General features: G+C 30.2%; 3 protein-coding genes across 5 annotated transcripts in view; 1 reads left to right on the top strand and 2 right to left on the bottom strand.

The window, feature by feature from the left end:
- The first annotated feature begins 3,658 nt into the window (after positions 1 to 3,658).
- On the top strand, positions 3,659 to 27,479 carry LOC100164026 (nose resistant to fluoxetine protein 6). Its single transcript, XM_001946592.5, has 13 exons — positions 3,659 to 4,265; positions 14,353 to 14,534; positions 15,641 to 15,822; positions 15,973 to 16,211; positions 17,123 to 17,296; positions 17,395 to 17,488; positions 17,558 to 17,707; positions 21,447 to 21,612; positions 21,684 to 21,763; positions 22,036 to 22,131; positions 23,089 to 23,218; positions 25,355 to 25,672; positions 27,162 to 27,479. Exons 1-13 carry the CDS (start codon positions 3,734 to 3,736, stop codon positions 27,324 to 27,326), a joined length of 2,508 nt encoding a protein of 835 aa, XP_001946627.2. The 5' UTR covers positions 3,659 to 3,733; the 3' UTR covers positions 27,327 to 27,479.
- Positions 27,480 to 30,245: 2,766 nt separating this feature from the next.
- On the bottom strand, positions 30,246 to 89,353 carry LOC100166066. 3 transcript variants are annotated; one of them, XM_001946529.5, is made up of 7 exons: positions 88,783 to 89,353; positions 47,123 to 47,254; positions 35,041 to 35,240; positions 33,004 to 33,277; positions 32,522 to 32,797; positions 32,299 to 32,463; positions 30,246 to 32,215 (listed from the first exon to the last, which is right to left on the bottom strand). In XM_001946529.5, exons 1-7 carry the CDS (start codon positions 88,810 to 88,812, stop codon positions 31,208 to 31,210), a joined length of 2,085 nt encoding a protein of 694 aa, XP_001946564.2. In that variant the 5' UTR covers positions 88,813 to 89,353; the 3' UTR covers positions 30,246 to 31,207. The 3 variants fall into 3 exon arrangements, with proteins under 3 accessions (XP_001946564.2, XP_029347420.1, XP_029347421.1); XM_029491560.1 differs by lacking the exon at positions 88,783 to 89,353 and adding an exon at positions 56,885 to 57,661; XM_029491561.1 differs by lacking the exons at positions 47,123 to 47,254; positions 88,783 to 89,353 and adding an exon at positions 35,521 to 35,632.
- Positions 89,354 to 98,926: 9,573 nt separating this feature from the next.
- The window catches only part of LOC100165452 (probable chitinase 10), a 32,563-nt gene continuing 7,900 nt past the window's right edge, over positions 98,927 to 123,589 (bottom strand). The window contains exons 2-16 of the mRNA XM_001950345.3: positions 115,094 to 115,184; positions 106,345 to 106,577; positions 104,544 to 104,781; positions 103,443 to 103,622; positions 103,235 to 103,358; positions 102,851 to 103,160; positions 102,251 to 102,486; positions 102,000 to 102,190; positions 101,716 to 101,933; positions 101,336 to 101,631; positions 101,127 to 101,274; positions 100,875 to 101,060; positions 100,694 to 100,816; positions 100,404 to 100,605; positions 98,927 to 99,835 (exon numbers count right to left, since the gene is read on the bottom strand). Coding sequence (XP_001950380.1) covers positions 99,618 to 99,835; positions 100,404 to 100,605; positions 100,694 to 100,816; positions 100,875 to 101,060; positions 101,127 to 101,274; positions 101,336 to 101,631; positions 101,716 to 101,933; positions 102,000 to 102,190; positions 102,251 to 102,486; positions 102,851 to 103,160; positions 103,235 to 103,358; positions 103,443 to 103,622; positions 104,544 to 104,781; positions 106,345 to 106,577; positions 115,094 to 115,184 — 2,994 coding nt within the window. The 3' untranslated portion in view covers positions 98,927 to 99,617. The remainder of the gene's footprint in view (positions 99,836 to 100,403; positions 100,606 to 100,693; positions 100,817 to 100,874; positions 101,061 to 101,126; positions 101,275 to 101,335; positions 101,632 to 101,715; positions 101,934 to 101,999; positions 102,191 to 102,250; positions 102,487 to 102,850; positions 103,161 to 103,234; positions 103,359 to 103,442; positions 103,623 to 104,543; positions 104,782 to 106,344; positions 106,578 to 115,093; positions 115,185 to 123,589) is intronic.

The following is a 123,589-nucleotide window of genomic DNA, read 5'->3' as shown; positions in this document are numbered from 1 at the left end:
AAAGAAGATAATTATTTATAGGTAATTTATGATGTCTAGAGAGGCATGACCCCCTATTGCCCTCCCCCTTAAACGACGCATCTTGCTTAGGAACACCAAATGTGTTATAAATAGGGACTAGGGACTTCATGCCCTATAAAACCGTAAAATATGCAAGCATTTATGCACTTAAAAATGATCATATATGCTCTTAAAATATGCTCTTATAATTTTTTAATTTTCCCAAAAAAACATTAAAATATTACAAACTTATATAGTTTTATTTATATATTATTATTTATTAATTATTATTTTGATTGCTTCTTATTTAAACTTGCCTGTAACAGAAAAAAAAAACAAACATTTCAAATATAAATGCATATTGTTTTTATAATTTAATATGCAACTACGCAGACAAACACACATGCGATACGACCGGACACATCAACTGACCGTATTCGGCGTATTCCTTATCGACCGATTTCACAACACACAAATAATTGGGAAAATACACAGTATAGCGATTATTTAATCATTTTAATCTATTTTTATCCAATTTCTAGAAAATTCATATATTAAATAATCTATAGTAAGTACCTACCACTACCTATGTATAAAATATTTTTCTCCGTATGACCGTATTGCATTTTGTTTAAATAAAATATGTGAAATATGCACTTAAAATAAAAATACAACAAAATATGCTCTTATAGGGAAAAACAGCTGAATATGCAAAATATGCAAAATAAAACTAATTGCTTTAAACTCCTAGTACTATGAAACAAATTTCTATATTACTTAGCTATGTTTTGAATGATTATTGAAAAACATGCACTCCTATAAGTCCCTAGCCCTAGTTATAAAGCATGGGAAAATGTCGCAAAATAAAAATAATGTCTAACTCGAAAAATACATAAGTCGAATTTATTTTTATGTCCCTTGACATTCGAGTTATCGAGACTCGACTGTATATGATTAAATTTGGCATGTGAGTATGTGACAAATAACATAAATAGAAAATCAGATTACATCTGACCACAAAGATTTCTGTAAAAGAACAGCCCCCCCTCCCCACCCCTCACAATGTGGTTAATAATGTTAGTTCACCTGAAATTTTAATGGATTTCCGCTTATGTGCCACGGACAATCTGCTAACTGGATGACGTATAGAAGCATTTTTTTTCTCAAAAACGCAATGAATAAAATATGCGATCCCGAACAAACCAATAACGCCGTCTTCGTTTCACAACGCAAAGTTTAATATGTACCTATTTTGCCTGTATTATACGCCGGGTAACACCTTGGGTTTGTGCGAAGTATTTAAAACAGTTTATTATTAATTCTTATATTTTATAATATTATGTGCCTTATATTTATTAGTATTTACACTTATTGTATCGTAGCTTATTGAATACCCTAAATATAGGTACTAAATATTTTACTATATTTTTGATTTTAATATTATATAGTAATATACTTCAATATAATTGCTTGTTATTAAGACTCATAGTCTAAAAACTTACTATTTTCCGGACGTTTCTACGACAAGTTATTGTTGTATATTTAGGTATGCCATAACCATAAGAGTCGATATGATATATTTTTAAATAATTTTAAATAGGTACGCCCCTGCTACCTACCTATAGTCTTATTAATTAATAGATCTATAGTTATACTTACGGATTAATTGGTTTTAAAAAATTTTTCGTCAGATATTATTGACCATGGCCTCTTACGTTTATTTTTAAGTTCATTATTTAATTATTTGCTTTTTAGTTTTTAGTATTAACTGCTATCTCTAATCAATAATCTCTGATCATATTTCTACTACCTTTGAATTTAAATTATATTTAGTCGTTTTGGTTTGTAATTCGAAATTGACTTCAGTCTCTAGTTCTTAGCTGAATTATTTTGCTTTTGCTTCTTAAAATGCGTTTGCCTGCGGGCCATAGGAGCAATTTCAACTTTTGACTGGGAGGGGGGGGCTAAATATATTAAAGGCAAGCAGACCATTGAAATATAGCATTTTAAAATTGTATGTCCTATGTTTTTTTGGGGGGACTACGGCTAAGTTTGGCTGCGGCTAAGCCCCCCCCCCCCCCTAAGCCCCCCTCAATTTGCGCCTAGGCTGTGGGCGCTCACTTTCCCCTTCCTTTTTTCATTAATTTAACTGTAGTAGATTCTGTTATATACACTTGTTTAACTTTGGTACTTCATATTTAGTACTATTAACCGGTTCTAAATTATATAACATCGTAATCATTTTTTTAGATTCTAAGCGGAGCGATGAATGTATTGGTTCTACAATGATGTGTGTTTTTTTTTTGTATGTCTGTCATCACGTATTGGAACATTCAAACTGCTTTGATTTTCTTCAACAGTATCTTGCTCGATGGAAAAGTGAATAAGTAAAAAAATTTAAAATTCCCAATAGTTTTCAAAAGCGCCGGGAAAAACAAAATACAAGTTTAGGAAAAACGGGAATTTTTACGCAAAATTGGGTTTAGATAAAATCGATTTTGATTTTTGGTGCAACTCTAAAGTAAATTACCGTAGATACATACAATTTTGCACTGGTTGTTTATATTAGCATTTTCTATACATTATACATTTTTCAAAATATTTTGATTTGTTTTAAACTGTTACGGACTTCTTCAGTTTCCAATTTTTTAGTTTTTTTTTTCATAAATATCAACAAAATTGAATTCGTTGGGTTAAAAAGCTTGATAATTTAATACAAGGCCCTTAATAGAGTGTTACAATGACATTTGAAAAATATTAAAAATCCATAGTCACATTTTTGTTCAAAATAATAATAATTTTTATTTATTTACCAGTATAATACTAATAATTAGTGTTTACAAAAATTGGATTACATTTTTTTAAACCATTTAAAGATATGTACAACCCATCCAATTAATATTGGTAGTCGATATAGGTAATCATTACGATTTAAAAAAAAACAATTGTCTGAAATCTATATTCTTTTCAATATGATATAGTTTTTGTACCACTATTTTTTTTAAATCTTAGCGGTTGTTGAGCACCAATGCTAAACTGGATGGGTCAAATGAGGATAAGAGATTTTTAATAATTATTCTAGAAAAATTAATATAAAATTACTACGTAGGTACCTCCAAGACTGAAAACATTAGTTAAAATAAGTTACTTCAAGTTCAAGTTCATAAGAAGTCGCATTATGTGTTGGCTTAGAATATAATATATCAAACAATTTTTAGTTGAACTATTTATAATTTAATCATCTCATATTACTGCTTACTCATGATCAATGATCTATACAATTGTAAATTACCTATATAAATAGATTGTGACGTACACATGCAATTACACTAAAACTAATACGAATCTCTTTCAATCAATCTGTAGCAATATATTAGCTGTAGGTACTATATAACTATCTACCTATATATTATTTTCTAAAAGGGTTTAAACAATGTAGTAAATTTTTTGTTTTGACCATCGAACAACCGGTCGTCCAGTACCTATTTTCACTTTCGCGCTCGCGGATTATAGGTGAAAGGTGTTCGTCATCCATGTCGGGCCTATCTGCACCACCACAACCATCACGGCCACTACCATCACCATTATACGCACGTGAAGATCACGCGCGTTCATTACGACGACGACGGTGTTTTAGGGTGGGAGCAGAGGAACACGTGACGACCACGACGACGGCGCTGACTGAGTTAGTTTGCAGAAGCGTTCGGGTGTCCGGTACGCAACCATCGAAAAGATGGCCAAAACAGCATCAGCGATGTCGACGGTAGTGGCGGTAGTGGCGATGGCGGTTACGTGTTGTTTCGTGTTAGCGGCCGGTCAAGATTCGGACGAGGCAGCGATGATGTTTTCCGAAGACACGTCTTTGGCGGCGGACGAGCTGACCGCCCGGCCGCCTTCGTCCCAGGAAGTGTCGGCATACACATCGTCGGCTGGCCGCACTTTAACCGGCAAGCCGGCAGCCACCAACATACAAAAAGTGTCCAGGACCGCTAAGGCGGTGGACGCGATGTCGGCCATGGTGATGATGATGGCCGCGGCGACGGGTTCGGGCACTGGAACGGCGGCAGCGGTGGCGGTGAACAACGACACTGCGACTGACAGCGGACCCTACACTTCCGACCTGGAGTGGCTGTCGAACGTGTACAACCCTCACCGGTGGAACCCCGTCGAACTTCCGGCCGCGTCCATGCTGTCCGTCCAGTGCCGGGACGTCATGAAGACTTATCTGGAAGCACTGCGCCGGGGATCGTTTTGGGCGGCTAAAAGTAAGTGTCGCATCAGGCATCACATAATACCTACATTATACCTATGCGAGTTATGACAAAGGCAATACGCGATACCACGCTCACGCCTGGAAGGTCAGACCATGGCTGTTATATACTTATTACCATACCTTATCCGAGGATGTTCCGATGTCTGAAACTACATTATAAGTTATAGTAATATACTAACTAGTTTAGGTGATTTTTAAGATCAACAATTATTTAATATTTTGATATTTTATATATAATTTTATGACGTATATATTAATAAGATGGGACGTGGAAATTTAAAAATAAAATGAGAATATTCGGTTAGAAATTTAGAATAAGGCCTAGTATATAATTGTAAGATGTATCGCATGCGTGTATACCTGCACGGTATGACGATCACAAACCCTTTGACCTCACTCAAGGTGATCGAAATGCGTCGTAAATGTATAGAATATATTAACTATTGTAATATTTATCGTTGCTTAAACTTGCTGGAAACACAAACTCCAAGTTTTCAACATTAATAAAGATTCGAACAGATTTCTGTAACGCCTACGTAGTGTATACTATATTGAGCATTTGTTTGTGTTATTATTACAACTATCCAAGTCTCATCAACGTGACAGCATATTAACACTGTAATCATGTTAATAAGTGTTAAATAGGTAGCTACCTATATGGCTTGGCCGTGCAACAAACGGTTATTTTAGTTTCTTAATGTCGAATAGTCATTTGCCATATTATTATTGTTAATATTAATAATTATTTACACGGTTTTATAAGTGCAACAAATTATCTTTTAAATGTTTCGGCAATACAACTGCCAATTTATGAATTGCACTGTAGAAATGCATGATTCATTACGAGAAAGTTCGGACACTTATTGTCTGTAACCGTATTAATTTATTTGTACAATATTGTACATTAACATAATATCTCAAGGTTCATCGGTTGGTTAAGGAAATGTTGACTGTGTTGTGCAATGTTCTGAGTCAATCTGGCCTATCTCTATTGCCTACATAGAAATACCATGTTATCTAAGAAATCTACAGTATAGGCCTTTTACTTGTTAGTCGATTTTCACGTTCTGATCCACAAATTGTTGTCACCCCATCACTTATTAATTATTTTAATTGATCTTCATTGATAAAATACGTTTCAGTTAGGTGTTTGAATTAATATATACAATTTTGATTTACCTATTAATACCTCTACATTTAAAGTTAAACAAACTATAAAAAAAAATAATACAGTTTTCGTAGTAAATCGTATTGAAATACCTCAAAATTCTCCAAGTTGGAACAAATTGTATACTGTATAGCGAATGTGAATAATTATATTTTAAGATAAATGTATACAGCCAGACTATATAAGTTCTTTATATAATTTACATAATAATAGGTACTTGATATATCCAAAGTTCATATTTGTACACGATCTTTGAAGGTAATGCTCACGTTGACACATTGATAAAAAAATCTGTTTACGTTTTAATGGATCAATTATTTGTCATATAATCTAAACTAAATCATACGATATGAACACACACTTAACTATTCTCTATATACTCTATAGGTATAATATTAATACATGTAAACATTTTAAGTAATACATTTCAGTGTCCAGATGTAAATACATTGAAATGCATCATCAATTGATGGTACCCCACAACCATATATATTATAATTTATAAGTCTTAAAGTCTGTATGTTCAGACCTCAGAAGAAAGTAAAACTATGTGAAGACAATAATATATAAATTTATGACGCCCTGGATAAATGCGAAAAAAACCAGTCGGACCACCTTGAACGAGAAACTCTGTGTTCAATGGTACTTTCCATTGAATCTTGTGATGCCAATAATTGCGTGTCGGTATATAAAAACAAACAAAAATACAAATTTTCTAAACTTCCGATTTATGTGTGTCAACGTTTTTAACGTTAATTTAGTTTTATATTATAATAACCTTTTGTACACGTCATTTAGATATACAATTCGTATTAATTTTGTTAGATTTAAATTCCTGGTATGTCTGACTAAAAGGATCTAAACAAAATAATATTATTTTTTGCCAATTTATAATTGAAAATTTCTCGAAGAAAGCTCTGATGAATGTCTTAAGTGATCAATTATTGCGTTTCATTGCGTTGTACAAATTAGAGCAGTAAATGAATGCGTAGTTGGAAATAATATTATTGGTTATATATATAATGGTTACAAAAATGAAAGAAAATTTATTTCATGTTTAACGAATCAACCGTACAGTGTTTATTGATACGAAGACAGAAAAAACGAACAAATATATTTCCTTGTTATTTATTTATATATTTTAACATTTTTATAAACTTGTGAAGTCAAACTTTTGCTTTATTTTCATCAAATAATTTGGCAGAGTTTGAATGCGGCTCATAAAAACTTTCTAAACTGATTTCGGAAATGATTTAAGACACGACAAGAGAATTCACGTTTTCAAACAACACTAAATGGCCGTAACATATTTTTTTATATACACGAACGAGTGTGGTTTTCTGGTGACAACTATGCCTTAAGATATGTTATTTAAACTGTGGTCATCATTTGTTTGTTTGTCTAAGATATATGTTTATATGTTTGTTTTGAATTAAGAGAAACCACAAGGTTTATTCCCTCTCCAATTTCAATAGAATGTGCTGTAAAATAAAAATAATACGCATTGCTTACTAAGAAAATATTTTAGCGATAAATAACGTATAAGTTACGTGGTATAAGTTTATACTTATATGTGAATATAGTTAATAATTTGTCATATTATGTATTTCAGTAGGTAGGTAATTATTATTAATAAAATTCGATTGATTGACTTATTTAATTAATGACTATTTTTGAAAAAGCAATTTTATTAATACTTCATTAATTACATTATTCAATTAAGTTACATTATTATCAATTTAAATCATATATTCATATTAGACTATTATTTAGCTGATGATGAGGAATTAGGGAAACATTTTAATGTAAATAATACATAGACTGACGAAAAATTATGATTTATACTTCAAAACTAATAGACATTTAAAAATATTTTTTATGTATGCAATACAGACACGTACCTTTCATAAGAAACAGTTTGAACAAAATCTTACTACCTAAATAATCGTAAGTATTGTTTTATGATCCCAAAATCCTATACCAGGCCTAGTTTTTATGAATCTGAGTAGTTTAAGAATTTTGATCGAAACTACATGTATATAGTGTCATATATTATAGTGGTTCCATTTGAAACGAAACGAATTGAAATACAAATAGATAATAATATACCAGTGACAGCTTACACACGTCCGAAAAACAGTTTAGTAGAAATCTATTGAATTGTAATTATAAAATCGTTGACTGCCCTACCAATTTCACTGATCTTGCAACAAACGCCTTGAGTATATTTATACTCTCAATAGCTTTATTAACTCAGGCTGAGTATCATAATGATACTCAAGACGCAATTGGCAAGTGTAAGTAAAATATTAAGGGCAACAATTGAAAGTTTGACGTGTATCACATATTACATACATTGATACATAATGCAGTCAATTTGTTAAATCTCTCGAACACTGAACAGTGAAACGATCGTAATTGGGTAATGTATAATCCGTCACCAATATAAGAAGAGTTTGTATTAATAAGTTTATAAACATTAATCTCAGAACTTAGTAAAAGTCATCAGGAATGTTTTCATGGCTCGACTAGGTAGGTCGTGTACCTATAAAATTTAAATTATTTTGATTTCTTTGTCGCTGAATATTATGTAGGTACTCTTAGCCTGTACACACAGACGAAGTCCGAGCATATTATTGTTAAAAACTATTTTTAATTTTAATGCAACCGGCAAAGACTTGTGAGATGCGACGTATATCGTAGTCACATCCTAACGACTCCCATAGCTAGGAATATATAATATTACTGTATTGTACTTAGAATCAATTTAGCCAATAATAATAATATATAAATAATAGCCATACTATGTAATAACAATCGCTACAATGATAATATATGTACATTTCTAATCCGCGTATAGTCTAGTGGCTGCAGTTTAAACGTTATATTATTGCAACGCGAATGGAAAGTATAAATCATAATCGGCGTCCATCACTTTCACGGGGGCTTGATGCAATCGTCAATTATCCGATACACGTCCGATAACGCTGTCCGATATGTTTAATTTAATATCAAATTATGATTAACACTAATGTTAAAAAAGGAATCCGTAAAATTTTTTACTAACCGTCTAATCATTATACTAAATGCTTCTTCCACGCGATTTCGGGACGAACACAATATTCGAAGTCCTGGCGATTAATCGTATAAGTACTCCAAAGTAGTAAAATGAATATCAACAATACGATATTATATTATTATTATTATGTGTCTAGTGAATGAAACGGTCACCAGTCGTCGACCGTATGTGTTATAAAATATGTACTTTATATTATATACCTATATTATAATATAGGTACGACCCAGCGTGTTCATCGTCCGGATAGCGATGCAGTGACCGCGCATGCGCATATTATAATATTATAATAATTATTATTGTCGGATCGAAAGGTTTATCAATGTTTATAATAATATCATATTATTATATGATCATTAACCGCCTACCCACCCGGTTGTTTGCCAATTCGTGCTCGGCCATGTCTAATTTTTATTCGCGTACAATTTCAAAACATTCTGAACGCCTAGTTCAGGTCTAGTTTGAGAAACCGACGAGGATACGACCACTGTCCGATGAAAACATACCTTGTAATATTATTTTAGATTAACATTTTACTATAAAAAACCAAATCCAACGACTCCTCTCGAAAACCGGTTCGCAGAGTGATTCATATTCCATAAACATTTTTAATTTAATTCGGCTTCATGAAACTACTATACCAATGAAATATTATTTTATATATTATGTATAAATGCATAGTAGTTTTCTGCGTCTTTGTTGCGATATGATAATGTTATAATCTTATTCAGAAAGTTAAAATGTAAGTCAATTATTTCCAAGTTAAGTATAATCTATTCCATTGTATCACTTGTTCAATAGAATTAAATATAAATCAAACATATATAATATTTGGTTTTAGCCCTGCTGTGCGTTGGTAATTTTTTTCAGTTTTTTCAAGTTACAGTACTTTCTTCCACAGTTTAACCATTTTCATATATAAGATGACTGACCACTGACGTCATTGTTTTACCATGAATTATCAGTACCTAGAAACGTATTAATTATTTAAAATCTTCTCGGGTTTATAAAAGTATCTCCGAATACGTTTTTAAAAATTGCATTTAGTAAATAGAAAAAGAAAACCTCATATTGATTAACCAGGTTTTAAAATACGAGTTATTGTGAATTTTGGTTAAAAATGAGTTTTATTTAAATCTTAAATATGCAAATGAACGTGAACTTTTTGTTAGTAACAATGGTTAGCTAGCTATGCCCTATATAGGTTACAAGTTATAACTTATAATGTTCTGTATAATACGTATATAATTAATAATTATAGTACCTCATTAAACATCAAATTATATAGGTATCAATGCATTATAATTAAAAATTGCTGCTTAAGTTGTCTTCACAGTGGAGAAAATAATAAATATACTATTGAAACTTATGGAGCTTAACGGACGTTCCAAGAAAGTTACCATTCGAAGTTGACAGGACGCGTGCAGACCGTAACACTAAAGTATTATAATGTTTCGATGAGTACCTATGCATGGACGCGAGCTAGTGAATAGATTTTGACGATTTCGTTTGAAAAACTATCGGGAACTAGGAAGTAATAATAGTGATTCGGGTTATCGGTTGATTTGTATCAGTATTACACAATGTATATTTATACGGAAATCCGATAGATATCTGGCAGAGACTATACCTACTTATAAGATAAGCGTGCACAATATGAGACAAATTGGGAAATATAACCACGTCCGTACCGGCCGGTGTATGTATGCGTGTAATACCAACTATATTAACAGTTTATAATTCCAAAACGCGGAATCATTAGGTAGGTACTTACGTTGTATATCGTACGTTTCGTTTTATTATTGTCATTACTATATAATACGCGAATCAAATGCGCGGTGGAAATTTTGTTGGTGATATACAAAGAGCGAGAAAAAAAATATGGAAAAATTTACACCGTTGATAATTTCTCGATTTGACACACCGATATCACCGTGCACTTGCGATATTATTATCGCGTGGAAAACCATTTGCGAATTATCGAAAATTATAAGAACGCAGGAAACGGTAAAGTCACGCGCTTTCATATGGGCGGTCCGTGAACGTCTGCGCCCGCGTGAGCACTATGATACGTTTTCCTTAACAACAACATTTTTAGCGGGCGTATAATTTATTATGATTTTACGAACGCGAGTTAAAAATTAGTCGAACAAATCGCTTTCCGCGTTCTCGGTGTGGTTGTCATTTGTTGTTAGGTATTATATTACTTACTTTTAGTTTTTTCGTACGAGTGTAGGTCGAGCGTTATTTGCGCTATCCATCTTTTATATTTTTAAATACCCGTAAAAATCGTTCGTTATATTATTATTATCGTGTCAATAATGTCAACCGATATCAAATATATTATTATTATAGCAATAAATAAAATAACGCTTAGACACGACCGAGTGACGTGCTATATAAAATTGCTGGTTATTGATTGCATATGTTTTTTCGTCCGTACGAATAAAGAGGTAATGACGTTGTCAATAATATACCTATTTGGGCACCTACGCGTTGAATACGACATTATAACGTTACTACTGTTGTGCACCGACTAAAGGCCATCTGATAGTATACACATTTTATCGAAAACAATAAATTAATATTGTATGCTTAAAACGTTTAAAATAACTCAGAGGAGATTTGATACCTCGAGCCTTGGGGATGTTTACGACACTGTATAATATAAAATTATTCTTAACATGTACCTATGTAATTAATATAATAATAATAAATACACATAATTTTTTCAAGATATTTTGGTTTAAGTTAAAATGTTAAAACGATAATCACTATTTAAATTAAATATTTTATGAGATAATATAATATTTAACAACTAATAAGGTGAGATAGGGATTTGGACCTCAAAAATATTGCTGGTACACTGCACCTTGCACAGAACGCGTGCACGCCAATGAGTATTATTATTTAACTGCAGATGATTATTTAATATTATACCTATCTGACTACCTGTGTACCTATGTGTACAGTTTTCTGTTTCGAATTTCATAACATTTATTTACATTTTAATTATTTTGTGAACTTATGCAAGTATAAAATAATATAACTTTTCTTATAAATATTTACATTTTAGTAGATTATCAAGTAAATTTTATTAACTTGACCTGTATTATCATACCAGTACCTAATGATAAAGTTATGTATGATGCGTTTCTACTATAATTTATGGATTATTGTTATAGCCTATATGTATAGTATATTAGTATGCCTCATACTTATTACTCAATAAATGATTTCTACAAATTACAATGCACTGCAATTAATAGGTATAACTTATAAGTAATATATTTATGACACGATGCCGAGTGATTATCACGTATTATTCCAAATATAAACACCGTCATTGGATTAATCGATAGACGATATCTACTTAAATTTCATTAACTTCGTGTACCTACGACACAGGCTACACAAATCATATAATTAGCAAGTTACTTGTTAGTTGTTACCTAATAATAGTTATGTGAAAATTTAAAAAATATAAATTATATGTACATGAAGGTTGAATGTATGTAACAGGATTTTTCAATAAATACTTAAGCTCTAATTTAAAAATACTAAAACGCACGAATAGTTCTGAACTATGGAAGATCTGAATAAATTATAAAAGAATTCTAGACTTGACGTTTTTCAAATATTTTAAACTGGTACCTATTATATAATATAAATATAATATAATAGTCTACAGAAAATATTGTTTGTCTCCCTAGCTACATATTATATTATTTTGTTACTACTATTAGTTACTATTTGCAAATTAATTGTGGATTCTACAAACAATCCACATGTATTGTTTGTGTTTACTAATCATTAAGTTTATAATGACTTGCTGGTTTAGAAAATTGTTTTCGGAACCGTCACTTCTTTTGACACACGTAACGCGCCACGGACATTCAAAATATTTCTAAAGCCTGGGATAAAACAATTTAATTATATTCGAATAATAAATATTATACCTAACATATTAATTTTAATCCAATCGCTCTAACGAACAAAGATGCAAATGTAAACACATTTTTTTAAACTGATACAAATTATTTTTAAGTTAATAAAAATACAGACGTAGGAATTATGACGTAATGTGTACTATATGTGTGCCTGTAATAGGACATTTTACAATTCAAGTTTCCTTCATTATATTTATCTTAAGTTATAGAAGGCCTTATAAAATATTCTTCATTAAAAATTTAGTAAAAAGGTGTTGGAAAGTATCTTATGAATCTTAGAAGTTTACTAATTAAATAATAACTGTCGTATTATACTCCGCAATTGTAAATTTAGCATGTGAGAAAAAAGAAAGTGTTTTATTTTTTTTCTTCGTATAAGATGTTTGTTATTTGTTCAAGTCCAGAAAAAATTAGCCACTCCACGTCCATATTATAACGACTCTCGTAATCGTAACCGATCGAAGTTTCACCAAAGAGCAATGTAAATATATTTTTAAAATATTTAATTGAATTCTGTTCTTAATCACAATTGTACCATTATTATATCACTGAATATGAAATCGACAAATGCGTTATATATATAAGAAATACATTTATATTATTAATAAATAGACGATCAGTTCTTCAGTCGGATAACCTTGAAAACAAATCGAAATTATCGCGGGCAAGCGTACATACACGCCATTCCATTCATACATGACTAACCAAGGTCTCGATTTCTTGACCAGTTTAACCACTTTCACGATAGCTCTAATATGAGAAGGAAAAAAAATTAAATGTGAAAAGAAAGTATTTGGGCCACCCAAATCCTGTATTATGTATACCTCTGTTGGCTGACAACAAAAATTCCGCAAATACTAGAAAAGATGAATTTGATGGAAAAATTAACATGCTTTCAAGCAAATAAAAAAACCATAATTCTTTTAATTCTTCCAGTGACAAGACATTAAGTCTATTGTTTTTGGATTATTTTAAAATGTAGTCCTTTCATTCTTTGTATAACAGTTTAGTTATATCAATAGTCCATACCTATATCATATTTTAGTGTTGTACAATTACAAACTTTTTTTTCTTTAATTTTTTGCACTTATAACGTATGTCAATATATAATTATACTAGCTGAACCCGTGCACTTCGTTGCCCATTAAGTGTACCAACTATATGTGACTCAAACCCAATTCGTTACTTAATATTCGGTGTATGGTTTCAAAATTAATCTTAACTTTTCCGTTGCCCGGAATAAAAATTCTGATTTGCAGCAGTACATTATCAGGTAGGCAATCTACCTGTGGTAGATCGCGCACCCCGTGCTGTATGTACGTTAGTGTATGATTTAACTCTAAAGTATCAAAGTTATACCAAGTTTGTCGTATTCTACCTATGGTGGATTCATATAATCAATTAATACAAAATCCTAACCTAACCTAACCGTACTAAAATCAGATGAATAAACGCAAACGCATACAAAAAAATTCATTCAAATCGGTCTAACCATTTAGGAGGAGTTCAGTCACAACACACGAACAGTAGAATTATTGCGCTTTGCAACACATTCTGCGATTCATTTTTATATTATATGAAATCAACAAACGTGCCCGATTAATCAATAGCAACCAATATAATATAATGCACTGTTGCGCCACTGTTGTATTTTTGACATACAGATTTGATATTTCCTACCTTTCCGGTGGATTTTCCTAAAATTTTATTTCGTAAAAACCTTCTCCTGGCAGTCACGAACATCTTAAAAAAAATTTAAGCCGAATCGGACCAGCCGTTCTCGATTGATGAATTGTTATACATTTTTGTCTCCATTTAAATATATACCTATAGATAATGTATATTCTCAAATAAAGTGAAATAATAACAAAATATTATTTTTCAGTGGCCGACGCCAGTGGACGTTACTCGTCACAGCTGTTTTTCGGTAATGATTTTTGGTTGGGATCTCATACTCTCTGCAAAGAATTACAGAACAAAGCGACCAATCAATACGTGCCACCTTTCGAAGCTAAATTCTATGTTGCGAAATTGGCGATCAAATTACATGATCAGTTGACCCCCAGAGTAAGTACTGGCAGCTATATCGTTTAATAATTAACAATATATAATAATACGACAAATTATATAAATTATATATGAGACAAACTAGAGAGTGCAAGTTGTATCATGCATGATACATTGTATTACAAACTCTGTTCAATTATGAGTTGATTATATTACTTATATCGTCATATGGTACCTAAACTAAATAGGTGTTATATAATAGGACCTAATATCTGCCTAACGAGTAAAACCACAGATTAACGGTTGGTTTGATCTAAGTGGCGGGTATAATTAAGTTACCTATATAATATAATATATTTTTATACTGCACACGTGTGTGGTACATTATTATGCATTATAATACGCGTTAGGTCAAACGATGAGTTAGTTAGATGTGCTGTCACGAACGTAAATGAAAAATTATAGTACGTTATAAATATATATATATATATATGTATATATATCGGTAAATAAAAACAAGAGTCATGTGATGACGATAGATAAAATATTACAGCATGAATTATTTAAATAAAATATACAAAAATGTCAAAACTCAAAGGTCATAAGGCTGTAGGCTGTCAAGATTTTCAAAATGGTAGATCGTCATTTATCAGAGAAAGCACAACAATTACGAGAGTCAACTGCCTTGATAATATTTATTCCTTTGTTGTCATATAAATAATAATATATAATACGTCAAATGGCAATTGTACACAATTTAAAACATTTAATTTTTTTCCAAAATTTTAACTAGGTGCATAATATAATCCTTATATTATAATTTTCACATTTTATTATTTTCAAACATCAACTTTGTTTGCTATTCATAATTATGGCGTAGTATAAACATTCGGGTGTTTAATTATTTTATTTTTTATCGAGTCTAACTAAGGTTAGGCTATTGGCTGGGATGTTTATTATTGATTTGCTTATAGACAAAATGTTTTAAATACATAATATATGCTCGATCGCTGCTACATAATATTAACGTACCTATCTATAATAAATATTTAGATTTAAAAAACCATAGCACGCTACTTTAATATCAAACAAATATTGTAATGTCTTGATAAATATTTAATGCATTTAAATGACATGGTCGTATCAAACAATTATTGCTGTTATAGACTAGACTGATTTCACTTGGTCTGTGTATGCCAAAAGATTGCAGTTCTACAGAAGTGCAAAATATGGTTAGTGTTCCCAAGGAAGATAGTGAATCTAATTATCGCAGTTATAGCGTACTCAATGTCAGACCTGTGCCTGGTACATACACTCTATGGTCGGATAGTAAATTTCAAATATTATTGTAAGTAAATATTTAGTTAGTTTAGTGAATTTGAAAAATATATTTTGATATTCACTTGAAAAAAAACGCTTAATATAATATTAATTTCAATAATATTGATTGAAATATTTTATATTATTTGTAATAGTATGTTTTTATTATGGGTTTCAGGATTGTTGTTGGGCTAGTAACTATATTGACAATTGTGGGATCAGGATATGAAATGATATTAGAAGGTCGAAAAGGTAGAGAATTCAAAAAAAGACAAATAGTTCAAGGTAACAATAATGAAAGCGATTCAAAAGTAGAATTTACATTGGATAAAATGCAAGCAATTGAAAAGATGCAAAATATGAAGGGTTGTGGAAATGATAACGGAAACTTAGACGAACCAGACATGTTATTTAAAGGTAATATATCATAAAAAAAATATTACATTTTCAATGAATTAAAAATTAATATTTATAATGGAAATAGTTAAATGATTTTTTTCTCTTACCTATTTGGAAATTCTATCTAATTTTAACATATATTTGCTATACTGCGCGTGGGCCAGAGAAAAAAAACAAATAGTGCGCTGAAATTCTCTTAAGACTTTTCAAATGTTTTTAATAACTAATTATTCAATTATAAATATTTTTGTTGTTTCAATAAATTGTCCTTCAAAATGATATTTATTATTCTTCAAACAGTTTTTCTACACTTTGTCATTCTTTATAATAAGGTAATTTATATGTTAATTTATTGTTGTATCTATTACATTTTGTTATTCTTTATTTCATTTGTTTGGTTATTTTTTGATAATTAATATTCAATAACAGGCTACCAACATTAGTATATGAATATACAATGGATCAAATTGTGAACTATGGGAAAAATATATTGAATAGGATACGATTATTACAATAATGTTAAAAACGTCTTTATGAATCCAATAAGTTAAATTTGACTGTATTTTTTCTGTAGGTACTTATATCGTACTTTTACTTGTATCTTAAACCAAAAAAATCCATACATAAACATTTTTTTTTTTTTTTGAAAATCTATTAAACTTAATAATTAATATAATAACTTATAGTTTATACCATATTAAGTAAAAAATAATTTTCTTTGATTGACATTTTAAATATTTTTGTTGGGGCCTTATATCTACTATATTTGGGTACCTAATTTCATTCTACATGTACTAAGCATAAATGTTTGCTGGGGTAGATTTATAATCGTATTGACTATGTATATTACGCTTGGATAAAATACATTTTTCCATAACTATATTTTAACAAATATTTACATTCATACCACATGTTCTTATTTTGCATAGTCAGTCGCAATGAACAAATTCTTTTGGCTTTTTCGGCTGTAAGCAACGGTCGAAAAATTTTACACTGTGGACCCGCTCCATCTGAATCGCTAACTTGTGTGCACGGACTTCGATTTTTAAGTTTGGCTTGGGTTATCATGGTACACACGTACTTGCAAGTATTTTCAATCGCAGGTGAGTTCAACAGTTTTATATATGCATGATAAATGGATTTAGATTATGATAACGAAAGCTAATGACTAATAATATATTTTTCTTTAATATGTGTGTAGAAAACAAGATGTTACGGACATTAACCGAAAGGAACTTTATGTTCCAAACAGTGAGCAACGCAACGTTTTCCGTAGATACTTTCTTTTTTATCAGGTAAAATTATTAGTAATTATAAACATTATATTATGATAATTTCTAATTTAACGTTGTCCACATTTCCAGTGGTCTATTGGTTACGTATTTGTATTATAAAACGACTAACAAAAAAGACGGACCAGAAGTAGCTGTATCTCGAACACCGAAATGTAGTTCTTCCATCCTGAGAAACGATACAATTAAATTTTTCAAATTGCTGGGATATAGATTTATCAGGTAAAAATATATTATATAAAATGTATTATGAATACATTTTTTAAACAAAATTATAAGTAGGTACGTAGGTAAGTTATATTATTAAAATATGATAATTTAATCTTGAATAATTGAAACTAAATAAGTATATAAAAATATTCTTATATTTTATACTTTATAAGTGAAACTTTCAGTATTCAAACATGAAAAAAAATGTCTATTAAAAATAATAAAAACATTTTTTAATTTGTACCACAAAATTTCTCTTTAAGGTCAATCCGAGGACCGAAGAGTACATTATAAATTTGAATGTTAATATAATTATATTATTGAATTCGACACCACCAGTTTAATATGTTTCGGTACTGTTGGTTGTAACAAATTGTATAAGTCAACTTATAACCTATGCCTTATTGTTATTTCCTAATCTATTATGATCTTGATATTCAATAATCATAAATTAAAAGTTCATTATTTCTTTAGTAGTAAATGATACCTAATTTTACAGTTATATATTTTGATTGATTTATTTAATCTTGTAGGTACCTACATCTTTTGTATTAAAAAAATGTAGTACAATTGCAATACATTTTTCATAAATGTAATAAAAAAATATATTTTACATCCAACTTAAACTACGACAGTTAAATAATATAATCGGGAATGGCAGAAACCTACGGGTGCCCAATTAGAAATTCTGACAAATAGGCGTCCGAACTAAGCCTCGGGCCTACTACCGTACATATATAGCGCCATTTGCAAAAAAAGGTAAATAATATAATCGACTAAAATGAATATTATTATCGACTAAAATTAAAAATTATGCGTTATATGTACCGATTATCCAACCGGACTAGGTCATTTAACAACTATTTTCTATCATTGCATACACAAATTTCGTAAAATGAAATAAAACATTGCTATTACAAAATATGTATTCACCGCTATAGGTATAAAAAAACTATTAATTAGACGTTCAACACAAATCGTATAATAATTATAGTCACAATATTACATAGGTTAATAGCGTTACGTTTAGATTGTACACGACCATTCTTTATGATTATAATGATATTATGCTCGTATCGCTATTTAAACATTTTAACTCATGACCCTATAGTCCGGTGGATATTGCATTCGTAGTAGATAATATACCGAAATATATGTAATCACCAATTATTGGTGCACAATTATAAAGTAGGTACATAATATCGTAATACTCGTATAATGTTGTTAGATTTTATTTTAATGGTCCACAAAATACAAAATGCGCATTACAAAATAATGACAGGAAATGATATCGCGTAACAGGTACGTCTGATAACTATAATTTCGGTTGTGTTATATATTTCGTTAGAACCACACATGACCGTTAATATTAGATTTAAACGTCGCGATCAATCCGTACAATATACGACGAGAATGCATACTGCCGTACTTGCAGCAGCAAACTTGGATGGTAACGCTTGTCTAATCAGAAAAGTATTCTGCAAGGACCTACTTTTACTTGTATTTAGTTTGTATACATCGATGCACGACGAGTTCAAGTACGTTCAAGTTATTTTTTTGATATTTTTTCTCTTTCGTATATATTATAATATGATATTGCGTAAAAATATGGACAAGCTTATGATATGTGCAAGAATACCTATACGAAAGCACAATATAAACGATTCACACTGCACGTGTCTAATGTATATATATATTATATACGACACGCGGTATAGGATACAGTCCGCTAAAACTGGAAAATTATTTATTCTCCTCTGATCGCTACATTAATATTTAGGTTGTGTCGTACATACTATTTATACAAACTTAATCAAAATGTTTTGAGTTTTCTAGTTTGGTGTAGGCTGCGTAGGCTTACTCGCAGTCCTTCCCTTGTATAATCCATTACCCAATATTATAAATGAATGCATTTTGTGACCAAGTTATTTTTTATACATTAATAATGTCTGCAATGTAATAGCAGTAGATAACAAAACTAATATTTTATTACGATATGCGTTTCTTAGTAATGATAAATTATATACACAGAATATGTATAATATTATAATCAAATATTTATCGTAAAGACGATCGAGAGTAATGACTTTTTATTTAATGTTTTTATAAAAATAAATTAAACTTGCTTTGCTAATATTGTAATATTATTATATTTCTTCCATTCTTCGACGGTTGTTAAAAAGAAAGAAAAAAGTGTTTGATAATTAAAATTAATATTGTAGTGAAAGTAGATAATATTTTAATCACATTTTGTATACGCATAATATTTCCGTTCGCATAAACTGTTATAAAACACAATTAAACGTAAATAATATTTTCTATTGTTATGAAATCTATACGTTGCAACTAGAAAAATGATACCATCAAAGTATCTTTATTGAACAAACTCACAACTGTAATCATGGTGTGTTACTGTGTTCATTAATATTGTGTATTTGGTGTTTAGCGTATATCATAATTCATAACAATATATAATATAATACAAACATGTATAATTAAATTAGGTACGAACTGTAACACGTTTTGGCATTAATTATAGTATAATGGTCAATGGATATTATTTGGTATTCTGCGTTCCGACTAGGGAGGGTACCAATTGTTATACGCATAGGTAATATTAAGAAATGAGTTACAAAAAAAAAATATTGTTGTTTTTGGTTACTACTTTTTATTTTTCAAATTTGAATGGTCAAGTTGCTGTATGATAAATCAAAATCAATAATGGTCAAAAACCGTCATATGAAATTTTTGAAAATATTTTAATAATAAACTCACCAATTTGATAGGTAAAATTAAACCGTTCCTATTCTAATCTATAATATAATTAGCAAGCTAATACCTAGAATAAGTAGAAACACACTAATTTTAATAAAATTAGTCTATTTAAAATAAATAATATGCGTTACCATATTGTTTCATATTTGCCTGATGTCTCATGACTTTGAGGCATTTGGAAATGTTAAAGACAAATGCTCCTTTAGTCCTTTATAAGTAAATATTTTATCTGTGCCTACCTACGTGAACAATTATCATTAAATTACATAATATATGTTTGAAGTACCGCACTGCTCAGTCAAAAGTTTTCGTGTAATTTTTCTTTTGGTTATTTTCTTTAATTATAATTGTTCACACGCTTATTTTATGTGGTGGCCTGGTGTTCGTAAATTCGGATTTTGTAGTACACGTGTGAAAGTTTAAGACCACTTTCGTTTTATATTTCGAAAACATTTCAAACAAAAGAGGAGTAAACCACTATAAACGCCTTATTATATGGTCGTGGAGAAATAAATGATGACACACAAATACCAAAGTGGTCTTTATATTAATCGTTTCCCCATTTTCTTTTCTCGTTAAAAAAAAAAAATTATCAGTTAATACCTTTTTACTAATAATTATCGAATTTAACTATTTCACTAATTTTCAAAATTATCCCATTATTTAACATTATTCTTAATACTTTAACCCATTTAACGTTTAATTTTTTATTAGACTCTGTAAAGGTGCTTAATGCCTTAATCACTCATTAGTTTCATTTGAACATTGAACTGCGGTAATAATATAACATTACGGGTTAAGATCTTTTCATATTCAATTTGATCATCTTCCGAAATTTATCATTAGTATAATATATTCGCATAGTTGACCGCTCAAAATATGTTATTTTAACTATGTCCGATAGACATGAAATAAATTAAATTCTGATCATGTGTGTATGTAAAAATTGTAATGTACCTACATACTAATTTTATAGATTAACGCCAGCGTACATGATCGTCCTTTTAATGGCGGAGGTGTCTAGCCGATGGCTTCGAAACAATTCCGTATTTGAACCGGAGAACAACAACCATATTAGTTGCGCTGATTATTGGTGGAGAAATATGCTATACATAAACAGCTTGTATCCCAGAAATGAAATGGTGATTATCAATTTATTATTTATCTATTCATTGAGCATAAGCAATTTCAAACATTTTATGTTTTTTTACAGTGCATGTTGTGGAGTTGGTATATGTCCAACGATACGCAATTCTATGTCTTAGCTGTCATATTACTTCTCGTTTCTGCCAGGTAAATAATTAATCATTGACCTTAAAAATGCTTTAACTATATTATGCATGGTATATTGTATATTATATGGCCATAAAGGTACCATTAAATTAAAAATGAATTGTCAAATATTGAGCCCTAGAGATGATTTCAATAATTACATAAAACATGAATGATACGACTAAATGTATACAAGAGACATTTCGTTTCTATTGATAGATGAATAGAAACGGAATAAAATGTTAACATGTATAAGTCAATTATTATTTTATCAATGACCGATTTTATTCTAGACATTTCAAAGGAGCCGTTATTGGATTGGTGGCGTTTTTAATCGGATCATGGGTCGTCACAATATTCGTTGCAGTGCATTACAATTTTAGAGCAAGGTAAGGCATTACAAAATAAAAATTTCAATAAACAATTTTTCGCTGGGTCAAAGAGCTTGAAAATACAATCTAAAATACAAAATACAAGGTTCTTCAAAATGCATCATTAAAAAAATAATAAAGAAAAGCCTACATATGGGCTATAGGTACAATATTTTTTAGAATAAATTGAAGTTCAAATGTCGACAAAATTCATCAAAATCACAAACATTAGCAAATCATTTTGTTTTAAGTTAAAAATGTATAAAATGTTCAATTTTTATAGCTAAGAACTGAAATTTGAAAACAAAGTTTTTCATAAGTCATAAATAATCCATACTGTAAACAAAAAATATAAAAATACATATTCATAATTCAAATTCAGATGAAATTATATATTTAAAACTAAGATATGCGATTTTAGTTATGTTTCTGTAATTAAAAAACATAGTTTATGAGTACTTGAAACTTTTAAAAATTATTATTATACCTACTTTATACACACAATGTCATTTTAAATGCAATGTTTTCGAAAAAAATTATTTCAACTTACTGTAATTGTAAAATAGATTACTTTAATAGGTAATAATAATACCATAATAATAATATATACTTCGTAATAAGGCTGACCGCTGACAGACCATTTTTCGCTCAGAAACATTTTTCGTGTACAATGATATTATAGGTAGGTATCATTGAATTCAGATTTATCACATCCATTGCAGCGACCTACTCAACACCTACCGTACTGCAGGGCGGTTCCCACTTGCCAATCTTTTTTTAAAATTTGATTTAGCTAATGTGGTTCAACATAGCTATGTTTTTCATTATAGTTTGACAGTTACAACTTAATATAACTAATAATAAAAAAGACTCTTAATTAGTCGCGATAGATTTTTTGATATTATATTAAACGGTTTTTTTTAATAACATTTTATAATTACAGTTTATAATATTAATAATAGTATGTATTTATAGGATAGAGGAACCATTTGGACTATTTGATCAGCTTTATGATAAACCGTGGTCAAGACTTGGACCTTATTTATTCGGCATGTTCGCTGGATGGTTTTTGTTTGTTACCAAATGCAAAGTGAAAATGTCCTTCGTAAGTATAATTCTATTATTATAAAAACTTAAATACACATCTAACTTAAGATAAATTAAAATTAGATTTCTATTTTACTTTAATATATTTTTATTTCTTTCTTTAAAAAGTGGGGAAATGGTCATAAGTAGTTGATGAGCTGTTCCATAGTTATATTTGTATTTAAAATTATAACTAGTAGTAGTGAAACGAATAAACTGTTTATTTAAAAAAATACCCAAGGCTTAATTAATTATAATTTAATTAAAATGTATAATTTTGGATATTCGCTCATTATAATGAGTTCTTAAATAATTAATTATAAATATAATCCTATTAACACATCAATTGCCAGTTACTGTTTTACTTTATTTTAATTTTAAAGGATGCACTTTTTTGTAAAATATTTAATTATAAAAATTAATGCTTAACATAGTTCTAAATACTTATACTATTTTTCGAGACTTTATGAGCTGATAATATATTAACCATATTATGTTATTACGTTCAGAAGCTAAAATAACTAAACCATATTAATTAGCAGTAGATACATTACATTATTTTACGAAACCGTAATGTAGGTAAATTCAATTTGATATTAATTCAGTTATCATTAAAATAAGTGCCTGTTTCAGTTAACCAAAAAAATGTTTAACCAAACGGCGTGGAGTTCTAGTGGATTAATTAATATTTATATTTGTGCGATTAATTGCTTGAGTATGTATAGGTACTTTGAAAATTGTAACGTTTCTTTGTTCATTACAAAAACATAAAACAAGTACGGGTAGTGACATAGTATACTGCATACACTACATAGTTAATAGTTATTATACAAAAGTTATAAAACAAAATATATCGCTACCTATTAAAAACATAAATTATTTCATTAGCGGTAAACTCAAACTGCCACTTCGTGAATAATATTGAAAAAACATATTATGAAAAAATACGATTTTCATAACGGAATACAAAATATTTACGGATATACCAAAAATGTCTAGAATTATTTAAAAATGTATTAAGCTCAAACTTCAACTTCAAGTCGGCACGGGTTACCTTTATTTGATTGACCTAAAATTGTTTGCAGTTCATTTTTATATGTATACACACCGATTTAGGGGGTGAGACCAATAATATTTTGAAATTGAAAATTAAGGAACACCCTAGTGAATATACTCGAACAGATGAAAAGTAAACCGATACGTCCCATTCATCCATATTTATATACTTATGGTTTTATACATTTTTTTGAAATTTTTATGGTTAATAAATCGTTGTTTATACGTTGATAGGCAAATAAAAGAAACTCAACAACAGTTATTGTGATTTCACGTTATAATGATACACATTGCAGCTGTCGGTTGACATTAATACGTCATTTATTTAACAAATCTAATAATAGGTAGCTATCTTTTTTCGATCACTTGACATTAACAAATATTATATTACGATGATTTGCTCTGCGATATTGACCATATTATACATTTATACACTATACACATAGTACTTTTATTTTACGAAGATCATAATAAATGTTTTTGATCGCGTATACCGACAGAAGTTTTGGTTTTTTTTTATTGAGGACAGACCTCTATATGGAAAAAACTTAACCTATTTTACCTTTATGTAAAAAAATTATTGCTTTGAAGAATTTATGATGCCCTAAAAATATCATTACTCATTAGTGTATCAAAAAACAATTTTTTGTTCAAAGTATTATGGTCGTCGTTGTACGTTTCATGTATACCAAGGTATCCAACTGATTATTAATTTCATCGCATATCACATTGGACCTGTAATCTATATAGTACGTAACCATCTATGCCTCCAACCAAATGTCTAAATCTTATAGGAAATAAATAAACCAATTCAACGTAATAATTATTATTGACACATAAAAGAAATAAACGATGGTTTGAATGAATAAAGGCGTTCAGTGATATCACTGGAGTAGCGGGGGGGGGGGGGGGGGTGTTTTTGGCATTTTGATATGCTGTCTATTACACTACAACACTGACTATAATAAATATAAATTTAAAATAGTGACACTAACACTTTTAGTCACTCGTCAACTTTTAAAATGTATTAGTATCGTTTGTACACATATCGTAGATATATAAATATTATGTATTACTATATCGTGTCGACATTCTACAGCTAACTGTCGTGCTGGGCTGGTCCCTGTCACTGTTCAGCCTGGCGTACCTGGTGTACGGGCTTCACGTGGTGCACTTGGACTTGGCCGGTTCCGCCCTGTATGCATCCGTCGGCCATTCAGCCTGGGGCGCCGCGCTCGCCTGGATCGTGATCGCCTGTTGTACCGGTCACGGGGGATGTGTCAACTCGGCGCTGTCGTGCCGCCTGCTCCAACCCCTCAGCCGTCTCACGTACTGCGCCTACTTGGTCCACCCCATCATCATGACCATGACCAACTTCCAAATGGACGGCCCTCTGCACCTCCACAATCTGATCACGGTAAGTGCAGTCAACACATACATCTAAATAATTATATAACACTGCGTTCTATTAAAATAATAGTTTCGTATGAGACAATAGTTTCCAAGTTTTTAAGAACTATTCTCACTAATTCAGGCAACGCTTCAAATTAATTATTATTATTGTTGCACAAAAGCATAATAATACGTCGGATCACTTTTTTCTTTTTTAAATGACATACCAATTATTATTACGACAACGATGATTACAATCTTGCACGTATAAGTACTTTCACTAGCATCAAAAGACAAGATGTTATTTAATTTTTGTGACTAACACCAAACGTGTACCTAACTGTAGTAGGTACACCATATTATTATTACATATAACAACATAAGTATAGTACTGCGTAATACGGGCGATCAAAGAAAGTACAATAAGTTTCACGGTGTGCTGGTGAATAAGAGATTTTACATCGTTGAAGTGTCATTTTGCCCACGAACACTAACGAACGGCTATTTATGAATTCTGAATAAAAACGGAAATATAATACCTATAGATATCACACAGGTAAGTCTTGGATGCAATTTATTATTCAGAATAGTTGTGATTGAGGTTGTGTGTGTGTGTTCACGCGTAAAGCGTATAGGTGCAGGTAAATTTAATTGTCATGACGTATAAATGATTTAGTACGTAGGAAATCATAAAGGAAATAAGTATAGTAATATTGTTTATTGTTTTTACAAAACATTATTAGTGACAATTGATTTGTGATTGATAATAATTACAAATGTTATTATCAGACATATCTAACATATAACATCAATTAAAAAACAAATATTTTATTACTAAAAAGGTATATATGTGTCAGTAGAGAAAGTAACAATGATTTATTATTGCACGTTCGTTTATACAACTAATCGCTAAAAGCCGTGAACCTGAAATGAACGTTGAACAATATTGTAACGTAACATATTTTGTCACGCCTGAGCTGAAAATGTAATATTCAATGTCAGTTAAAGTGTTAAAAATTGAAATTTTTTAGTCTGGTGGAAATCCCGAAGTTACCGTCCCAATTAGATTAATATTTAATATACATTAAGGCATTGATACGTTTTGACTAATAAATCAAATACTAGCTAGCTAGTAGGTAGGTTACACATACAACTGCTCCATAAAAAATTTTATTTTTATTGAAAATGTTGATAAATTTAAAAACCGAGAACAGTTTATTGTAAATAAGTAATAACTACTGAGGCTTGACAAAAAATAATGTGTTGGAACTGGGAAAGCAATTTCAGTTTTAGGTGAAATACAGCTCTCGACTGTGGCTTGTGCTGAAAACGTTGTCTGTGACTGAAAAATAACTCACTTACCGCCCTTGCAATATAATACATATACCATCAATTAATTCGAATAAAGTTTATATTTTTGTCGTAACTGTTTGGGGATGAGACATAAAAATAAACTTTTAACTTACTAATGAATGAGTGTTTATTAATTATATTTATACGAATGTGTTTTTCAGATGATATTGTACTTTGGTAACGCAGTAGCGTCTTTCTTGTTATCCTTCTTCATTTCTCTTACATTTGAAGCACCCGTGGTGAACCTGCTCAAAATTATGTTATCACCACCACAGGTGAAGAAAACCTCGATGGAAAAAAACAGTTCCGAACTACAAGACTCGTAACACTCAAAACTGTTATTATTATATTATATATTTAATAATAGAAATAGATATAATACATCGATAAAGATGTTTAAGTATAGTTTATATTAAATTATTTTCTAATATTAATAATGGTATTATCATGTAAATTATAAAATATGTTTTCCAATAAAATTGTTAAATGTTTTTTTCCACCCTCCAAAACTCTTCATTAGTTCCTTGTCTTATAATATTTATATTAATACATTATTATACAATTTTACTGGATATACCTAAGGCTGGACACTGAATACGTTGATGTTCAAAAAAAATCCTAGTATTGTTATATAATAAATTCGTCATTTTTGTATGTTGTCGTTAGAGTAGTTGAGTCATTATAGAGTCGGGATAAATGAAGATATAATGGATACCACAAAGAGTATTTGTACTATTCTAGCAGGCAAAGATATGATTTGGTCTCTTACTGAATGTAGGATACTGGATAATAAATCAATAAATATATTTTCAAATTATATGTGATATTTTTTTGAATAAATTTCACAAGCTCTAAAGGATGTATATTTTTCCAGCACAATTTATTTTAATAATAAACTAGAACCAAATATCATTAATTTTGTATGTTAACACATTTTTGTGATGTAAGTAGTTCTGATGGTAAAAAATATATAAAAATTAAATAATATTTAAATTCATCAGATAATAGTGGATTTGTAATATTTTAATGGAAATTTCATATTACTACAAATAATTTTGAATTGAAAACAAATATAATTTTTAAAATATCAAACCAATGAATAAAAACCCCAAGACCGGTGTTGCTAGGGCACTATAAATACAGGTTTGCTACACCGCCATTTTGCGACTAATAATGTTATGTGAATATATATTTCTCCCCTTTATTGTATCATTTTATCATTGATAAATGAGTCACAAAATGGTGGCATAGCATACCCATTATATGTAAAACCTTAGTGTTTCCAATCCACCAACATTATTATTTCTTGACGTATAAAATATTATAGGCTATAACTCTTCTTAAACAATAAAACCTATTGATAGACAAAAGCAATTTGGAAATGATTAAATTCCTTATAAATCTTATAATACTACTGTATTGTTTTCATAGTTTGCTGACACAACTATAGGTTTTGTACATTTTAATATTTAATTTAATTTAATTTAGACACGTGTAGATATTAGATACATTACATTTATTAAATATTATATTTTAATATCGTGTTATTTCGAATTGAATAATGAAATTAACGAATATTCGTCTTTGTGATACATTGTATCAATATTGCATATACAACGCGCCGTGTTATAAAAATATACATAAAAATATTATAATATTAATATGGTTATAATTTTTTTTTTATTGATTAAACATAAAATATTTTGAGTTTTCAACCCGAGTACACATTTTTTATTTTCATATCATTTTTTTTTTATAGAGTTGTCAGCAAATATGCAGAATTTACAGTTAAAAAGTGTTAGGTACATTTATTTCAAATTCATTAAATTTGTACATTTAATTTTAGAATAATTGTTTTTTGATTAATTTTATCCACCTAAACCTTTTCCTTAAATTTTTCAATTGTTCATGCCGATATTAACTGCAGGTTAATTAATTTTTATTTTTAGGGCAAAATTTGCATCATTAGTGATAATATTTATTGATAAGAACAATATATGTATAGCTATAATAATTGTTGAGCTATAGTAAGTAAATATTGGAAGCCAATAAAAAAAAAAATAACAAAATAAACATGATTTTAAATAAATCAATAAGTAAAAATAAACTATATAAATACAGTTAATATGGATGTATAAAAATAAAAATATATTAAATATAGGTATTTAAAAAACTATGGAAGAAGTAACGATTTATTTATCACAATATCACATATTGTCTTAAGTACATTGCTTTTAAAATGTGTATAAAGACTAAATAAAGAGGGTATGAGTAATCTTAATTCTTAAAAACTACCGACCAAAATAGTACTACTTGTAGGTACTTAATTATAGTTATTACGCTTTTAAAACCAATTAAAATGAGGTCACTCAATTTAAACAACAATAAAATAAAATCTACCAAGTAAAATAACCTCTTTATCCATAGCTGTTTACTTAAATTTAATTTTATATAGAATATTTTCCGGGTAAATTTACCAAATTCACATATTAGATAGTCATTAGAATAGGTTGAAGTATTAATATGTAAATTAAATAAATTTGATGATATTATATATTATGTTGGTTATAATAACACATAAAGAAATGCCATTATAACATTACGAATGGGTGCAACTAGACATTAAACGTCTTATATAGTTACATTTTCTATTTCTACGATAATTTTAATTTAAAGTGTCAAACTACATGAGATATTGAGACTCTTTTAACTCATTTGCCAAGAATCACTTTATAGTCACGTAGCTGATTTTACAACAATGTAGGTTTTTTTCGTTTCAAGTCTGCATATATGATATACTTATAGTGGAAAGAATTATTCAATCATCAACTTTGAAGGTGGTAAATGTAATATGCATAACATGATGATACATATATGAATCAAATGTTTTGTGTATATTACATGGCATTTTCCTTCTTTTTTTCAGGCTTTGATAGGTTTAGTATTATAATATGAACATAGGATACCTACCTATATTTTTATATCGGAATGCATACGAATTTTAACATTAAAACCTTAGATTTTTTGTACGTGTAATGCTCCAAGACAATTATAGCACTTTAATAATACAATTATTTTGATTTTCAATTTCCGATCAGGTCAATAAAAAAAATAATCAATACTTATATTCTACATACAACTATAACTAAAATAAATGATAAAAAATGATTACATTTGGTAGATAAGTGGAGCTGCAAGTACAAGTTTTATTTTTGTCAGAAACGATTCAAGAACACTATAAAATATTTTTAATTAATATATATATATTTTTAATTATTACAATATGAGATTGAAGTATTTGGATTATAAATACATGGATTATTTATTTCACATATTATAAAAATTAATATTTATGTGTGCGTAAAACTAAAATATAACAATACATATAATTTAAACAATTATATTATGTTGTATTAAGGATGATTGAGCAATTAAAACAAATAGATTGTATAATATAAACATTATATTACTGCTTTAATTCAAAATATTGCACTTACTTTTCAATAGGTAGGCTCTTAACGTCTAAAATTAACGAGATTGTTATTATCGAACTAAATGTAAAAATCTTAAAGGTTAAACTAAATATAGATTTTAAACAATAAAATATGTTCGTAAAATCGTATGAAAATTCTATGAAAATATTTATAACCTAATATTTTATAATAATCTAAAACATGTATTTTACATTTTACCTTATACAACTAATTAGCTTATAAACATTCGAATATTATGCTTATAGATTATACATAATATCTAATCTAAATTTTACCTTTGGAGAAAATTGTAAAAGAGAAATACTTGGCGTTCCGTCTAAGGTTATGCATAATAAAAATAATTCTAAGCCAAAATACATAAATGCTTACAGAGATGCTATTCAGTCAAGCGGTAATCAATATTGTACTTATTAACCAATATACCAATGTACCATATATTTTAAAACTATATTTAACTGTTTGATAAACAAATCAAATTATACTCGGCAAACCCCATATTATATTTTTTAGGCGTAATGGTCTCAATGAAACGACACTATGTTTAAAATTGTCGGTGTATTTTTCTTTTAATAAACTATACGAGTAATCTATATAATAATATAATGGAATATTGGAATATATTATAAATTTGAAACGCCAATGCCTTAAAATAACCCTAATATCATAATAATAATAAATTATCATATAAAGTAGATGTATTCTACATGTTCAGTCTAATAGAGTCCCGATGGGAAATCTGAGAGCTTCCCCGTGGAAACAGACATGTTAATGTGCTGTAGCGCTTTCAAGCCGTTTGAACTACCACCCGTACTCAGCTTGCACTTTGGACTTGAGTCTTTTCCGGCGGCGGCGGTGGTGTCCTTATAACCGGAATACAATCCTGCGTTGTTGTGGCCCCGGGTCATGAAAACCTTGGGTTCCTTAGTGACCCTGCAGCCCATTGGTAAGTATACGGACCTTTCAGACTTGCAGTGGTCGAATTTAATGACGGGTATCCGTGAATCATTGACGTTCCTGGTGCTCACTGACCTCGTTACTGGTCTATTGTTGGCATACATCGAGTTTTCCGCCTCGGACGCGTTACCGAAAACGTTGTAAATCGATTTTCGTCTGCCTCCGTCTTTGATTTTCTCTTCGTCCTCCACGCGGTGGCTGTTCAGCGCCAGGTCCGAAAATCGTTTTATCTGTTTCTGGACCGAATGAAATGTTTCGCTCCGTTTTATTTTGGACTTAACCTCATCATCATCATCTTCGTAAGCGCACTCGGAATCGATGCTCTCTTCGTCGTCCTCGAAAAACGGGTTGACTTCAAAATTTTTATTCATGAATAGGCTCCTGGACCGCCTTGGTGGTTCTGGTACGATTCTAGTAGGAATGATGACCACGTCATCTGTGTCAGAATACTCGTAATACCGTTTGGAGTTGTCACTGCTTACTGAAGACATCTTCCGCCCATCACCTGACTCGGTGGACGCATCGTTTATAACCTTGTCGAAGTCTTCGAGCACTTCCTCGATGGTCGTGTCACCTTGTGATACACTGTACATCTTATAGGGAACCTTAACTTTCTTTGCCGACACTTCTTCTTCGCAGTCATCTTGTTCGGAAGAACTGATACCTTCGTCTTCAGCAGAATTGCCTCCACCTTCAATTTTATTTTTTTGTGAGCTGTCCACGTGGTCTTTGCGTGAAGAAATTACACGTTTCTCTTCTTGGAGAATCTAAACATCAACAATAAAATAATTTGTCAATTAATAAATGTATCAATCGAATAACATCAAACAAGGTTGTATGTTTTACTCACGTGAATTTTTTTTTCTAGCATTGTTACTTTCTCTCTAAGAGACTTAGCTTCTCTTATTACCTCGTCGTGCTGTCTTTTAAGTGACTCAACATTTATGAAATTTTTCTGCCACCTGTATATCTCATCAGAGACGGAGCTCAATAGTGGAGATTTGTTGGAAATATTCTGAAACCACGACAGTGTTATATGAGGCAGTTTATTTTTTTAAATATATGCATCTTACTTTTAATATAGCTGCAGGTTTGAAGCCAGCTTGTTTGAGTTCGGCTTGCACATAAAACTTTGTCTGAAGATCCGGACACGTTTCAGTGAAGGCGTTAATAAACTTTAAACCAGCCAACAGCAGTTCCATACCGGAACTGCCGCTACCGGACATCATTCCCACTAAAAATCTAAACCTGACGGGCTCAGCAAATCTAAGTCGCATCGTACTCATCGCATCCGAAACCGTATTGTGTCCATCTACCGTACCGGATTCACAGCATGCCTTGGTTAGTAACTATAAACACACAAATGAAATCAAATTATCATTAAATATAATGGAATATTTTTCTATCAGCCAAAAAATGTTTGATTGGTACGTTTTACTTTGAGAATAATATCATTAAATGTTTACCGATATTAGATAAAATGATATTATCGATATAATGTAATATTCAAGCTGATTATTTTATACTTATATATTTTAAGTAACCGTATACAAACCTCCAGAGTCAATAGACGAGATTGATTGACAGTGCTCATGATGCACGCGGCAAGCGTGTACAGTCCGGCAGGAGATATCGCCAATTTTCTAGCTGCATCCTGGCAGCGCATGCAATACTTCAAACATTGCAGGCACGCGTTTTCGTCTAATGCGATACGGCGCTGGTTTGCTGGCGTGCACTTGGTTTGTGTGCCGTTTTGTTGGATTGTTTTCAGGAGTTCCAGCAACAGCGTGACTCCGTCTATTGGGTCACCGACGAATTCTTGTACGAAGCTACAGGTGGACAGAAGGAAAAAAACCAAACACACAATAATTATATACAGGCATCATCTACCGAATAGCTTTTTTTTATTTTTAAATTGATAGTCTAATACTGTTGACCCAATATGGATGGCGCGGCGGTTATTGGTACCTATCTATATCTACTACAGTGAGGACACTGGCTGCAGTTCTAACTTCTATCCCGCAAGGTCAGAGCACGTAATCCTGTATATATCGCAAGCATTCAATTATACTGGACTAGGTATTCCGAATATTATCAATTTATTTTTTCATACATACACGTACCTATACTACCTAATACCTATTACATATATAATATATATATTATGTGTTATACTAACCGGCTGATAAACAATTTATTATTACCTTTTACGTTACATTTTCATCTCGTTACCGCTTGAAATAAATGACCGGTACCGGTTTTAGTGGTTAATTAATACCGGCAGTGTTATAACCGTTATTCCTCGGATAAGCCGGTTGGGTTATTTATTTTTATTTTTTTTTACGCGCACTCATACACTAGGGCATTGGGACTCTGTATTACGTTATAATTTTTTCTGTCAGTGTCAAACAAGAATGGCGAATAACGTACGCACCACTATAATTAAATTTAACGTATTGATTTTAACAACCGATAACATCTCTTTATTCTAATGACCTACAAACAAAATCATATTTTCGTGTTTACAACAGTTTAATTTGCATCCTGCAACTCGGGCGTAATAAATCGTAGCCGATTCATAAAATATGTACCTACCTCTTTTAATTTTATCACATTTGGAAACTATATTATTCATAACATCTGTATTCGGCATCGATAGGCATTTTTAAGCTCTCAAAACTTGTATTTTGACTTACTATTTACTATTTAGTACTTACAGAATAATTATGATTTTAAAGTGATGTGCCAATTTATATTTTAGTTAAATTGCAATGTATTTGTTTTATTAAACGTTTAAAAAATATTATATCTTCTATTTTTACTCAATACAACTCACAATTCATTAAAATAAAATTAAACAATAAACGTAGGTAAATTAAAACTATATGAAATATAATAAATTTATCAATCAATTTTGAAATAATTACTAACTCTATAGTATCTGTTAACGATTGGAACATTATTTTTTACTGTCTAGTACAAGAGTACAGGATGTAGCAATTATAAATTAATTTTGCCATTTGTATTTATGAGGAATACACTCATTCCTTTTTTGGTAGGTAATTTTCTAGCAAATGCAATAGATAACTTATAAGTTATAACCTGGACGCAGAGAGCTTTGAATAATATAAATATTTAGGAACAAGAAATTGAATTTGCGAATTTAACAAGGTTGTTTGGTTCATAATTATTACAAATGTGTTAAAACATACGTGCTTTGTTTGGTAATTAGTCTGTATTATTATTGCCATTACTGTCATTATTATTTTTTTAATGGACTTTGTGACGAAATGATGTGTGCAATGTTTATTATATTGAATAAAATCGTGTATATCATATAAAATGTGGCTTATAATGCCAGTATATAAATAAAAAATAAAATACCTGACAAACTAAAATTAGTCTAGAATTACTGGCAAAACGTAAAATTTTATTTTGGAGAATAACCGTTGGATTGTGATGAATATTTGTTTTTATTTACAATTTTCTAGTTATTAAGACTCTACAATTTTACATATTATAATATTATAGTATAAAATAGTATACATATTATATTACTTTCTTTCTCCCCAAAATGAAATTAATAAATTACCTGAAATATGCAAGTTTTAGATCAGAATTCAGTTTTTCCAGTAGCTCAGTAGCTGACGTGAATTCTTTTAGTGTCATTTCGGTTTCTTTAGATTCAGACGAGTCACCATTGTTAACGTCAGACGCAGGCCCTCGCTTTCCAAATTTTCGCAAGGATCCGGCATAGTCTTCTACGTTGTACACCGGAGGTCTTGGTTGATCCTGCGTCAATAACACAGAATAATTAATAATCTTTTTAATATAACACGTTTGCAACAAAAAACAATAATAATTAATACGGATGATAAAGTAGGCATAAAGCGGTCACACAAAACAATTAACTGTTAAAATCATTCATAAAACAGTACAAAATGTTTCAGTTGTCATTGATTGTTTTTAGCTCACGGTTTTAATATGATTTAGGTATATTGGATAAGATTATAATATTTTTATAAAACATAATACAATTAAAACGCATACTATTATAACAGATATATCTCACTTTTAAAAACCGTAGTACCCAAGCATGGGATACGCGGGACAACGTTCCTTTTTCACGATTACAAAGCCGGCATGACTTCATGATTAGGGCGCGGGCACGAGACTAAACGGACGAAGTAATTTTTTTATTTTAGTAAATAAAACGGTTGTCGTGTGCCCATCCCCGGATAGTTTAATGAAAATGATTTCACTTTTCCGCTCCGTAATGAATAGAAAAAGAAACATCATTTTTATTCTAATACGACGTTGTTATTATATTACGCGATTATAGTTTTGATGGGATCCCACGCTACAAATGAATAGCTGACTATATTGAGAGCGGATTTCGCTATAAGTACCTACATAACGCTGTTATGTTGGAACTCTAAACTTCTTTTGAGTTGTTATAATTGCCTTGTAACAATAAAACTACGGTTAAATATGAAAAACACGAGCAAATAACTCGTGCATGGGAATTTTTCACACACCTAATTTTCTTCTCATCCGTTACCCAACACCAAGTAATAATATCATCCTGTCAAATTGTGTCCGTCCTGGGTAAATCCCCATACTCTATTTTACCCTAACGGTATTTGATAACTGTAGGTACCTACTACATAACGTTATTGTACGCGAAAACATTAAATAGAATTAGACAAACAGATATTACGACACATGTATGTATTATAATCAAAAGACTTAATACAACTCCGCAATAAGCAATAATTCCATGTACAATTTAAAAACAATTGTTTGGTAACTTATGATTAAATACTGATATTGTGATGTTTTTAATATTGGCTAGTATGAATTTACTTTGAATAGAATCGCTGTTATAACATTCTTATACCAACAATCGTATAGCTATATATGTACATATATGTACCTATTGGTAACTAACGGACGGACACAACGGGGCTGTAAGGAGCTTTAAATTTGTGTTTAGAAACACAAAATGATGAATTCTCCTATTTTTGGAGCATTTAAATCCACCCATAAGTAATTAATAAAACTATGTAAACTTTAAGTAAAGGTTAAGGTATAGGTATATATTAAGTTTGGTTCATCTGATTACTATTACGTATTTATTTTTGATGGGGCAATGAGGCATAATAATATAATGTAATTTTCATAATTAGTGGTAAATCATTAATAAAATGTACATAGCATAATACTAAAATAAGACTATTTAATTTTGATTGCATTATATTATGAATACAATAAAAATTAATTAAAGAAAAAAATCCTGGCAGAGATGGTAGTAGATGATACAAATTTACATAATAATTTTAGTTATACACGTTCTACCTATACATGATAAAGATTATTTTGTTGAACGGTGCGTAACCTTTATGGATTTACCTCACAAAAACACAGTAAAAACAAGTTTGTATATAAACTTTTAAACCGTATTTCGACAAAAATAAGAAAAAAACACTAGTGAAAACGAATATTTAAGCGCGAAAGTAGTTTGGATCGAGTTTCATTTTAGTATATTATGTATAAAAATGAACGAGCAATGACCAACGAGACATTGATTCATTGTTCATAAGACATTTGAAGGACATTTTCAACATTTTCAAACAAGTCGTTTTTAAGATAAGAAAATCATTTTTAAACCACGGTCAAACAGCTAAATATCGTTAAAATGTTTAATGTATAGTAGAATTATGGTATACCTAATACCAACAAATTGTTAAAATTAAAAAAAATTATTAGCTGTCTTGTAAAAAGTAAATGTAGGCACCTATCGGATTATAAGTAGGTAGGCTAATTGTATTTATTTAATAATATGGACTCATATGAAATGAACAACTAAAAGAAAATCATAATAGGTATTACAATTTTTGTGTATTGAATACCTTGTACATTCGTTCTTTTTTTATTGCGATACGTAATATGTTTTAATATCAAATATATATTAAAATGCACGACGAAGTGTCGTTAAAACGTATTTACAATTCATTTCAAATTTTAAACGAGTTGGTACAGGAATACAATTAATAACGCTTTTCTATAAATGTTGTACGAATAATATGTACCTATATTTGATTTGATATTAAAGGTTAAAATGTAATGTAATATGTATTAATTTATTGCACAGTAAAAACGCCTACTACTATTTTTTATTGAAATAGAAAGTGTTAAAAATAATGTTGACGCGTGAGTATAATTATATACCTATATAATACTGTTAAGATTAACCGTTTAAATAAAACTTTTGTTTAATTTACTCATTTAAAAATGAAAAACTACCTTTTAATAATAAACAAAGAAAAATTATTGCATACATCATAGTTATTTAATTTATTACTAGAATTTGGATTCTTTAGTAGTTTAGTGGATTGTAAATCGAAAAACTATGATTTACTATTTAGCGTGTTGATTACAGAATGTTTTATTTTACCCTAAAATAAAATGATGAAAAAATTATCACACAAATAATATTATAAAGTATTCTGATGCCGAGCAGAGTTCTTTAATGTAAGATGAAAATCTAGGGAATATTTAATTACTTTTGAATAATATAAATAATATTATCATACCATTCAATATCAAACAGTCATAATAATCTTCTCAACATTGACATAATAATTAAAAATGTGAAATACAGGTTTCAAACACTAAAATACTATATTTTAGTAATATATTCAATAATTTCTATCATACTCTTAGCTATTATATTATTGATTAAAGTTGAAGTAGTAGTAGCAACTAGCAGTAGCGCAATTGGTTAACTTAAATTATGTAGGTTAATTAAATAATAGTAATAATGGTTTTAACTATAAATTATTTTTATGTTTATTATTAAAAATATAAACATTGTATAATGTGGGGCATTAATATGGTAAGTCAAATTGGTCTATCTAAAATCTGCATGCATAAATAAATACCAAGCAATTTGATATTCATTTGATTTATTCATTATAAATACATAAATATATTATACACCAATCAATTTGATTTTCATATGATTTAATTAAATTTCACAGCTAGTTTATTTCAAAATATACCCACGCCAAAATTCACTCTCTACAAATATAATATATTTCAATCATGTATATTAAAACAATTAAAAATACTCTTTTAAACTGAGCTTTCACAAGCGCATTTTGGTTCAATATTTTATTAGTTTATTGACAACATAATTACAATTTACCTAGTTCAATAGTTGTTAAACTAAATATTATTATTATATAATTTAATATATACGTATACAGCGTCTGAATTTCATTATTTCCAAAACTATTAACGTTTTTAATTTTATTTTTCAAAAAAGTGGTCTTGATATGTCTATAAATTAAGTAAAAATTATTTACATTAAAATTACCTTATAAGTATTAACATATCAAAATAGAGCATTCATACTCTATTATAGTCTTTAGACTATAAGATAAAATTAAGTAATCAAGATTTTTTTTTACATTTTCTATCATGGATCAATTTTCGGTTAGTGAAATTATCCATTTCTATCACATAATTAAATTCAATAAATAAATAAAAATATATACCTAATATTGTTAAAAACATTTCAAAATAATAATTAATTTTAATTATTGTAAAAGTTAATTAATAATTTCTATACATCATGGAATTAATTTGTAATGTTTTGTATTATACATTTTTATAAAATTAATTTATAATCAATATATTTACTCTTAAATGGTTGTAAACTATAACCGGGTTTATTTAATTAATTCGGATTATGAGAAAAATGGCAGTATCTTGTATTTGGCATACCAATCAGGATATAAAATCACGTCGGTAAAAAGGAAATGTGGGAAGTGGAAGAGAGGGACTACAACCATTGATAAGCTGGTGATTCATTTAGTAGTTGTTGCTATATATAACTTATACCTGACTTAACTGTTTTAATTATTCGATCAAATCATTATGTGTATAAAATTATATTAAGTTGAACTGGTTGATATTCAATCGAATTGTATTAAAATATTAATAGATGCTATAGGTATGATTTTGCACGTAGAAACTTTATAGTCAATTTTCAACTTGACCTATCTATAATAATAACCGGGGGAAATTAATTAACCATTTCATAATATGATATGAAGGTTCGTTTAATTTCACGGACCATCATCGCCAAAATCTTACGAACATTACCTACTTTCGCCGGGGCAATTCCGTTGTTAAATGTCGGTGGGTTTTTATATCAAAGAGTTTGCGTAGAGATTTTATTGTGACAATACGCATGAATATAACATTTACATATGTGGTCGTGATTAACACAGATCACGCTATGTAGAGATCTGGCTATGTTTTAAGTTTAATTCCCCATAATGAGAATATCGAGACTATAATCTTTGTTCAAGGATAGACATCGACTGCAGTGAAAGAATTGCATATATAATATATTATTCATCAAATATGTTTTAAGTTCGATTCATATAATATAATTTTTTTTTAAATTAAAAGTATATTATAATTAATATTATAAACTAACGAAAAAAAAAAAAAATATTTTCAAACTAACGACTGTTTTAAATGTTTAGTTAGTTGAATAAGGCATTAAGGCGTATACATTTATGTTACGTAATTCGATTAAATTTAAGAACAATATGGTAAGAACCATAAGTACTTATTAGTTATTTTCGTATATAACATTGATTATACATGGTAGTCGTCGGCACTTTTTCAAACAAGTAGGTATACCTATCAGTGAGTATATATTATTTTTATCCGTTTTGATGAAATTCTATTGTTTTACACACAAAATAACTATTATTTTAGAGATAAGGTGAACTATGGCGGTACTTCGGCTATATAATTTAGTCAGAGAAAGTAATACCGATATGTTACCACATGTTGTTTATACTATATAAAATATTAAAATCTTGTATCAAATCGATAGTCCAGCCTCCTTATTTTATTTTATTTTACACGGCAATATGACGAGACTTTAAATTAAAAAAAAAATACGCCCGTAAAATCACCAATATAATATCATAATATGTATGTTTTTATTAAAATGTTATTTTATAATAAATTACCTATTGAAATATTACAAAATATATTCGGCTTAGTAAAAAATAACCCGAAGGCTATAAACGTAAAATACACGTATAGGTATGTAATAGGTATGTTAAAAGTTTAAGTGTATAAAATTAATTATGTTGAATCAACAAATGAAAATATGATAAGGTAAATGCTGAAAATATTTAATTGAATTTTAAATACAGAACTAGGAGCACCGACGTGAAAAAAACACGCGCAAGCCTCGTGCACCCACGCACAAGTCTGATACAATAAAGTAACGAATGTATAGGTATGCTTATTTTGTTATTTATTTTTTCAGGAAAATAATTGCGTCTGTTTATACCGCAAAATGCGCAAACTGCAGCGCAAACGTACGTAGATTTTGCGTGAAAAAAAAATACAAGAAACTCGACAGTAAATTAAAATGTATAAGCATACGGAATGTGTGTGTTTGTGCGATAACGTGTAAACGTCGTATAATATATTTTTCTCGACGCCATTTATCTCGGGGTGAGATTCGTCGTAGGACGACGGACGACCGAAGATTTCCGGCTCATTGTGTCTGGACCACCTTGTGTAGGTATATTATATACATTTTATATACACATACGCCGGAGACTAATTAAACGATTATTCTTTTTCTCTCTCTTCTTTATAAGCGACCGGGGAAATGATAACATCGAAAGTATCGGTTTTACATATTATGTGTATTATATGCGACATACGATGTATAATTATTATATATATTTCTGCCTCGCTCTATTTCTCTGTCTCAGTCACTATGTCTCTCTGTCTCTGTCTCTCCATATATATATACACCTATGTCTCACAGCCTATTATATACTTACGACGTACTATATTATAGTTGCAGTGGTATAGGATTGAATGCCACGCGAGAAATGAAGAAAAAAGAAAATTCGCGTACGCGATACGCCGATACTTATTATATATATATATAGTCGCTTACATAAATACCTACTTCGTCGTCATCAGTATTATAATATAATACGTAGTATACCTGCGGGATGCTCCTTACAATGTAAATAGAGAGCTCACGAACTGTAAATACCTTATCATAAAATTATCATCAATCATGCGTTCGGATAAAAAAAAACTCCACTGGAGTCGTGATCCGTATTAACGATTATCCTCCAAGACGACATTATATTTTATGTATATACCTATACATACATACGCGCGTATAATATAATTCCGTAGTCTTATTCGTGTCCTTTTTTGAAAACTACCGCTACTTATACGTGTAACGTGCAATAAAACCTTCAACGGAAAACATTTGTCGATTTACATATATTATTATATGTTTATTTGAAAACAAAATTATGGTGTCACCGGGGGCAGTGGTCGAATCACGGTATGCCACTGCGGCGGGATTGTATAAAATATGAATAACGGCGACATTATAATATTCTTCTATTATACTCCTATAGTACCTGCTATACCTACTATATATATTGTTATATTTTAGGTACCAAGTATATTATTATATTATACACCGGTATATACCGACACGTAATGTTTCTACGGATAAATTAAAGGACGTCATTTTATTATACACATGAAAAAAATAAAAAAAAAACGTCGACAGCTTTATACTGTACGTTTCGAATTTGAAAATCCAGTCATATACGCATAACATCGTTATCAATATTCTTGAACAATACGTGTACGACGTATCAATCGAGTTCCGTCGTAAATTACCGGTACCCATACACCATACCAATACGTACACTGCACCGTGCAGGTTATCGTACGTACATTATATTATTATACATTACATAATATACAATAATATAATATCATGTCTATGCTGCACGGTCTTCGGTTAAGTATATATTTTGTGTGTGTGTTTGTTATTCTCTCTATATATTTCCACCTGCACATCGCGCGCACTGTCTCTCTGATTTCGTCCCAACATACAATAGTATAAATAGGTACGTGATGCACTTGGTAATGATCAAATACACGCACGCGGTACAAATGTGTACCTAATAATATAATGTAATCTCAACCCTCTATGCGTCTATATGGTCGTTGTCGTCGTCGTATTTGTCCTGCACTTTTATACATGTATATACGCGTGTACGATGCGACTTCGTATAGACTACAGAGGGACGGTATTAAATCCGACATCGTATAGGTACCTATCTATTTATATGTATATATACCTTTATGCTGTATATGCATACAATACCCTATCTATTAGTGGGCCATCAATCTTCGTTAAGTGCGTTTCTTGTGCGCGCATACCTACACAATATATATAGTACAGTATATATACTCACATTGTATATTATTATTATATATCATAGGTACCACATAGGATTCGTCGGAATCACACGAACGCGAGGAAATATTGTTTTTTTTCATTACCAACCGACGTTATATTATTATTATTATTATTACACAAACGGGAACAGTGACAGTGAAAGGCTCAATGGAATACCGAGCACTGGTGCTATACTGGTATATATTATGTATATCCAAGTACCACCTATACCTGCAACAGGTACGTGTCGTCGAATCAACGTGTCGCATATAATATTAAATTTTATTCCGCGCGGTGCATATTATTATAATATTGTTGTAACCGCCCGGTGTTTGGTTGATACTTGTTTATATTTCATTCCATTGTGTGCGATTTGTAAACGACAATAATAATATGTACGTATACCACTATATACCTGATATGACATAGACCGAGCGTGCATAAAATATAGTTAGATGTGAGTGTGTATAAAAAGGGTGCAAGTGTTTTTATTACGGCGACGACCGCTCACGAGACGAAACATCCACTTCAAACGCCTACGTATCGTACAATGTTTTATGACCGTTCGCTCGATATACACTTCTTTTTACTTTAGAACGATATTAAATTAGTTGTTTTTTTTTTAAATACTTTGCTGAACACCGAGAGAAGCGATGGAGCAAAACTTGTAAAAAAAAAATCCCAACCTATATTGACGAAACGCCAAAAGCGTATATTTTATAATATTATATATTACGTAACGCCGTCTTTTAAATGCGTTGGCTATAAATCTCGCTACGACTCAAACCACTGTGCGCCGCATAATATACTCGAATTCGATAAAAATAATAATAATAATAAATGTTATTTTTTCATATAATATGTGTATAATATATTATCCATATGGGTTTTAATTATTTCGATCGTGTTGAAAAAAAAAAATTAAAAATATAGGTACACCTCGCACGTCTGCAGATGAACGTGCAATTAATGATGACACATTATGCTAGTCTCGCGACTCGAGGACCGTTAAATGTTTATATTGAATGTATATTGTTGGTGTATAGATGTATGTGTATATAATATAATAATATATGCGTGTCGGTGTGTGCTCTTTGATTTTTTATACCACGGTATAAAGTATAATAATGTACCCTATGATATTATAATAATGTGCGCGGTCGTGCGGTGGTTTGCAATAATTTTACAAGCAAATAAAACACGCGGGCCTTCCGCGAGGGGACACATTGTGTCATTGATAACCAACGTTTTTTTTTCTTGAAATATATACACACACGATTACATATTATACATAATATAATATAGGTACTTTAATAATATGTAAGGTGGCGGCGGTTCACCTCGGCACAAAAGCGGTGAAAAAAAACCCATTAAAAATACGAAAACACCCACCAGATCCCTGTGGGCGGTTTTGATATTACACTGCCAGTGTAATACTCATAATATATAAATGTGTGTGTGTATATAGGCGATTAGACCAAAAGAGTAGCGCGGTCATTTCATATTTCCTAAATTACATTGTCTGATTTCAATGTCAAAAACATGAGGCCCCAGGTCGGGTTAACATCTTTTCGAGCGCCGCCCACACGCAGATTTTTATCAAACGACCGCGCAGGATAGGCACCTGTTTCACTTTTTATTTTTATTTCCCATTGTTTACGCGCACGTCCTATTATTACATTATATTATACCTCGATTTTACGATAATGTGCATTAAGACGTTAAGTATTGCAAACCATGTCTCTATCGCTCATAATATTATTATATTTACCGACAAAGATTGACAAAAATCATTGTTTACAAAATTCAGCAACAGTTAGGTACATTGTACAAACGTAATCATGGTTTACTTTACACAAGTAAACGTTATTGTGATTTGTGACACATATTGTATATTTAAATAAGCGATTATAATTTCATTGTAAAATTGATTTCAAACAATGCTCCTTATAAAATCGAAATAAATATAACATGTGGTGGACCGGCGTAATAAGGGTCATACTGTCGTTACTGGTTGCACGAGTGACGAGTGTCAAGAACAAATGTCAGTCGTGGTCGTCGATTAGAAACTGAATGCTGTTTTTGGTTACTGTACAGGATCGTTTAAAATCGAACCCCCAAGTCGGTCGTCGTTGATAAACGTGTTTCGTTATATACCTACTTAATCTTAATTTATGTTCCTACGCCCCTCAGTGTGGGTGTACCTATATCAAGTGTTTCATCGGGAGTGTCCCTATAAAGTCGGTAATGACAACCCAACTTAAAATGGTATCCCACAAGGATCAGTGTCACGATGTTCTTAATAGCAATAAACCATAACTTCTGCAGAATACATAATTCCACCAAACATATTATTATGCATGCTGATGACTGATATATCTACTGTAATGGAAATAACATAGAAATTACATTTAAGTCAGACAATCATCAATACATATACTCTTCAAAACTGATCTAATGAAATTGCCTTTAAATTTTCCCCAACCAAAAGTCAATGTATAATAATTAATAAAATTAATTTAATCAAAACTCTATGCTACCACATATGCCCCGCGAATCAGAAGTCACAACCAATTATGTAAAAGTCTCTATCCTATCCAACATCAAATAGGGTTCAAAAATATACATCATAGCTAAACCCAACCTCCTCAAATTATCGGACCTAATTCACAACAAAGGAATTCGATTGGCAATCGGATCCTTCAGACAAGCCCAATTGATACTATTTTAAATTAGGTACGCCAAAGAAATTCATCCATTCCAAAGAGACCAAGACACACTAACATAGATCATCAAAAGGAAAAGCCAAACTAACCATCATATAGGATACAAAACAATTTTCAACAATCATATTACACCTCCAATAGACACAGAACACAAAAACACTACTCGGTACGAGATAATTTTACCAAACTAGAATAAACAATGGACATTCATACCTCAGTCGTAAACAGAATAATTACGTTCCAAGTTTTACCTCCTTGAAAATAGAAACTAAAACTTCATACTACCGAACTTCTCAACTTCAAAAAAAACGAAACAAATAATTCCATAATTACCTCTCAGTTTAAAATACAATTTAACACACATTCTCTAACTAAACCAAAATATATGCGGATACATCTAGAAAAAAGTGCGTGCAGGGGGGATCGGTGCCCCCTGAGAATTTTTAACTGCATGTTCTTTAATATCAATATTTTTATACCTAACTTAATATATTAGATTATAAGTAATTTTTATCTCGCTAAGGTTGGGATTTTATACTTCTGGCGTATTTGCATCTACATTTGAACATGGGTAGATTTTACAGTAATTAAAATTGACACAATAATTCAACACAAGTTTCCAAAAATAATCATCATATTTTCTGTCAAAAATTACGCTATCTATGAAGGGTTGTAATTTATTAATCCTTTAGAAACAATCTAAATAGTATAGGTAATAGGTATACAGGTATAATAATAATCAGTGACTTCCTAAGTACCTTATTATCACTTACAAACCTTTCTTTAAAAAAATTAAATAACTCGAAACATTCAAGCAGAGTTAATCCGAAAAAAAAACATTGAATTTATGTGGGTACCATCCCACATTGGTATCGCAGGAAATGAAAAAGCATTAGAGAAATATGCCAATCATGCAACGAAAACTATTCCAAATTCTTCAATAAATAATATACTTACTAACGACATGAAAAATTATATTAATAAAAAAATCCTTTCGACCAGTCAAAATCATTGGAATTCAATACCAACATCTAAAAAACTCAAAACTATTTTTTTTTTTAAATGGCACACTCCTAATACCAATTTTAACCGTTGCAATCACCCTCATCAGAATCAGACACTCCTTCCTTACACCCTCATATTTAATCAGTAAAGAACCTCCACCAATATGCGACACATGCCACAAAGCATTAAAACTCAAACATATGGTGGAGGAGTGTTCACAAAACACTTCTGGCCTTAATTTTTAAATAATAAAAAAAAAATTCGGTAATACACAGACTAGGTATTTAGAAATTTCAAATGCCTTACAAGTAATAGTCATCAGCTTTGGGTTCAACTCGATTTGCGTGACTATCGTTTTGTAAGCGAATAGGATAATATGATTATTTTAACAATAATGCACATTATGTAATTATGCCATGCGTGTTGCGTACAATATATCTCTATCCCTCGTGTACGATACTGTAAACTCATAAATCATAATAATGATAGGTATTGTAATATCATAAAAAATACAATATATTGTGATTTAGACCATTGAATCTCTCTGGTTTCGATTCGTGTGACTGTCGGTATACTAAGGATTTATTCGATGACTATAAATATTGACTCACTTGAAAACTCTGCTCGGTTGAAAACGTACACGAACTATTCCAACTGGCTGAACTGTTTCGAGATGACACCTCTTGCACCACCCGCAGCCGAGCCACATGATCATTCATTTTGCTATTAGGTTTCGCCGATATCTGAAAACATTTCCAAAACGAAGGAAATTATTAATACATTCATCGCGTGCGTGGACTAAAATGTTTACGATTTTTCAAACACGTAATATTCGTTTAACTAATCCAACGTGTATACACACACACACACAAGTAACTACACAACATATGTTTAAAACAAATACTACGCGTACATGGATTGTATATATGTATATAAATTGTATTATGTGCTTTTTTTCCATTACACTATGTAAACCTATAATATGTAAATGTAGTTTAGTGTAATATATAGGTATATAGGGGTCAACATCTCACAATTATAGATAAATAAAATAATGAGGCGAGCAATAAAAATTTGGATTAGTCTACTAAAAACCAGTTTCTCCGACGGATAACGCTATAAAAAAAAAAATACATACCTATACATTATACGTATGCATATTCCAACGAGGCTACATAATATAGTATAAGTTCATTGCTGGTATATATAGGTAGTATTGTTTTTGATGTACAAAACCACTATGTGGACCTGGCTGGTGATGCATTTTACCAAATAAAATAAAAATAAACTATTTGATCTGTTTAGTTATTATATTATTATATACGCTCTTCGCGTTTAACAGCCCAATTGACTGTGTCATATTTATTTGTGAATTATTTTTCATATAGGTATACAACTTTAGCGTGTTTTTTTTTTAAACCCGTTATTCGGCAAACTATAGCGGTACACCAGGCAATAAACCCCAAAACGAAACATATTATAATAGAGCGTTGGAGCCTATAAAAACTGGACAACCGTGTGTTTCCCGGTCATCTGCATCTGACGACAGTATAGAATCCTACACGTCAATAAACATGATATTGTTTGGTTAGGTGAAAATATAATAGGTAGATACATATAATTATACGTGTGACCGCGAGATTCACATACAATAATATCATGCAAAAACTGTCACACGATATGATTTTTTATACCTAGTTTCTATAATTTTTTAGACTAAGGCGATATAATTTGATATTTTTTTAACTCTGATTAAATCTGATCATCCCGTTTTGTTCAAATATAATACATAAAGGCTTGTATTACATTTCAAAAACCACGAAATATAGACCTAATTGTAAGGATATTATTTTATATAATATGGTTTTACTCCGATATTCATATATTCGCCATTTTCTGTAGGAACATATTTTATAAGAAATAATAGTATGTAAGTACAATAATCAACACACAAAATACATTTTCATAATAAGCTTACATATTATTATTGTCTTTGCTGGGTCTATTATAATTATTATTTTTGTTTTTTTTATGATATGTATGTTATATTAGGTATAATATACTTGTGAATAAACGTTAACAACAGCGTAACTATCTACGTACCTATCTACATCTAGTAGGCTATATGAGCTTGAGTCAATGAACATATTTTATCATGTCTTGATATAATTATAGAATTATCGATATTGCAAGTGTTATGCAACTATGCAAGAGAATTTAAGCAATTTTACTTCCTTAGCAATTCCACGCGTGAGTTTGATCAACTTGTATTAAATGAATAGATTATTATAAGTTATAACAATATTATACGTACCTACCTATTGGCTGTCTTATATGAAATGTTAACTTTAGGTTTCAATCCAAATCTAACAAATCCTGTTAAGTTTTAATTGATTTTAATACCACGAAATCACGACGTGTCTAATATCCTAATAGAACTGTCCATTAGTAGTCTTATTTGGTAGGTATAGGTATTATGTATGTCTTAAACTTTTTGATGTTTCATGTACTGTTCATAAAGCATTGTATTTTTAATTTATGGTAAACTGTAAACGAAAACATCGGGAGCCTTTCGTGCGGAAAATCATAAATAATTATCATGAGTTACGTATTATTCTCATGACTGATATTTTAACCTCGATGTGTTCAATATAGAGCTAGTCTGTATAGTTACGTTTGGTTATTAAATCAGAAATTAAAATGCGGTAACGTAATCGGCGCATTATGAGCACTGCGCGCATGGAGATTAGACACGAATAGTTGTGAGTACCTGCCACGAACGGAGGTGACCGTGGCGGATATTAAATTAGAAAATACGAGAGTACTACCTACTTAATATAATATATTGAGCATAATATAATATAGTATAATATATTATATTTAAGTAACTTGGTATTTAAATGGTTAATTATTTGGAAAAATTAAGACTTAAATTTAGATTATTTTATTTGATTATACAGTCTATAATAATTTATACAAAGATATAATACACTAACACTAAGTAACTTGAATACAAGTTTATTAATTAAAATAACTTCTTAAGTGACACTTTCAAAAAAATAATAGTGCTCAACAGACAACAGCTAAAGGTATATGTAATACATTGTAATACTACCTATGTATATAATATATATAATAGGTTAGTTATTATTATATCAATAATTTAATAATAACAATAATTAACAAGACATATACGGTTTATCTGAATTCAAATTATTATTTTTATATTTAAGAGGTACCACCTAGTAAAATATTATGATATTTTTATATTTTATATTTTTATTATTTTTTATTATAATACATTATTTTTACTACCTATTGTAACTTAGTTAAAAGGTCTCCAACCTATATATTATTATAACTTCAACTTAAGTGTATTCATTAAATAATTAAATATATTAGGTACTAGAGTCGTTATCGGTACAAAATTTAACGAAATTTAAAATTTACCTATATATTAATTGACGGGATCTGGAAAATAGTTATTTGATCTATTTACGATTATATTATATTTGACGCAATACATATATAATATATAATATTTATATATCTTATCAGTTTATCATCATCTTTTTCAAAAACTTAAAATTATTAATTAATATACCTACAACAACACACCGTAGCGTTACATTTTATATGAAGCGTGTGACTTTTATTCTCATTGCTATGCTATTGCACCATTGTCCATTAGTAACTTTTAACTTAAACTGTTAATTTGGTCGTAACACTATATTATCGACAGATATGATGCATCGTTTATTATATTTTATTATTCAATAATGTCCCTTTCTAATGTTCTCAATTCTCACAAGGTCCCTATTTCAATTCAGAATCTATTACGCCCAGTATTTGGATTCCAGATAAGCACTATATAAGCGTTAGCGCTATAATATATCTCTGTTTTAATCATAATAATTGATTTTACTACTTAGTAATGTATTATTTGCAGTTTTATAATAACTATAATAAAATCGTACAATTTTAAGTTTTGAACTCTAATATTATACCTATTAATATTGCTATTAGATATAAAAGTGGTTACCTATATAGTAAAAATCTTTTTATGCTGTACGACGGAAACAGTGCATGTTCAGTTGGTACATAAGATTGATAGAAATATTTATAATATGTTGTTAACAAAAAATTATAGTATCGTATTTTTAGAGCGTAAAATAATATTATGTTCAAAAGTATCTTTAAACTGCAGACTATATAGGCATTTCGTTATTCACACTATTTTCAAACGGATTGCGGTCACTCGTTAATGCGATAAGTGATATTAAAAAATGGAGGTCATATCAATATTATAACCCATCACTATTCATTGTAGGTAATAAACGATGTGCTTTTAAGATTTCATGTGAAAAAAAACTAACATAGTCGCGTATGGATATGAAAAATTCTATTCTAAATTTGCACTGGTTGTTTCGCATCGAAATAATATCGACCGTTTCCAATTTTAATCACCAGTACGTCAACACAATATTGTAGTATTCGTGTGTTTCGTTTATAAAATAAGAACAACTATAAAATAATATAATAATATATTGCTTAATTCGCTCTGGACGAGTATCATCTACACTGTAATGTTTCAACAAAATGCATTCAACGTAATATTATAACAGCCATCGTCCACTGTAAATTTGATTACATAATACCACAGTTCGTGTATAGATCGTGTATTATAATATATAATATTATACATATATTGTGCATCGTTGAACGTGTTGCACATGATGCGTATAGTTTAATATAGTATCGAAATCACTATAAGAGATGCGACCGCGATTTGATTATACGTGGATAATCGTTGGGCGGAGTTGTAAAGATTTTCAGCGTTTCTTCTTATTTTTTTTTATTTCAAATTTTATTTTACACCATGATAATAATAATATTATATAGGTATACCTATATACCGCGAAGCCACCGAGGTATAATAATATAATATATGCTCCTCGTCGGACTCGTCATTGTCGACGTATATTATAATGTGTAACGTGCAGAGTGAGTGCGCGCGTAAAGGGTTCTACATAGGTAATACACGCACGACGAATTTGGCGGTCTTACCGAATTATCGAGTTTAACAATCGGGTTGGCGGGGTCGACGACTGTTTGAATTATGGGAGGTTTGAATCAAATTTCGAACGTCGTCTTGTATAGTGTTACATCACCGCTGTAGTGACCGTATATAAATGGTCTATATATGTAGTATTATTATATAGTAATATACTATGCAGTGTATTATTGTTATTATTACTGCGCTGTGCTGTGCTGTTTTCTTCGCAGATGATTGCAAAACGCTCTTACACCGCATATTCAATATATACATAAACATACATTAATTAATTAATTGCAGAATATAATTGTATGACGTAATAACAACGCTGCTGCACGTGGTCAAAGTATATATATATAATATAATATATTGATATACCATTTTATACTATATATAGTGACACTCTGCAGAGATTGACGTACGTCCGTCTTCGGCGCGAACGGGTCTCGTAATAATATTATTATTTTATATAATATATCAGACGATGACCAAAGGTGTCGACCGACTGTATAATATGATTTATCACGTTTTGACGTTTGCCGCCGTCCACGGTGTGAATATTATGCTCCGGGTCACTGTGTACAGAGTGATTATTTTATCGTGAATAGGGTAATAACTTAACAAATAGATTGATTTTTTTAATTATTTGTTCTTAGATACGTTTAAGAACAAGCTACTTATTTAGGATTTTAGGACCAGAAATCACTTATTATTTACAAAAACTAATAACCTTTGCTGTTATCTTAAGTTCAATAAAAAAAAACCACCTATTTGACGTTTTTTTTTCCATGAGTCGTAGTATGTATTTGTTCATAAAATTCAAAACGCTTTAGAGTTCCATTTATTTTTTAAGATATTGCCTGGTACCTACTCGATTAAAAAATCCACCTGTATAATACATAATGTGCAAGTCCCATCGTTAAACCAATGCCCCGAGCAAAGTGAGCATTATACAACGGTCGCTGGCGATACTATAATAATATAATATTTTAACCAGAGCATCGGTGGACAAGTGAGTGTGTGTGTGTGCGATATGTTATAACTGTTTATTTTGTTCTTCCACCGACGCCTCTCGACTGGTGTAGACCAAATTCATAATGATCGTAATACAAATTAACCCGTCAATGACTAGACTCTAAAATATTTAAGTATATACATGTGCGCTCCCAACGGTTTCGGCATCGTTTAGACGCGATAGTCGTCGTACATATATAGGTGTTCATGCTGTCAGAAACACACCGCCCCAGATTGCAGTGCTTATATTATAAAGCGTGCATATTTATACATATACGTATATATTGACACTGTATATAGATTATAGTTTATATTGTGCAGAGACGATGAAGTATTTCGATAACCTACACGCATAATAATAATCATTCGGCGAAGACTCGCGACGGGTAGATTTAATACGATATTGCACGCGTGGAAAAAGTTTCGACAGCGGGCGTTTAACCTGCCGACGTTTTTTTTTTAAAAAATAAATAGTACCTGTGCGTAGACGTTTGATTATAGGTATTATTTAATCGCTTATAATATTATCGTGTATGCGTGTGTGCATTTTGTTCTGCAACATCGTATATATGTTTACCATAGTTTTTGCAATATATATTAAGTAGAACTATCGCGTGGTAACACCAAATTCTAAGACAACAACCGTAAATTATTACGATTTTCGTAATGGAACCGAGCCAATTTTGTCGAAATAAAGTTGCTCCGTTGTGGAATATTATCGTTTTTACAAAATAGGTTAGGTCTACAAATTCACACGGGGACAATAAATACACAAATTTCAGTAGGTAGCTTATATCCACTTGTTTAACGTACGCTGCCAGATGCTTAACTAAACAACACTGAATGTCAAAAATCCGGTCAAATACTCCATCTCCGAATGCTATGCTGTATTAGTGGGTAATTAATTTATTAATTTATTCGTTTATTATTTATTTTATTATAATACAGTTCCGCTGTCTGTTTTCGTTTCCAGTAAATGCTACGCTGCGGACGCGATTCTGCGCCTAAATGATACCGTCGCGGTATATAGTTATTATCACATACAATCTCCGAAGAATAAAGTGCCTAAACTAGATCTCCCCGAGTTATTTGTCTACAAAACGACAGGAAAAAAAAATAACAACGGAGTAAAAATAATAATATGTACTTTCTATATATAAATTGTTTTATTTCTTTATTCACTATATCATATTATTATTGTCATAATATTACAGCATTATTAACACTCGCGCCGGAACGTATTTTTCACGCAGGAAACGACGCATTGCGACACACACGCCGGTCAGTTTCACCTTTGCTCTACAACGGTCGCAGAGAAATCACTAAAGCTGCAGCCGCCATAAAATACATCGGCAGAGGAGAACGGGTCGTATATAATAATACACACGTACTTACATGGCTACATTTACGTTTGTACACGTGCGCACAATAGTTGTGCACAACGTAATAATAATATACTGTAACAGCAGAAAGATCATAATATTATAAATGTTGCCATTATGAAACCTTTTGGTATCGACGTTGGCCGAGTACACCTCCCACACTGACTTGAATATATATATATATAGGTAAGCTAAACGCCAAACGCATTCCTGTATGATAATAATATCGTTACAGCGAATAGTAGGTACCTATATATTATACAGTATATGCATACATTATATCATGTAGAGAAAGATATATCGAACAATAGTCTTACGACAATAATATTAAATTATTATTACCTTATACTTATAGGAACCGGAATATGATCGAAGCGAAGAAAACGGTAGAGTCGTTTTGAATCGTTTTTCATTTCATATTAATCCCACCTAATCTAAATTGAATCAAAAACGATCAATGGTACAATCGCACTAAAGTTATATATTAGATTAAATTGTTTTAATATGTTATAAGTTTATAACATTATTAATAATATTATAATGATAATAATATATAGGTAATACGTTATTATGTATATTTAAGAGGTACTGGCAGAAAGGATTTACGATGTGTAGATCCGATATGTGTATCTAACACACGATTTAGATTCATGGCAGCGTGTTAATCTTTTTACTTATGGGCGTATTTTGAGGGGAGTTATATAAAAACTTATAATAATTCACTTCAAGTTAAAGAGTATTACGTTTCTAACCTTAATATATTAATATTATTCGAAAAGTTCCACATCACATAAAATATATGTTGTCGACAGAGACTGACGAACCACGCACATGTCTATAGCACATTCATTGATAGTATATATTTTATAATAAATTAAGAGCAATTTAAGAGTATACAATTTTATAATAGTAAAATGTATACTTCATTATAATATAATATATTTTACTAAACAAATTAAAATGAAAAAAAAATGTTCCCTAATTTGATTTTCATCATAGTGTAATAGTTGTAAATGTTTGACCCTAGGTTTGACCTTTGTTTCATATTTTATAACTTAATATAGAAGATTTAATTTTCAACATAATAAATCATCATTAGAAATCTATCAGTAGATATTCATATTTTTTGTTTATTTAACCGTACCTATTATATTAAATCATATTCAACTCATTTCGAGCCTTGCGTTAAAGTCTCCAAGAAAAAGTGCGTGGACTGCTACTCAAAACTATTATATAAATATCTAAACAAAATAACTTCTAAACATAATATTATTATTTAAAGATGTGGTTAAAATAGTTTTTATTATTTGAAATTAAAGTTTGCATAATCATGTTTATTTATTGAATAAGTGTTATTATATTTAAAAATAGGGTCTAAGAGTTTAATAGTTGTATGTTTAATGTTTTTTTTTTTTTTTTTAAACAAAGTAAATAATTTGTAATGATATTAAAATATTAAATTGCTTGTATTATTTTGAACGGTAGGCCAAAATTAAATTATATATATCGGTACATTTTATACAGAAATTTCGTTTACGGAGACAGTCAAAATAATTAAACGACTAATTAACTATACCTAATACTATTTTTATCTTACTGTTAATTTACACTTGTTATTTGAATCACTTCGCGCGATTTAAAATTATTTCCACCAAACATATTATTATAAATTATTATCTAGTGGTGGCAATTTAGTATCTAGTAAACTATAGTACCTATAATAGTAAATGTACCATAACTGTAATAATAATCGTAACCAAGTTAAGTTTCTATTGTAAGAATAACTAATAAGTGTGAATTTATTTGGAACGTGGAGAGCTGAATTACATAATTATAATAGTACCTACCTATTTACCTATAGCTATGAAAATTAACCTATTTTCTATAAAAAAAAATGTTCTTTGTACTTAGTTTATACGTAACTATTTAAATAGTTTATCGTGAAACCTATGAAACTAAAACCAATAAAGTACTTGTATTAATAAGGCTTGTAATAAGGCTTTCTCACCAAGGATAATGACAAACTTAAGAATTTCTCTTTGAGTGGGTATTCGTTCTTTATTTTACAAATACCTACACGAAAGTGTACGACATTTAGTTTTTCAATCAATAAAAATTACGTTAAAGTGTATTTCGCATTTAGAAAATATTAAAATGTATACATTTTACTAATCACATATTATTTTATATTATATTAATGATATATTTATTGTCTCATATAAATTACATATTATTATTGTTAATAAAAATAAAAATTATATTTTAATTGATTTTTGGATATTATAATATATATTTTTTAACATGTTTGATTATAAATAAAACAAATTAACTAAGAATTTCCGGAAAATTTGTTTAGATATAAAATACTATTTTATATATATTATACTCAAAGTACCATATTATGCAGTATTCACTATGCAGTATACACATAATTGCACATTAGATTATCTATATAGTATAATAATTAATAATAATGAATCATAGATGTTATTATCGTATAAGATAATATTTTTGTAATATAGTTTCGTCACTACATCAGCGAAGAAATCTAATGAAAGAACCGTTGATGGAATTGAGGTTTTTTTTTTTGGTAAAATCTTATTATTTCTCCTTTATAAGGACAAAACGATTTAAACGAAGAAAACACGCAAGTTAGACGGTGACGTCCTACATCAGAATTCACTTCTGTATAATATTATGTATACTACGACGCTACCAGAGCTAATTTGCAGGACAATATTTTCTAATGAATCCTTGCTACGCGATAATGGACGTTCAATATATTTTTCGTTTCAGACGTCAATTTTTCACCGACCGACACCATTAAACTAATAGGTAGTGCTACAATATAGTAATAATTATACACATAATTCCACTATGTTTACGCGCATATAAACACGTAATAATAACGACCGGGCTACCTGTTTGTAAAAATAATAATCACTGTTCGTCTCATTAGCTGCACCGTCTTGCGATCGATGGAAGTCCTCCGTCGTCTGATGAAGCTGTTGACCGGCGACCACGACGACGACGCGCGGTGATCTGAAAACACTTCGGGCCATCGACGGGCGTTTTATTATATCGGACAGTCGGAAATAATATTATGTCGTGTGTGGCGTACACGGGTATAATATTGTAGTGTTTATATCATACATTGCGTACTTCCACGGTCGATTACACTAGCCGATAACGTTTTGTTTTACACAATATATTTTAAAACAAATTTTATAATATTGTCGTCTACGAATAACACGCGATGCCAGAAAATACTACGTTATGCGAATACAGATATCGTGTCGCTTTTACACTAAAATAAAAATATATAATATTACTGCTATAGTACCTATATAATATAATATAATATTGTCACTGTCGCACACCCGCCACCGACGCCGACCGATTCGCACTATCTCGCCCCGCCGCCAACGTCACTTGTTCTGGTCCTCGCGACATACTATCGAAAAACGTCTCCATTAATATAACATAATGATCTAATCATATAATATTATATTATACCTGTGTTTGGTTCCTACCCCCCACTTTAGCCATCACGTTATCCGCACCGCGGGTGATCTATTTACTCACCAATCTAACATAATAGTTTGAACGGGCAAAGTAAGTTAGGACCAACTGGAAAAAAGCATATTAAAAAATTGCAACCCGCTTAGACCAATTATATAAATTCAACCGGATAATATTATCATTTTTATAAGTTTATATATGTATTATAATTCATTATTGTTTTACGGTTATCTTTGTTATCCAATAGTATTGTTAATTACAGCACAACACAAACACAAAATTATTACAATTACAATTTAAAAAAACCATTAAAATACCTTGATCGGTTCTACTTTATCAAAGTACCTATATTATGTTATAATCTAACATAATATGTATAACACCTAACAGTTAGATGTTATATATACCTACACCATTATCTAAACTTTAAATACTAATACGTTCTATATAACATCAGATCGATTGTGTCTTTCGAAGTTGGAAATTCGGAAATATCGAATTCGCATTCTACAATTTTCACATGTCAGCAAAAACAGTTTTAATGCACTATACACTTTAGCATTTAGGCTCAACTAGGGTTAAAATTTAGGGGGGCTACCAGCCTAACAAAACTATTAATTTACAATCACCCATAGGTGGCTTATATCTAAATCAATAAGGAATATATTTTTTTTTGGGGGGGGGGCTACCTAGTCACCCCTCTTGTATGAAGTTTCAAATTGTTCCATAGTTAAGTTCCAAATATTAGCGACGGGTTGAAATCAATATAACCATATTATGGGGCTAACTTCACGCACATGGCCAGACCCACATCTTTGTTGCAGGGATCCGTGCGTGTATAGTGTCCAATTGGTTACCACACAGCTGGCCTAACCGACCAAATATGGTGAACAGATCATCATCGTTGCAGCTACCCGTCAGCCTGTTCACGTGCAACGACCTCGTGTGCGTTTCCGGTTTCTGGAAACTTTTTGGTTCGACGACCGCCGTCGATTCCCGATGGCGCAGGCAGCCGATTCCCGCCGTGGTCTGAGGGCTTCATGTTCGGTTTATCTGCCACTCGGCGGTCGGCGGTCCTTCGAGACAGGACTTTTCATGATTTTCCATCGCTATATAATCCATGTGCTCATTTCATCTACCAATCATGCTGCAGTTCCGTTCACTACTGAAATCCACTATGCTAATTATTGGCCGTTCATTGTTTTATCAAGTCTCACTTTCGATTCATCAATTAATATTAATTGGGGTTTATTCATCAATAACACGCAGTAGTTCCGCTGCACAGGTCCCGCTTACTGTAAAATCGTCTTAAAATGTGGCTTACATTTTTACAACTCATTTGGCTACAATGCTACATATTATATTATAGTACTATTATTAATATATTATTATAGAAAACAATATTAACTGTATTTTAAAATTTCGACGATGAAATGATTTATTTTTATTTTGAATCAACCATATTGCCCATTTAATGATTGATATAATTATTATATAGGTGACAAAAAATTATTTCAAAAAATGATAAAATATTGGCTATTAACTATATTTTATGTTTTGTAGTTTATAGTCATATAATTGTCTCAAAAACATAAAACAAGCATTTATTGATTTGTCCCATTTAATTATAGTTGATTTCTTATGAATTCCCCGATCATAAGCCGTATAATTTATATTCGTTTTTATTACTTGCTTATAAACCTTTCTGTATAAGATAACTATTATACGTTGAAAACGATTTCTTACGTTGTGGAAGAAAATTCCATTAATTAAGAATGTCCATGGACCATGATATAATAAATTGATCAATAGTATTTTTGGCAGATAGTTAATATACGTTTGAAACATTTTAGTTTTTTTTTTTTATAGTTTAAATTATATTAACGAGTTTATACATTTTAGCTGGTATATTTTATTATATGTATTAAGTACTGTATAATGTATGAATGATTTAGATAATTATTTCATTAGTTATATAAGTTAGTAAATTATTATCTATAGTGAGATATTATACCTAGCAATATCTGTTTCAATTATCACTTTGAATGTAATTGGAAAATGCAGTACTTGGATTTACTGTACACGACTAGCAATAACATTTCTACGAATAAAATAAATTTACGACGAGATTTTCTGCTTTATCATTGATGTATAAATGTAAGAACATAATATAATAACATTAAACGTTTTTCATGATTACAGTCATAAATACATTTTGTAATACTCATTCAGGACACAAACTCACCTATTAGTGATGAAAATTACTAACGACTCTTAAAATAATTTTACTAAGTACCTACTGTTTAAAAGTTAAATAATTTTCTATTACAAAATCGTAGTTTAAAAATAAAATGATTATACTTGAGAGGGTTTAACAAATTTGTCTTGTATTTTATTATTAGTACCTAGGTGACGGTATATTAATTATTTATTTAAATATGTGATTAATATTTAATATAATATACATAATATTTACTGTAATTTTAACAATACAAATATATTATGCACATTATATAGATTACACGTAAATAATAATAAATAGCAAGACGTCGCGGTCACCGTATTTCATAATCAACTCTACCCTATTTATATTTAATAAAATAATAACACAGTTTTCAATGAATGCACCACGTTAAATGATTTGTTTAATAAAAGTTTCAACTAAAATAAAATGTATTTGTTCTCTCTAAAAGTAACGATTTTTGTTAAATGTAAAAGTATATTTAACTATTTTAGTACCTATTGTATTATGTGTAATGTATTGAGATTATGTAAGCTTAAATATCTTTAAAGTTTGTATGATTCTTTTTATGGTACGGCATTGACGTATACGTGATATTAAAGACACATATGTCTTACAAGATATATTTGAAAAGGATTAACTACGTATATAAATTGGGTCAATGTCTGTAGGTGTTCTTTATTTATGCAATATAATATGGTTCACCACAAGACGTAACAATGTCATCTGCGCGAAAAAAGATTATTTTTCATCTTAGAAACTTGACAGCGGTTTTAAATAAGTCTACACCCATGATCTGCGAACGACAGACCTGCACGTAAAGAAATCTTGAATCTCATTCATCGACAGACAATTATGAATAGTCGGCATCAGGTTCGATATCCAATCAATTAGGAAGTGCCAATTTAATGATGTACTATTATATAGAAACAATAAACATTACTTACATAATCATAATAATATATTGTATTGTAGACTGTAGTAGGCACTCGTTTAAACGTCACAACTCGCAGACAGACAATAATAATTTGTAATAAATTATTATTGTGTTCGAATATTAGTTCAAACTTCAATTCAAATAATATACGCGCCTACCTATAGCTATTATAATAATTTATTGTGTTGAGAAAACGCATTGTGAATTAAACAATTATTAATATTTCAATGTTCTATCATTGAAATATTAATTTATTATAATATGTAATACATTTTCAAGATGTCGAGTTAAAAGTGTATAACTATTTACTAATGTTATGAAACGAAATACGTTAGTGCACCTATATTTATAAGGTACCTACAACTGATGTTAGATGCATGTTACGAGTTTATTGACTTTCTATGAACATCAAAATTTCGGTTTTAACTATGAGTTTATACTTTACACAATATAATATATGTTTTTTGTGTTATAATTTATAATATTAGGTAACTACTAATATCTTTACTTTTATACGACCACGTGGTATTAAACTCTAGGATATACTTTTAATTTGAATACCTAATATTACGAGTCCGATTACAACGCAATTATATATCATCTTGGTTTATATTATCGTATTTAAATTAAATTCGATATACCAGTTTTGGGACTATGTAGAAACAATCGTCCCTATGTAATATGATATTTCGTATGGTAATATATCATATTATTTAGTCCAATTAATCACATTTACATTGTGTGTAATAAATTATATCAATACTTAATATTTCTTTCATTGGACAGGTATATTAGCTATACATTTATTCATTGCTTATTTTGACCATACGATTTATAGTAGTTTTATAGCATGTTAATTTCCTTAATTGCATTTTTTATGACATGCATTGTCTTACGACTACATATCGTAAAAAATAAGGATGGAAATGTGGATTTTATATTATTTAATCATTAACAGGAATATTGGTTGAAGGTATTTACTTTTTCTTTTCTTATATTGTAAGTTGAATGTCACTTGAGATAAAATAACATTTATATCATTTATCTTCATGCCTATTTTAACATAGACACTCGTAAATGTCACATGTTCGGTGCCACATAGCTCAAGACGTGTTTTTGGTACCTACTGATGTCAATCAAACTTCAATTAGGTATATTTCTGCTTGAATAATTTCAATCCTTACCTCTGTTACAATAGTTTGTTATTTTCATCAGAATTGTGGAATGTAAAAAAGAAATGTAATAATATGTTGTCCACCATTGTAGATCATATGAGTTATATTTTCATTGAAATGGCTAAATAAATTGGTAAATATATGAATAATACAATAACGAGTAATAGCTGACAGGAATAAAATATCATATATTTTTGAGTTTAAAAAATACTTCATTTTTTTTGTCAACTTAATATCCTAATTCCTATATAACATTGTCCTAGTCACCGGATATAGGTACTTCAAACGATTGGAAAAAATAATATTCTGGCGCCAGTAGAGTTAAGCATATAAGTCGGATGTTATTATATTTTAGTACGGTCCATGTATGCGGCGCCAGGTCGATCGACGTTATATTATTATATATCCTCATCAAAGCGGTTGAGGTTTAACGAGGTTGTCGTTTTACCAATTGGATTAGGTATGGATTAGTTATAGGTATATATACTCCGGTCTCCGGTTGGTCGTAGCGCCTGTGTTTATAATTATTATTAGGTTCTTATTTTTATATTTTTTTTTTTAATACGACTTTCGAAAAATCCAACTGCATCTATAACGGTGTTGCAGCCGCTGCAAAGTAGGTATGTATATAATATTATGAGACTGTTTCTGCAGGTATGGCAAATAATTATATCGGACAATCGGCCCTATTCGCTATATATTATATATATATATTTATAATATAATATATATACGACATACGTATTTACTTTGGACGCATGAATCGAACGCGGATATAATAAATAATATATATATTGTGCACGGGATTTTACTCGTCTGAAGGCAACTCGTTGCATGAGGCTGTACGGATCGATTTCACACTTATTATATACAGCAATCATTATTGCCTATTAGGCGTCGTCGTTTTGTATTATAAAGCGTAAATAATAATAATAATAATACATTTCGAGACTGCTGCAGTTGATGCGGTCGAGACGACGCGGCGGCGACTCGAGAATCAATTGGTGGCGGCGGCGGCGGCGGGCGATTTATTATTAAATATATATAATAATATAATGTATTAGCAATGCACACGACGAGAATCGTGATCGCACTGATCGCACTCGTATCATAATAATAATAATACTACTCACACACGCGCGTGCGCGTGTTATAATATAATATTATAAATGCAATATATTATATTGTTATTATTATTATTATTATTATCGTCGTCGTCATCGCGAGTCGTAGTAGTCGTGATAATGGCTGTTGCCGCAGAGCGTAAAAAGTATAGCGTATAATAATAATAATAATAATATTATATATAATAGAAAGATTTTGCCCGACTGAGAGAGATACAGTTAAGCCATTAAAACCGATTAACTGGCATTACTCTGCCGTGTAGGTACATGCGCGCGGCAAGGACATAACGGGATCGACCTGTTTCACGCGTACTCCGATATCGGCGGCGACGCTGTGCCTCGTCATAGGTTTTTGCGCGTTTTCGCTGCTCGTTTCACGCACGCGATAGACGCGTATATTATATTATTATTATTATTATTATATCGGACGAAAGCACACGCGTTTCGGGTCAAAAGCTTTATATAAATCGGACTTACAATATGCATCTGTCACACGCACGCTCACGATTTATGCGTAATACACCTAGCAGTGCTGTCACAACCTAATAATATGCGCGATATAATTAATATTATTGTTGCTGCAAAGTGTTGTGACGACCAATGTCCAGGCTTGGGGCCCGTCTGCAACTGCAACAACCATCGCACATCGGCTGTTTGACGTGTACGTTATTATTATTATAATACCTGCCGCAGTCGTACGTATCATTCGCGGGTCGAGTGCATCACCTGCAGCTGTAATATGGCAGCTGAACAGTTTAACTTCCCCCCACCAAAACAAAAAAAAAATGTTAACTCATAGTTTTTGTTTGGGAACTGACGCATTAATTATTATCTGTTCGGTTTCAAATGCGTTAGATATGCTAAAATAATTTGTTTTAAGGCCAAGTCATTACACACGATAGACTTAATTTATTATCATTTGGGTGTCTCTTATACTGACGTCTGATATGAGCTTTCTGGGTTTACAAGCCACTCACGACTACAGTCGACACCGAATCGGCTTTAAGCGCGACAAAGTGAATAGTCTTCTTGTAAGATAAACCATTGTTACTTTTTATTTTGACGGTTATAATTTACCTAGTAAACTTTTGACACTAAAAGAGTCTATGCCTTATCGGTTTAGTTTTGATTTATCTTCAAATGCGATTCAACCGATCGTGATGTAGATAGCGAAATATAGATACAAAGTATATAAAGTAGCGATACAATTATAATATATATGTATATAAAACTATGCCCTTTTGTAGGTTTTTAAGATTGAAGTTTTCACGTGACGATTGTTTAAGCTGATAATTAATAACGTATATGAATAACTATAGTATAACTTCCAAAGGTAAACCTACAAGGTTTTACATCATAAAGTATAATATTAGCACTACGTACAAACCTCATCGGAATAGTGTGTTATTTATTCGGTACGCGCAGTAGATACTTCTAACAGTCAACAGTAATAAAAAAAACATTCGATTGATTTTTATCACTATTACTTTTTTTCAATAAATATCTTATCTATAACACATCATTGTCTAAAATTATTATGCTTGGTACAAAAGTCCTTGAAATAACAATATTAAACTTTCAATGATCAGTTGAAATGTTTAAATTAATGTCAATTCCTTATTGGGACACGTTCGAGACATTGTTGTTGACAGTTAATTACGCGCGTCAAACAAAATGAGTCTGTATTAAACATTATTAAGCTCTGTTATGACGTCTTGTGCAACGATACTTTAGGACAGCAGCGGTCGTATTAAATTATATTATGTGAGTTTAATATTTCAATCAGTATATTATATTACGTACCTATAGGTACTAACTATAAAAATGGCAAGATATTACTATTGAACATTAGCTACCAAATGCATAGATCTCATACTTAACGTCAAGTCGTCAACCGTACTCATTATAATAATCGTATAGATACACTATCGTTCGCTAGTTATTATTCGTTTCTATATAATAGTATAATACAGTCGAAAAAATATTCGAAAATTATAGATTTTCCACAATAAACTTATATATATATATAATAGCTGTAGGCATACAACTGTAAACGGATATCTGCGATTTCACGCGTTGTTTTCGATGCAGATATTTCTCACGTATTTTTTTTTTATGATTTCGCCTAGACAACGGCACATGTCGTCTATTATGTGAATACTTCGCGACAGTTTGGCGAGAGTCATTATCGTGGCATACCACCTTCAATGTCACCGTGTATCATCATTATTGTGTTATAAATATTTCACAATAATGGAATGTGCTGCAGTTTTGACACACGGTTTGACCAAATTTACAGAAAAATAGTAAACATCAGTTCTATGCTAACGTTTTATTACCACGTTATGTTGCATTGGGACGAACAATGAGAGAACACACGAAAATACAAAATATGTTGTTTATCGGTATTGATAAAATCGTCACTGGAAATATTGATTTTGGGATGTCACCTAAAGTAAATGCGAATCAAACGAATCAATAATTGTTACAATTTGTTATTTTTTTACTGTCATTCAAACAGTAACTGACTTAATTAAATGGAATATAATATTTAATATGATATATATATATAAGATATATTATATCTAATATTTATATACAGGTATGTAACCCAACCAATGTAAGTACCTATTTATATAATATTTACGTTTGGGTTTAAACAAGCATAATATTCAGGAAAATATTAAACCAGACCAATATTATATGCATACATAATGAAGCTTATAAATAACGGTTTATGAATATATGATTAAAAAATTGAGTTTAAAGTGTTTAACACCAATAAATAATATTATGCTAGGTATATACCTATCCACTATAAATTAAAAATATTAATAGTACCTAAATAAGAAGACAGAGTTTATATTATATCTTTACTCAATTAAATTATACAACGTATTGAGGTTCATACACGATTATTAAATGTTTATATACGCATTTGAAGGTTATAACCTACATTTACCTACTGACTACAACTGATACTAAGCTTACGGGTTTGTGTACTGTGTAGTATATAGTACCTATATACCGAGCAAATATAATATTAAAAATGTCATTAACCACATAATAAATTATGGTCAATATTGTGCAGGGGGTGAATATAGGGTACATAATATATTGTTCAGTGAAAAATCATAGATAATACTTACAACCAATGTGTGTTGTAAGTACTGTTTAATACATTTCAATAAGCAAAATAATAACGTTCGTCCACAGAATATGTAAACTGTTATCAGTAAAAATTATTTCTATAAAATCTCTGTACCTATAAATTTCCTAATTTTGTCAACTGACGTGTAACTGCAGCTACAGTGAATTAGTGAAGTTGTTTATTTCAAGCCGGAGTGGCTCATGTCATTCGTCCAGCGACTTCCACATTCCACGGTAACATACTATGCGTGTAATTACGTTTAAAATCGTGTTTGGTTAGGTTCTGTTCATTCGAGTTTATTTTACAAGGGACTGTATAACAGTAAAATCAACAATCAGTAAATTTATTCTTCTATAACATTTCTATCGCATGAGGCTTGGTATATATGACTTATAAGTTATAATTATAATAATAACAATGTTTCATATTGAATATTGATATATTATATCTGTAGAATAAAAATAATGTAAGTTAACTCAATGTATGAATCACTTTGTAACACTTTTTATTGTTTTTATCAATATTCTAAAAGTTTCAACTCCGACAAAATTTTCGAACTTTATATTTGATTTATTACAACAAATACGCTAATACCTATCAACATTTATTCTAAATGTATGTACTCAAACATATTAAGTTCACAGCTGCACCTACTAAAAAATAATTTAGTCATGCAAATTAAATTTGTTCAGCAAATATATTTTTACGCTCACTTATAATGAAAAAATATATTTTAAAAATATCTTAGAGTCGTTATGCTTAATAATTAATGTCCGTGACTTTCGAACGCCCTATATATTATAAATTTAATACAAATATAAAATTGGTTAAGAATAACTTATCTATGAGGGAGAAAAAAATCAAAATATATTACTATATTACTATACACCTGTAGTTTACACGAATTGCAAAAACTTTTCCACAGTACGTATTATTAAATGTCAAATTATAAATGTTACCGGCCATATTCTTAAAAAAGCGATGTAACTATTATATATTTGTATGGCCGTGGTCATGGTCTATCATACATTTATTGAAATTTTAAATTGTAAAAAAATGGAACTATACCGAAACGCATAAGATATTTATTTATGTTGTATGTGTATTGTATGTATTATAATATACAATATACATAATATATACTTATTACTTATATTATATATGGTGTATATTTTTATCAAATTATTTAACTTGGCCATTATTTTCTGCTTCTCTCTTTCATATTTGCTATACATTTATACTACATTTTTTATGAAGTACCGTATTATACCCTAAGGAACTAAATATTGTATCAATGACCAAATTTGGCATTTTAGTGAAATTTAATAGGATTTAGAAAGCATCCCAAATGTAATAAAATAAATATCTAAAGAATATTATTTTGTTTGAATTCAATATTATGTTGTTTAACATTTTTAAAAAACGGGTTTTCGCATACTTACTTACTTATCCATTTATATTTTGATCTTTGAGTTTTAGTTTAGTTTTGTTTTATTAAACACATGTATTAAAATTTTAAAGTTGAGTAATTTAGAAATATCACGTTTTTAATGTTGTTGTCATTTAAAAATGTAAAGACAATTTAATGTTTAACAATCCCGAAAATAGGTAAATTACCTTTATTATTTCTCTAATTTATGATTAGTTACCTATTATCAGTTACATTTACAAAAATATTATTATTTTAGCCTATACGATATATTACTACTCTGATTGTTATTTTGTATACGATTTGTGATTGAGAGATATTTTATGTATTTTATTGGCGATATGAGAGGTACCTATTACCTCAAGTATAGGTTAATTACAATTTACATTAGTATCGTGGATAAAGAAATAAAACATTGTTAACTAAACAGTATTAAAAAACTAGGTGATATTTTACTTAGACAGTAATTTAATTTAAATTAAATTAGTATCAACTTTTATAATAATAATGAATAATAATCTACTATATACAATGCTGCAGAGCGTCCAGTATTTCTTTATTCAGCGACTATAGATATTATATGTCATGCGAAGATGTACCTTGAGAAAAAAAATCGATTTCAGCGGTCATGAAATCGTGAGATATTCCAATGCAAAAGGGATTATTAAAATTCCCACACAAATCGTTGTCCGTGCTCTCCGGCGATCGAACCTAACCAGCAGACATAATAATAATAATGATAATAATACAAATAAAAAAATAGTAATCGATCTCTCGCGGGTGCGGGGCTGGCTGAAGCGCACACCACAACATATTGTGTCGCATTGTCCCGACGTGCGATTTTCATCCCAAACAACCGTTACACCCAAGTTACCACACCACACGCTCCCCGTATAAACACAAAAGCACATTAACGTGCTACAGTGTGTATATATTATCATTATACGACTTATACATATTAAAAAAAAATATATACAATTTATTTTCCCGGCTATTGTTTTTCTCCAGTTGTGGTACAGTCGCTGTAGAAGAGTAGTAGTTGTAGTACAGTGGTAGTGGTAGTAAGGAGAAGAAGAAGAACAGCAACAACAACACCATTATTACACACATTATATTATATACCTATGTGTAGTCTACAAGTGCACTGGGGGTCACGACGGTGGGTTTTTTACACTTATGTGGTGTGCGTGTGTGTGTGTGTGTGTGGTAGCAACTCCGGTAATTATAAGCTAACTGTAGTGGAACGTGTGGAAGATAAAAACCGTGACCACGGTATTCAGATTAGGATTTGCAAGGGGTCTGTTGCTAGTTGCGGGTAATGATATGATAATAATATAAGACCTAGAATAAGAAAATAGTCGTCGTCTTATCTCATCGTATACCCGTAAGTATATGCGATAATCCACCAACTTGCGAAGCATATAGGTATACTCGCCGCGGCTGAATAGCCATTATGGCATTATGTAGTAGGCCTACAACATAATATCATAAAGCCGACTCCTGTTCTACAGTACCTATATACACGCTACAGCAATGTCGTGATGATATTGTATTTCAAATACGCGTATCACGTATATTTGCGTTCGTATTATATTATTATATAGGTACGAAGATATACAGATGATACAGTAAATACTTATACTGCAGCATATTTTATATTATACTACTGGTGTATAATAGGTGCCTACTGTATATGTTTTGTATTGAACGTTTTTTTGTCGCAAATACTATTATTTCGTTTTCATATACGGTAGAATTTAATAACGTATAGTCGACAGAGTATAACGAGAAAATCTGTGACTGTTTTTAATACTATACATATACTAATACCATAGACCAAGACAAAATAAGTGTAGGTACATTTAAATAATAGTGCACTACATACAATATACGATTATTTTTTATTGCCGATTGATTGAAAACTAATATTGTGTTCTTATACGATGATTATTATTTGAACGATTGTTGAATAGGTCGTTGATTAACGGATAATGATACAGACTAGCTATTTACGTTTTACAGCTTATTGATATTGCGTTTTTTTTTTACATTTGAGCGCGCTTCAAAGGCACATCATCCCTTTTTAGTGCTATTTTGTATTATAAGTATTAATAAATTAAAATATTACGAGATAATATCACAGGAAAATATAATATATGAAACAAACGAAGTCATATAATATGCCTAATAGGTATAATAGATTATGATAGTTTTAATGTATCTAAAAAAAATCAACATCATGATGACTGCCTCGACTTATACCTACTTACTAACTTTATTAAATGTATAACCACTATGTAGACACAATAATAATAATATATTATTATTTCGAAAGTGAATTGATAAGAAAATAGTTAAATGGAAATGACCCATGAGCTAAAGCGATTATTTTAGAAGTCTTTAAATATAATATTGCAATAAAATAATTGTATTATTTATGACCATTTCTATTTTGCAGTAAATTTCCATGCTAAATATTAGTCGATTGGAAAATCGTTAACTATTTAGATTGAGTTAAATGTTTAAATTCAATTTAAACTGTAAGCGACTATATTTTCCATATATAAAATATGTAAAATGTATAAAACGTTGCAGTAAACTTGGAACACTATTAATTAAATAATATAAATATAAAATTGTTATGTTTGGATAATGCTTTATGTATCATGTATATTATATCCGATTACTCAATAGAAAGCGCAATTTTATATTTAAATTAGCAAATACGTATTTCGACAAAGATGTTGTCATCTATAGCACTCACTGGCCACAGGCCACAGTAAATAGAAACGGAAACTACTCTATATAATATTATGTAATTAGTAATTACTAATTGCTATGTTCAGTCTGTGGTAATCACTGAAAATGGCGACATCATCCATGACGAATATTACGTATTCACTAATTAAAAATAAATTTTCTATTTCAGATTATTGGGTGTTTTTTATCCAAGCAAAATGAATTATAGATATAGGTAGCTTATAATACAGCAGAAAAAATTAATACAACAAGGTGTAACGATTGAACGGATAATTATTTTTAAAGAAATTATTTCAGTTCAAATACGGAACTACTCCTATAGATTGTATCATAATATCATCTTCGTTGACTATCGATTCATCGGCTATATAACAATATCATACAAAAATCTCGTTCAAAACAGGTTATAAACAAAAAAAAAAAGCACACAAGCATGATGTCTCACGCGGTCATATAGGATACAGCATACTATTATTTGGATACTTATTATGAATAGGTATCATACCTAGGGAAGCTAGAATAATTTTAAAGCATTAGTGTTATAAATGTTATAATATTTCGAATTACATCATAAACATGCCGAGTATTATCTCAGGTTATCAAAAATTAATATCGATTCGATATTTTTTTTTTCAATATTATATTATGTAGGCTATCTACTTATCTATCTGACGAAATACTACGTTGATCTAATATTATGTTTAATTAGAGTGTGTGCACATATAGCCATATAAGTAAGTATGTGTGCGTAGTTTCCGGTCAGTAGGACGCCAAAAACTTGTCTCGTGATTACAATATCATTATCGATGCGTGTCTAAGAATCTGTCCGTTCACACAAGATTGCGGACTAGATCAATGTATTATGTATATTATGCAAAATTCAAAACTGCTGTTTGATTTATTTGGGCGGCGAAACGGACTGATGTTAAGCGGCCGACTTGTCAAAATACACACATGGTGTTCGTAACGACAAAAGCGAAAACACAAACAGGTTTTATAATGCGAACATTGCTGATACGGATCAACGATCGCGTTAAACGTTTCTTGGCTTTTATTTATTATTACATTTTTTTTCGTACAAATATCCACACGATTTATGCCTACCGTATGGAGGATATCTTATGTGTAAGATAATCAATATACACAAATTATCATTTGAAATGTATACAAACTGCTATAATAATTATTGCTCAGTGTATGTTGGGTTACCACTAATATGTAGTCGAGACGATAAATAATATTTATTTGGTATTCAATTTCATTATTTAACCCATGAAACGACTCTTTGTGCGATCATTAGTTGTTATAATATGCATAGGTACTACACGAGTTTATTACACGCGCTCATTTTTAATAAACATTAATATATGTGCAACTTACATAATTTTTTCATCATTTTTATTGCGTTTAATTCAATATTAAATAAATGTTTGAATTAAACATAAAATTAAATAAAACATACTTATAACGTACCTACCTTTATTAACAACAATATAAACACAACAGCAATAATTACAATAAAAACGATGACAGTAACATTTGTCATTTTCTACAATAATTTCACAAAATCAAAATACCCACGAATTTTAGAGATCTATACCTACACATTGTGAAAACGCCATGGCTACCGGGGGTCTTTTCGACAGATTTTATGATTTTCTATAACCAAACAAAGTTGGACGACGAGTTAAGTTATTTTATAACTGGAACCCGCTGGCAACTACTTTCCACGTGCGTTCTTCTGTGAATGAATCGAATCACTTTCTGTTTTCATCCTACGACGTTTCTTTGGCTAACGACGTTTTGCCAATAAATTTTATCGACCCGTGAATATATAATTAAACAAATTACCATAGGTATCGACGGACCGCGGTATAAGGCGTACCTATGTGACATTCTAATAGCTTATGATTGCGGCATAGACAGCGATATAGCACGTGAGTGCATTGTTTAATTGACTATATATCAACAATCCATTTCCGCTTAAAAATGTATTGTTTTATCGATGATCAAGTATTTTCGAAAATGAATCTCATTGAAATTGACATCTCCGGCATCATACTTGGTATTTGTAAAACGTCCGATTCAATGTATCGAATTATCATGTTTTATTTCAGAATGCGATTAAAAAGTCGATATGATACGTGCTTGTATTTTCATATCATTGTACGATCGTTCAGTATTATATAGCATTATGCAAATATTATATTATCTTATCAACAACGAGAATAACAATCCTAAGACCGATTATAATTATACGTTTGCTATAGCTCAGAACTCCAAACCATCAATTTGTCGAGAAACTATCTGCAGTCGCGTGATGGGGGTATTTCTGTGTACCTAGGTTTGTGAACAATCCAGAAATTCCTATATAATATTCACATTGATTTATCCCCTCCCTGGTCACATTTGTAACTTAACGGTTATATTATAAGCGTATGGTGTATACAGATAATGTGCCTACCTAGTAATCTCACGATATCCTAGCTCGCTTAATTTTGACCTTGGTTTTTTTGTTTATTGTGGTCAGTAAATATCTGCACGCTTGCTTCAATTCAGTTCGTTTTTTCCTATAGCCCTTTAACCTCTTGTAGACTATAGGGTCTTATTAAGCTACATATATGTTCAGCAATTGTTTTGTTTCGTGGATCTTTAGAACATAAACATATTATACTCTAGCATGTTATCAAAGTAAACAACATTTTTAGGCTTTGAAATTGATTTTTTTGTCAAGACATATTATATGAACAATATACAAACAATGGCTTGCATAATTATTATAATATATGTTTCTAAATCGTAAAATCGATTTATTTAGCTAAACAATTATTAACATTTGGTGGTAAGGCCGAAGAAATGGATTCAGTACCTATATTTTATATATGGGTGTATAAGTGGAAAATATAGAACTATTAAACCAAAAGTTTATTGATATAAACATTTAAAAAATTGTTACTTCTATTCGGCTGATTCATGAATAAATTACGTTAAAAAAATGATCTACATTATGGATCAGTAATAAACCGCTTTTAGTTTTATAATAATTTATAAATTAAAAACCATAAACCGGTAGTCGTAATTCAAACATTATGTTTATGATATTAAAATGCAATTTAAATTAAATTGTATCGCGGTATTTATACATATAGCTAATTGAGAACACGCGAGCGTAAATTACCGAAATAATTATTGTATAGTGTATACATATACAAACAGTCGACAATCATTATTTGCATATTATACGATATCTGAAACCTATAGGCTACTACAGATCACTATGATCAACCACTATCGCCTCTACCTCGGTACCGTGTGAACTCTTCAACTCCGACCATTATATCCAGCGGGGAACACAAAATATTATAAGCTGCGGGATTATACGGGAACTACGGATCAACGACCAACAGGAAGTCGGGGTGTGAGTTTGAGACGTGGGTTTCGACGTTCTCCGGTCTTTTGCAACGATCTGTAATTTTGTTTAGGTACCTAAATACGAAAACAAAAACAACAAAAAGAAAGAATTTACCTGTATCATCGTTATTATAATATTATTATGCTGTATTGTTGAGGGATAAAACGTGATGGGGTGATGACGAAAACAATGCCTCTAATACCATTATACTATTATTCTGTTGTTAACTGTGGAAAATTCAGGTGTTCTTTTTTCTCCTTTTAAAAAAAAAAAATTAGTAACAGAGTTTAGTGGATGCCGCGTAGGCATACACGCTAATGACCGGTCTGAACAATTCACCTGCGTATTATACGTCAAATGTATTTAAACGTACTTCAGTACTTGTGTACCGGTGTCTCACTAAGCATGTTCATCCCACTATTCCCACTTGTATCCTTCAATAACGCATTTATTAAAATTCTAATTTTTTTAAATTTTCAAGAAAAGAACTATATTTAAAGATGCTTGAATTTTTATATATTTTAAAGAGTGTCCGGTGGGGCGATACAAACTTCTTTTTTTCTAATAATAATCATCTTTTTTTTATTCAAATAATAATTGTAAAGCAGATAATGTATTACCATTCAAACAACTAACAATATTGACAATCAGAAACTATGTAAAGTCGCTGTACCCGCTTACAATATTTTAAATAATATATTATTAATCAAACTATAAGTAAGTCATGAATAGTATAAATATGATTTTTGGAATATTTAATTAGCAGCCGTAATATTCGTTCGAATATTATGTTCAAACCAAATGCGCAATTTTTACTCGTAAGAAATTTAACAATAATACTAAATGACGCTGATTGACTATAATATACTAGCTGTAGTTTAGTCATAATATTATGAAGTAGGAGTTTCAATGGTATATTTATTATTAATGTATAGTCAGCAGTGAAATGTGGGTGAATATATACCTAGTTATCGAAGGCGGTTATTTAAAGTTTAAACAATAATAGTTGTCTACATCCAATAAATAAAAATGTCTAATACCTAACATATACGTAACCACTATAATTATGATTATTATATTATGTTTTAGAATTATTTCATAACCATGTAATAAATTTAGTGCTATTATACTTAGTAACAGATTATTATAATATCAGGTTTATGTAAATTTGTCATAGACCATAGTTGAAAAATATCATATAATATGTTATAAGTACCTACTCTGTTAAACCTCTTTAAATATTTCAAATAGTATATTATGTACAATTTATACACATTATAATATTAATTTTATATTAAGAACATGCATTTTTTTTTTATCAATATTTATGTTTGACTAAAACCCAGTTAAATATAGCTTTTTAGCAGTAACACGTTCATTTATATGACAAAATATCAAATATTTTAAAAGCAAATAGTATAGCATAGGTAGTTAACACATAAAACATAGTTTCGTTTTACAATTTACAGCTAAGCGTTTTGATCAGAATGTCATTTAATTTACATTGTTTTATAATTTATATTTCAGTGTTTGTACGTGGGATGATGAGTGGGGGTATAGCATACCTACGTTAACCATCGGCATTTGTGACCATTATTTTAAAAATAACGTTTATTTTAATATAATATAGTATATGGACGAAAGATTTTGGAAATATGCCATACGAAAATAATCGCTTTTCGAATAATTAAAAAATCTCTTTGGGATTCAATAAATAGTCAAGATAGAGGACAAGATTGGAAATGCATTTTTTTAGAGTATCATTTTACACAACTCACACAGTATTATAATATATGTAAACAAATTTACCAAATTGAATATTTTAAGAAAAATGAATAAATACAATAATTGTATACATTTACATCGAAATATTCGTTTTATATTATTATAAAACTATGCTGAATTGATTAATTGACTTGTACATTTATGATTTGTAAATTGTAATTGTTAACAATACTGACTCCTGACGTATACAATATGTACACTGCACGGCGCATATAATGACATAATGCAATATATACATATGGGAAAGTGGCTATGAAATGTCCAGTGAGATCTTTAATTAATATGAATGTAAAATATATAAGCTCTCGGTTTCTATTGCAGCAACTAGCAAGTATTGAGATGTAGACATTTCCGATGTTTTCTTACCGCTAACGCGTATAATGTTTCCCGGTGGACCCCCGAAAAGACCATTGGCCCAGCGGGTGGTTACGCTGTCCCCTAACCATATACCGCTCCTGTAACTCATCATCAGTGTAGGTAGGTATATATTCCATGTATATTATATGGACTCTGCGTGACGACGTCACGGTGCGCATGATGGCACGGCGTTGTGAAACGTTCCGCACCTTTAAGTTAAACTTATAAATAATGTAATATATTATATATATTTTATACAAACATTTGTATATTTATACGTTATATAATATTATGGACCATCGTGGTACTCAACACAGTCACCTTGACCTTGGACTCCGCAAGAACCTCATCCTGAAGAGGGGTACATATACTAATATACCATAGGGAAGCACATTATAATATTATACTACCGCCGAGAGACGGATAATCGTTTTGTATCGTTTTGTATATTATCAGCCATGCCGCTATAGTATAATATAATAATATAATAGCCAGTACACGCGTGTTTCAGATAAAATATCACATCTCCTTTAAAATTATGTTTGGAAGTGATTTATGAGAACAACTGGACGTACCAGAATTATTATAGCCATAACGTTTCGTATATGATGATCGATGATTAAATGATACACGAACAGTGTGCAGTACGCCACGTATCAGACTCTAAACGTGGGATTACTAATTTAAGTATCATATAATTTTATTGCGTGTGTACGGTATTATTTCTTATAACCACTAGGTAGTTAATTATTTTATCAAATTATACATTTTAGTTTTTTGCAAGGAGACCGTGGATTCGCGAAAAAATACGAAATTATTACATTTTAATTATTGATTAAAGAAACACGGGTTTTTCAATCTAGCCAAAAGATCTGACTATAAATTACATCTCAATCATGTAAATACATACTGTTTAAATATTAAGACATTTCATATTAAATATATAGTGGTCATTTCATTTCAAGGCAAACAGATATTTAGCATGAATTAAAAAGTATGATTCGGCAACTTTAATAATACAAATTCGCACAACTGCATAATATGAAATTACACTAATACGTTTTTGGTACCCATTTTCCGTAATTTTATGATCCGATGGTGTAAATAATCAATATAGGTATGTGAGGCTGAATTTGAACCTTTTTGGAAAATATGCCGTCTACGTTCTTGAAATGTAATAAACACCACACCAAATTGTTTGCAAAAAGCCGAAATATTTTTAGCTAGAATACACCGAATTGTTTCGATTAAATAAATTTAAGTTCATACCCATATAGACTATTATATATAATATAATATATAATAGTCTGGAGTTGAGAAAAATACTCGATAGGTATAATATAGGTATCGATCTACCGCACGAACTACATTCCGCGCGTTCTTTCGGCGTTTTCATAAAATAATAAATGGTTTCTTCAGGTGTTTTTCTGAAGGTCCTTAATTTACATTTTTCTCCGCGGCACACGATTGTGATGAAGTAGAACTCACTATAGGCATAAACGTATATGATTAGGAATTATTACTATTTCGTAACCGAAGAATTATCACCTTCGCGTATAACACACTCAGTTAATAATTATATGTATATTTCTACATGCCAAAATGTATCATTATCATATCGTAAATAATTCGTATCGCTGGTTGGTATAATATAATATCAAGATGTTATTTAAAATTTGGTTTTATGGATCGCGTGAAGTGTATTAAAAAAAAAAAAAACAAAGTTTGGTTTTTTGAAATGTTTGATATAATAATATAATATAATATAATATAAACACATTAAATATTATTATTATTATTATTATTTCAGACCTATACGAAAATAATCATACACTCAGACTTGATTTTAAAATCAGCGCATCGCATTGAACACGTGTGATTATATTACCGTTAAAATAAATATAGATTAAAGTTACGTAGCGCTGAGCATGAATATAAATGATACATATTATTATATATTCTCAGATATTTTTCCATTGCAATGGCTGTTGTATTCATCGAGTAATTTGAACACACATTTTTTGTATATCATTATACACACAACGATGTGACGAACACTGTACCCATCGAATGTACCCATGTACGAGTAACTTGAGTCTGTGCGGCGTTGATTCCTATATTCATATTATGATCGACCGCGAGAGAGCAGCTCCTTGTAAGTCTGCTTCAGTGTGTGGTCGCCAAGTGCAGGAACGCAGGAAGTAATTCGAGGACTTGTGGACGGGGAAAAAAATGACTGAGTGCGTGTCGCGCCCGGCCGATAGTGGTCGTGTGTGTTCAAATATATATGTATACACATTATACCTACATGTACATACTAAAATATAGCGTCTATATGGGAGTGTCGTGGGTTGTGTTGTATATTATAAACTATTGAAAGATTAACTGGGTAGGTAGCGCCCAAAACCGTCGGATTCGTATTCTGTATATGTTATTTAATACATATAGTTTATTGTTGTTGCGCCGCTTTGCAGGTATAATAATATAAGGAATCGCATGCTGCTGCAGCACGTGAAAGTGGGCGATAACAAAAACTACACCTCGCAGACAGCCTTTAAACGATAATAATAATAATATATAAATACACGAACCGTATTATGTAACCTGCAGACAACATAACCCACATGACCAAGTTCCATTGGAAACTGCACCCTTGCGGTATTGTGTACTATGCATCATTCGAAATGCAGTTTGAAACATAATACGAACTCTTGACTCTATCCACAGCATTTTTTTATGTACATGGTATAAAACCTTTCAAATTATCAATATAGTTAATCAAATCACAAAAATATGAATAGTAAAAAAAATAAGCTATTTATAAGTAAGTACTATTATAGGTTATTTTCTTCAATTATCTGATCGTAAGTCTAATTGAAGGTTAATCGCATTGAATTTAATTTGTAAGTGCATTTTAAATTATTATATCGTTCTTAGCCATAATATATAAATACCTACTTCATATTTGAAGTATGTGCATTGCAATTATGACATCATATAATATTATAAGTGTATGCATTTTCCTTGCCCCACACGCACTGGTGCATCGTCCTTGATTTAATATAAGTACTACATACTATATTATATAAGTAATTATCTCGATTCTTGATTAATATGAATGCACATATGGGACTTTCTCCAATTTGGAAACAACAATATATTATATTGAAAACATTTAAACAAAAGATTAATGTCCTTGCCCTCGGTTACGCGTTATTTTCAATTCACAAACCCAAGTCGTCCAGCAACAACACTTCTGGCCTGAAAGTATTTTATTTTATTCAAACGATAGATGTATTTACTTCCAGCGACCCGATCATGCGGTTGAGCCATAATCGCGCTTTGAGGCTGGCTCGTGGATACGCAGACCGCACTCGGGACGATGGAAGTAATGGTTATAATGTCTGCGCACGACCGCTATTCATTTCCAACAATCGAATTCCGTGCACGATATACCGTACGCTTAATTTCACGTTTGCAATTCGATTATTGTGCACACATATATATACACCTAGCTTGTACTCAACGTTTTGTCTTTATTTGATTATATAGATCGAAATCGATGCACCTATCAATCGAGAAATTTCGACGGAGATACCCGCAACTTTAATTAAATCGTCGATCTTTGGAAAGTCCGTATATGGCTAGCTAAATTCGATCGACATCTAATTGGGATTTTAATGCAAATTTATTTAGTGGACGACCATAGTTCTGACCGTCCATTCGACTTGAAACAATTCACTGTCTTCACTTTATAATCGTATGTATATTATATGCGCAGACTACCCGTTCGTATATACATAAGGTAAGTGGCTAGCCGATCGAAAAAAATAAAATATTATTATACTTTTAAATTTCCAGCTGCAGTGCACCCTTGAAACGTAAGGTAGGTATGTCTCGATTTATATATATATTTTTTTGATCATTATTTTAATGCATACAAAAGTTATATTGTTCTTGTATTAAAATTTGCAATGCATTTGTTCGCATACAAACAACATTACGACAATAATAATATAGCGTGTGAAAAACTTGGCATTCGACATTAATATTGTTTTTTTGTTAAGTATCTCTTGAAAATCTAAGGTAAATACTTAATACATCTGTATACATAATTAGTGCGTAGTTCATTTATATAGATGTATATATATTATAAAAACACTTATTTATTTTACGATTGCTATATACACGTTCGATATAAAGGCTAAGCTATAGTGTCACTATAGAGGTTCATATGATATGCGAAGGAGAGTTAAATATTCATAGTTGACTACAGTTATTAGGTATAATATATAGGAACCAAAAAGACTTTAACGCTTGTGTACGTTAAGTTCGTTAAATGAATATAAGCAAATAAAATGTAATATTATTAGTTAAATAAGATTAGATATCACCGTTTTATTTATTTTTTATGCACCATATATAAATAAAATCTAAATATCGCATTGGTGAATAAAAGCAATTTTACAAAATTACCAAAACTAAACCGTTTTTTAAGACTATGAGCATGTTATATAATTGTATGTTTCTTTAATAATACACAGAATATATTATAGAAATTTACTAGAATATTTTACTGATTTCGAATACAAACGAAAAAAACAACTATTATATGTATTACATCATGTGATCCAAAAATTGATATCAATCATTACTGTCACGTATGGAGTAAAAAGGTTTTATTAAATTTTCAGAAATAAAAACAAAACGAGCGCTTATGGTAGTACTTATTATTACTATACGTATATAGTTATATTAATATTATACAATATAATATGCGTACATAATATGGACAAAACGCATAAATACACCGCACGCTGACATACCATCACCAACAGGCACACGCGTTACACCTCCTCAGACGTCAAGGTCCAAATCCGGTCGGCTCGTAAGTCAAAAACAATACCCTAGACACCCCTTGATCACAGCACCGCCGCCGACACACGAGGTCGTAATAGCGGCCGGTCGGTCGGATTCCTACTCACCGATGCAGCGGCGGCACATCCCATGATGAGCGGACACACGTCCCGCGCGCATATTATAATACGTACTATGGTCTTTCCAACGTTATACTGCACCGACCGTCCATTGTGTTCTACAAGCGCGTCGATACACACCGTTCGAATATTATTTACTAATGGCGACCGATGAATTACAATAATAATAATATACTTATATTGACGATAATATACGATATCGTATTGACTATATTATTATCGGACTGTCGTTTACGTTAAGACACTGGAAGCAGCCTCGACAAGACTATAATACTACCGGAGACATAATGTCGATCGGCGCAGACGAAATGTACACAGAAATAAACAGAATACAGACACAACTGCACATCGGTCGGCCACGTACGAATAATATACTATTATAGGTACACATCGTATTAGCTTATTGCTACAACATTAGATTCATTGCAATATAATACATATACTGATGATAATATGATATTGTACATAAGATATTACGGACCCCGATTTTTGTGAACAAACCCGAACTAAACATTTTCTAAAATTGAATGAACTTGAACTAACTAGCAAATTTTGATTGAAGCCCACACCGGACCAGATTATTAAAATTGTATATCAAACCCAAACATCCAAACCAAAATTGTAAATAATTAAAAAGTTATATTTATTATTTTTGCGGTTTATTTCACCTAACTCAACCTATATTATTAAGTACATTTAATATTGATTTATCAAAAAAATAGTAAATATAATTGAATTGAATTTCACTATAGAGAGAAACTATAAATTCGAAACAAACCACAAGGTATTTGATTCGGTTCGAAAATCTAACAGTTTGTAATATCACTAATATTTTTATAATATAGAAGTCATTAGGTACCACCTGTACATATGTACAGTAATTCATTCACCTGACTACACAATTATTATTTATTTCTACCTAGTCAATTTTCGTTTTTTTTTTTTTATTAAGTAGTTTGAAGTATTTATAACATAACGACATTTGTACGTAGGTATACTATTATTATATAGATTAGGTACATGGGTCCTTTATGTTTGTTAACTTTTTCAATAAATCCCTATACTTTAGTTTGAAACCGACTACTTCTCTATAAAAATACAATTTTTCAGATAAATATTGTAGAATCAGTGATTGAATAAATAGTTGTTTCTTGAGAATTTAAAGTATAGATGACCAGATGAGTGGATCACGGCCACGAGGGATCCTCTTATAAGTTTATACTTTGATAATTTAAACTTAGAAAATATTAATTTTTCTAAAAACATTTACTCGATAAGTGCCTATATAATATTTTTGGAAAATATGTATATGGAAAAATTTATTTTTCGAAAGCACAGCTAAATGGTGAGTTAAATGCATCACTACGTCGAACATAGATTCTTCGAGCGTCTGTTCAACATATACCGATAACCGATTATATATATAACCGTATCGCTCGCTTTATTTGAATACAATATAAGGTGAAACGTATATTTCAATCATCATTAGTATAATCTAAAACCGTTAAAAAGCTTTTTTAGAACCATCTATCGCTGCAGTGCGCGCGTATTATTAACAACAACGAGTGTAATATATAACATGTTATAATAAATAGATGGTAGCGTCAGGTAGGTATATAATATATATTTCGATCAATTAATCACTCGATAGATGAAATATGATCTGTCGGTTTAACGAAATTACGAAAATTCGATAGACTAATGACTACTGCAGTAAGTAAATTACGTAAGTACGTAAGTTGACGTTATGACACTAAAAAAAAAGTCCATCGTTCGATTTTCACACATCGCTCACCTGCATTTAAAATCCAATTATATACGCGTATTACATATTATCATACGGGAGAGAGGGGAGAGAACGACCGATGGTAATAATAATAATAATAATAATAATATGAAGTGGAATTGATAATACCGTTAAACGCGAGGCGATGGTTTAATTTTAATATATGTATATTGTAGACTGTAGTTTAAATAGGAACATTATACACATAATAGATCAGTATAAATTGACGCCTCGAGAGTTTGACCGGAGATAATTCAACGGATGTTTACACAGAATCGACCCCGTTTCAGCTCTCAGCGGGCTCGGCATTGTTCTGGACCATCGAGTAAATATTACAATATTATTATATTATAATATACCTACTGCGCCGTACTATTATTATTGTTTATTTGTCAAGGCGTTTGGACCGTATTATTTTTGTAGCGCATACACAATAATAATATTGTTATAGCATAATATTAGATGTGTGCCACGCTAAATTGCGGGATGTGAATATAATATGTGTATATACGTACAGCGGATCGGTTTACACGGTTCGTCATCGTCGATAATGCATTGCGATAACACATATATTATAATATATTATATTACTATCAGCCATCAAGCACACGTGCACTTTATACATATTGATATTGCTGCTGTTGTTGTTGTTGTACCTACATATACTTATAATAGGTACCTACAGGCTACAGAGAGTTCGCTCCAACAGTAATCCGTAACGGACGATCGGAATTCGCCTAGCCGGCGTTAAACTCGATTTTTGGCACTTTGTCCGTATTTGTTTGTACTTTTTTCTCCTTCAAAAGGTGCCCCCCCCCCTTCCCTATAAATGGCATACCGCCGCCCACCGGTGAATATAATATGATATGTAATACGATTATACATATAATTTCATGTAGGTAGGTACCTAATATGCGCAATGCGCGTTACACACACTATTCCACTGAACGGACTTCGATGTGCCGCTACTGCTACGAGTTACAACAAACACGAACGATGAGCGGTAACTATTGGCCAGAGAATCGTATATAATAACATTATATTATACCTATTATAATATATAATTTGATTACGTCAGGAGTCCACGGAGTAAAGTACGCAGGTCTTCTCAATGCATAATTCCTGAGAAAATAATATACGTTTTAGAAACGTCCTCTTTTTAAATAATATTATATATTCTGTGTTTCTAAATCGTGATTCTCTAGTTGATGTGCACGACTATACCTATGTACATACGCTCCATGTTATAATGACAGTTGTAGACAACAATATTTTATACGCTATAATAGATTAGGTGAGAAGAATTGTAGTCTGCAAATAATTAATTCATACGTCTATGGTAAAAAATTGTTATTTGACAAATAAACGGATGGCAGCAAGAAGAACCACGAAAAGATACTCGTGCAGAGTTTGTATGGAAAGCGTAAAATGCAAGACTGCAAGAGTATAATATTATGTGTTATGCGTACACTATAATAATACCATACCTATAAATGCTCATCATTACTCTGCTATTCCTTCTATAATATATTGTTGGGTAATAAAAGTACCTCCTACTGGTAGTACAATGTATTATCCTGTAGGAGATACCTATTTGCTATTCCAGGTAATTCATGGTAAGATTTTTCTATATTATAAATAAAAAAAAAAAAAACTTAGGCTCGTTAACAATATATTTGGAGCTCTGGGGATTTATCACATATTTGTCCTTACGCATATAATTATACAAAGAGCTAAACATGTAAATAATTATTGAGCTATCCAGATATGGAAGATTCTACGACCAATAAGTACCTACCGACGAGAAGCCACTGATTATTACATAAATGTCTAAGTAACAGAATGCTTTTAAAGAATGGTTTACTCAGCCAAGTCCTAGTGTACTTGATGATCTAATAATTGCCCGTCGTTGAAAATGTTATTAACACTTTTTATTATTATTTATACCTTATTTACCTATCTATATGTACCTATTATGATTGTAAAGATTATTTTAATAAAAAGATTGAAAAGATAAACATTTAACTGATTATTATAATGTTTATTAATTATTTGTGTCTATAATAATATACGCTTACTCAATTGAAGATAAAATAATACCTCACGTGTACAGAATACTATGTATAATGGTTTTTAGTGCATGAAAATATTTCTTGAAAATCAAATTATTTATTTGTCTGTTTAAAGTTTCTTATAGGATAGCTTCTACTATATTGCAGGTAGTATATGAATTATATTTTTACTTTTACAGCATTATCAGCATCTTATATCATCTCATATATATACAGATGTTCGAAACATATAATTTAAAATTTTGCCGACACAGAAAGAAAACATTAATTTTATGCTATTGAATTTGCGAAAATGCAACACGTATTATATTTTATATGGTTGGATTTCCAGGTTAATCATGAATGACCTACGAACAATGATCCACTATTCTTTGTTACGAATTAAATTTTCTGAGTTACATTTATAAGTATAGTTGATATTATATATTTATGCGTGTATGTTTGATTCAAAGAATTATTCACAGTGAAGTTTACTCACAAATAGTGTAAAAATGTTTATACCTAACCTATCACTGAACAATGTACAAACGGTAAATGAGAAATATTCAAAAATTGTTTAAAATTTTAAAACTAATTTATACCGATAAAGATATAGTAAACAGATATAATGTGTTTAGTTCAGTTTTCGTTTTGAAATAAAATATTATTTTTAATAGCTTTCCTACAATTCATTATATACCTACTTAGAACTGTTCATGTAGTATTAAATCACAATAGAGCATTCAATTAACAAAACCAAGCATTTTATTCCTTTATAAAATTCTTTCCGTGTAACTAAAATAGGTACTAAAATACTGAATGTAAAGTATAGAACTAACATCCTGTAAAAGTGTCGAGAGTAATTTTTCCAATTAAATGTTAATTAGTAGGATAATGAACTGTTAAACAAATAAACATTCAAACTTCAAAGTGTTTCGACTCCAATGCACACTAAAAATAACTTCCGGCAATATGCATGAACCATGAAATTATTTTTTAAGTACACGAAATTGACTTAACCTTCTTTATTATAATACTCCGTAGTATGTTTACTAACACGTGGGAATATTTAATAATTTATATTACGCAAAAAAAAATAATACTTCAAAATATTTACAACACAATAGAAATAATTTAACCAAGTCGATTTAATATTTTTAGTATTCTATGTATAACTTGTCACAAATATTTTTTTCGAATTCTTATCTGGTTGAGTCTACACTTCCCATGTAAAATTCCAGCAATGCGGAATTATGATTCATTTTTAATTATTTAGCATTGCATGTTTAATCGAGAAAGTTTACCCTATCTTGAACCTGTCTTGTTTCTTCGTCGATTAGAAAATATTATTGCGTAAAATCAGTAGGTATATAATTTATGAACAGGACCCGAAAGTTATTCAATAATCTAATTCTATTTAATTTATCATAATATTTTTAAAATGTTATTATATGGCCTACCACATATCGTCGTAATATACTTAAGTGCATAATAACGCTCAATCAATATAGAATTAATCGTTTTTACTAAAGCAAACTAGTCGCGTTATAGCTACCTATATTATGTATAGGCATGCGTATTACAAGAAAATAAAATAATGATTGTAGATAATAGTATTAAATAATTTAAGAAAATCTTACTGCGAATATCATTTTTATAAGCAGACATTGTATATTATTTTGTTGCGGGCTAACTGTGTAATTGTTAAAACAGTTATTATACTATTATTATGACTACTTAGTCGAAGACGTGATAAAAAAATAACAATAATAATAATAGGTTATAGGTACCTCTATACATATTTATTCGTATCCATATTTATTATGTATGCTACGTGTAAAGTAAGTACGTACAGACCTGAGAATAACTATAGCTGGTAAAGACTGAAATTAAATATAGCGTAACTACATAATATATTGTGTATTTGTGTGGAGATATTCGTAATTACGGATGTGGTCGATCATTAGTAGTTGTATAACGTCGAGTTTATTTGCAATACGGTTTTTGCACACCCCTAATAAGAGGGTATTAATATTTACCGTCTCGGCATCCGATAATATTGCAGTATGAAGCTGATAGTTAAGTTTCATACGTGTTCTAAAACTCTCAATTAGATTATTCATCGTTTTATTTGTACGAGTTTTTTTTTCTCTTGTATAATATGTAAATAATTGCATAGTGTGGACGTATAAAAAAACACTAATGAATTTCTAACATAAAATAAACAATTTACTCATAGGTAGCACAATATTTTTATTTTTTTATGTTCTCCGATCATTGAATAGGTAATAATAATGATCAATTACATTATAAACACGTAATATAATATTCTGTCTTTAATCTTCGGAAAGAATTAAAGGTAATAAATCATATCATAACCGTTCATTTACATATTATATCAACCTTTTTAAACATTAAATAATAAAATATATAGGATAATATAATGTGCTGACGCACTTCATCTTAAAATCTGGTACTCATCTATTCGCTACGGACATTTAATAAAAAAAAACTGGGCTAAAGCAATTAAATTCACATTCTTGCATTTTCATATAAAATAGCGGTTTCGTTATAAACGTTGGCCAGTGGTTATAATTTGTGGAATAAATAATGCGCGTACAACACAATAAAAAAATTTAATACTATTATAGGTACAATAATAAATGATTTGAAATCGATTAATATTCATACATTTGTAATTACTTAAAAAAACAATCTAGTAACTACTAATATTATATAGTATGATGCCATTTTTATTTGTGGTGACCAACCTTTTCTATAGATTTCATAGTTATATAAATGTTTTAGTCTATAACTTATATTCTAAACAATCTCAACCATTAAAACGACATTATAATTTAGAGGTGTTTGCATAGGCGCAAATAGCGTTTGGGATTTGGGGGGGGGGGGGCTAAAGCCTTACTTTGATAATATTGAGTAAGCTTAAAACAAAATGTAGGAAATGTTTGGGAGGGCTTAGCCCCTAAAGCGGCTAGGGCCCCTATTTGCGCCTATGGGTGTAAAATCGAGGTTTAATAACTACGACTTGATCTAGCTGCAAATGTGATTGATGAATGGTGATGATAATAATTAATAGGTAAACAAAAATATCTACGTAGTTATGTTTTATTTTAAGAAACAAATATTCAGTTTAAGACGCATTTCTTCTTCTAGGTAATATATTACAATTTAAAAATTAATTTAATTTTAAAAAAGTATTTTTATATAGGTAGGTAGATTATTATTTATTGTTAATGCAAAGACAATTAGGTATAACCTTGTTATAAAATATAAATATTTTCTCAGTTTAAATAAAGTATTTCCGGAATGTAATATGCATAAAATAAATCGATATATCATCAGTGTACTGATGTCAAATGAGTAAAACGTGTAAGAAGAATTACAATATTGGCTCGGTTACAACTCGGTAATTATGATATGTTGAGACTGTTGAGGAATTAGTAAATAATACTTATATACAGGATACAACATAACAAAATAGCAAATATAAATGTATTAAACAAGTTTAAGTAGTATTTAAATATTGGCGATATATTTATTATTACATTGTATGGATCAAATCGTTACGCCTGTTTATTATTTATTCAACAAATAAAAGACTGAATAAGTATTTGATTTTAAGATATTATTTGTTCATTTGATGTTTGTGGGATCGTTATTCAAAAAATAGTTCCACCTATAAAAACGTTTAACTAATTTTCAAACTCGTGCATTAAGTACCTACTTATATAATATGATTTTTAGACGATGTGCCTTTTCAATTAACTTTAGCAGTATATAGTACAGTTATATAGTACAGTACAATACAGTAGGTATATATAGTATAAGCAGTATACGAATTTGTGTCTCTATCCACTTATGATATAGAGTATAAAATATGCTTATGAAATGCTGGTGGGAAATATCAACTGGTTCCTACGCTCCTTTTCAGTCAAACTACACGCTTTGAGGTTCTACTTCTTATAACTATTGGAAACATTACGTAGGTAATTACGTACCTATATACATGCACATGCAGTGGGCTACAATCTCTTGAATCTGATATAAAATAAAACAAAATGTACGCTTACCATGTTGGCGTCTTTCGGTTTCCTGACCATTTATGCGACCGCTGCAAAGGGCACACACACACAAACACGTCTTAACCGAGCGCACATAAACAAAACGAGCAAACGGTGAAAATTTAATATTATAATATATTATATGTTTAAATTAAAATAGTACGGCGAGGTAGATCAAAAAAATTGTGGCGCTTATTATAAGCGACGGTCCCGTATTACATGGTACAGCCCCGTGAACCGCACTTAACGTTTGTCGTCGGAAAATGTCAAATAATTTAAACGATTTTCCCCGCGGGTCGAGACTTAATACGAATGAGGTTACAACATGTTATTGTACAGAGGTACACGGCGTCGTTAAGACCGCGAAATACTACATAATTATCCGTTAACGAAGTTCTACAAACACATACGTAGTTTTGATAACTGACAAATGTTATAATTTTTCTGGTAGATCGACCGAGTTCGAGGAGCGTGCTCGAGACGTGACGAGACGGAGCGGGACGGACGGACGCCGCGCGAGAGTATGGTAGTGCGTGTGCGGCTGCTGACGAGCGCATGTGATGTGCTCCGACCGGCCAGCATTATGCTCTTGAATGCCGCCGCCGTAACCCGGGCAAACCAGTTTCGTAATGATTGTTGTTGTTGTGCGCCGCCGCCGCCGCCTTGGAGTACCCGCGGGAAAAAAAAGTGGGCCGCCCAGAGCACCTGACTATACGGCGGAAGACGAAAATTTTCATCAAAAAAAAAAAAATAAATAAATAAATGAATAAAAACAAATTCTAGACTCCAAAAAAAAAAAAATTGGATTCCTCTTTGAGCTTAACCCCTCATCCTCAACCCCCTCGTGAGGCGATGACGTGTGTGCCGTGTGTGCCGTGTACTTGTGTGTGAGTGTACTGCATATATTCTGTATATATACAACATTATAGCAATCTCGTCAATCCAAAATATGTGGTCATTGTCCGAGACTCCGAGTATTATTATACATGGGTATTGCCGTATTGGGTAATTGGGTATAATAATATAGGTAGTATAAATACTAAATTATACCTACATACATCTTTGAGGACCGAACGTGGTATGTGGTCGACTGAAAAAGAATCACATCCAACACGATCTTGAAATTCTATAATTTTTTTTTACCCAAAAGTCAACCGATTTTTAAGCGATCTGTGAATTTTTACGCACTTTTTTAGAAACCATACGCTTATATATCCGTGTATCCATATAGATATAGATTAAATAGGTATATTTTTTTATGTAAAATAGCTAGTTAATCTGATTCAATTTAGTTCGGACAATCAAATCAGGACCAAACTATATGCAAAGATATCACCCAAACCAAAAAAATGTAATGGTAGGTAAACAATCTTGTAAATCACACAAAAATACAAGATTCATTAATACAAAGTTTAATCGATAAAATAATGTATAAATACAACTCCCTGCGATATTGTCTCTTATAACTATTATTATTATATGTGATATAAAATCTATTTTGAATAAATTATTAAGCAGCTTAGTGAAATAATTATTAATTACTTCTTAGAATATTTTATTTAACAGCACATAAATAGTTTCATTATTATAAATTTCTAGTAAATGTCTATATATTCTCTGGTTTTGATTTTAGTTCATGATCAAATTGTTTTTTTAGTAAGTATAAATATATACTTACATACAGGCGTTATAGAATTTTTGATACCATAAATAAATATTTAAATCAAATAAAGGTATAGTTTAATTTGAAATTTTACTATTAGCACATTGAAAATAAATAAATATAGCTTGTAATTATGTATTCTTAATATTTCGGGTTTATACTGAAAATAAATAAACAATAATTAGATGTTTTAAGTTTTTTAACCATTGATTTTTTTACCTAAATTTTTACAAAATATCACATATTCATATCTGTATTATATTTATTTAAATTTAGTGTATACAATTACAGGACGTGTAGAAAATATTTTATTATGACGTATTTATTCTACGTGAACTATTGTTCATAAAAAGTATTCATATTTAGTTTTCAAATAATATTGATTATTGATTAATGTATGCTCTTAACAATGTATTATACGTAAAATTATAATATATCACAATAGTACAGCACTATTGTCACTATCGGCTATCATTTATATGCATACATAAAATATATAATATAGGCCTTAGGCACATATATACAATATACTAACTACACAAACGGTACAATTGTTAACCATAGGCGTTAACTAGGGTTAAAATTCTGGAGGGAGAGGACTAAAACGTAGTCAGAGGAGGCCTTTCCTCCCTAGTTGCACCACTCCCATTAACGCGTCTACCTAAGTAAAAACAAAATACTAAAATAAAAAACAAAAATGCCCATTAATATTTACTACGGTCTATGATTAAGTGTGACAGATTTTTGCACACAAGTGTTTGATTAAATAAGTCGATTAAAATATTAAATATAAATTCACAGAAACAATGGCCAATATGCTGTAAGTTAATGTTTATGAGATGTGAGAATTAACAATGTAAATTGTTTAAATAATTCAAAAAAAATGCATGTAGGTATTATAATAACTATGGGAACACTAGTCATATAAAATATATGGTTAAGGCTATAATAATGAAGTCAAAAACATTTTACCCTTGTTGTAAAATAAAAACAAGGAAAACAGTTGTTAATAATTATTACTGAATCCGTTAACCCCAGAAGTTATAATTACACAGGATTTTACGAACAAAAATACTGTTACAAAGTTTATTGTGATATTTGAAATCTACTTAATCTTGAAAAATTAATAAATGCATAGAACAAAATAATAATTCGAGAGAATACACTTTGAATAATTTGCAGCTAAATATATAGTGCGGATGCTTTAATACACACATAATTATACATTTAAACTGAAATCTCGTTCAATTCAGCGTGAGACCTTCATCATTTTTGCAGTGCTGTATACATTTCGTAGGCTCGTTACACACCTGCATATTAGGCGTATTTTATGGGCTCCAAAACCTATATTTCCAGTGAACACTGCAGAACAGATATTATATTATATGCAGCATAAACAGATATATATATATATAGGCACGTCCGGCGATGATGTTATAACACATTAAACTGGAAATGATTACGTCTTGCGTCTCGAAATATTCATAAAATAAAAATAAATACGATCATCCATCACAATAACGGTGTGTTCACAGGGTGCCACCATTGCACCCACTGAGATTTCGAAAGTTGAAATAATAATAGATCTAGATTTCATCCTGATTTCGTTAATCGATTTCTTACTACTACGCGTACATCCTCGAGATTTGGCAATCGCGCTGCAGCAGACTATTTATACGGACGCCCCTGCAGAGTGTTATTTTCTAAATTTATAGAGTTACCGAAACGCATTAGGATATTATATGCATTATTACATATTTTATCCCATGTGTCCCACATCAAAGTTGGGTTGTAATCACAGTCGATCGAAGTGTTGTGTAAAACCTAAAATATCCAAGAACGAGCTGTTGCAATGCAGAGCAGCCATGCTGTATCGTATGGACATAGTGCCGGTTAAAATAATATATTGTATTACACTCACTCCTCCAAGCTACATATTATAATTTGCATGACTATAGTTTTTAATCATGATATTATTATATATACGTTCACCGCAGAGTCTTTATGCGATCGAATTTTATAATATTATATATTACGTATAATATTGTATCTATACTACCTATCTTAGGCATGCGTATTGTACAAAGTACTTCAATAAAAGAAACGTTTACGAGAACGAGAGGTTTACGCATCTGTATACGATGCTTTATAATATACAAACTTGGATTGTAAACTTGTAATAGTCGTCTGCACATAAAAAAATATCGAACATTCAATATTATATAAAGCAGTTGCGTTTAAGCGTCGCGTCGTGCGCGACATGAACGCGTATTAATGACAAATCTCCAATAATAATAAATGTTCGTGTGACATGAAGTATCTAACATAATTATTGTAACTTTTGATTACACACATTATTATATTGTATATTATTATGTACGGTATAACTTACAAATATAAATGTCCGTGCATGTTTGTGGGTGTGTATAAATTGCATTGTAGGTACCTATTTATATACAATATTATCGCGTTAAACGTATACGCGGCGTGTGAGTATTGCAAAATGAATGTTCGACTGCGCGTGTAGTTATGCTTAAAATTATTAATCCTAGAAAAATATAACATTATCTCGATACGATTTAACTGTAACGGAAGGCTAACGTCTTTCCAATATTGTTCATAATAGGTATCGTTCATGACGATTGTATAATCAATGACGTTTAACGGTTCCTAATAGTTATAATATACGTCCTATACTTGTGGACACACAAATCTGCTATATGTTATAACATTTTATTCGAAAAAATTATTATACATAAACATTATATACTAAGTAACTGCTGCAAATGCCCGCAGTACTGTTAAGTGTTGGTAGTAATTTTGACATTTTGTACTCGGATTTCACGCGTAAGCAAACGTATCAATAGACACAATAAGGCAGTAACAAAGACAGCTTAATAAAAACACAAATTATTTCGTTATCCGTTTTATCATGCTGCCGTTGTATTATGTATACTATAGTCTATAATGTACTAGACTACATATTTCTTTAACTATCGACAATGATTAAAATGATTATCCGTCTTTGATTGTAAATGTACAACATACAATAATTACTATATCAAAGTGTTCTTATTATGTTTGGCGTAATAATGCGCCCCACTCGATATTAGGTATATTATTATTTATTTTATATTTTATATTGTATTGATATCTTTAAATAATATAATCGTATATACCTACCCGACTACTATATAGTCTATACTATAGGAGGTAGGTACGTAATAATTATATCATACCATAGCAAATAATCAATCTGCAATGTATTTGATCTGGCTATCTGAGAGACGGTCCTAATGATTTTAGCTGTGGCTAAAGAATCGAATTAACAATAATAAATAATACTGTATACACTGCTATTAAACCGCATAATGGTTTTGCGTATGACTCTCGTGTATTACATAATATTATTATATACTGTGTGTATTAAACAGAATATCAATTATCGTCGATCGTAGTTGTGTCTTAGACTCCAAAGACATATTTTATAAGACGTAGGTACCTATCTTTAATAACATTATATCGTGAATATTCGTGTTACGCCCAAACGTGTAATAATTTAATAATATGAAGTACGCTAGTGCCTACTTACAGTATAACATGCAAGGGACATCCGTGGTATTAGGTATAGACTCTCTATAGGTATTCCGTTTTGTACATAGGTACCACTTGAATTGTTCGCAGTCCGTTATATCTGGACAATACCATCGGAACGAAATTAAAACACGGGAGACCGCTGTTGTTTTCTCGGCTAATCGATTTCAAACAGACTTTTTGATTACCAAGGCGTACACAAAATGCGTTATAGGATTGTGTATTTAGTCACAACTGAGTAAATATAATATTTATAAACATTAAACACTGTTAAATCTACAACGGCTACAGCCTACAGGATTATTTTTAAATTCAATCACACATTCGATATTTTATAACTAGAGTAATATTTCATAGGTAGACAGATAAAATATGCCTAGAAGGCTAGAACAGTAACGATGACAATGATATGAATGATTTTCGTTTTAATTTTAGATTCAGAATGGATTCTGATTGGTGATTATAGTAATATTATACAATGCTATTAATGTTCATTATTATGACCTGACAGATTTTTTTTAAATATTTTATCTGTAAGCCCATTACGATATTATTATATTAACAATAATAATATGTTCAATCGGTTCTTCAAATTGTATACACATGTATATATAAAATATACGATATTAGATATAGTATAATATAATAAGTATATAATACATGATCTAAGCATACGATTTTAAGTACCAAATTCTTATAGTTGACACGGATATGGATGATTTTTCACACCTGTATATCTAGATCTATATTTTTTTATGGTTATTGCATTCATTATTTTATTTACATTTTTTTATTCTTGGATGTAATTACGTTCTATCGAATATTCTTTAAATTTCCCATGAAGTAATGGAGTATAATTGACCCATTTATCTTTATTAAGTATTTCTACTATAAAACAATTTTTACAATATATCATCATATTATAATTATGCCATTTTTGTCATTATTTCTTTAAGTTATGAATTATAATCACTAATTATTATAAAAGTATTTTCTTAGTATATCTTTCAACAATGTTGAAATACCTAATGTATTATTATTTATAACATTCCCCTTAATGTATGTCCCTTTGCTTATTAAACTTTATTAAAATAATGCAAAACCTTAAAATCAAAAATTAGTCAACTAGACAATAAACTCACAATATTGCGATATTACAGTCCATTATATAAGTTTTATTAGTGCCTTCACGAATAATTAATTGATTTTGCTTTCAAAAAATGATTTAGTGCTTTCTAAAAAAAAAAATGACCATTGGACTCTGGAGTTATCTCATTAGAGTATCTAAGTATGCACTTCATAATTGCAGGTAGTACTTTTTGTATTGATATCCAATTGCAATATATTTAGAATTATTTATTTAAATCTAAATAAGATAATTAAAATAAAACTTAATTAACATGTAAATTTAAAATTTGTAATGAATTCACCACCTATTCAGGCAATAATAATAACTGAAGAATGTCTAAAAGAACTTCAGGTTTTTTTTTAAACTATAAGAACTTAAATAATTTTCTAATCCAGGTTATAAATTTTGAAAAATATTTGTATTTAGGTATTTATTATATTACATATTACATTTTTGTGACAAATATTTATAAAGCTACATAATATTTTAGTTTATAAGTTTTTAAATCTGAACTTAACATATGACGCATCCACGTACAATAAGTTGCCTATTGTATTTCATATTCTCATACATTTCAAAATCATTTAAAAATTGATTTAATCTGTATAAACCTCAGAGTCATTTGCATTGTCGTTAGGGGAATAAATACCCCTGAAATTGTATTTGTAGGTGTAGGGGGGACAGGGGGAATACCGGTCAGCGGGTATACCTTGTTATCCAATAATCCAGTGCGTCTAAAATGATGTTTAAAATACAAAAATGTTAAGAATGATAACAAAAGCTTATTGTTATCGAAACGATATTATCAAAAGATTTTTTACGTTCAAATGTGTACAGTTAGATTTTAGAGATAATTTTTCTAAAAAAAAATGTCTTGCAATCTCAATTAAGGTAAAAATATTTATAATATATTTCTACTTTATAGATGTACATATAAGACAGAATATGGAGATTATGATTATACATTCAAATCGTGTAATAGTATTATGGTCTATCAATAAAAAATATTTTCTAATTATTTGTCAAAAGAGGAAATACTAGTTAGTAGGTATATATAATATAATGGAATGCGTGTTATTGATAAACAATGATATAACTCGGTATTATCTATTGGTATTTGTTTTCAGTATCTATCTAATATCTATGAAGAAATTTTTATTTTAAACCATTATTTCAAAAATAATGATTTTTAAAAAAAAATATGTTTTCCCTATCATTTTGCATGTGTTTTATAATATGTGCGACCGGTATTCCCCCTACCCCGGGGGATATTATGATTTTTATTACCGGAGATACACGTGCTCCCGCTTAGGTGGCCGCCATTCCCCTATCTTCTTCTATTTGTGGTGGGACACTTTGAGAGCCCAGGGGGAGGTGGGTGGAAATCAATTATCAAAACATGTTTTAGCATCTATTTCTTCCCCAATTTAAAATTTTGCTTAACATTAATATATTTGTTAACTATCAACTGTAAGAGGGGGGTGTCATTGCTACCTACCTATTATTACTAATAGGCAATAGCAATATTAATACAATATAAACTATCCTAGACTGACTGATTGACACACCATTAGGTATATATATCATTTAATTCAAATTTAACACTTGCCCACTTTTTTTAATATTATGTATGACTAGCTGACCTGGCCCGGGAATTACCCGTGTATTGTTATACTTTTGGAACTCTTGTTGCCTGTGTGTTAATTTAATTAAATCACAGCTAAAAGTGATAATATAATAATCTTGTTTCCCATTTGTATCGGCTGAGTAAACAGTTAAAACATGATACCGAAGAACAAATAGCATCGTTGCTAAAAAACCCGGTTGCTATTGATTATTATTCAATTTTAATATTTCAAATATGAAATTTGTGTATATGAGACAATCATTAAGGGGTATTTTTAATAATCATTTCTTACAGAACATTAGAGGAACCACTATTCCAAATTTCAATAGTTCATACGTTTTGTTAATTTTTTAGAAGGTGTGGATGTTGTATTCTATATTTAAACCCCTAAACGCTACGGATTTTTAAAATTGGTAGTAAGGTAAATGGACATCCCCCCCCCCAATTTTTTAATTTATTATTTAATATGAAATTATTTTTTTTGCCTATTATCTAATATTGTCTAAATACCGTATAAATACATTTTTAACCATTTTTATTAATTATTAATTATATTTTATTTAGACAATATTTAAGCTACCAATTATATTTATTTAAAATTATATTTTTACCTAATTTGCTTTAAATATTATTCATAATTTATTTTTATTAATTGAATAGCAATTTTTATTGTTTCAAGTACCTAGTTTAGTTGATAAAAAATATACTTCTATAATTTATTATATTTATGAAAATATTTAGAAATTTATTCTGTATTTAGATATTATAGGATAATAGTTAAAAAATAATAATTTTATTGTAAGTAAATAATAATAATAATATAATATTATTAAATAGTTAACTTTAAAAAAAATAGGGAAAAAATGTCCACATCATAAATTGAATTGTGGGGGGGGGGGTAATATCCTACTACACTAAAAAGAGTTGAGGGGGGATGTCCGCGATTCGAGATGGGGACTTCCTATCTAATGGTACAATAATGGTTGCTCTAGTTTAAAAAAGACTGTAACTAAAAATAAAATTCTATACTTCCATGAGTTTATTTAACTCTGAAAAAGTACACGGTTCGATACAAAATGTCAACACGATCAACTTTAAAGCAGCTACTGATAAACACGTCGTGCTAAATTTAGCTTTATATACTTTCGGGCATCGGGCCTCGAGATATGAAATTTCTAGAACACAGTATTTAATATTACCGATTTTCGAATATTCTATTCTTGAACATTGTAGAAGTTTCTAGAATATTCTAAAACTAATGTCCACCGTTTTCACCATTACTTCCACCCCTTCCAAACTCTAACTATCAATGGGAGTCCAAGGACCATCTACCACCACAAACCCCAGTTAGTGTGGGGTGGTGAGTGATTGTGTAAAAAAGTGAGTATACGCCCACACACATTTTCCTTTTATATATTTATATTGATATTGATTGGTTTTTTTTTTTAAGTTTAAACACTTGTATTTTTTTGTAGGTATTACAAAGATCATTGTGGGTTACATATCCATATTGGTACTTAGAATAAACTTACAACAAAACTATAAAATCAAAAATGCATACATTTTATGCACGTTGTTATTGTGAAATACGAGTACTTATAATTAATAACTACCCATGAATTATTATTTGTTTTTCTCTATGATGCCTATAATACATAAAATAATTATGACTTATTGATCACAACACAGACATATAAGTTCTAATGTCGAATAATATTATGATATTAGAACGCAAAAAATATAAACATCACTTACAATTTTTATACGTTGCGCAAAAATGCAAGTTTAATATTAACTATGTATACTGTAGTATAATGTACGTAGGTGGTAAGGTAATACAACTATATTACTTATTTTCAAATAATTTCTAAACCGCAAAGTATTAACCAACACCCAATGCTTCACTGTATCAATGACGGCGGTATTTGTGAGAATATTGTTATTTGATAGTATTATGTAATAAGGTGTGGGAAAACCACAACATAAGTTTACACGATGCAGGTTATCATGAGAATTTAAGACAAATTTTCATTGAACAGTGGATTTAGAGAAAATCGTAATTAGTAATCATCGAATATGTTCTAGCTTCCTAGTGGCCTAGTCCCTATACAAAAACAATAATCAAATGAGTTAAAAATTCCATGTTCGTTATTTTATCATTTAATATAAATTTAATTATTGCTATTATGTATTTAATGTTTTGTAATTATTATACTATAATCTATAAGACGTATATTTTTTTTTTACGAGTTAACATCAAAAACGTTCAAAATTTAAAATAAAATAATGTTTAGAAACAATTGACGAGATTAGACATATTCTTATTTTAATAAATATTATTAAACAATAACAAAACATAATTATTTACTTACTATACTTTTACTAATAAAATACATTATTTGTCACACAACAAGTGATATAATATTTGCTTTAAGTAAGTTTTAAGTTGTTCCTAAAAAATTAATATTAATTTTGATCCTCTAAATTCAAAGTTTTATGAGATAATGACAAAAATAACTATTGATTAATTAACACGCTTTAATAATATATTTATTTATAATAAGTTATTAAATTTACATTATTTCACAACTGATTAATAAATCATAGAAATATTATCTGTAGCAAAGAACAGACAAAAACTAACTAAAATTGAAACGTCTATCAATTCTAACGTAGCCAAAATAATACTGGCGATGAAAAATATATAAAAAAAATAAATTTGGGGTCAAGTAGGTATAAATAATATAATATAACAATTATTCTGTATTATTATTTACAAGAAAAAAAAATATATAATAATAAGTATAATAATTTGGGACTTGATGACACACTTATCGTCTAGACGTCGGCGGGGCTGGGGTATGTTGCATACAACCCTCAACATTTTCAGGCCAATCACAAACATTTTCTTTCGGGTTAAACACTAAATTCGATGGACATGGCATGTGATGTTTTCTTTCGCCTTCACACATGTAATACATTGTACAGTCAGCTTTATCCGGGTGATATGATATGTGACCGTCTTCTTCTTCACATGTCACAGACGTCGCTAAATAAATAATATATATAATTAAAATATAAACATCGTAATGTAACCTTTTACACTATGTCACTATATATTACTATTTTATGCATATTATAAGTCTTTTAAGATAAGATCATTCAAATTAATAATTTATTCTAATGATTCTTTCAAAAAAAATTATAAAATTATATTATTTTTATGTATAGTGTTTTCTTTAAGTATACCACCGCTTGAGCGCACTTAAATTGCATACCTACCGAGTTTACTATACAAAATATAATATTTAATATGTTTATATGAAATATTAAGTTTAATATTATTAACATCGAAGTATTAGCTTATGTTTTAACTTCTAATACTAGATATTTCAAAAAAACTAAACATCTATTAATTAAATTAAATCAGTTTGGAAATATGTTTAACAGATCAAAAGTTAAACAAGTATAATTTGAATTTGAATTTGATTCATATTGAGATGAAAATGTAATATATTTTATTGTTATGAATGATCCATCATAATAATTATAGTAACAATATTAATTTTACAATACATAATATTATTATTTATTCATATTGTTTTGAAAATAATTACGGTCTTTAGTTGTATAAACAGTGTTTCTTCCCGTGGCTTCATATGGTCCATCGTATTCCAGTTTAACAGTGTATCCGGCAAGTTCTTGTTTCATGGCATTGATTAATGGATATTTACCTGTACCACATACACCACGATAGTCGTCCATATCTACAGACCATATCATAACTCCTCCAAATCCTTCTTCTTTCAACCAACTCATCTACGAACAAATATATTTCAATTAGTTTTCCTTTGAAACTGTTAGACATCAACATGAAATAATTAGGCGCGATATCACTTATCTATACCTTAGTTTTAAGACTTCTCTCGTCATCAAAACCAATCCACTGATCTTTTCTATAGGCAAATGGCACTTGTTGTTCATTATCCCAGACAAGTGTTGTATTTTCCACGTGTAAGAAATCACACACCTAAGAGCATATTCAAAGGTTTATATTAAATTTATAATCGTTTATGAATTGTACGCACTTCATAATATGCCATAAAACCAGCTTCAGAAGTGTACTTTCCAGCTGTACCACCGCCAGATGCAGGAGCTCCAATATCAAACTTAGCTGGATCGACCAATGTAAATGACCTTCCATAAGTCGGCATTCCAATCATAAGCTTTTCTTTGGGGGCACCTTGCTTCACCCATTCTCTGGCACTGTAGTCCTATAAAATTAAATATTGATATTATGTAGTTGAATGAAAAAAGTGAAATTTTTCCGTTTTACTTACGACAGTAAGCTTCTTTTGGTAGCTTGTGGCACTTTCTAAAGGATATAGAGGGCTATTGTGTCCTACTTGACGTTCCCACTGTCCATGAAAATCGTATGTCATCACATTTATAAAATCTAAATACTTTGATATTTCAACGACATCATACCTAAATAAAATTAAAAAAAAACATCAGCTGTTGTTTATTGAATCGAGTTGTCATAACTTACCCAGCAGCAATTGCTTCGAAACTAGCTGGTACGGCTGCTGTCAATAAAAGCCTTGGAAGACCAGAGCTCTTAGATTCTCCTTCGAAGGCTAATCGTAGTTCTTTCAGTAAATTAACATATGCTGCTTTATCGTCTAGTCCTCTAGGATATTCCCAATCGACATCCAAACCATTAAACTTGTGTTCTCTAAGGAATTCAATGGCTTCATACACAAATTGATTCATACGGAATACATTACCAGTCAGTTCTTTGAACGGTGTCGATCCAAATGCCCAACCGCCAATAGCTAAGAGCACCTTAAATAAACAACATTATTAATGGTCAATGAATATATTATGATGCTAAAATAAAATTGATTAATCCATTTAAACTATGTTTACTTTAAGATTAGCATTTTTCTCACGAAGAGCCATCATTTCTTTGTATTGTTCAGTATCTTTCTCGTCAACAAATGTTAGTTTGAAGTCTTTCAATGATCCGAATGCATATATTACGTGAGTACATAAAGAAGGATCGATGTTATCTGGAGTGAATTTTCCAGCACCTGGTCTCTTAATAGACCAACTAGTCATATAACACATAACTTGAGGTGCTCGTACTAAAATAAATAACAATATATATTATAACCATTGATAGGTATTATTTAAAATGCTAAAATGCTTACCATTCATGTCAACTACATCAGTCTGTATAGCAGTAGATGCTTGAATTTTGGACGGTTTGGTTTTTGATAATACTTCACTGACACTTATTTTGATTGGTGACGGCTTAGTTATGGTTTCAGCTATAATAGTGTTAGCTACCTTCGACCAATCAATGTCCTCTTTACCTCTTTTTATACCTCTAAGCTCTTCTCTATTACAATAAATTACCTTTATTATCCAATATCTTTACATAATTGATTCTAACACAAACCTCATGGCACCAATCAATGGGTATTTCACATCACTACAGAATGTGCCGGTGAAATCGTCCATATCCACTGTCCAGACCATGGCTCCTCCATATCCATTGTCTTTAATCCATTTCATCTTGTTTCTGATGGATCGCTCGTCATCAAATCCAATCCATTGATCTCCAGAAATTGCATAAGGTACTTTCATTTCATCGTCCCATACATAGGTTGCACCATTTTTAAGTATTTCACAAATCTAAAATAGAAATGAAAAATAGAATAATACAAATAGTTATTTGAAAAATCGGAAAATAATGTATAGATGTTTTTTCATATTATTTAGTTTGAGTAATTAATGTACATATTACTATAGCACGTAATAAGTATTGATAAAACAGAATTTTTTTAGAAAACTAAAAATAATTATAATAAATAACCTTAATTCGATTAGAGTATAATATAAGTAATAATTTTATTTAAAACTAAATAATAATAATATAATCCAAACTTAATAATTAATAATTTACAGCTAGACGTTATTATTATTTTAATGCGATAATATGGCAAGAAAATAATGCAATTATTACAAATTAACTTAGATACTTAATAATTATAATTACCTCATAATAAGCCAAAAAACCGGCTTCTTTCGTATACTCTCCAGCTTTACCTCCTCCTGATGCCGGTGAATTCACTTTATAGTTGGCTGTGTTGGTTAAAGTGAATGTTCTGCCATACGTTGGCATACCTATGATAAGTTTTTCCTTAGGTGCACCCATCTTAGTCCATATGCTCGCGGCATTATCAACGCTCAATTGTTTACGCCACTCAGAATCAGACGATGGGGAGTATAATGGTGCATTATGTCCAGTTTCTCTTTCCCATTTTCCGTGAAAATCGTATGCCATCACGTTAATGAAGTCCAAATATCTAGTAAAATGAAATAAATACGTATCAGAACATATAGATAGGGAATTAATAAATTATATAAGAAATATACTTACGAAGAAACCGCTGGTACGTCATAACCACCTTTGATGTTATCAGGACCAACAGGGACTGCAGCCGTTAATAATAAACGGGGTTTCTTCACTTCTTGTGCTTCGGCTTCAAATGCTTCCCTAAGTTCTGAATACAAATAAAATCGATGCCCATCAAATATTTTGTAAGTATTAAATATATAAAATACTATTTTAATAAATAATACTATACCTTTCAGTAAGTGTACAAAGTTCTTTTTGTCGTCCTGTCCTTTTGGATACTCCCAATCTAGATCCAAACCGTCGAAGCTGCGAGCACGGAGGAAAGGTATAGCACTGTAAATAAATGTCTGCCTTGCATATCGAGTAGCTGACATATCCTTAAACTTTTGTGTGCCGAACGACCAACCACCTAAAAAATTAACGATTCTATTATAGACGTCTTGAAAACTACAAGTTGCGAAACAATAAAATTAAATATCATAATATCATTATCAGAGATAGTTATAAAATTGTTTCTCTTTAAACTGATGGTGGTTGGATCTTGAGATTCACCTCATTGTGTCGTCAACAATCCAAATATAATAATAAGATAACAATAAAATAAAAATAAAGAAAAACTCTTTTTGTATAGTGATTGATTTTTATTAACTGTAGAACCATTTTTACTATTATATTATATAAATGACAAAAGAAATTATCAGTGAATCATATAATTATATGTGAAAATGGGTGGTTTATACAATTATACTTTATATCGAAGCGATGAGTCATTTTTATAATAACACATATTTGTATTGTTATGTCGTACGTTTCAATAAATGTATAAATGAAATACAATGCTGAATGATGAAATATTATTACCGCGTTGTTAACAAACGAAGTATTTTAAAAATTCAAACTTGAGTATTAAACGTTAATATATTAGGTACTTATATATATTACCTACTTTATATCTGTCATGTATTCATGATTGTCAACAAGGATGGCCTATAGAATATTTAATATTAGATTTTTTTACATAAATGCTACTATTTAATAATAACTTTTTCTATTTTTATTAGAAATATAGGTACAATTTGTGCCCTAGGGCACAATAAGAATATATGCTACAAGAATAAAAACATGAATAATAAATAAAAATGTGATACATAACATTTTATGACTAAGCGTCGTTAATCACCGACATACAAAAAATTGCACAATTCAAATTTTACAAAATTTAAATGTAGCGCAATGTAGGTATACTTAATCATAATTACTGATTACTAGGAATATTATTAATTAATAAATAACAATGCTGGTATAATATTCTATTAACTATTACACTTACCTAAAGCTAATAGGGTTTTTAACTTTGGATTGGCTTTTTTTAGGTTCTTAATTCTATCATATAATCCAACCTTTCCGTCTTTGCTTTCGTCATTAGATTCGAATGACGATAAACGTCCTTTTTTCAACCACCCGAAGGCAAATATGACGTGAGTACATAATTCCGGGTCGATGTCTTCAGGTAAGTATTTTCCGGTTTTCGGTCTATATTGTGACCAATTTGTATAGTAGCAAACAATCTGAAACACAAGACTTCTATGTTAGGAATTTTCTAATTATCACCCTAATCCTTGACGCCCTAATAATAGAGAAAGCTAACAATAAAATAACACGTGAACAAAGAGCAGGTGTGTCCGCATATTAATTATCGTACCTACGTAGTTTTTATTCCAACGACACTTTAAAAATATCCTTGGCATTTACTGTTTACACTTCGGCATCTGTATGACAAGTCGTTGGAATTAATAATTTAACTTATCGCGTAGACAAAAAGAATGTCTTGCAATTACGTACCTAGTCATCTAGCACCAGGTGCATATTTTATTTCGTTTTTATATACTATAGGTAGGTACATAGATTACATACATTCCTATAATATAATTATTAATTATAATATGCACACATACATATTATATTATACTATGAGTATGTATTATATAAATGTAAGAATGTCTCTTATTAATAAACACCTACGGGTGTTTTGTAATTTACGTTGAAACTTAAAAGTTCATAGGTAAATATTCAGAGTTACGTACCTATGAACTTTAAAGTTCCATTGTAGATCTGCATATTATTATAGATACATCGAAGGAATTATAAACCACTTGATTTGACGAAATCATCCCACCGATATAAAAGTAAAAGAGAATAAGTTTTATGAAAAAAATTAACACCCATTATAATAATATGATACTTAAAGGTAGGTACATACTACATACTTTAATACTTGTACAAAACCACAAAATTAAACCCGTTTTGTTGGATATTTATGACTGGTTCACTATAACATAGCTGCTGCCTGCTGGTACACATTAATTGCATTATATCAATTATAAGTACATTTGTATATAGGTAATACTTTAATAGTACCAATGAGTCGTGATCAAAATCTTTATTAACCAACGATCTGAGAGCAGACACTCTCGGCTTACGGACTTGTTTAATATTATATTGTATTCCAACGACGAAATTAGGATTATTTCGAAATAAGCTCTCGAAAATCAAAGACGTTTTGTTTCATCAAAACTTCTCAATAATTTAATTAGAACACGTCGTTATGTTATTATCAGTGTCGAAATAATATTGCATTGCGTAATAATATTATAGCCACTGATCATTGAATAGGTAGGTACTTAATGTTTTTCAATTTAAAATCACAATCACACGTGCCCTTCGGAAGATTTGTTACATATTATATAGGTACAGTTTTTTTCGCCAATTTTATTAATAAAGAATAATATTTCCTGACCTGTCATACCACAGAACGTCATAATATGTTTCGTATTTACACAATTACACACAAAAGGTTTGATTTATTATTAATCTTATATGGTTTGGAGATACATAGGTAAGGCTAGCCCGGCGCAAAACTATTGAATAGAATTTTATGCCCGTCAATATTGACGTTCATTTTTCCGCTCGATAAACACCGAAGGTCTATGGGCTAAATCATATTGTTCTAAATAAAATTCGTATGGCGGAATATAATATGGTTTTGAACGGTACCTCACTACTTCCCGTTCCTTAAACGGTAAACAACAGGACTTTTGTCCTTCGGTCTACGCGGGTGAGACTTTACGTACCTTATATCCACCTTCATCCTGGTTGTCTTTTGCAGTTGTCACGTGCTTTTCCGTCGAAGCGTCGGTACCCGACTTCCTGGTAGCAGTACGGTTGCGTATCTTAAACTTGTTCACCGAAGCCGATGTTTCCATGTCTACAACCGTGGAAGTGGCCGCCGCTGATGAATCCGAAACTGCAGTAGTTTCTTGCTGCAATTTGTTGCCTGTGGGCCGTCTCAGTCTTCTTCGGATTGCTATAAATAACAATTTTAAAATTATAAAAAGTGCTACCACAGGGATAGGGACAGGGACAGGGACACCAAAGCCCGAGTGTTGTAATATTAAGTATAATTTTAGTATTTCAGTAAAATTGTTGGGTTACTACAAAATAGGTACATTATATAAATGGAATATTATGCAGTGTATATTAATAATTGAATAGGCTGGACGTTAACGAGTTAGAAATTAAATAAACTTTTTAACTTAACTAGTTACTTTTGGATTTTCATTAACTTACTAAATTTTTTTGTTAATTAACGTGAAATTAATGAATTAATTTTTCATTTTATGAAGTAATTAAGTAATTAAGTTAATTTATTTTGTTTTTCATTAGATTACATTTCACTATTTGAGTCTATCTCGTTTTAATGTCAAAAAATATTTACCGTGAATAGTTTTAAGTCAACATTTTATATTTTTCCAATCTAATTTATTTGAAAATACTGTATAAAGTATAAACACTAAAGTCTATAATTTAGTATTGAGTTGGAAAAAAATTAAGTACGCCAGCGTTGTATAAAAAATAAATTTTTTTTACTTAACTGAGGTAACTAATAATCAAACTAACTTTTAACTTTTAAATTATTGTTATTGGTGCATAAAAACACTGAGTTAAAAAAAATAATTAACTTGCCCAGCCTTGGGTAAATTCTAACGGCATTGCGCTATTACGGTCGTACATTAACTTTATATCAATGATCTTAAGATTTAAATAAGAATAGTATAAGTAATCTAATAAGATATTAAGATATGTCATATTATGTGCGTAGATTTAATAATTTTATTTCACATAACTAAAGACTATATTTTAACTCTTGAATTGTTCAGTTAATTCAATAATAAGTAGGTAGGTAGTATTAAATTTAATGTTGAATACATTATATTTTATATTTTATAGATTATAGCCACGTGACATGCAATTTAAATTACACAATTAATATTAGTATGGAGTATAGTAAATAATGTAGGTATGTATAGTGTGCGCACAGCGGAAAATATTTTATTTAATGTGCCTAATAATAAATTAAGATTGTTAAAATTATTCAAACAAAAATTGTGTTGGTGCATATTTTTATTGGATTAGTAAGAAATTTAATATTTTATTAGTTTATCATTAGCTCTTTTATGAATAAATTATTTTCTAATTTATAGTTAATAATAAGGAATTTCAAACTTATCATATTATTAATTTGTTATTATCCATTATGGTTTTAAATAACCATTTACAACAAAAAGTAGAAGATACATTTATGTCAACTTAAGAACCCAATAAAATGTTTAAATGTACGATTTAAACTATAATGGTTGACAGTTAAATGGGACTCGTGTATTATTGTGGTATTATACAGGCATCATTTACATTTTATGCATTGTTCTCAATCCCAAACAAACATAATAATATCTTTGTTAAATTATGTTTGTATATAATATATACAATTTAGCATAATTTTTTTTTTAGGCTGGGTACAGATATTTTGATTTTCTCCAACTCCTACCGAGTTTGCGTAACATTTTCGTTGTAATGGTTACAATTATATTAATTATGATTCATACATTTTGTTTAAAGTGGAAAATATCGAGTAGAGTGCTTACGTTTCTTCCAATTTTTCTTCTAATTTTCAGAACTAATTTTTTTTAATATTAGAGTTCTATAATTTGATAAAGGTTTTAAATTAATTACTAATATATCTTATTAAAAACATGTAATATACTTATTTATGATTTATATGTGTATAAATATAAATTATATTATGTATATTATATGGTATGTAAAAATCTACAAACTAGAAAAATCTTCTTCAAGATTGTGCTTCATATAAATCATAATAATATTATATTGACATAATTACTTAATACAACAAATAAATAGTTAAAATTAACTATAACCTTTTGTTTGGTTAACATTTAAAACTAAAATGTAAAAAATGCTGATAATATTCAATAATAAGAATATTAGTATAGGAATAATAATGTTTCATTGTCCACTCCTATACAAGATCACCGTGTCCAATATACTCTTGACTAGGTACCTACTTATGTTTGAAAAGCGAAAACACGCAGTTTATTAGTAATAATACCGAGGAGTAAGGTACTCAATCACGTCATAATAAATCAATAATCATTCATTATTATAGACTCCTGATTACACTTACTTGTGAAGTAACAATTTTACTAATAATCGTCTATATAAATAAAAATGATTGGATTAGAAATAAATTAATAACATGAATTGATACTGTTATTATATTCACTATAGAAGCATACTACCTACTCGTACCTATAATTTGTATGAGAGATTTTCAAATAACTATCTAACACGTATTACGTTACAATTATTTATTTATGAGAAAAAATGGTAACAGTAATGAAGACGACCATGAACTAATTAGATTTATCAAAAAAAATCAGATCAAAACTTAGAAGATATAACCTTGTTAAAATAATGTTAGAACTTTTCTACGGAATAATATATTCAGAATCAATTAATCGGAGCGTGGGAAGGAAAATAATTGTTTTTTTATTTAGGAATGTGTGCTGCTATGATATAATATATATTCATGAATTATCACACATTTATCTTTTTCAAGTAAATTAATTGGATCTTTTAATTTTAAATTCATTTGTTATTTATAACTCCCTCAAAATTATGTGTGGGACGTGCACCATTTTATTTTTATAAATGTTTATCAAGACAATCAGGAAATTGTCGTAATTTTATACAAACATTTAATATTACCTCTGTATAAATTCTTACATCAATTTTATTATATTAAATTATTTCATTCAAACATAAAATGTATTCTATATGTTTCTCGATTTTTTTCTTTGCACATACAACTCAATAACTCATATGGTGTTTATAATCTCAAGGTTTTTTCCCTATCAAGCTTGTAATGTATTTATGTACTGCACATTTAAAATACGTTGAATATTGAATACGATTAATACGAATTTGCCATGCACACATTAAATTGTCAACTTTAAAATTAAACGTATAGCGATTTATCGATTTATATATTTAATACACCTAAACATTGCAGTTAAACTATTAACGAATTTCGTGTTCGCACTATTGCAACTCGTATTACCTATACGACCAAACGTATATTTTGTTGAAAAATTATGGTCCGTTGAACAATTTTTTGATAAAAACGTATCTGAAGGCAACCGGTTTGAAGGCGATGGCATAAAATGATTTGACTCAACAACAGTGATAGATTTTATATGTTGGGAAATGATTCGGTCGATAATCCAGTTTAAAAAGGAAACACAAGCAGTGGTGAACCCATATCAACGTATATATACGCGTTTGTGTGTGTGCGTGTGTGTGTATTGTGTACATGAATATAATATATATTACATTGAGTAACCGTCGCCGTCGGGAGCTGGTTGAGCTGGTCTATACCAATACACGACAAGAGTGTAATTATTATTAGATATCATATATTCATTTAAGTAGTATATATATATATATATATATATGTGTGTGTGAGAGTGCACAGATCAGCTGGTTGAGGACGATTGGTGCGGGTCAGCGTAAAAAACGAGAGCGTTGCGCACGCTTCGTTGACAAAAAAAAATAAATAAAAAGTAAAAGGTGCGCAAAACGACCGCTCGCTAGCTGCATGGCGAAACTGGTTCTCCGCGTGTCCGCCCAAAGATTATTGTCTGCGTCTGTGCGTCTACATAATAATAATATAATACTATAATAATAATAATATCCATGCGGATGATATTATTTAATAGACATAATATTATTATGGACGTAAAAGCACACGGTATCGATCTCAAATGACTAAACTTTTCGCTTCCAGACACTCGGTGGGCATTCGGATGAATTAACAGTTTTTGGCTTTCACAAAATATGTTTTAAGTTTATTATAATTTATAGCCGTCTGACGTGCAAGATGCATTATTGACATGTGAATCGTTTTTATGTTTGTTTTTTTGTATTGCTATCAAATGATTGTTTGTAAATTTTAATGCGAACCTAAATAACGTTTACAGTTCAATATTTAAATATCACAATTCGTATTACAGATCAGTTTGATTATCAAACATAATGACTTTGGTGAAACAGAAACTATAACAATTATCAAAAATATAAATTATAGCAAATACACATTCTAAATCGAGTAACAATGTGAATTTTGTAATAAATAATAACTCTTTAAAATGACAATCGTGACTGTTATACCCATGAGCTATATTTTAAAGAAAATTGTATAATAAAGTCATTATTCTGACAGATTTCATAATATTTTTATATTCTAAATTTTTCATAAACAAAATATTATAATATCAGATTTACTTCGAACTCGCAACCTAATGACAAAGATTGTATATAAATATAATTTGACGTGTCACGTGTCATGATAAATTAATGTAGAGTTGAACAGGGGTCCTCTTGCACCATCTAAGATTTCACTTGAATTGCAATTAATTTGTAGACTACAGTCTACAATTTATATAATGTGCAAGTTAGATAAAATTATATAAACATTTTAAATAATATATTATAATTCGCCACAATATAATTTATTGTATATATTTTTTTTACAATATATTTAATTAGAGACTCGATGAAAGTTAAACATATTTTTAATATATATATTTTTTGAAGAAGAAACCCACTTATTAGTTATAGTAAAGAAAATATTCTCATATGATGTTGTTTTTTAGACGCGATAATAATAGAAACTGGATTGTAAAAAGGTGAGTGAAGCGAGACGAGTGCCCAACATCCAACCTAACTCTGTATCCGGTCCACTTATTGTACGCATTATAACTATCAACCAATTGTAAAATTATGTTTCATTATTCACCTTAAACAAATTTGAACCGCGTAACGAAATTTTTAAATGAAAAAAAAAATGAATAATAATTAATGACTAATAAAACCAAATAATGCATACTGTGTAGGCTGAGCTAAAAAAGAAAAAACGGGGAAGTAACTTTACTGCATTGTTTTGAGTTTCAAGTGTACATCGTCATTGATTAGGTCACTAAATAGTGTTTATAAATTATAAAACAATATACGTAAAGCAAGAAGTTTCAAATCCTAATGATTAATATTTTTAAATAACAACATAATACTAACATGCCAACATGGTTAGAAAGAAAATCTTTTTTCTTCATCTAAATATCCAACTAAATTGTGACTATATATTTTCGTTACAGAATAAATATTTTGTTTGACATAAATCGAGAAAAACTAAGAATATCTAGTTGAAATTTTAAAATTTCTATAAAACGCTAAAATAAGGTAGGTAGGTGCTTGAAATATTTTAAAAATTATATCGTGTCTAGAAAATGCAGGTATAAATATTTTTTTATGCATATAGATTGTAAATAATATATTCTTTAATAATTTAAAAAAAATATTTTATGAATATTTGGTGAAAATATGATGTACCATGTTCTTCATTTTTCAATCGATTTCGTCGTAAACTGGTGTTGCGTAAATATTCTCGTTTTTTCTTAATTTTGTTTTTGTATTTTCCCGGTTATTTTGAAAAATGAAAAGTACTAGAAATGTTTTACTTTGGATCTCATAAAGTCCCAAATAGATCTGATTTTGTATCATAAACACGCACCTCGAGTTAAAATATTATCATTTTTACTACTCAAAAACGTGATAACAGACACAAGTATAATTTATTTTGAAAATGGAAAAAAACACATCATTGTAAAACACATTGATCGAACCACCCAGAATCTAAAACAATTAATTAAATTTATCACAAAAACGATTAAGTCAAATTGTTTTAATGTTAAATTTGTTTACCAAAGCAAATAAGAATACGTTTTATAAAGTTCTTATATAATTAAATGTAACTCGTTATTCTTCTATTGTTGCGAAATTAAATGGTACAATATTACGAACAGGTACTGGGCCTGTTATCTTATCTAAACCACCATCGGGAAACATTGCAAATGTTTAAGTTTTGTAAATTTTTAAAATGATAAAATCAAATAAATTCTGAGTAGATAATATGGTCCCGTACGTGTATATATCTACTATTACATCGTAACACTGATATATCGTTGTGGAACTGTGCAAGATTTTTGTGCGATCGAGTGTTTTGCAATTATTTTTATTTTTTCCCATAAATGCCGTCGCTTGTCACTGAACTATTATATAACATTATACATTTTTAACGCATTAGCATGTACATATTAAACAAAATAAGCGTTTGAAACATGAATGGTCGGTATAGGAATGAGCGTTTGTTTGATTTAATCGTATACCCCTCACACACAAAAAGCAAGTGTTCAGTGACAAAACACAATATGTTTTCTTGGGCATAGGATTATGTCACACGTACCTACGGACAACCGGTGCTGGATTTGGGGAAACCGGTCCCGATGAAATTGCAAGTATATACCTTTACGCTGTTTTGAACCTTGACCCGCAGTACAACGACCTTGCACCGCGGTCCTCCGGAACCAGTGAAAGCGCATCGGACATCCTGCGACGCTCAAACGGTCGTGCGAATCGACCGGAGAAGACGATAAACAATAAAATTTAAGAAAAAAAAGCGTATGTATTTCCTATATATTATAATATACCGTACATGCAGCCCGACTGGCTCGTAATAATAACCGTCGTGCGTGCGCGAGTGCATGTGCTTAGGGAGAAAGTATACACACTTAGGCGATCACACAATATTGTGTGCATGAATGTTAAATTGCAGATATCGTAAGTACCTGTTGCCGGCTGCAATAACGATACCCCCGAGCGAATTATACAGGCAGTGTGTAACTACCTGCCGACTGCCAGTCACTACAGCAGAATATTGCCATTGATAAAATATATAATTCTGTGGTTTGGTTTCTAGCGTTAAAGGTGATATACTATATAGAGGAAAAGAGTTTAAGCTCAGGTAGGTACTATAATCCAGTACTCTATGAGGAAACTAGATTAATAATAATTTATTACTTGGTATAGGTTAGGCCTATCTGATTAATGTTGTACATTCAATTCGAACACATATAATGTTAGGAAAAGTTACGACTTTATAAGTTCTATAATATTATATATATGAACTTATAATTTATAAATATTGCGCCGAATAATATCAATTTGATTGTTAAAATTGTTACGGTATAATAACAATAACATGACGTCGTTACAATAGGGTATAGATCAAAGTACGAATAAATACACAAAAAAACATAAGCGAGAACTCTTTTACAGCTGCAATGAATCAATATATATTAATAAATTAGGTAGTATCCATAATGATTATCGTTTTAAATTAATCATCGTATTTATTAGGTAACACTCATATATTTTACCTACGTAACGTAACTTCGGTACGGTATTGATGAAAATCATACACTTTTTAATATTATGAAATGTTTATTTCTCTTTTGACTTAATTATGTGAACTCTGGTTAAATAAAAAATGGCAAGTGTTGTATAATTCACGAACGTTTCGATTTTGTATTATATGTGTTCTTCGGTCATTCGGTTTTCGGTTTCATTATTTATGTGTTGCTTATATATTTTATTATTATTTCATACACAACATGTACATTAACAATTTTTTATCTGTTGTATAAAAAAAATTCGAAACAAGAATAATTACAGTCCTGTAATGTACAAATCATTAAGTACATGTTTAATCTAGGTATTAACTATATCAAAAATATACATAATAATAACTTATTACATAATTATTTTTAACAACTATAAATAGTATGAAATGTAGTATGACTCATATTATATAGTTTTCAGTTTTAGTTGAACAAAATAATATTAAGATATTTATTTTCATAGTTTCTTATACCATCGTTAGAGTTTCTCCATATAATATTTTTACATGGTAGTAAATAAAATGAAAGTAACTATATAAATATTTTATATTTGCTTCATTGATTATGTTGTGATCTGAGTACCGAAATGTGTGCCCTAAAAAGCTTATAAAATATAACATGTTACTTCCAGTCATGACGAGTCGTGTACAAAAACTGACCTTAATAGGTAATACACATTTAAACATTTTAAGCCATACAGCATTACAGTGTATATAAAAAAATACAAATTTATAGTGTAAATATCGTGACGTCTTAAACATAATATTATACCTACCTAACTTTTGAACTACGGTGGTCGATGACTATACAATATACATAACTATATTGCCTATAATTTTTTTATATATTATGCTTACATCCCTTTAAACAGTGATTTATATTTTACTATAATTCTATACAATATTCAATATTATTATAATATAATATATAAATCTGATAACAATAATTTAAAAACGTAATCATAAAAATCAACTTAAAAGGGTTATTTTCTATAAACTGGCTGAATATATGCGTACAAAATCGTCAACATACATTTTTTTTTACAAAAGTTAATAATGTACCTAATACATTTTTAAACGAAAATAGTTTTTACTTTAATAACAACATTATTTGAATGAAAATGGCTTTGTAAATGCGATAAATCGTAAAAATATAATTTAAAACTTACTTTCTGAATTTGTATACGAGCATAGTGTTGCTACGATGGTGACAATGAGCAGCAATTTGAAGTGGAAGCAAAGCTTATATTTTCTGTTTGTCTGGAAAAATAAAAAAATAACAAAAATTAGCAACGAACATACATAGTATAATATAATAGTTGGATCAATAATTCGAATAATTATGTAGTAGCGGGTAACAGTAGTCAGCAATGGAACATGGAAACCACTTACGTTGAAGGAAATAACGCCTAATGTTTCTAGATTAGCCACGGTGAATCGGATTCACGTATTTGTGGAGATCCGTTCAATTTCGTACACTTTCCTCATCTACGTATTTATATAAATATCACTAGCTTTCACCGATTTTCTGACTCTTTGTCGTCGTGTATGACTAGCGAGAATATGTACCTAAAGCCGAAAACACTTGTTCCGTCATCTTATATAGATCTACGTTTGATCGTCGTCGTTGTTGGTTGACGGCTGTCGTATGATTACGTGAAAGAGGACGAACAATAGTGCACACAATGTATAACTATTCGATTTTTGGTTTGATAATCACTAGAGTTTTACTTTTTTTTGTTTATTATAGATTTTTGGAGCATAACTTTTAAGCATAGTCAAATTTCAGTAACTATATGAATACCTATCTATTATAATTACAAAAAAAATGCGAGTTTTGTTGACTTGATACTTTGAACCATGGTTGGTTATATAATTAATAATTATACTATAATCTACCGTGCTTTGAATATGTATTTAAATTTTAAGTATACTATCTCTTGACATGTTTTTAATTAAATACGAATTTTACTAACCATAATTATAAGTAAGCTAATAATTTATTACTTATCTCCAAATGATCAATAATAATATCAATAGAGTTATTCTTCAACTTAAATATGTTTTTGTGTGAGTATAATAAGCACGTTAAACATGAAGCTCATAATTCGTGATCCTACAGTAATATGACGATATTATAGATAAGTTTAGTTACTATAGTCAGAACATCTTTCACGCGCCAGGAAAGTTATAATATTCGTCAATGTGTGCTTATATAAAATTAAGACTAGATAAATACGGAGAAAGAGAGAGAGAGAGAGAGAGAAAGAGAAATATAGAAAACACCGAGTAAATAGTCATACATTAATACACAATCCTTTCGTTTTTAATTTTTCATATGGGTTTTAATTAGTCCGAAATTGGAGCAAATGCGAAAGCCAAAACAATAACGTTCACAACAGCTAGAGATTAGCAATTATACACGTCCGTTCGCGGATAATAGTATAATATAAACTCAATCCTCGTGTGTATATAATATAACAGTCCAAAGAATCTCATACGCACAAGCCATATACACTCTGTACATGCGTTCGGGCAACCCAGCTTTCTCTGACAGCAACACACACACACACACACACACACACACAATAGCCTATACGTATCGTTTTTCCAGTTACACAACGCGTGATCTGAATACGGATTAATTAGATAGTTTAAGTCTTAAGAGAAGACACAGTTCTCAAGATGTATATAATTGTATAGTATACTGATACGAAAAACAAGAGACCTGAACACACACACACACACACCCGCGCGCGGGTCGTGTGAAATAAACACACATTGTTTTTTGTCAACCTTGGCTGGCAGTACGATTTTAGGTCGAGTGGACCTTTTGCTCTCAATATGTAACCGCCAAATATGGTACTCATTAACGACCGACTTCCGAGTTTTTAGTCCTACGTGTGCTGTATTGCAATACAATCATAACAATATAGGTACCATAGGATAGTTTATTTAATTATAACATGTTAGCATTTATTTACGACCGACCAGACTATAATATGATAATATGTTTCATCTCGGAGCTTTTTAAAACATTATCGTGAACAGATTTCATCATAGGTACGTGACAAGTTGTTTTTTTGTTTTCTTATCGTTTTTGAGACACGCAATGGCATCTTATATTTTCCAGCCGAATACATAAAAAAAAAACAATATTGAACTTTAGTTTTATAATTTTATATCAAATCATCTATTTATTATCTATTCATCTATCCATCTAATGAATATATATTCGACATTAAATGGCAAGGTATAGTACGGGTAAAGGTACTGACTACTAGGTACCTAAAAACGGAAACTTGACAACAATTTATGGATTAAAATGTTTACAAGGTTTACAATATTATAAAACAATAGAAGGGATGCGTCTTACATTATGACGGCTTGAAAAGAAATGGTTTCCTAGTTCTCATACCGACAGGTAAATATTGGTTTTTATGCTCATGTTTCATTCGTGTGTGCTTTATTTGTGGCTTTCATTAGCCGCAACAGGGCGTAGCCCCCTGGTTCACCTTGGACACGCTCTACATGAACCTCGACACATTATTTTGTGGTCCCCTTCATACGTAGGTACATGTATTTTTATTATTTTCAGAATACTTGCATATTATCGTTAAATGAATGATTGGATACACGGTGCTGCAGAGGTGATACATACGTGGACATTATTTTAAACGTATATGTAATAATATCGTACGCGTACAATATAATATAATTACATAATCTGTTCTCCCGTCAGAGTAGTTTTTATGATGTTCTTATACCCGACAGGGAAACATCTCGTAGAAACGTTGGCGAAATTCTTTAGTTCTTTCTTTGAAAACTGCGTGAAATTGGATTTTCAGTAATTGAAAATTTCGTTGTCAACGGATAAATGAAAAAAAAAAGGGAAATAAAAAACTTATCATTCTTTCGTTTTATTATTTTAGATACAAAGAAATAAGATAACTCAGTGATATTAAAAAGAGAAGGGGGCGTAATGTGTATATCATATGTTCTTCAAGGGAAACCTACCGAATGGTGACCCACTATTCTGTAACCTCATTGTTGTTTTCATAACAATTGTCTTTTTTGTGTATAAATTATCCATCATGTATAAAAAAAAAATGTAAAATACATACATAAATCAGTATATAGTGCATTATTATATAGGTATACATAAACATATTTTATATTTTAAATAATTTATTCCGTCGTTTTTCTTCTCTTTCATTATTTCTACATCCGATAACCCATTGTTAAATCACTGTCAATGTACTAGAAAGAAGTCTCTGTATAGAATGACACGTGAAGGCATTATGCACAACTCGATGTTTTGAAATTAAAAAAAATATGTAGGTACACACGCTGCACGTGTCATGTTTTTACCTGACTGTCCGGAAAATTCGAAATAAGTACAAGTCGTTGGCCAGCGTTGGTGCAACACAATCGCGAAAATTGCGAAAAAACATAATAAGCAGATCAACGGTGTACACCGCAGGGCAAAATAAATAGTTTGAACTAATTTTAAGTATCATTTCATAAGAAATATGAAGGATAGAGAATCTGAAAACATTTTTTATACTGTACGTATTATAATAAACCGTAGTCACCGTTTCGTTCCATTAGTTTCATTAATGACATCAAAGTATAAAATAATGTTTTTTATAAACGATCATGTTGGATGTCTTGAGAATTATGGGTGAGCTGCTTGTATGTCATTTTAAATCACGATTTCTAGTCTTATAAAAGCCAACCAAAATCAAAAGTAACAAAAACTGCAGCATCCAATTGGTATCTTATTATATTATTGACCTTATAATTTTCGTACAGAGTCGTAACTCATACTTTTTGAAACGAACGCCATATGCTCTTCATAATAAATAGTTCCTATACACGTAATCCTAATATTTTTGTTTAATTGATTGTCTTTTCGTCCAGGGACAATTTCTGAGAATTCGTGAGAGACAAATACATATTATACAGTTGATCCCTAGGTACCTGTATGTAATGTTATCGACTATTAAGTCCACAAAAGTCCGCACCCCCGCCTTTAATATCACCCCCCCTCCACCGTATGCCTTTCGGGCGTGGTTGTGGTGAACTCTGATGACCCACACACACACACACACACCTGTCAAAACGAATATTGCGCGGATATAATATTATATAGCAATATCAATCGCGCGTACAAAGTCATGCCCGCGTTTGTGTTATAATATTCGCCACACTGCAGCCTCCGGGTGGTACCGGGTGGTATACATGCGGTAATGGGCGTTGTCGCCGGACCATATTATTATTATTACTATAATATTATATTGTTTTTTTTTTTCATGGTGTGCGAGTTTGCAGTCCCGCGCGCATAACGTTTTCCTCGTTTGGCCACTGCAGCGGCGTACTATAATAATATCATATATACTCTCGCCGGGCCGGTTGCAGGTAACGAAAGCCAAAAAACCATGACTCCGCGATCGTTTACAAAAACTGATCTCGTCCGGCCAACCGTAATAATTGATATTCCGTTGAGTACCGGCGCGCGTTGCGTTATGATCGCAGTTTTTTTTTTTTTTACATTGTGTGAATAATAATAACAATTTGTGGTCAATGCTCTTGTCGAGTGAAAAACATGCATAATATACGGGAGAGGGAACTCGTGTTATTATATAGTAGCAATAAATAATAATAATAATAATAATAATAATAACGAACTAACGAAGGGAAAAAAGGCGATATATTATTATTATTATTATTATACACCGCGCACACGCACTCGATCCGCCGCTTTTCTGTTCGGTCACTGTTGTCGTGCACGCACCTAAACGTACCTACGTAATTTTATCACCACGACGAGACCAATACATTTATTGGTCAAGCAAATTTTTCGGACCATCGGAACGCGCGTATAAGTATATTTTAATTAACAGACTTCGCAATCCAAGCACATACGGTTTTTTCTTTTCGTTGGTCCGTAGATCGCGGTCATCCAGAGCTTAGTAAAGTATGATATTATATTTAGGTAGGTACTGCTGTTAAAAATGATACATTACGTCAGAATTTTATATTATCACAATGTTGTAAATTGTAATAGCGCCGATGTTCCTGTATTATATATTACATAAATCTTGATGTGAAGAAAAGATTTATTGAAATTTGAAACACATATTATATGACTGTGTTCTTGAGTTTCTAGATACAAAAAGCTTATTTATGATAGATATGGGCACTGATAACATACATAGGAGCTCTTTAAAATACCCTCGGGTATTTTACAAACAACAATTTTATTGTTCTAAGTACCAGTCATTGTTCTGTGACTAGAATGGATTGACCTTTCAGTTAGTTTAAAGTACATCATGAATATAATTTAATATGATAATTCTGAAGGTTGAAAAATCCACAGTATATAGTAAATTACAGGATCAAACTTAAATGAATTTAATGCAAAATAACGTATGAAATATGAGAATATCGCAGAAAAATCAATTAATTCGTGCAACAAATACGAATAATTCATTGAGCACATGTCCTATCTATATATTTATAATAATTCATATAATATCCATTTAAAATTATATTCCTCATTATACAATGAACATTAGGTACCTATCGTAATTAGGTCTACATACACGACTAAATAGATTTACATTATATCCCAATTAAATAACTAATTTGGTAGGTAGCCTAAATAATAATTTGTTTTATTAATAATCAAATAAAAACGATGGTCAATCACTTAGGAATCAATGTGAGTAAATATTTTCCAATAAAAAACGGAACTAGGTTGAGAGTTGAAATGTAAGGTTTACGTTTTGAAATCTATCAATGAAATACCTGTATTATAATTTCATAAGTTATCTAACTATATGACTATATTAATAATAGATCAAAAATAAATATTAAAAGTATTTTGAAATAATAAACCCACGGGATTAGCAAGATATTTTGTTCGTGTTTATATAGAGATACGTACATTTTGTTTAATAGTCATTATATATAACATTACATATACTTAAACTATATTATATATTATTATAAAAATTCAACTAAACCAGTCAATGGCACACGTTGAGTATTATTTAAACGATAATAATTATAATTTTGATACAATTTCTGAATAAAACTGGTCAATGCTAAATGATCTCATAACGTTGATAATTCCTATAATATACAGGTAGGTAGTAATATAATGACTATATACGGGGTTATTACGACACGAAAATTATGAAATCTATTATCTTACTTGAATTTGGTTTATTTAGATAAGTAGTAGGTATCTATATACCTGCAGTGTTACATATTATATTGTTCAGGGATATTTTTATTCTGTGGTATTAAAGTTGTACTCCATTTACCAGCAATACGTTTCACTTATCAATACCAGTATATAGGTACGTACCTACGGTACATTATCAAAACTAGTTTCTATTTGCCTATTCTTATATCTTTGCAATAAGGTCTTATAATAATTTCCACTTCCAAATGCATCATGCATTCATGTTTGTATCGACCACTAATTATTGATGTATAATGTGATTATGTTATTATTTTTTAACAACAAATAAAAAATATTTAGAAAGTGTTAAGCTGAGCCGTTGTTTTTTCATGCATAATTTTATAATATCACAATATGCATTGGTGCTTGGGACATATAATTTCGTCTATTTATACAATATATACAATACAAAGCATCATTTGTTTCACATAATTTAAGTGACTATTGTACCTAGAAAACGATCGAACATTATGATGTATATTATACCAAAACGCTCGTAAAATATAATAATGGAAACTTCGCTACAATAGAGAAAATCAATGTTTGTTGTAGGGAAATCAGTTGAGGATCGTGTCGAACCACTCGACACCATATACCTACAACACTGCACGGATTCAAATTGTCAAAACTGTCGGGAGCGATTAACATCGCTATAACAGTCATTCGGCAGCCTCTTAACCGTAAAATATCGATAGGTAAATGTTTTCTAAAAAAAACTAAAAACAATATTCGCCCGAGACAACGTTTCCCTTGAACAATTCAATAGTATATTATATTATAGTGTACTATTTATAAGCTAGGTATATGCCTGCAGATGATATATACGTATGTCGTATACGAAACGGTGGTATAAACTATAAAGTACCTAATACCGTACTAGCCGACCATCGTTTGTGTACTAAAGTCGAAGAAGTGTGTTTTGATAGTGCAATATTATAATAGGTATATCTGTTGGGGTCGAGGTGCGAAAATCACGAATGTGCAACCGACGTGTGTGTCCGCCGCGAAGTGCCGCTGCGCAACCTTCAGCCGCAGCAGTCGGTCGGTCGGTCGGTCGGTGGTCGGTCGACTACTATTTAATGGTTTTCATAGAATCCTAGCTACGGTGCCCCGGGGACGCGCGCGGTGGGGCTGACCGAAATCTAAACGACTTATATTAATCGATTTTTGCATTATATTATATTATTATATTGTATAGGTACACGCAACTATTTTGTATTAGAAAAAATGAAACGAACGGCGATGTAATAATAATAATATAATATGCACCATTATGTCCATTATATTATATATTATGGTCAGGCTAACAGTTTTATGGCGTCGGACGATTCGCTAGATAATAATCGAACGACAACACTTAGTCAATTGCTTCACGTTTGAATTCAATATCGATTCAAACTTCAAATGCATACTATATATTAGTCAAAGTACCTACCTACTAACTACCTATATAATATACATAATTACATAATTGTAATTTGTAGCTGTATCTGTTAGAAATCAACAAACCTTGGGGCCACTATTAAAGTACTCAGTTGGAAATCTACCACGAGAGTAAAAGAGCTAATTTGTTTGGTGCAGTAAAAAGTTCGAGTCGTGAATAATTATTAATTTTTGACCACAAAACTGTTTCACATCTACAAAATATTATCCCTGGACATTTATCAAGCAGTTTAGAAAAAATATGTCATACCTAACGTCTATAAATATAACATGGTAGTTTTAGTATTAAGAAACTATATTAACTACCTACCTACATACCTATATCTACCTATATATTACTTAACAAATTAAACACCGTTTTAAATGTTTACATAATATTATGTGTGAATGTACGTAAAATGTCAATATTATAATAAATAATGGAAACAAAATAATATGAATGAATTTAATGATTTAAAAAATGTGAAAAATGAATTATTAAAACAAAAGTTAACGACCTTTAAGGATAAATGACCATGAAATCATATACACGAATACAAATTATAAAAGAAAAATCATATTACATAACAATTTAATATTGATAATAAATTATGTGTTTTTTAAATAAATAAACTCTTAATCGGTTAACCAAGATTAAATCATACTTATTGGTATTAAAAAAAAACCCCATTGACATTTTTATTTGTACTTTATTATTCTCTCCAAAGCTGTCAAACTATAATCTAAAAATTTCCTGTTAGATCTTGATAAAGAATTATTTTAATTCCATACAGTTAATTGAATGTGCAGTAAGTTCTAGAAAAGTCTGGTAACATTTCAAGGACAACTTCTCGAAGGTCGATAGTCAGATTTCTTACCACATTTTGAATTATTCCCGTTTAATTTGATTTTAATATGTATTATATATTATTAGTCAAAACAATGATGATGTTGGAACTTTTTCAAAATTATTTTAGGTTACAAATCT

The sequence above is a fragment of the Acyrthosiphon pisum genome, chromosome A3, assembly GCF_005508785.2.
Source record: "Acyrthosiphon pisum isolate AL4f chromosome A3, pea_aphid_22Mar2018_4r6ur, whole genome shotgun sequence".
Classification (NCBI taxonomy): Eukaryota; Metazoa; Arthropoda; class Insecta; order Hemiptera; family Aphididae; genus Acyrthosiphon; species Acyrthosiphon pisum.
The sequence above is the reverse complement of the archived record's forward strand: the minus strand, read 5'-3'. Positions and strand labels throughout refer to the sequence as shown.

What these genes read in the sequence shown, in the direction of transcription:
- LOC100164026 (XM_001946592.5), top strand. Translation starts at nt 3,734, where the DNA reads ATGGCCAAAACAGCATCAGCGATGTCGACGGTAGTGGCGGTAGTGGCG. An exon ending in AGTAAATTTCAAATATTATT is followed by an intron (nt 15,823 to 15,972) that starts GTAAGTAAATAT and finishes TATGGGTTTCAG; the next exon opens with GATTGTTGTTGGGCTAGTAA. An exon ending in GCAAGTATTTTCAATCGCAG is followed by an intron (nt 17,297 to 17,394) that starts GTGAGTTCAACA and finishes ATATGTGTGTAG; the next exon opens with AAAACAAGATGTTACGGACA.
- LOC100166066 (XM_029491560.1), bottom strand. Translation starts at nt 57,025, where the DNA reads ATGGCCCGAAGTGTTTTCAGATCACCGCGCGTCGTCGTCGTGGTCGCC. An exon ending in ATTATTATTTTTACAAACAG is followed by an intron (nt 47,255 to 56,884) that starts GTAGCCCGGTCG and finishes AAATGTTTTCAG; the next exon opens with ATATCGGCGAAACCTAATAG. An exon ending in TGCTAGAAAAAAAAATTCAC is followed by an intron (nt 32,216 to 32,298) that starts GTGAGTAAAACA and finishes GTTGATGTTTAG; the next exon opens with ATTCTCCAAGAAGAGAAACG.